We start from the raw sequence: 144,179 nt of genomic DNA on the forward strand, positions 1-144,179 counted from the left end.
GTGTTTTCGTTAGTCGACGGTGGAGTGTTCAGAAACTAAACTTTGCAGCTAACGTTAGCGATAAACGGTCAGTTTAACTTTGAGCTAATAGTGAACAATGGCGTCGTTATTTTTGACATAAGATTCACTATCATAAAACTAGCCTATTTGTAATATTTGTAATACATATGCCTATTACTAATACATATACAAACTATTATGATATGATTGAAAAATTAATTTGACCTCTTCTTGAAGAACAATGTTCTTGAAAAAACTGCAGACTCATTAGCATTTTGTTTTATCACACCTGTGGCTAATTAGGTACAGTCAATAAGTAGCCTAGGCGACTAAAGCACCAATCAGAAGTGAAACAGGAAGAACCATATGTGTCCTATGCATGTAGGCCAATCTACTCCAGCCTGTATGAGACATCAAATCGAAAGAAAATATGAAAACTAATTGAGTTTATGCAGTAGCTAGGTCTAGGATTAGGCTACCAAATCTATTGGATGCCATTGTTAAAACATTTTTTGTTTGTAAATAGGCCTACAATATAGGTTTCTGTTTTGTTGTATAGGTGCAGGCCTACTGTGTAACTGATACACATTTAAGTCACCAAGAGCTCGATTTACATGTGTGTGTCAACTTATAACTAGGCCTATAGCACTTACACGCCACAGCGCTGCTTTGTTTAAAGTTGGCTGACACCTGCTGGTAATTGAAGGAACAACACAGGCCTACATATCAATATGCTTTACAGGCCCGAGACAAAAACGCTACTTAGGCTAAGTTTTATCTGATGTGTCATCACACATAGGCTATGATGATAGAGGCCAGTCTTTGAAAATGTGTTCTGTAGGCCTACATAAATGCCAACATCAGATAGCCTACACGTGTCAAACGATCAAAAAATGGACGAAGAGATTCTAAAAAAGAGGACACGTGTAGGCCTACCTAATTTGAAGTGTATTGCTGTATAGTTGACTTACTAAATCCTGTGGCATTGCTAAGGTTTGCTGGAATTTGATATATTTTAAGTTCATTTACAGGTTGATAGATGATCTAAAGTTCCCCACAAGCTGTTTGGATTCAGACTTACTAATTGCTGAGAGACACATCTTATCCACTCCAGGCTGAGTGGTCAGATACTGCCATTTGAAACAATATAACACCCTTTTTATTTCAGTTCAAATCATGCTGCTTTCTGCACTCAGGGCACGGGTCTTAAGTGTACTGTAGCAGGCTATAGGGGAGGGCAGGGAACCCAGACACTAAGATCAGCGTGGATGTGTCCTGGCTATAGTTGTAGGTGGTAACGACCATCTGACTCAGTGTGGACTTCCCCATTGTAAACTGTGCTCCTTCTAAGCGTGTCATTTGTGGATGTGGGATCTGTAGCCTATTAAGCAGGGTCAGCCAGAGTACTGGGGACAGATGCCTGTTAACCTATAAGCAACAAAAAAAAACTGTGATATGAAAACTACAGTACATACTGTGTTTCATGCCATGAGATAGAGCTTTTTGCCTTGCTGCATCGGCTACACCGCAAACGTTTGATACAACATTTGAAAAAGTGGAACAAGGCCTGAAGAAGATAAGGAAAGTGTACTTGATGTCCAAGTCAGTGTGTCGCTCTCAAGTGACACAGAGAGGATTGTCTTTATGAAGACCTGAAGCAAGATGTAGGCTACATGAAATCTTTGACTGTTGCATGGTATTTCTTTAAAAAAAATCAGGCTTTTGATTAAGTCTTTTAGACATGTTACAGTGTTTACAATACTGTGGTAGCAACCATGTCAGGTGTCTAAATAAAGGCAAAAATACTTTACAAAAACGCAGTGCTAAACATTAAGAACATAATTGAATTACTTACTTATACTTAAAAAATATACAGTGACAGTCACATTATCCACACATAAACTAATACACGTGTGCCCTTCAAGGTTTATGTACCCTCCTTGCCCAGTTAGTATGCATACGAGTAGTAACAGTAGTCATGGAAAAACATAGTTCAAAGGGATTCAGATCATTCTTGGGATGCCCCATGTAGCGTAACGGTTAAAGCCTTTACCATGTAACCGCAACATTCAGGGTTTTTACTATACAACCAGAGGGTGAAAACTGTCCCATGCTTTCTCCCCTCAAAAGTTGAGTCAGCGATTCTGGAGAATGCATTTAGTCAAAATCAGTGAATATATCCTCACGATCCTCAATCTGTCCATAATGTGTGTGCACTACAAAAAAAAAACTCATACACAGCCTAAGCTCTGTAAATGGGTACGTAAACAAAGAGTCCCACCGTAGCTGGCATCATGCCCGGTAGCGTTTACAGAGCCTAGGCTATGTATTTTCTTTCACACACACAGTACAGACAGGAAGCGGATTGTGAAGAGATACCTACTGATTTTGGCAAAAAAGCATTCTCCAGAATTGCTGACTCCACCTTTAATGAGAGATCCCTAAAACACCCTTTCAACTGTTAGTCAGCTCCTAAATGGCAAAAAAAAAGAGTCCGTTTGTAAAACAGGGTGCAGGCTATACTGCTCAGCCCATTAAAAGAGGCTCTGGACGACCTTAGTCTAATCTGAGAAAATGACTCATAGTGACATCACTTGAGTTTAGGTTTAGAGTACAACTTTAACAGTAGACCTGACACAACTTACCCCGACCACACAAAACCTCCTGATGAAAAAATACAAAAATGACCCAAAAGAAAACCCAAAACAATTATGCTCAAGCAATGTTTTTCTTAAAATTTTTTACTCTTATAAAAAATCTCATATTTATTTTCTTATTTATATTCAAGCCTCATATTCAATAAGTAAAAAAACTCTGCTGCTGTGAAGAGTGAAATGATCCTGTTCCTTGAAACAAAACAAAGATCTGTTGTTTGTGTGTTTGTTCTAGAAACCTTTAAATAAAGATTGGGGGTTTGGTAAGGGGCTATAGGTAGGGAATGCATTATAAGTCAATGAAGGTCCTCACAAGTATAGGAAGCCATGTTTTTATCAGTTTGAGTGTGTATTCTAGAACACACACACACAGCAACAACAACCGAAAAGTAATGCACATTTTTAAAACATAACATCATTTGCATAAATTTGCATATACACATTCTAGAACCCTACACACAATGGTGACCATGACATATTTAGAATAGAACTATGTGATGTCACCGTTTAGAGTAGAGAAAAGGTTCATTTCAGACACAGACACCTGAATGAGCACAAGTATTATTATTACACATCCTCCTCAACCTTTGAATAGAAAACTACAACTGAAGACCTGAGAACTACAATATATCTGACACCAGAGCAGATATTTAAAGAATAATGCATCAACCGATAGAGGTACAGTATTAATAATAATCAACTAACTGACTACAATAATTTTTACATGACACACAGACAGACAGACAGACAGACAGACAGACAGACAGACACAAACAAACACCTAGCTACCTATTTACTTTTGCATGAAAAAGTTCAATTTTTGAGACTACATTGAATGTAAGATGGTATATGCTTTTTTTTGCATTGCATTGATTTTACAGCTAAGGAAAGTTTGTTTATTCAGTTATGAGAACATACCTTGCCCCAGCTGTCCTGTTAATCCGAACCCTACATTTTTACTAGTGTGATGTCACACTAGTAAAATGTGCGGCTAGAAAGTGAGACCATAAAACACTTTTTCTGCCTTTTCTCAGGCTAGGATGAACCGATTTCTAAAATGTTTGCACATTTCTACTACATAGGATCTCACAGGTCAATACACCTTCATATTTCCACGGGTGAAGTAGGTCTTTAAACAACAGAAAATGTTTCAATGGCTGAACTTCCTTTTTCCCCCCACAGTATGATGACTATCTGAGCCCAATGGAGGCATGGCTAGAGCGGGTGAGAGACTCAGAGCCCACGACCATCAGAAAGAGACGCAAGAGAAAGGCAACAAAGGCCCAGGCCTACCTGGCTGCCATGTTGGGGGTTTACGACGAGAATATTGAATATCCCAAAACCGATTCAGACCACGGAAAGCTGGCAAATATATATGAAGAGGAGGAGGTACTAGAAAGGTAGGAGGATTTGTAACCTCTGTGTGTGTGTGTGTGTGTGTGTGTGTGTGTGTGTGTGTGTGCGCGCACACGCACGCGTGTGTTTCTTTAAATTAATGAAATTTCAAGTTTTGAGGAAATGGAAAGTGAGGATTATTATTTTTTCTAATTGTCTTCTAGGCCCTCAAGTTGTTTAAGTATGGTATCGGTATGCTACTCATCTGATTGGGACACAGACACTGAGGATGAGAGAGAGGCAATGCAGCCAGCAACATGTGTGAATGTAATAGACTTAATTCCCCTCAGCCCACCATCCAAACCCCAGGATTTAATGGTGAGTAGTCCTGTTGTATTTTCTATTTAATTATTAACGATTCTTTTTTTGGCATTTTTTTATGCTTTTTATTATTAGACAGTGTGGAGAAACAGAGATGAAATGATGTCACTTTAAAGATGCTACAAGCAACTTTTAAATAATTTCTTAGATATCAAATATTTCCTCTGATGATCATAAATTACATGTAACAGCAAACAAGACCATCAGTGCAAAGAAACATATTTTTTATATAGTTTTTCTTGATGCCTTTGTCATGGGGTATACTAGTATACTCTCACCCAGGAACAATAGCTGGCGTAGTAAAAGCACTACCGCTTTTGTCCAAAGGGGGACACGCTAGAATTAACACAAGCTGAAAGTTCCTCTGTGCACCTTTTTTAAATTCAGTGATAGCTTGTTGATATATAAAAAAAAATTGTTAAATCGTTTTTAATTCTGTTTCCACTTTATTTATAAAACAGAAACAGACGCCCTTCCCAACCGGCATTATTCGTATCCGGGTCAGAAGTCTAGAGGAAGACACTACCCAAAACCTGGAATATTTGGACGATGTGAAACCAGCCGACGTAGCAGGGGATTTGTTTATCGAAGATTTTGTGGATGAGGAGGAGGAATACAAACACATCCCAACAAGCAAGTCTTCCCAGAAGCCAGTGCAAGAGAAATCCCGAATTTCAACCGAGCAAATGGGTTCACTGTCACCGTTCCAAATGGCATTTAAGAACAGAGTAAGACCAAACTGTGACAGGAAGACAGATGAGATCATTGGCAAGGTAAATCGGAAAAGCAAAAATAATATAACGTTTAACTACATACAGTACAGCACCGGAAAAAAATGAAGACACCACTCAAAAATGTTCAGTCTCTTGTTTTACTATGTATAGGCATATGTTTGAGTAGAATGAACATTTTGATATTAAAATATAAACTACTGACAACATTTCTACCAAATTCACAATAAAAAATAAATAAAAAAATATTGTCATTTAGATGCATTTTCAATAAGTTTAGAAGAGATAAAGATTTAAGAAAAATCCAGACTGGTCCCTTCATCTTTTCCAGGGCTGTAGGTTCATTTTTCTTCTTTTATCTTATAGCACTATAACTTTGTTTTATTCACTGTTTGTTTTTCCTTTAACAGAGCACTGAGAAAGACAGAAGAACCCCGTCTATTCTGAAGAGAATTTTTCTCCGCTTCTTCCGGAAGAATTGAAGAACTGACTTTTTATTTTATTTACTCCCCCCGCCCCCCGAATCTCCCCTCACCCCTTACCCTGCCCTGGGTGTGTGTGTGTGTGTGTGTGTGTGTGTGTGTGTGTGTGTGTGTGTGTGTGTGTACCCCTCCCCTTACCTCCTTAGTATAGCTCCTAGCCCCTTAGTCTAACTGATGTCTGAATGTGTGTGTGAATGGGTGGATGGACTGCAGTTAGGTATATAGCAATTTGAGTGGTCTTCGGACTAGCAAAGCGCTATATACCATTATATGTAAGTCAGTCCATTCACCGTTAAGTTAGGGTGGGTTTTTTGTTTTTCTTGTGTCTGAGCAGACCCCCTCTCAAGTTACTTAGCACACTTGGGAGGGGGTCAGAGCACGGGGTCAGCCATAGCACAGCGCTGGCCCTGACACAGTGCCTTGCTCAGGGACACAATGGTAGAGATGGTGGGGGATTCCAACCAGCGACCTCATGGTTACTGGGAGGCCCCCTTTACCCTCTGGCAGGGACATCCTACCATTGCTTACCACCTTAACTTAACTGTGTGAATGTGTGTGTGAATGCGACTGCCATATATAGCAATTTGAGTTTTCCAGTCGGACTAGCAAAGAGCTATATATGTGCAATACATTTAATATGTTTTTACCCCCCCCCTCCTTTTATTTTATTTAATTTTATTTGTCCAATAAAAACTAAATAATTTCCCCATTGAATTCCTGTGTTGTCGTCCGTCTAGTTGATAAATGACAAACTATGTGTGTGTGTGTGTGTGTGTGTCGCCAGTCATGAAAGTCCATACCATGCAAGGAGGGAGGGCTTAACAACATGCACTACAAAGTTCTATGCAACATTCTTTGTAAGCTCTCTTTTGTTCATCCCCCTACTTTATAGAAAGAGCAATACTAAATGGCCAGAGTGCTGTTTGAAGAAAAGTTTACACCGCAACCAGAGAGAGAGAGAGACAGTGAGATAAGGAAAGATCAATACGGAACAGGCCAGGGCCTTGTAGCCTTCTTGAATTGCTCCAATATGAAGTGGATCGTACGGTGGCCATAAAGTGCAAAACACAACGGCAAAAAGGAAAAAACAGGACAACAAAATACAGCAAAAAATAAGAAAAAAACAACCAATCACAAAACACAATGACGAATAGGACAACACAATAACAAATCACAAAACTTAACAATGTAAACTTCTACTGGAAAATGTCGGGCCTATCTGCCATCATGGGATCCTTGTGGAGGAAGTTCGTTCAAGGTTGGAGGTCAACTCAGGTGGAAGAATATTTCAGGAGACTTGGGTGAATTATGAAGCGATATTTATTACAGGCTTGGCCAAGGAGAACCAAACTGCAACTCGGGTGACTTGCACTTCAATTCTGACAGACACATCCTGAGAGCTGTGTATTAACCTTGTGCTATCTCTATCACCTCCCCGGCTCGGGCACCAAGCGTACCAATGTTTTGGTTCAGAGCTGAACACATTGAACCATAACATTCTGGAGTAGAAGGAGATGAGACTTTATCTATACAGCTGACATATATATATATATATAGTGTGCGGACGGGTGTCGGTTTGTAGCGTTCTCTCTTGTGATTGGATAAAATTTTGGGATACTACATAAAGTTTAATTGCTTATTACATGCAGAACAGCTGACTAAGAGATCGGCTTTATGAAACGCGCACATCGTGTAAGTGATTACTGTATGAATAAAGAGCGATTTAACACTTATATTAATATAAATAAACCGCTTACTTCACCTTTAATTGTTGTTGTGTTTTGTTGTTGTGTTTTCTTATTCACCGGTGTGATTTGAACTTCAGGGCCACCGTAGGATTGTCTTGTCTACTCTAAATGACATTTAGAATTGAGTGCATATATATTGTACTTAATGAGTTGGTCACACAAAGGTATCTCAATAGAAACGTGTAGCAATAGTAGCTTGCTTTAGTTGTTTTCCACTGCTCCTAAAGTAAGGAAATTATGACCTGCACATCAGTGGTTATGTGTTGTATGTAAAAGTAACCTCATGAATCATCTTTGGCAGTTGCATAATATAAGGTGTATTATTAGTTTTGGGTTTGCTGACATCTAAGTTGAGTATGTTGAGTGTAACAGTTTACAACATTCAAATAACGATTATTTAACAATGGAGTGAATGCTGCACCAATGAACACGCACAAAAAAATCATTTTACAGGCTTCTGGCAACACATGTTTGTCTTTATTCAGAGTAAGATGTGTCAACATCCAGCATGACAAAAATTGTACAAAGTTCACAATTTATAAATGAAATATCACCGCAACTTGTGATCTCACACATTTATAGCAAAATTAAAATGTCAACAAATCCATGCTGTGTAGTACAAAAATAAATTAAACTTCAGTTCCACAGAGAGCACAATAGTTTATACAAAATCCTGTCTTTGTTATTGGTCACTGAAAACAATCTCCAAAAAATGAACTGGCTCAAAAGAAATAATAAACTTTTTGATGAATTCACAATAAGTTATATGAAAGTCAGCTTTCCTAAATATGTGACCACCTGTTTGTGTTTCCCTAGAGATAGTCACAGATAACTCTATTCAGATTTTGTTATCTATGTACCAACATGAGAATGAGCAGCCGGTTTGTGCTTTAAAATCCCTTTTTCCCTTTTGTACTGATAATGAGAATTCATTCAAAAACTGGTACTAGCTATTACTCTACTGAAGCATTACTATATTGGCAAAAAGCTGCAGACACGATGCTGTGGACAAAGGCGTATGCAGTCATGGTTGATGGGTAGTAGAGCCCTCGACGAGGACAGTAAAGTACAATAAATGAGATTCAATCAGGTGAACGACAAGCACCTTTTGCATTAGCTCTCAAAAAAGGCAAATTCTGAACATGATCGCTAACAACTAGAAGAGCAGAAAACGGAGGGCAGCATACAGTCCGGCAATGCGCTGGAATGTATCACCCCTCCGGAGGTCTTGTCCACCATTTCTTCTGCTTTTATTTTCTTTTCTTAAACCTTGAATTGATTGACTATTTAATCCTTTGTACAGTGATTAGATATAAAGTGCTGCTGGGGGGATAACTTCATCTTCCTAAAAACATAGCAAAAAAATAAAAATGAACAAACATTGTTAATGTTTTTTACACTTGATAATAGCCGTACAGTATAACTGCTATGGTTAGAATCGTCCTCTCTTCTCTGATTTCAAGTCCCTGTTGTCCCTCTCTCAGTGGTACTATAGATCCACACACCTACAGTGGCTCCAAGCAGTTGGTTGCTCCAATCGTGTGCCAAAGAGGTCACCTGGTAAAAATTGCACGCTGCCGTACGTAAGGATAATATCTTCAAGGACAAGTGCAAATAGTCTACTGGCACATTAAGTGGGGACAGTGACCCTGTAAGTCCCGCTGTCATACTCTTATAAATACTCTTTTACAAAGCCCTCTCAAACCCCTCCGTCTAGGCTCCCGGGTACTGCGTTTAGCTTCTGTAAGAACATCACAACATGGAAACGAAGGTGTCCCTGTGCAAAATTGTACAGAAAAAAAGTGGAACTCAATATACTTTTTGCTTTCTAAAACTCAATGTCCAGGTTCCTTCCTCTTTTTTATTTTAAAAAGACTTCTTTTTGTATTAAAAGATTTGTATAAAAATCAATATTTTACATAGGCTTTATTAAAAAGATTCATGTTACCCCGCTTAGGCTTATAAACAAGAAATTGCATATACCCAACCTTTTTTTTTGTTTCCTTTTTCAGATTGCATCCCATACCTACTATAAACAAATGATTTAGTTTTTGTATTGCTGAAACATTTTCTTGATCCTAGCAACACGAGTCTCGAAAAATTGAGCGGATTTGATTTGAACTAGAAAGGCTAGAATGCTGTCTCTTATAGGTCATTGTCTTTACACATCATTTTTCTATTTGAGATTAGTTTAGGATGAGCATGTGAACATGCACAAATGTCTTCCTCTAGGAAGGAATTGGCTCTTCCTAGATCATTGGGATTTCCACCATCGGGTTTCCGTGTAATGATGTTTACAATAGAACTGTTCATACATACATTCATACATACATCAGGTCAGTTTCCTCTCTGGATTCATTAAACAGCACCAATTAAAAATGCCCCCACCTACAGCTACACATTTGTTTTCTCCCATTGAAAGAAAACACAAAGGTTTCTCAAGCATTGTCAGAAAATAAAGCGATTGGCAAACCAGTTCTTGCTCCTGAACAATCTACACGCAAAGAAGATGAAGAAGAACAAGAAAAAAAAAACATTAAAATCACCAAGTCCAAAATCATCCAGTGAAGTGAAAAATAAGTAGCTTCCTTCTTGCTTGTAGTTTTTTTTTCATTTTTGTTGTCCACTGTTTTTTCATCTAAAACGCTTTGTCGTCAAGCCATAAAAAGAACTCGCGTTCCGTTATCATTAGCTTTACTGTTCAGAAATATACACTAAAAAATGTGCATACATGAGCAGCTAGAAACATCACATGACACTATGTCAGCTCATATGAAAACGTATAAAATGTGAATGTCCTCAAAAACTATTTCGCTGTTGACTCGTTCATGTTCTTCCTCAAAGCAAGGCCAAAGGAAAAAAAAGAAAGAAATTATCAGGGAGGTCTTTCTAAGCATAACACCTCTTTTTTTTGAGAGAACAGAATTGAGAATATATAACACTATATAAGTTGCTGCAGGTGAACCCAGGAGATCAAACCATCACAGCCTGTGTGTGTATATGTGGATTTGGTAGACCACTCAGACCTGCAAGGGGGGAAGGAAAAATCCCCCTTTTTTCTGGATTGGCTACACCTGGATCCCTTGAACTGCTTGCTTGATGTTCTCCAACAGGGCTTTGTTCTCCGGGCTCTGGTACTGCTCCTGGCTAGTGTACATATCCGTTAGAGTGGTGACATAGGCGTCAAAGTTCTGCTCACTTATAGGCTCCTGTGGGACCAGAGACACACAATGGAGGCTATTACACGGGGCTTTTAGGCCTCATAAATACAGTTGGAAAAATGAACACACCATTTGTAGTTCTCTGTCTAGGATCACATGACCATTAGCCATGTAGGTCAACGATGTGATTGATTCCAGTGACTTACTTGCTGGTGCAACTGTAAGCAGCTGTTGTTCCTTAGAGGGGGTTCTTTGTGTGCCAGAGGTTTCTATGGAAGGAAAAGGAGGGACACAGTTCTATAAGTTTGATTTGAGAAGCTAAGAAGCTTGCTATCCTTACATTTAAACACTGGGTGGCAGTATTGGATATACAACCACATACACAAGACCTCAATTTAACCGGGAATAAATGGAGACACAAGACAAACACAGAACCAGTCCGGCACATGGAATCAGACAGAGTAGCCGACAATCATATCCTCCTTTTATATTTCAGAACGCTGGAATATGAAAAGAGGGAATGATTATGAAAAAGGCTTTCTGCTGAGGAGGATGCTTAGCCGAGGAATAATTCATATAATTGTCAATGAATGTAATATAATCCATTATGCAAGAGAAAAATAGTTTTGAAGGATGAAAAACCAGATGGAATTGTGTGTGATTACAATGAAACTCTTAGCAACACAATGCAATACTTTATCTACAAGAGCCAAAAAAACAGACAAAACACATTTGACTGATGTCTGAAGCAGGAGGACTGTCAGCTTTTCATTCCTTTAGAATTTCAACAACTTGACAAGAAAGCCTTCAATGATCATATCTCTAAAAGAACAGACACAACCTCAACATTGATTTAAAAACACCTTTCTCAACAGTTGAATGTAGCTCTGATTACTTAATTAAACCTCATTTCACAACTCCCCCTAACTGTTTGGAAAGACAAGCAATGCTCCACATTCTAGACTATTAAGCACGATAGGCTGTGGTTCATTCACAGAGAAATGAAGAAGCTGCTTTAACGCTACGTTAGCTATATGGTGCTTGCTTGATCCCAGGTGGCCCTTACCATAGGAGGGAGCTGGACATTAGCTAAACTGTTAATCAGTGACTGGCTGAGGTTGGCCATCTCATGCAGGAGAGAGTCATTTTGATGTTCAATCACCTTGTTTTCCTCCTCTAGTGACTTCAGGCTGGACTCCATGGTCGTAATCTGAGGGGAGGAGGGTTGGACCACAGCATGTTATTTAAGGTGAGACACAGCAGCTGAATAGGGTGACATTTTGAACTTACAGATAGCATCATGACACTTTGCCAGTTGATCACTTAAACATTAACATGTGTCAAATGTGTCAATATCTAACTAATTATGTGTTCATTTGTATATATTTCAAAACTAAACATTTGGATACAGCCTTTTTTCATATTCTAAATAAAAAAATACTATGTACGGGTCGTAAAATAAATATTTTCGGCAAGTTTTAAGACCAACATATATCATAAATCAGATAATTAACACCTTATAAACATATTCTTCTGTAACCTTCAGTACAGTGCGAATAATGATAATGGAAAGTTTAGTCGATGGAAGAGCTTTAGAAGTTGAGATATTTTATTATATTTGTTTAACCCTTAAATACAGATATACATTATACATTCTTTTTACTGTCAAACATGTTTACAGGAACCTTTTCTTTATTGTAAAATGCATTGTCAAAAAAAGTGTTACAAATATGTCTTAAGTGAAATGGGGCATTTTTATCTTACACCAATCAATATTTTGCAGGTGAAACTGTCAATGTGGTGTAAATGAATCCAATGTATTATAATACACCTGCTGCTGCTGTAAATAGGCTAGAGCCTTAATGCTATTCATTTAGACTATCTCCAGGGCAGCAATGCATTTCAATGTTGAGATCATGTCTGTTAAAGATGGTTGTATAGGAGAAATATACAGACCCAAACAGACAAGGTATATTCAAATAAACACCTTTTTTGTAAACTAGTATGGGAAAAGACATTTTATGGAGTCAAATTGACCAGTGTTTTTTCAAGCACAACAGGCAGGTAGACAACACTGCTGACTGCTAACCCAAAGACATGCTGATGAGAGGGACCTACCTGTGTTCTAAGTTTGATCATGTCTGCTTCCACATGTGAATTGGATTCACTTAAATCTTTGATTTCTTCATCCAGCTGTTTGATCTCGTCGTCATGCTCCAGCCCTGCAGAGGAGGAGCAGCGTTAGCACACTACTGCAAAGCCTCGCTCCTCAGTTAGATTAACGGCCTTTACGTTGGACTGCAGTCATTCTAAAAGGACACAATATGACTCTGTAGTCAAGGAAGAATGCTGCTGTGTGGCGGCCATGTTCTTCCACTTTGGAGCCACTCTTATCATTATTTATACCAATTACCCCTGGATTTACAATTAAAGCCTGTACTCAGACAGTGCTAACAACACACGCACGCACGCACGCACGCACGCACGCACGCACGCACGCACGCACGCACGCACGCACGCACACACACACACACACACACACACACACACACACACACACACACACACACACACACACACACACACACACACACACACACACACACACACCTGATTGGTGTATTATCTAAAATTGGGATTCTGTTCAGCAAATGGTTCCACATCATCTATGTGTCCTGATTGTCTGTATTGTGTGTGTGGGTGAGTGTTGTAGTTACCGTTGCTGGCACACTGCTGCTTTATTGTGAGCAGTTCCACTCCAGAGAGCCTGGCTTTCCTCATGGCGGAGGTGGCACGCGGACAACCCGACAGACTAGAGGCAGCAAGGAGGAGAGGAAGCATTGTTTCAGTATATTACACACACACACACACACACACGCACACGCGCACACGCACACACACACAGACACACACACACACACACACACACACACACACACACACACACACAATGATTCAACATGGTTCATAAACTGCTTTTCTTCTATGGAAGGAGGTTTAGAAGAAGCATTTGAATAATGACGGTCTTAAGCTTTAATTCAACATCTGTGTGCCTTAGTGAGCATTAGATAGAACAGATTGATACCACTCAGTAGACAGCCTCCACCAGTGCTTCTATGATAACATGTTGTATCTTGTTTGCTTTACAAAACACGTTCATAATGGGCCTGACCATTTCTTTAAGCAGCAACTACCTAATGCTAGTAAGTGGGGCTTTAATCCCCTGTGCTAAGATAAACTAACTGGCTATTGGCTCCAGCTAAACATTCATCGTACAGACGCTGCAGTGTTATCAATCTTCTCATATCTAGAAGTGAAAAAAGCAGATTTCCCCAAAACGACAAACTATTCCTTAAAAGTTTGGTGCATCAACTGTCCTCATGAATAGCTGGTTTTCATAATTTCCTAAGTAAGTGTACATATACACTTCACATGGACTGTTCATAAATTGGTCTTTTATCTTAAATAGTTCTGATTTGCAAATATTTTCTTTGAGGAAGGGAATGCAATCAACACATTTGTTTGGGATCTCAGGGATTCACACACCAGGTGTAGTTGAGTGCTACTGAATGTGTAAACCTAACTTTAGTTGACAGGAAAAACTGGAGAGGGCACCTTTAAGTCAGTAAAAGCCAACACACAGGCACGTTTCTGAGACCCACCTGCGATGTGTTAAGAAGCTGCCGCTGACGTGGCCCGAGCCGTCACAGCCCGGTGTGGGGCAGGACATGCCCTCTGTTTTACCAGACTTCCATGTGAACTGGATGCCGTTCATGTAGCCGTCCTTCTGTCTCTTGGCTGCTATGGGGCATCCTGACGCACTTCTGTGGGATGCATACTTCCCTGTCACATGACCCTGACCGTCACACCCTGGGACTGGACACCTGGGGGGGGACAGAGGCAAATGTTCTGAGTAACTCATTGTCATTGTTTAACTCAGTCATTCCATGGTTTAGCCACAAGCTACACAGCATACACATTCTAAGTTGATTCTATCATCTTTTCATCTGAGACCTCTCTGGTACACACCACAGTGTGTTTGCCTCCTGAGTCCTAAAACACCATATAATGTACGAGCCAGTATCATTTTCTGTCTCCTTCTATCTCCCTTTGCTTTGATATGAACAAAGATAGCATCATCTTATTTAAAGCTGTCCCAGTGGCAGCGTTATCACACTGTTTGGAATGCTGACAGTGCATCAGCACCAGTGCTAATCAGATGCAATGAGGCAGTAAATTATTTCAAATGTCACACCTCACAAAATGGATTACAGCTAAAGCTAGCTACAATTGTGAAAGTATAAAGTAAATAGCAGCCGGGTTTTAGTTCCACTTTGTGGCTTTTTCGACGGCTATAGAAGTGAGTCAAATGTGCACTGCTTTTGGCTTCTTCTGTGGTATTTCAAATATTTTCGGATGTAAATCAGAAGTCGAAGTGATTTGTTTTGTATAGATCTCCAATAGTATGTATACCACTGCTTTCAATATAAAGATGTTGTTGTAATTCAGTTCACAGTATATATTAGTTGATTAATGGTTTGGATGAATGTAAGAAAATTGGCAACAATTTTGATGATTAAATTAATTGTAATTTTTAAGCAAAAATGCCAAAATGTGCCAGTTTCCATCTGCTCAAATCTGAGGATCTTTGTCATGTATGATAGTAAAATGAATATATTTGGGTATTGGACATTTGGGTTGTGTGGAAATTATAAAGTATTTCAACACTTTGCGATCAGACCTTTTGAAGGCAAAAAGATATAACCAGCTCACTGAAAAAGTCATTTGAAAATGAATCGATTGTGGAACTATCATAAGTTGCAGCATTAAAGAGGACCTATTATACTACTTTTCTGGTCTTAATTTCTTGTTTTACACTGCTATAGAGCAACCTGACACGAATCACATCACAAAAAACTATGTAGATTTTCGGGAAGCTCTTTCTCTTATTTTGGCGATCCAGCACATCCTGTCAACACTTGAGTGTGTGTGCTTCGGCAATCTCCGCTCCCTCCGCCTGTGCATCGGCCATCTCCGCTACCCTCCCCCCCCCTCCTGCAAACCCCACTCCGTTGTGATTGGTTACCTTCCTTCCGAAACACTTTCAGTGGCGGGAAGCGCGAGCATGGACCTATAAGGGCGCGAGGCAGACGCGAACAGGGAAGTGACAGCATTACCATACATGGAAACATCCGCATGGTCACATCACCAATTTTTATGCGACGTCACCAATTATGAAAGGGTAGACCGCTTTGAAGACGTGACTTCTCGACTGGCTAGAATAGTGTTTAGTGCTCTGCACAGACACCCCAGACGGTCAGCAGGGAATACGTCGAAATGCATGTAAGTCATTATTTGATAATTTAGTATGGTTAAGCATGACTATGAATCATCATAACAACGTTTATAGGTCATAAAAGTCAAAAAGCATCATAGGTCCTCTTTAAAGAATAACACTATAATAGTTTATAAAACACCTTAATCAAAACCAGAATGGAAGAATTAAGACTTTATGATAATATAGGGATACATTAAGCTTTCAATGGCTTACATCAATTTTCACAACTGCTCAACCAACACACAGATTAGAAGTGAAATGACCAATTACCAAATGTATAGTCAACAAATGATGCATTACATTACCCAACACTCCATCCCCGCGCTGTTTGAACAAATAGTTACTAGCTGCCACACTAGCATTCTGTTTGAGGCATTAGGGAATTTGGCTTTTAAGGGCAAAGTGAAATAAAGAAAGTGTCTTGGTTGCAGTGTGGTAATTTGAAGAACAGAACTGATCAATGTAAGTATTGTTATAAACTGTAAACAGATACAGTATCTCACAAAAGTGAGTACACCCCTAACATTTCTTCAAATATTTCATTATATCTTTCCATGCGACAACACTGAATAAATGACACTTTGATACAATGTCAAGTAGTCAGTGTACAGCTTGTATAACAGTGTAAATTTACTGTCCCCTCAAAATAACTCGACACACAGCCATTAATGTCTAAACTGTTGGCAACAAAAGTGAGTACACCCCTAAGAAAAAATGTCCAAATTGGGCCCAAAGTGTCAATATTTTGTTTTGCCATCATTATTTTCTAGCACTGCCTTAACCCTCTTGGGCATGTAGTTCACTAGAGCTTCACAGGTTGCAACTGGAACCCTCTTCTACCCATTCATGACGACATCAAGGAGCTGGTGGATATTAGAATCCTTGCGCTCCTCCATCTCCCGTTTGAGGATGCCCCAAAGATGCTCAATAGGGTTTAAGACTGGAGATATGCTTGGCCAGTCCATAACCTTTACCCTCAGCTTCTTTAGCAAGCCAGTGGTCGTTCGGAGGGGTGTTTGGGGTCGTTATCATGTTGCAGTACTGCCCTGCGGCCCAGTTTATGAAGGGAGGGGATCATGCTCTGCTTCAGTATGTCACAGTACATGTTAGAATTCAATTAACTGTAGATCCCCAGTGCTGGCAGCACTCATGCAGCCCCAGACCATGACACTCCAACCACCATGCTTGACTCTAGGCAAGACACACTTGTCTTTGTACTCCTCACCTGGTTGCCGCTCCACACTCTTAACATCATCTGAACCAAATAAATGTATTTTGGTCTCATCAGACCACAGGACATGGTTGCAGTAATCCATGTCCGTAGTCTGTTTGTCTTCAGCAAACTTTTTGTGGGGTTTCTTGTGCATCATCTTTAGAATAGGCTTCCTTCTGGGATGACAGCCATGCAGACCAGTATGATGCAGAGTGTGGCGTATGGTCTGAGCACTGACATGTTGACCCCCCACCCCTTCAAGCCCTTCAGCAATGCTGGCAGCACTCATACGTCTATTTTCCAAAGCCAACCTCTGTGTATGACGCTGACCACGTGCACTCAACCTTCGTAAACTGGGCCGCAGGGTGGTATTGCAACATGATAACGACCCCAAACACACCTCCAAGACGACCAGTGGCTTGCTAAAAAAGCTGAGGGTAAAGGTTATGGCCTGGCCAAGCATGTCTTCAGACCTAAACCCTATTGAGCATCTTTGGGGCATCCTCAAACAGAAGGTGGAGGAGCGCAAGGTCTTTAATATCCACCAGCTCTGTGATGCTGTCATAAATGGGTGGAAGAGGGTTCCAGTTGCAACCTGTGAAGCTCTAGTGAACTACATGCCCAAGAGGGTTAAGGCAGTGCTGGAAAATAATGGTGGCCAGTGGCCACACAAAATATTTACACTTTGGGCCCAATTTGTAAATTTTTTCTAAGGGGTGTACTCACTTTTGTTGCCAGCAGTTTAGACATTAATGGCTGTGTGTCGAGTTATTTTAAGGGGACAGTAAATTTACACTGTTATACAAGCTGTACACTGACTACTTTACATTGTATCAAAGTGTCATTTATTCAGTGTTGTCCCATGGAAAGATATAAAGAAAAATGTGAAGAAATGTGAGGGGTGTACTCACTTTTGTGAGATACTGTATATAGCACACATGAAAGCCATCTTCAAAAATAATAATTATGATAGCTAACCCATTTTCCTTACAATTTTATTTCCAATTTTCTAAAAGGTCTGTCAAAATACTTGACAAAGACCTATCAATTTCAATTGTTACTACTGACAGTGATATGTTTAGCTGTCTGTCCTTAGAATCCAGCAGAAAGACAAGATCAAAGTGTCCAAAGTGTGTTATGTGTGCTCGGCACCAGTAGAGAATCAATGCAGCTGCAGGGCTGGGGCCACAGGAGCCCATTGTGGGATTCAGGTAGAGTCCAATCAATCTCTCTCTACCTCTCCTTCTCTCCTTACCTGTGTGTGTGTGTGTGTGTGTGTGTGTGTGTGCGTACGTACGTACGTACGTGTGTGTGTGTGTGTGTGTGTGTGTGTGTGTGTGTGTGTGTGCGCGTGCAGGGCATCACCAGAGAGAGCCCAGTCTCCTCTCTCTAAACTGCTACAACCTTGCTCTTCTCAAGTTTTCTCCCGCACCTTCAGAGCTGGGTTGAAACTTTACACATTTGTCTTGTCCCAGCTGATAGGGAATAATCCCTGCTTGCAACAGTGCACGTCAATGAGCAATGCGCTAGATTAGAAAACAGTCCTTTGCCCTTTTGTTCCCATTCAAACAGCTTACTTCCATTTTAAAACACAGAGAAAGTAACGTCATGTTTAATATGTTTACATGGGAAATGTAAGGTAAGCAGTGAAGAGTGAGCAGGGCTGGTAGTTTGTCTAAGGTAACTTTATTTGTACCCGAGGGTAGATTTGGTTGCAGTTAAAAAGAATTGGCTGCTTACACACACAGACAACATTAACAACATCTATCAGGAGGTTCTGGCTCCAGACAGAAGACAGATGAGCAGTGTCTGTACTGTACCTGATAGGCTCCTGGTCCTCCTTGTTCTCTTTACTGTGGATGATCTTTATCCCACTTTTCCTGGCACGTGGACACCCCGAGAGACTGCAGATAAATGACAGTGTCACACAGGTCAAGCCACCAGTGCGTACGTGCGTGTGTTGGTGTGTGTTGGGGTGTGTGTGTGTGTGTGTTGGTGTGTGTGAGAGAGAGTGTGAGAGCGAGAGAGAGAGAGAGAGAGAGAGAGAGAGAGAGAGAGAGAGAGAGAGAGAGAGAGAGGGGCAATTAGAAGCAGAGTAAAGTATGACCTTTAGGATGTATGTGAGACAGAGAGGAGAGCTGTATTGAGGAGGGATTGCTTGATGAATGTGTGCTGTAGAATGTGTGTTGTACCTTCTGTGTGATGCGTAGTTGCCAGTGATATGTCCAGAACCATCGCACCCTGGTGTGGGGCACCTGGGGCAGAAAACACAGAAAGGGCTCAGGGCCTACAGCAAAGGTCAAGTCTCTTTAGTCTATGACTCTGGAGAATGCATGTTGTCAAAAATCAATATAGTCAAAATCCCTAGATATCTCTAAATGCAGTATTAATACACTGCCTGGGCTCTGTAAACGGGCATGTTGTTAGCTACAGTGGGCCCCTCTTTGTTTACATACCAGTATGCAGAGCCTAGGCTGTGTATTAACACCTTTTTTTTCAGAGCACACAGCATGAACAGGTAGCGGGCCGTGAGGAGATACTCACTGATTTTGACAACAAGGGTTCTCCAAGATAACTAACTAACTCCACCTTTTGTTTCTATATATTCAATTTGTGCATATGCAGGTATTATCCATGCTAGCAGCTATCGCATCAACAATATACACATTTGCGTCATGTTCATTGTCAGTTGTATTTTCTGTGCTGCTGACCAAGCTATTATTAATAGATTACATAAGAATGACGCTGGCAAAATGGTACATTTTTTCTCATTGTCAGCAAATCCCATGCAAAAGACCATCACAGCGTTGGTCCATCTCCCAATACTTTCTCACTTCCCTACCCTGTCTCTGTGCATCAGTTTCTACTGAGGAACTCCATCTCAAAAACACTTGCCATGAATATGAGGTTTCATTTAAATAAAGAGACTACAGTATGTCCCCAAAAAGCTGGGAAGTGTAGTTTTTTTTTAGCAAGCATGACTCACACAAAGGGAACGCTTGTTAGGTAGGAGGGTGTATGTGTGTATGTGTGAGTTATAGTCTGTACGAATCAGTGAGTCATCTCACGCCTTACTTGAGCTCCTGCGCGTTGTTGGCCAGCATGCTTCGAATGCTTTTATCGGCTAAAGGACAACCTGAGAGACTGAAAATAACACCAGGAGAAGATTAGTTACACCACAATCAGAAGACCACTGTAACAAACTACTGTAGATCATCTCAGACCACATTCATTTCTACACACACACACACAAACACAGACACACAGACACACACAAAGGTAAAATGTCCAACAGAAAAATGCAAAAAAAGCCATGATGCAAGTGCAGGGAGTTGATTTAAATATGTTAACCCTATGAGTATTTGAATGCATACAAGACAACAAGGATGACTGGTCTCTTCAGCACCGTATTCATTCAGGACTAATGAAAAAGAAACATCTCTGGGTTGACTTGAACTTAAACTAGTTGTAATCCTGAGTTTGTTCAGGGGAAACATGTAGGCTACATGCAGTCAGAACTTTACCTTACTTGTGTGTATATATTCTCTAAAAAACATTAATTGTATTTCATTTTATTATATTGTATTTTTTATTTTAGCACAGTGGGACAGAGTCTATCACACCAACATTTCACTGCACATACCGTAGAAGCATGTGCCAAATAAAGTCTTTTGAACCTTTGAATCATGTCAGACGGACCTGGCAATGCAACACTCAACAAGTCTGCTCAATTTTCAATATTTTGAATGCATTGTATGCATTGCACTGAGGGAAGGGGCAGGGAGTACTGAATCTATCAACTCGGAAGGCTTTACACACTGAGAAATACCTTCATGCCAGGGTTTAGCCTATATAAGTTAGCAATGTATTCAGTCATGAGGAAACCCTTGTTTTGGAATGTAGAGTTACCAATAGTCAAAGGGCTAACTTATAAGGAAGAGAGACATTCTGCCTACAGGTGTGTGACAGCATAGTCGAGGTAAGCTGAAAACAATAAAGAGAATTAGACTTAGAATCCACCTGGCGGAAAAGGAAGCCACACCTTCGATGTGAGGAGAGTGACCACTTCTATCACACATGTGGGACATCTGCCTCCCAAAAAATACACAGATGTATAAGGCCAAAGGGTAGGAGAAGAAAATGGAATTAAAATATATAAAAAAGAGGGGCAATCTTGGATTTTTTTTCATTGTTGGTTTTCATTGTTTCCAGTTCAGCTTGACTGTCTGTAATTAAATTGTGTCTTTTGAGATCAGCTCCATTTGAGAGTGCATGATGATACCCACGACTAGTGTTGTGCCCAGTGGAGATAAAGCAGGAAAAGACTTGGGGGAAAATACAATGAAAGCATCAGCCGAAGCTGCCAGCTCCAGGATCAGTGTGGACAAATGTATAAAGCTGTTGAATAATGTCATACAGCAAGCCAGCCGCACGGGATGGGGAGGGGAGGGAGAAGGTGGAGCAAAGAGACGGATGGAAACCAAAGAGAGATGATCAGGGGTAAAGTGTGTGGGGTCGTGGGAGGGAACGGAACACTGAATCATTGAGAAGAGTAGCAGGGCTCTTACGTGATCAGGTCCTTCTTACTCTCTTTGCACTGGACGTACTTTGGCTTGGGGCTGGGCATGTTCACGTCTGTGCTGTAGGAGCGCTCGTCTAGCAGGTCCTGGAAGGGATCCAGGTCATCCGGCTGAGAGGGAACAGAGGGAGGAGAAGGATTTATCTTTTCTTTGCTTCTCTCTCCATCATTAAACATTGTCAAAGAACAAAGAGCACGTGTGTGAACATATTACAACACAAGGACTCAAACATCTGAAAGTTAGAAAGCATTTCATGCATTATATTGGCCCATGATGACAGTTGTATGCTTTTTCTCTTAACATGTCGTCAGTTTTCTCGACAATCACACACACACACACAGAGACACACACACACATAGACACACACACACACACACACACAAACGCGCACGCAGGCACACACACACATAGGGTTTTGTGTGTCACTTTGAATGCTAATGGTTGAGCCTGTGTGACTATTGAGCCTCTGTCAGTCTAACCAAGCTCAAAAATAGAATCCCTGGGAGGAAATAATGAGTCAGTGCCAAATGAACAGCGTGTATGCCTGTGTGTGTGTCTGTGTGTGTGTGTGTGTGTGTGTGTGTGTGTGTGTGTGTGTGTGTGTGTGTGTGTGTGTGTGTATGTGTGTGTGTGTGTGTGTGTGTGTGTGTGTGTGTATGTGTGTGGGCTCACTCATGGGCATGTTCATGTTCATAGAACATTCTTGTGTGCGTGTGAGTGCAGGGAGTTGGCCGGTGTGATTATTGTAGTACAGGAGTAGTTCACTAGATGGCACTGTGGTGCAGTGTCAGAGCGCTGCTGGCTGTGTTATGTGGGGCTGTGCTTTGTCTGCAGTGCATGCAGCCAGGGCAAAGACGGCTGTTGAGCAAATCCTCTTTTCCTTTCTTCCATGCTCGGCAGTGTACGTACAGTAATGCCCATACACAGACAGGTCCAGATATGGCCCAAATGATCCCGCGCTCAAGCTGTCTCAGAGTGTATGTGATGCTGGGTCAGCCAGCCAGCTTCTCCAATTAAAGTGAGCGCAGGCTGAGAGGCAGACCCACACATGCATACAGAGAAACACAGCAGAAAGTAGGCTAGGCATGGAACACGCAGACACACTCCCAAAGAGACATCGGTATCGACAACACACACAACCCCATATGAATATTCACATCACACACACAGTACACCAAGAGAGGCACATGTGCTGCACATGCATGCGCCTGTACACATGGCGCGCCCAGCAGTGATGCATTGATCTCCAGCAGTTCTTTGATTAGATGAGCTATTCCGATTCCCTCCCAAGGTGCTACTTTGCATAATTCATATTGGAGGAGAGCAAAATGTAAAAAACAGAAAGCCAGCATGTGGGGCGCAGGCTACAAACAGAGCCCGTACCTCGGTGCATGGCCATGCAGACATTAATTAAGATGCAGATTCATTAGGTTTCCCTAAAAAAAATTACAATGCATTTCTAATGTTTCTAAATAAAGCAGAGAGTCAGACAGCGAGGGAAGAAACCTAGAAGCCAATCAGACGGCAATGCACATTTTTGGATTGAAGACTGTGTGTTGAAGCAATGGCTAAGAGAGGAAACATTTTGGCTAAGACTCCAAGCTGTACAGGCTTTATTAAGTGATACATATTGTCTATCTGACTATTAATTATTAGTGATTTCTATTTATCATTAAAATCACATATTTAGTTTGTATTGTCTCCCTTATCTCTTATTCCTTTACCTCTTTGTCGTCCTCGTCTATGTGTTTGATCTTGGTGTAGTCCACGGGCAGGTCCCAGCAGTCTCCTGCGTCCCCCATGCCGTAGCAGCGGGAGCCCAGCAGGGCAGCTTGCCTCTGGGGGGACATGGGCTCCAGAGGGGTGAGCACAGAGTCACTGCCACTGCACAGACGCTTGCTCATACTCAGGTCCAACGTACCGTTCTCATCCACGTCTAGACCAGGACTCTGGAAAGCGTGGGGTTTTGGATATTATATGTGTTGGGGGTTAAGTCAGGTCAGTGTATGTGGAGTAGGTGTGTGTGTGTGTGTGTGTGTGTGTGTGTGTGTGTGTGTGTGTGTGTGTGTGTGTGTGTTTGTGTTTGTGTTTTCAGTAAGATGATAGGGAGAAAGGGTGAACAAAATGAGGCAGGGATGGAAAGAAAGGGATAAAAGAAAGAGAGAGAGAGTTTCTGATTAAATAGGATTCAGAAAACCATGTATATTTCTCACAGTGCCATTGCTGAATCTCTTCTTTTCAGACTCATTTTAGAGCCTGTCTCCTTAAGCCCTGCCCTCCAAAATTCTGATTGGCTCTGAATCTAACTGCCAGTTATATCCAGGGGTATTGGAGAGTGTGGGGGGGGGGGGGCTTTTCACAGGTGGAGGTGGTGCTAAGTTAGGATGGTAATGAGGGGGTGTGGCCTCTCCCCTTTTGATGTCATTAGGAAATCTGACTGGGGTTTTGGAACACAGGTTTTAAGAAATGTGGAGGTGGAGAAAAACAGAGAGGGTGGCTCTTTCTCATGCTTTGGGAGTCTCTAGTCACACAGGGACCCATAAGAATGTTATAAAAAAACATTAAGAAATTCACTTTGCACAATAGGTGACCTTTGAGAAGGACATGACAAGTTTGTGTGTCCTCTAGTGACGTGTTCACTTTTGAAATGTTTAGATATCTGGAGAGATGGATGGAGAACATCTACAGTGCAAATACCTGAAACCATATTCCACTGTATTGTTTGCCCAAGTCTGTCTAGAATGAAACTGTAGATGCTGCGCAGCAACAATGTAGTGTTCCACTCATAAGAGGGACAGAAGAAGAAGAGGTCGTCATCGCTCAAGGACGAGTTCATCCCTCTGTCTCTCCTTTCCTCTTTTTCTCTCTGCCTCTTTTCTTTCCTTTCATTTGGGCTGCACTGTGTTCCATGCAGTCAGGATGATGTGTGTGTGTGTGTGTGTCAGTGTATGTGTGTGTGCATGACTTTGTGTGAGTGTGTGTGTGTGTGTGTGAGACTAATGTGAGTGGACATCACAGGGGGGCAAGGGCTGAGGGTTAGGGGTGGGGTTGATGAGCAGCAGTGGCTGGAAGTAGACCGCTGCAAACCCAAAAATAGAGGCAGAACTACAGTATACTGTATTCTGAAGCAAAGTGGGCCACGTCAAACAAGACTGGCTGGCTCACCAAGGTATCCACTCTGCCTCCTGAGTGTAGGTTTGTATCTATAAAGTATCTACATCTGGCACATGCTGTACGTACATACCAAAAGTCCCACACCACTAATGATTATGTTTAATATGCATGTGTGTTGTGTCCTCTTCCCCGTTCCCTTTACTCAGTCTCATGAGAAGGAAGGCCGGCCCTGACGCTGATTCAAGCCGACAGTGTCCCTAGGGGTGGATTCTCCTGGTGTCTGAAGCCAGAACCTCTGTGACGCACACTGACTCAATGGCATGGGGGGTGACAGATCTGAAACTGGGCACGCATCCTGCAACAACTGTGGCTAAAACCAAGACTCTTAAAAATGACGACAGGCTGTATTAGGCCTACTGTGGAAACAATTACAATGAAAATAAGGAGCTGGGGGTATTTCAATCAAAGGAAAAAAAGCCAGATAGGCCTATTCTCTGAAAGAAAAGTTGGGTATTCTCTGAGAAGGAAGTCGCATTCTCTTTGGATTTTTTTTTTAGTGTAGGAACACGTCTGTTCATTTTAAAAGCTTTGGTCTACTTCATCATACTCCAGACGCAGATCTTATATTATTTTTCTGAAAAAATGACCTTTTTTTGTCTCACAGCAGGGAGCAGGTAGAAGTGTGAAGCAGTTAGTGCTGGGTCATCGAGATGTGTTTTTTTCTTCACTATGAATATTATAAAAGGTACTAAAAAAAATTGAGTATCATGTAAGACAAAGCGAAACGATGGGTTGCTACATAAATCCACCTGTCAAATGGTCTCTGTAATGATTCCATGATGTGTCCGTCTGCTTCCATCCAACACAGTCACTCACACACACACTCCACTGAAAGTTCAATTGTAGGTTTTGCTATAAGGAGCTTGAAAGAGAGAGTGGAGGAGGCAGAAGATGAGTAAAGGACTGTATGAGCAAAATAAAGGTCAAGTCTGGCCGTTGACCGCCCTCTCCCTTGTCGGCCATTGTATAACATGTCATGGTTCAATTAACGTGAGCCACCTCCTCATATGGAGTTAAACAGGATGATATGTGAGGATGCAGCCCACCTCCTTCATTAGAAATCTCCACCCTCACGGACCCCCTGACCTCTGGAGCCATGGGGGATTGTGGGTAGGGAAGAGGGCCAGAGCGTGAGAGGTCGCTTGCTAATTCTCGCCACATTACTTCCGCCCATCTACTCCAGGTCTTAAAATAAAAAGCAGCAGCGTGGTGTCCTCTCTTCCTCCCTGGCCTTTCCTTCACTCGTCTCTCTCTCTTCACTCCGGTTGACTCTTTCTCTCTCTCACCGCGCTCACCTTTTTCCTACATACTCTTCATGCTTTCTTTAGAATGGAGGCTAAATTAAGAAAAAAATTATAATTGTTGTTTTTCGCACACAACAAACTTACATGGCGGTTTATTTTTTTGAGTGCAGTTTTATGACGTATCATCCCGGTTAAGATGATCTTATTTTGGGGGTGTCTATGGATTGTAACCAAGCCTTGCTCAGGGAAATACAAACCTGTAATTATTAGCCTAGTGTCAAACAATATTTTCTCCTAATCTACAGTATCTCCTTAAAGGTACGTTTCACTAGCTTTGAGATGAGCTGACACTACTTGACCCAACAGAGGTTCCCAACCTGAGGGTCAGCACCCCTCTAAAAGCTCACATGATACATTTGAGGGACGATTTCAGAAATATTCTTCGGTTACTCACATTAAGATTTCTTCTCTTGCTGTTTGTTCTATAACCTTTGCTTTTTGCCAATGCAATCCTCATGAGTTTGACCTCTTCTGACTCTTATTGAAATAAAGACAAAGAAATGTACACTTTGGTTAAGCTGCTTACATATTCAACCACAGATGCTGTTACATTTTCAAATCAAATCAAATCAAATCAGTTTTTTTTTGCATAGCCCAATATCACAATTAGCCAATTGCCTCAGTCTGTAAGCATTTAATCACTAGCCAAAACGGTTTGGAAACCCTCCTTTATAGACAATTAATAAGTGTGGTAAACTAATCTCATTGGTCAAAATACCTTTCACTCAGAAACACAACCTACTTTTGGTACAGTAAGTAGCACTCCTCAGAAACCGAATGTTTCATTAACTGCGTGCATACATATTCTACACATTCCCCCTCGCTCTAACTACCAAAGCATGGCATTTGACTTTTAGACCTTTAACACAGCCATTCTTCTCAGTCGTCCCAGCTATAGATCAATTGAATGTGCGGACTGAGGGAAACAGGTGTAGACAGGCTGAGGAGGCTAGAGTCAATGTGAGAGTGTGAAGAATCCTTCAGAACAGTGTGTGTTGAGAGGTGAGCTGTGCAGATGAAAGAGGAAGAAGAGGAGGAGAAGAAGAAGAAAGGAGTGTCTGAAGTCTTCCATCTTCCTCTCCCTGGCCTGAGAGCATCCTGCCCCATCATGGCCAGGAGCAGAGCAGGACAGACAGAGAGATGAGCTGTAGGTCCAGACAAAGTCCTGACTGCTGCAGGCCTTTTCTCCCCCACTGACTTTATTCACTTCCACTTTTTTGGGTGAAATAATGTTTCTATGGGCTTTCTCTTTCATCCCATAGTCTTGTCTTTTCCGTTCTTTTTCCTCAGTACTTTTCTCCTCTCCTGTATCCCTCTCTCCTCTCCTCCTTTACCGTGACATTTGCAAACCTCCCACCTCTTTGCTCTCTTTCTGTATTTTCCAATTCTATATCACCCTGCTTCTCATTCTTTGGTAGTCTCCACTGTCAACATTAGCATTGAGCCAGCATTACCCCCTCTGCAGTGCGCTCTCTTCCTGCTCCCCCATTTTACAGCTCAGCATCTGGGCACAGATAATACAGGAACAGCGTCACCTTATCTCTCCTCTGAAATGACATAGTGGGCTCACGCCGTGTCAAACGCTTGCCTCCTCCTTCTCCTATCTGATCCCCAGACGCAAAATAAAAAACTGCCCCGCCGAGCCCCTGAGTGTAAGACACAGCCCCGGATCTTTAATGGAATGTGTGTGGGTGTGTGTGGTTTTGTATGCATGTGTGTGTGTGTGTGTGTGTGTGTGTGTGTGTGTGTGTGTGTGTGTGTGTGTGTACGTGCCAAGATCTCCCAATCTTTGTGACTTTTCACAGCCAGCATTAGTGAAATGAAGGAAGAACAGAGGTTATCTCTCAGAGGATTGGTGTGACTGCAGCAGGAGGACAAACTCTTACCAAGGTGTAGTGAGTATCATGTGATGCTGCAGGCTCAAATGAGAAACTTCATTTCACTACAGTCCACACATTATGCTCATTTTCAGGTTGACAATTATAATTAGCTTTTTCTACTTGAAACTGTTTCTCATGGTGAAGTGTCCAATGTTTCTCAGTGCCTTGGCTGAATCTGCTATTTCAGCTTCTGTCTAAAACACTGAGTTAAGAGCCTGTCTCTTTAAGCCCCACCTTCCAAAAAGCCAAGTCTATTCTGAATGGCCCTGATACTAAATGCCAGTTAAATTTACCCTGCGTTCCAAATAACATACTTTTTATCTTTTTACTACACTACATACTGAAGTACAGAAGAGTTTTAGGGCCACAGGAGAAAAAAAAATCAGAAAAAAGGAAGATTTATTTTCATTATGTCGAGAAATTCTGGCATACTAAATAGTAGGGAAGTATGGGGATTGGAACGCAGGGTCAGTTGTATCTGGGGATGTGGCTTATCATAGGTGGAGGTAGTCCTAATTTACGTTGGTGATGAAGGGGCGTGGCTTAAAATCTGACTGGGGTTTTTGAACATAGGTTTTGTAGAAAGGTGGACTTGGAGCAAAAGAGAGAGGGGTTGTTTTCTTCTCATACTTTGGGAGTCTCTAAAAATACTGCATTTGGCACAATAGGTGACCTTTAAAAAAACGAAAACTCATTTGAATAATATGGTTATACCTGTTGATGTAACAGGGCTGTACAGTGCGACAGTTTTGATCGCATTTGCTACTGAAATTGATCACGTGCGATGATGAATACAACTCCAATCGCACTCGTGCTAGTGTTGCCACCCGTCCCGTTTTTCCCAGAATTGTTCTCTTTTTTTCACCAGCTGTGACCCGTTTTTTGGGGAAAATGCCAAAACCTCATTTGATTTCCTTCCTTCGTTCAGTAGTTAAGGCCGTCTCACACGGGCCGAGGAGTTTGTTGCGCCCGCTATTGCATCGGAGAGGTGGGCGGGCAGGGGCGGTCTTAACGATCTCGGGGCCCGTTTCAAGACCCTGTGTGGGGCCCCACACTTTTTTTTTTTTTTTTTTTTTTTTTTTTAATAAATAATGCTTGTGCATGCTGCCCGCGAAAATAAAAAAGATTGTGGAAACCAGTTGGTTCATAGACGGATTATGAGATAATGGGCCCAGACTCTTTGTACCGTTTTAAAGTTAAATGCATCAGAGCAGAGGAACATTTTAATCAAATCTTGAGCTGCAGAAGGAACATTATTTTTCTTAAACAGGCACTCTTTACTCTGCAACTGTGAAAACAGTACAGTAGATTGGTCTGCAGACTCATGTTATATGATGGAGGGGCCCATTGCAACATATACAGGGTGGAAAGCTACTTTTCATGAACAGTATAGAATTTACACATAGCAAGCTTATTCCTGTTTGTGTGTGGGGGGCTTAGCTGTCCCTCATGAAGCCCCTTAGACAGAGCTAATAATGCTTTTGTTTTGCACTTGCTTTTCTATTTGTCACCTAGTTGGGGCCATGATGATTTATTTCCTTATATTTAGGCTATTCCTTGTTGGACCCTGTTATTGACATGAGTGACTGAGCTCTTTGACAATGCAACATTTAAAGTTACTATCAGTATTTCTGGCTTAGGCCCCCCCCCCCCGAGCCCTTGGGCCCCTGGGCATGGTTGCATGCAATATTATTCTCAAAGTGCACCAGATTGATGAATTTTACTTTAAAAGGTTGCATTTTTTTCTTCCGGGGCCCCCCTACAAGGTCCAGGGTCCCCACCCACCTCAGTCTCCCTATTTAGCCTATACTGTAAAAAGCACTGTAGGTGTGTATGGTTATTATAGGTCATTACACTGGTCAGTCTGAACTGGTAGCCTAATAATGGCCGAGCCCTCCGCCCCAAACATTCAAGTGTCCCTTTTTTTCCTAAATCCAAGGTGGAAACCCTAACTAGTGCGACAGCCTGCCAAATTGCAATTGGCAGGTTAGATTATTTTGTCTAAATTGCAATCAGTGCACCCCTATTAATTTTTCTACAATTATTACTGCACACACTAGGAAATAATATTAATTGAGAATCTCAAATGAGACCAAGATGACATGCTCAAAGGTAATTAGAGCGAAATGCAAGGGTTAAGGTTATGCAAGTTTTCGATCATACTTTGTGTGCTACCAAATTTATTTTTGTGCTACTGATTTTTTTTGCTTGCTAGCACCAGTGCTACCACTTTAAAAAATAAGCGTACAGCCCTGTGTAATGTAGTTAGAGTGTGACATGATGCTTCCCTACCGGTGAGCAGAGGTCTTGGGGCTTTCCTCCCATGCCGTGGGGCATCTCTCGGCAGCGCGTGGACAGGTTGAGGATGGCTGTGGCGGCCATGTGTGCGGCCTCCATGTCGTGGCTGTAGTCAAAGCTGCTCTTGCTGCAGGTGCTGCTGGCGCTGCTGCCTGCTCCCAGCCCCCCTCCCCCTACACAGCTCAGGCTGCTGCTGCTGCTGCTGGGGGCGTACGTACTGCTCGTGCTGCTCGCAGAGCTCGAGTTCTTGCAGTAACGTTTGGCTGCAAGACACATGAAAAAATTCTAAATAATGTTTTTGCTTTTCCTATGAGGAATTGCATATAATACTAAAATACTAGGAAAGCACTGGTGTCGTAAAAACCATACCGCTTCTGTCCAGAGCGGGCGCTAGAATCAACAAAACCTTAAAGTTCCTCCAACATTCTTTAATGTATGTTAAAGTTAGGAGCTGCACACCTGTCTCATACTGTACATATTTTAAGATTCCTGAAATATATCTTGGACTTGTTTTAGAAGAAGTTTGCTGTCTCTGCTAAACGTGTAGTTATACAGTAGATGCATTGAACAAAAATAACGGTCGATTAGATTTGGTATTTCAATGACCAAAATTCCATATAATATAATTCCACAAAATATTATTGTGACCCTGAAATGTGTATGCTTAATACATCTCAAATAAATATTTTCAAATCATGTATTTGCACGTAAATAGAAACAATTCACTATTGGAGGAATGAAAACCATATTCTGGGAATGTCTAGTGGAAGAAAAAAACCTGCTGTAAAAAATAGTACCATCGTATCCTTTGGGCGAGTTGTCTCTTTGTCCGTGGACCTTGGGTGCGATGGCGCGCTTCCCGTACACCTGGTGGCTGTTGCTGCTGTCGAAGGCGCTGTAGTCGAAGCTGGTCTTGGAGTACTTCTCCAGCTCCTTGGCCAGGTTGGAGCGGGGCGTGCTGGTGGAAACATTGTTCTTGTAACCATACTGTGGATAGTCCAGTTGTTTGACAAAGCACATAGGCCTGGAAAATAAATGACGAGGGGTATGGAAGTTGGACCGAGGCACTCAACATTGCCCAGGGGAAGGTTTTCGGTTAAACAATGGGCAGATGCAAGGAAGGGAAGGGGGCAGGCTGGTATGGTCATATAGTCCAGGATTAGAATATAGAGGGAAGATGCTGGTGGATTTTAGGGAGCGAGGGATCTCTATTAAAACACCGAAACATTTTTCATTCCCCAGTCAATAAAAGAAACAGTTAAAATTGAATTTCTTCACTTTCATTACACTTCCCGTTCGCTCTGAAATACTTTTATCATTTCATACGCCTCTATATCCTCAATCTTAAGACCAGGAATAAATGAAGAGTACGATATTGCGCTCTTGATGTTGGGTTAGATATAAATATAAAATGTAACAATTACTTTTTCATCGTAGCATTTTCCATGACTATCAAAGAAATTCCCATTCAAAAACAACTTCAGTCTCGGCTATGATGAATGAGGCCAATTTTGTTCAAATCTAATAAAGCGGTTTGCCTTCAATGGTGAGCGGGGGAAATGAACATGCAGTCTCTTGTGGATGCGTTCTCAGGGGACAGGGAGGACGTCAACATAAAAGTACAATGGGAGACTTTAAAATCTCAACTGTTTTAAAAAAATACAGGAGGGGACAGATCCAGACATTCCAAAATGATTGTGTAATACTTTTCTACATTGCAATCTTATATTACATCACAGTCAGTACACATAAGCACAACATCCAGACTTGCACGTCTTTTGCAGTGAATGGCAACCTATTTTACATATTCTACAACATTCTTTACATACATCACATACAGTAGATTGACTATGCGCTACAATAAAGTCCGTGTCTTATATCAATATGCACTGCGTTCTATATTTTGGCTACTTTGCGATAGATAGTTTCAACGTACGTAATGCAGATAAGAATGAAGAGTGAATACTACCTTAGGACGCGGTCAGAAGCCTGGTTGGACTTGGGGCCGTCGCAGGTCTGGTGCTTCTCCTGGACCTTGGCCAGCTTCTCGGCCGCAGCGAGGGGACATCCTGACAGACTGCAATGAGAAAGGCATAGTGGAGCGTGCGCCTCAGACACACAGTTTGATAGGTGGAAACGTTACACTGAGTGCACATGATGTAAAATGTTTGGGCTTGTTAAGAGTACTTGTCAGCCCATCTTAAAACGGCTAGTGCACATCCGCCTGTCAGCCACTCCATCACAGTGTCTACCAGATTGAATATACCTATATAAAGACTATAGTTCAGAATCTATATGTTCAAAAATACACAATCATTCATTTTAAATCACTGGTTACACTTTCCTGGCAACAAAATTGGCGACAGCTTGCGACTTTCCGGTTGAGCAGCTAGAAATAATTATCAGAATATAAATTCCCATATGGGCAAAAATGCATTTTTATGTGCATTTTTGCAGCGTCCAGTTTCCCTTCAGACACACGCTGACTAGACACACACATTGACACACACACTTGGGATCTACACCTACAGTGTGTTCCAATGGAATCGAGGGCTGTAAAACTTTACTCCTGACATCCAACTGACCAAATGTGACAAAGCTCCATGTTGTTATCCGTAACCCCTATTACTCTCCATCCAGTCTGTCAATTGTAGAGGGCCAGGGCCGCGCTGAAAAAATTATCTTTGACAATGGCCTGAAGCCAGTATAGAGTTGTGTCCATGAGCACCTGTCATCAGAAGTGCATGGACGTGTGCAAGGGCTAAAAAGTGTGTGTCACGGTTGGGAAGTGTGAAGTAGTATAATGGAGGTTTATATCAGCTCTTTCTAGACAAAGTGAAAGTTTACTGTGCTTGTCCATGTGCATGCTTATTTGGCACTGCGGCAGTGTCAGCTAGCACCGCGTGAAGGCATTGTGGTCCTCCCAGGTTGTACCTCTGCTGTCACCCTGTCTGAGCAGCAGAGAGGTGCTAATGGCTGCCGCTATGCCCAAACCTCCCCGAGCATCTGCTGTGGGTGACACTCCTCTCTCACTGTCACCTCGCACCCGTCTGACAGCACAGGAGAGAGCGCCCTGCTATTTCACTTTCTCCCTCCAAACCCTGCACCTGATACATGCCACTTTTCGCCGGGAGCTGATGAATGATTTATGCTGTGGAGGTGTGAATTGCTGCATTCTAATCAGCCTCAGTTAAACTAACGGGAGTGGAAAAGCTACAGTGTGTAACTTTTTCGTATAAATGAATGTCGTTTACAGTCAAGCAATCGCCACAAAGTCACAACACTTTAATAAAAATGGTACTAATCCGTACACAAAAAAGCAATGTGTCAGGAAGACAAAAATAATTGGGTTTACAGTAAGAAAATGAAAAGATGATGTGGAAAAAAAACATGGAGGATGAAAAGAATATAATACCTTAGTAAAATAAAGTCCCACAGTGAACAAAAAAGGGGGTTGCAACATGGACAGTGCCAGTGGCCGGGCTGTCACTTACCTTCTGTGGGAGTTTCTGTTGCTATTGACATGGCCACGTCCCGTGCAGCCAGGCGTAGGACACTTTAGAACATTCTCATACATTGCCACAACTTCACACGGACAGGAGATAGGAGTGAAAGACAGGGAAGGTTAGGAGCCCCCTTACAAATCAACGCACAAGCTCTATTAGTGTGTGAGGAGCTTTGGCATTATAAACATCATTAAGAAATGAGTCTGTGTGAACCCAAATGACCGCTTCTTCATTTTAATGAACACTAGTTTGAGAGGGCCAGGCCAGGTTTCCCACCATATGGCTTCCACTTACCCGGACCCTTTCAAATTAGTATTCACGAAATAGGGACAGTCATGAATAAAAAAGATGTCATTTAAGTTTGAACAGGACAAAAAAGCCCGACAAGACGAGTTTGGGCATGCAGAGAAGCACAGTGACCAACAGCTAGCAATCATGCAAAACACAAACCTTGAAATCAATGGGAGAAAGCAAACATATTGAGTCTTGATAGAGTGTGCTTTGTTATCATCTACATGTTGTTAGGTTAGAAAGCTCAGCCTTCAATACCATTTACCATTAAAAGAGTCCATAAGTGTCTGAGATCCCATCAGCAACCAGCCAATTAGATGAATGATCTATGGATGTCCGAGTGGAGCCGTGTGAACACTGCAGGCAGGGGGGCCAAACCCCGTCAGGCACCAGCTTCATCATTATCGCCCCCTTAAACTTTAACCCCTCATCATCCTCCTTCTCTTACATACTAATTGGTGTTCGGCGCAGGTAATTGGGCAAAGCCTGACACCTCAACATGCCACAGGCCAATACATTATGCATATCCCATTTTTGGCCCTGTCCCTTTGTAAAGACACAGATTAAATGGTGAGAAATGAAAGCTGTAGGCCTGTTTCAGTAGGAGAAGATAGACCTACAGGTAGGCTGAGGGGAACATAATAATAGAAGGAATCAAAGAGGATGCCTTGTCTGCCATGACTGTATGTTACAAAGGTAACTCAATTTAAGGACAAAAGCAAAGACTAGCATTTGAGCTGATGAAGTATGTTAGCATTTTACAGAAAAGAGCGACAATGAGCTTAACAGGAATGGGAATGAATCAAATTGAGAAATAATTTAATCGTCTTTCTCCACATTTCCCAGGGAACAGTTGGGTTGCACTGTGCGATTTTCCCCAATTAAATGAAGCCGCTGCATTAATAAAACATTGTCCATTCAGTACAGCAAATGTGTTAATAGTAGAGAGAGAGACTTGCTCTTAGGCGAATCTCCCCCGCGGACAGCTACATGTGTGACATCCTCTTCTTTAAAGTAAGGAGTCTGTCTGCATGAGATAATGGAGCACATATTGACAGGAGCCTGCTGACTGTCCTCTACATGGCTGGTAATGCAGACATGTAATGACAGCCTTAAAGTGAGTGCAGATGAAAAGGGTCAAATGTTAAACTTATATCTTCACCTTGCCAGTTGATTTGTCACAAATATTTGAATAAATAATCAATTGCAAAAGTGTCAATATCTAACTCATTATCTTTTTTTCTTAAAAATTCATCTTTAACAACAGATTATTTGTTGGCATTTTCATGCAATATTAGACAGTTTGGAGAGACAGATATGAAATGGGGCAGATGAAAGGGGAATGACATGCAGAGAATAACCACGGGCTAGATTCTAACCCGTGTTCTGCTGCTTCTGAGGACTGAGCCTCTATTGGGGGGCGCTCTAACTCTCTTTTGCTTGTTTTGAAGAAGATCGTTCATCATAAATCAGACAATTAACAACATATGAACTAATCGTTTTTGTAATTACCCTCCGAATAGAGCTACGACTGATAATGGAAAGCAGTTTAGTTGACGTACGTACGTGCTTTAGAAGTTGAGATTTTTGGTTTAGAGTATTGAAAAAAACTAATGTTGAGATAATGGCCGTTAAAAATGGTCGTACAGTAGAAAACCTAAATGCACATATTGGATCTTTTTATATATTCTGGTATGAAAGAATACATCTTAAAATGTACCAGTGCTTGAAAAAAACTATCCCTGCGTTCCAAATCACATACTCTTTCTTTTTACTACACTACATACTAAAGTACAGAAGAGTTTAAAGGCCACAGGAGAGAAAAAAAATCAGATAAGGAAGTTTTTTTTTCATTATGTTGAGAAATGTCAGGCTTTTATGTATTTTCAGCATAATACAATTGACATGCATGTATTGGGACATCCTAATTCTTTTTTTGGCATACTAAATAGTAGGGAAGTATGGGAATTGGAACGCAGGGTATTTTCTTTTGCCTGCCGTGTCTGGTCTGAAGGAAGTCACCTTTTAATAGCAACGTGACTGTGTGTGTGTGTGTGTGTCAATGTTTATCTCTCAAGCATCCTGCTGAAGTCAGAGAAGAAGGGCTGAAGATTATGCCTCAAAGATCAAGAAGAAAACTTTTTTGTGATGCTCTGTGAAAGCATCCTGGGCTGTCTGGTCGTATCATCTTCCCAAAAAATTCAGTCCCATCAACACAAGAGGAGGAAAAGGAGGAGGAACACAGACATCATATTCCAACAGCTCCAGTGACAATCAATTCAAGCCCCATTCCAAATTCCATTTTGGGGCTCTTGATCCCCAGTCAAGGTCAACTGACTCCGAGACATTTTTAACATTTCTTGGGAGACGAATACATCTCAGGTTAGCGACCTCTGTGTGAGCAGCGCTCCCTAGAACACTGCATGTGTAACACTGCTGGTCTTTTACAAGCCTGGCTTTAATGGTAGCTCATTCCTTTGCCATTATCAAAGACCTCTTTTCATTTTGATTGCAGTCTGGGTCATGGCAGATCATAACTGGATTTTTCATGCTGCGGTTTAATGAAATGTGTTAAAGGGGGCTTTTATTGAGAAGTTTGCACAAGGTGAATGAGACTAAATAGCCGGGGTTAAAATCTCACCATTCAGTCAAGGCTAATGTTTATGGCCACTTCATATGATCCATGGCTTAGAGATATGATACTGCCTATCTATTCTAAATAACTTCATTAAGCAAGGAGAGCAACTAAATCAATGGGGTTTGTGGTATGGATGACTGAGACGGGCTTCGCTGTTATCAAGGTCTGAGAGCATTATTTTGTGATAGTTTTTGTATCAAATTAATTGTTAAGACTCAATTAGCTATACAACACAAATGAATGAAAGGCAAACGTGTGACTTTGAACCTCTTTTTTATTTGTCACAAATGCAATAATAAACCATGCTGTGAAGAATGCAACCCACATAGCCAGCCAACAGGGCAACCAACAAGCATAAGGGATTATCATAACTGTCAGTCAATCTAATGGAGGAGAAAATCCCATGCAGTCAAGTAAATCAGTGATTGACAGCTATTGACCATCCCCACCAATGGCCACTGTGTGTGCATCAGCAAGGCCTCATTTCCCCACCTCATCACCAAGGCACTGTAAGCAGGCAACCAGCAAGCAAAACCCACGGCCCCATGCAAAAAGGTCACAGCAGAAAGTGCAGCTGCAAACCATCTGACCCCCCTCACTGAGATATCAAACAGTCTGAGCATGACAGCAAGTACATACAGCAAACACTCACACACATGCAGCCAGACACAGCAGTGATCACGGGGAAACATGCCCAATTCCTCAACATCAAAGAACATCAAGGTCCCAGGTTGGGTAATAGAAGCCAACACAGTGTTTGTTTTGGCTGGTGTGTGTGTGCTTACTTTCTGGTGGCACCCTGTCTTTGTGCGGACAGCCGGACAGGCTCCGGTGATGGGGGTACAGACCCGTTACATGACCTGTGCCATCACAGCCGGGGGTCGGACAGCGACTCTCCTTCTTGTCTGCCCGGGAAGAATCTGAAGAACATATGTCCAGGTGATCACACATGACACAATGGTAGATGTGGAGGTAGGTGGCTATAAGGTACATCAGTGCTATAAGATGCAAAGAAATATATCTTTGAGATCAAAATGAAGTAAAGGACTTTGAGTGGCCTTGTGTCTGATTTGTGCTATATAAATAAACTTGCCTTGCCTTGCCTAAAGCAATGTAATGAATGCAAATAAATGGCTCGATGACAGATCTTCTGATCATGAACGTTGAGGGCCCAGAAAACACACACACAGTCAAATGACACAGCAGACACACCCGCACACACACACACACACCCACCCACCCACCCACCCACCACACACACACACACACACACACACACACACACACACACACACACACACACACACACACACACACACACACACACACACACACACACACACACACACACACACACACACACACACACACACACACACACACACACACACACACACACACACACACACACACACACACACACACACACACACCGGATGAGATTGTCTTTCCTTCCCCAAAACCTGGTTCTCCTTTTCTTGGAAACCCAGATGAGATATAAGTTACCACCAAAAAGTAGTGATGCCAACTGGCAGTGTGTCTGCAGATGTAACCTACCTCCTACCATTAAAACACTTTGACTCTCACACAAGGTCAAGGATTCTTCTTACAGCCAAGATGTAATGGCTCTTGTAGGGGTGCAGTTTACATTACCATTTGAAGTGTCATTTTAGGAACATTTACCAAGCAGTGATAGCTTTTATTAGCTTTTCATAGCTAAGACTTACAGGAGTACAGTGTTGTATCAGATTGTAAAATCAATTTAGAGCTATTTGAGTGACAGAAACAATTTTAGGAGCGAGTATTAGCAAAAAAATAAAGGGGGAGTGGCTACTATCTCATGCCAGAGAAATCCAGACCACTGATTAAAGATGTAACTTAGAAATGCAAGAATAATGCTTCCAACTCCATTCAATTTGCATTTAGAACAATGAGGGCCAGATCCATTGTGCCCTGTTTTAGCACCATATCCACTAAATCATTTGAACTAATTATATGCCTGCGCTTTTACACAAAGCCAAAGTTTGGTGGCCAAGTGTCAATTTGCCATCCTTTTTGAGTTTAACTGAGTGGATTGAGTTTAAGTTATGGGATTGTTTCCTAGTGTCAAAGTCACACTTTGAGTAAAAACCGGATTCTCCATTAAGACGGTGGACGGCCAATATTTTACCGTGATGAATGTTCTATGATCTGCTTCACATCCACACAGGTCGGCTGTTACACACAGATCACAGGTTTATATATTGACATGGTTTGTAATAAGGCAGCTCTCAATGAATAATCCTGGGCAATATCAAAGCAGTTTAGTTTCATAATATGACTCAATATCAATTCAATAGCATTTAAAGCTCACACACTTTGAAGTGAGAGAGAGAGAGAGAGAGAGAGAGAGAGAGAGAGAGAGAGAGAGAGAGAGATAGAGAGAGAGATGAGAGAAAGAGTGTGCCAATTCAATACATGGGTCCAAATGGTGTTTTCCTCAGCATTAAGCGCTGGTCTTTGTGAATAATATGCTATTTGCAACCAGACTAATTTGCATAGGAAGGGGGGAATTTTGGTGCTGTGTTTTTGTCGAATATTCCCTAATACAAATGGGACAGGGGCAGCAGGGACGCTGTCTGATTGTCAGTTTGCAGTTTGCGTGTATTTCCCTCTTGCTTTGGGAATAGGACACTAATATATTTCTATCAGGTCCTAAGAGAGTAAGAGTGTGCAATATGAACAGGTTACTTATCAGACTGGGACAGAAGATGTGTAGAGGTTTTGGCTGCCCTGTCCCTCCACTATTGTTGAACAGTAGCCAGGCACCCTTATAGTGAGGGAGTAGGGTCATCTATATACTTACATACTAAAATAAAGCAGAGGTTGTTGGGTAAGAGCAAGGAGAAGAATCATCAAATGGAGGAGGTAGGAGGGTTGAGAAAGTCCAATTTGATAAGTGGCACGGAGCAGCACACCTACTCACACATATACAAGTGAGTCACCCAATGAAATCCCATGTCTCATTCATCAGCCTCATTCTTCTCTGTGGCTATCATCTATCTCTATATCACATTAGGGGCATATGAGTTCGGTTGCAATATTGCTATGTCACGTCTGGCGCCTTTGTCTGACAGCAGTGCAGTAAAGGCAGAAAAAATTGCATGTTTGATAAAGAACTTGGTCTTCATGTAAAATATAGCTTCTTAGTAATGGCTTCTTTGGGGGAAAACATTATTACATAGACTGTTAGTGGTTGAACAGTTTGTTGGAAGTCATCCTTCATTTCTACAGACACACACACACACACACACACACACACACACACGCACAAACTCACACGTACACATACATGATGTGTGTGCATTGTGCCTGCCACGCTCCCATTGTAGAGAGTGGATGCAGCAGAGTGGAAGGGATATTAGAAAGCAGGGGATATTGATTGTGGCTGGGGACGGTCTGCACTTTGCATAGCAAATGGCCCCCATTACCATACCATCTCTGGATAATTAATGTGCAGTCAGTGGGCCTGTCGTTCGTTATCGCTCATTCTGATACTGTTCAATTTTCCATCTCAGCCTCATGCTTCTCTTAGGAAAGCTGGGCTCTTCCCAATAACCCCCCCCCCCTCCACACACACACACACACACACACACACACACACACACACACACACACACACACACACACACACACACACACACACACACACACACACACACACACACACACACACACACACACACACACACACACACACACACACACACACACACACACACACCTTCAGCATCCTCTGTTATATGAATCACACAGGAACCCTGGTCAACCAGTGTCTGCTACTATCTCGCCTGAGGGAAGATGTTATCGCGAGGCAACCGACTGGCATCTTGTCATTATACCGACATCAGCCAGACACAGGGGCACGGGGAGAGGCTCTTGAAATGAACATTTGTGTGGCATTTCATTCCTAACATATACCTGCTGTGAGTTGTGAATTAGCAGGCTCGTATTAGTTGGTCTCATCTGATATGTTCCTTATGGGAGGATATTATTGAAATGAAACATGTCTGAATATTGTTTCACCAAAGGACATGATAAGAGGAATAGTTAAACAAGAAGGGAGCTTGAAACGAGACCAATGCTCTGTCTGTGGGACTGACACTCTGCTCTGTGAGTACACAAGCAGACCTTCTGCACATCAAGGACACACAATAACAATCACCACTGATGCTCTACTGCAGTCTTTTTACTATATGATTAGCAATATGTGTTGATTAGTCTGAGGTTTCAGTAAGTATCACACTGAATGGTTGAACATAAGCGTCAAAACAAACATAAAACACAGGATTGCTCCCTACAGAATGAATATTGTCTAAATGCAGAGGACCTCTGTTTTGCAGCATCCTCTCCCTAGTGCAGGTTTAAAAATAGGCAGCTTTACCCCAAGCTGCATCGCAGGGATGAGATTTGCGGTCCTAACAGGCCGTGCAGATTGCCATTACTTATGCCTGACAAGCCTACCCTCTGATGTTTCCATGCTGGCCTATTTTAACAACATAAGCTGCTGCTGCCGCTCCCGCTGCTACCGAGATGCGAATTTCCAAATTGGCTGAAAAAGCTTGTCCTAGGGTTATAGTGAGGTTTCCCAGAATGCATGTTGGCTGTCTAGTCTCTAGTGCAAGACAGATAGAATACGTAGGGCAAACAGTGGCAGACATACAGTTTACCTAAGCTTGTTAAATGAGGTAAACATGTCTACACATGCCCTCACCTTTATGGTAGAAAGGCTTCTTCATACCATCAGGAAGCCGGGCTTTACGTTCCACTCCGTAGCCGTGGCGCGGGACGTGCTCACCGTGGCCGTATCTCACCCCGTCCCTCCTGGAGGCCTCGGCGGCCATCTTGTCCCTCATTGCCTTGGCGCGCTCTGACTCTAGTGCGATGGCCTTCTCCAGCAGAGACAGGTTCCCCTTGGTCATGTCAAAGACTTCCTCCGACCGGTCCGACGTGACGGAGGCCGTGTCCTCGTCATAGTCCCGGTGGTGAGAGTGATACCTCTCGTCCTGTGCACAGCTGGCGAAGGCCTTGGAGCGCGGGCTCAGCTGCTCCTCCAGCTTCAGCAGATTGTCCATGTCGGAATAGTTCCTTTCAAGTGTCCGCCTGCTGTCCTGGCCGTGGTGGTGGAAGTCCCCATAGCCGTGATGCTGGCCCTGCTGATTGGGATCCCCGCATAGAAAGTGATTCTGCTGGGAGCCGGGGCCGTTGCGGTCGGAGGGCTTGGTCTCGCTCAGTTTGCGAGCCAGGTCAAAGCATTGGTTCCGTAGGCACTCCAGACTGCTCAGGCACACCTCCTCGTCGCTGTTCTGTCCGTTGATCTTGACCTGTCCACCGTGTGCATTGCCCCCGTTGCGAGGACAATCATTCTCACCCCTGTTCCCGCCTACGCCATCCTCAAACTCCTGCCCGTCTAAATCGTCGGCCATCGCGGCGCCGTGACCCTGTGCCAGCAGTTTGAGGGAGTCCACTGTCTCCCTGACCACGTCGCTGTCGACGTCCAGAGTCAGTTCAGCTCTCTGTGTTTCATCCACCTCTCCCTCCTCTTCCTCCTCCTCTTCCTCCTCTTCTTCCTCCTCCTCCTCCTCCTCTTCATCATCGTCCTCCTCTTCCTCGCCGCTGTTAGAAGAGTTGCTGTTCATCTCAGCTTGGGTCAGGGCTGTGTTGGCAGCGTCTTCTGCGATCTTGCCCAGGTTGAGGAGGGACTTGGCCACCAGTTCGTCATAGTTCTCGTACTCTTCACCGTTGTTGTTGTTGTTGTTGTTGTCTCTGTCCGGTTTGCCGTTGTTGCCTCGGCCTCGGGCGGCGACCTCTGGCCCCTCGCCGCTGCTGCTGCTGCTCATCTCATCGTCCTCTGTGGGAGAAAAAAAACAAATAAGAACAAGCGCCTTGTAATTTCATTTCCGTCATTCTATTTTTCCTGGTAAATCAAATTTATGGGCTTGGTCCCTTCTAAATTGGATAAGGAACTCTTTGCTTCCTGCCCTAATAATTTACTTTGAGAGTCTTAACAGCAGCTTGTGTTCTGAATTGTGAATCAGCACAGGAAGATCTATACACAGTATAGCGGTTGGAGGAAAGTTCCAGAGCAAGATGCTGTGGTGATGAATGAGAATCTATGGAACTAAAACACTGTTGCTGGATGTCTTTTTTTTTTTTTTTTTAATTTGCAATAATAGTAAGAATTCAAATTAGATTAAGAGAGAAACTGAGAAATACTTGAATTGGAGAGCAACTCATTTAAAATCATATTTAAGTCTTAAATCTAAGAGATAATATGGTGTTCATTTTTACAGCATGATGAACCCCCAGTTAGTAGCTATTCATCTTTGGCTAGTAAAGTTCATTCTTCTTTCAATCATCGGTATCTTCAGAATTCCTTTCATTGGGCTAATTGATTGTGGCAGGCTGCGAAAGGTTACTGAACCTCTTCTGTCAGTAATTTTCAAGCGCTCGCTCCTGGGAACCCTACCAATCTCCCCTTTCACATGTCTGCCCCCCAGCCGCCAACAGCACATTGCTCACATTGGCGTCACATTTTGCCACTTACATTCCTGCAGAGAAAAATGAACACAGAATCCACCCCAACCCCCCAACACACACACACAGAAATAATAAATGACTATTTGATGTCTGGTGGGGAACGAACAAATCACTAATCTAAAATAATTATAGAAAGAAAACTGGGTAATGGCTGGTGATAACATGAAATACCACCAGGTTTTTAAAGACATATCTGTTTCAACAATATAGACACTAGGACAGCATTTTTCAATGTTACAAAGATGAAGTATGCAAACACATTGAAATATGCATCAAAAACACATCTGGATATTTCCCAACTAAGTATTCTGTCCACACAGTACACAGACACTCACAGTGACTTCACCTCACTCACACGCACGCACGCACGCACGCACGCACGCACGCACGCACGCACGCACGCACGCACGCACGCACGCACGCACGCACGCACGCACGCACGCACGCACGCACGCACGCACGCACGCACGCACGCACGCACGCACACACACACACACACACACACACACACACACACACACACACACACACACACACAGGGGTTGTGGGCTTTAGAGCAGGAACGGGGAAGACCAGGCCCAATATTTTGACAGTAGAAGGTTTTCTTATAGCAACCTTCTGCACCGGAGGTTTAATTTTTGATGGTGTGAAACATGGCACTGGAAAGCAATTTGAAGAGCAATCAAGGTACACAAAAGGGATATGGAAGCGTAACAGATTAAGGAGGGAACACAGGGACTGTCCTTCCCTGAATGGGTTTTGGATTAGCTACAGAGATGTGCAATGCCACTGGAGAGACACAGAGAAGCACCAGAGTGTCACCTCTATTAGATGATGGAGATCACAATCTACCCAGATTTGTTCTGCCTTTCTTAAGGAACATTTTGCAGATTAAAAATGCAGATTGACGTGTGATTTTCCTACACAGCAAACCTAATGATTTTGCAGTTTAATTATAAGAAGGATTGGGAGAATTAATCAAGATGCCATCCAGTGACAATAACACATACTGTGGCATGTCCATAGCAAGAGAGGTAAATGAGTGGCTGAACAGACAGTGGCAACAGTCTCAGTCTATGGGGAAGGCTTAAGAAAATTGGAGTACAACTACTCAGATGCCACATCAACACTTGGTGGGTGGGTAGGGCCTATAGGCGCCAAACAGGGTTAACACAGTCCTCTCTCAGAGCTCAATCTTAATTGGGCTTGAAGGGACTGTCAGGTCCAATCGTGATGCGTGGGTGCGAAGTCCAATCTGCCAAATGTGGTCTTGGCTACGTTTTGTCTTCAGGAGGGCATACTTAAAGTACAGCTCAATATTCTTAACATTGCATATTTGTCAAGGTAAAGGCAACTGAAGATTATTTAGCTATTTTGTTTATAGTATTATGCAGTTACCAACATACTGTACACTCATGACTCCAGGTTTGGCAATTTAGCATGATTTAACTAAAAGAAACTCATCTTTCTGGCAAAGGCCTCATGCAGAATGTAGCACTGACGGACCTTACTGATTTAGTTTAACCATCAGTTTAGATCATTCCCTGTAACTACAACACTGAACATTTGCCAAAAGAGTTATATGATAAATCAAGAAAGTAAAGTGCCCTTCTCCTCCAGTTTCTACTGTGTTTAGACTACAGTAGCAGTGCAGCAAAGGAACAATACATTGTATGGAGGCAGTGTGTTTTTCCAGGTATTTCATCTCATTCCAATGAACAATGTATAAACATCATGTCCAGCTGCACCTTAAAAATGACATTTGTAAATAGGTAGAGAGAGTCTTCCCACATTTCTGAAAAGTGTATTCACTTGTTGGAGGTGAGTTACACGATGGGATTGATTCTACTTTCATGTTTGAATGGTAAACATGAATATACTGTAAGCAGCTGGCAAATTTAACACATCTAAACCAGGGGAAATAGCTAGCCTCACTCATTAACACGGTATATATCTCATTTGTTTAATGTGGGGTTATGTGCTGGACTATTTCTTGCTTGGACATGCCTCAACTGCCTCTGCATCACTGGTTGCTTGGCAACTGAGCCAAGAAATCAATTCGGTCACATAACCTCACAATCAAATGACAAGTTGTCACATTAATTTTTCATATAGATTCAAATGAGATATAACATTTTAATATAAAAATGTAGTCATCATGTAGGTGGGCTGCTAGGCTACCTGTTTCCCCTTGTTTCCAGTCTTTGTGCCAAGGCATACTTCCTGCAATGTGGAACTATTCATTTAAAGGTCTCCTATTGTGCAATATATCCTTTTTTCATGTCTTTTTCAACATACACAGCAACAACAACAACACATGCCCTCTCATTACCAACCTAACCTAGCACTAACTCCACCTGTGATTAGCACACCGCTATATACCCCAACCCCGCCTTCCAAAAAGCCCAGTCTGCTCTCATTGGCCCTGAATCTACCTGCCAGCTAGATTCAGGGCCAATCAGAGCACACTGGGCTTTTTGGAAGGCGGGGCTTATAGAGACCTGCTCTAAAATAGAGTGTTTCAGACACCATGACATTTTTTTTCTAGCAGAAACACAACTAAAAATGTCGAGCCTAAAAACAATTGTTCTGGTCCATTTGGTGCATTTGAAACATCTAAGCAAGGTATTTTTTAGGTACGATATTAGTACGAGAAAGGGAATCTCACCTTGCTCTCCGTCCTCCTCTTCTTCATAGTCCACCTCCTCTATGGCTTCCTCCTCCTCTTCCTCCTCCACCCTCTCCTCATCCCCCTCTTCCTCTGGCTCCACCTCCTCCCTCTCCACCTCTCCTTCTTCCATCTGTTCTACACTGTAGTCCATGTAGTCTCCCTCTTCCTCCACTTCCCCCCCCTCCTCCTCTTCCTCTACAGCCCCTTCCTCCTCCTCTTCCTCCCTCTCGTCCATCTCTTCGGTAGCGTCCGTCTCGTAGCACTCCTCCATGGTGGAGTTGTCCATGTCATCTAGATAGGTGCTCCTTTTGGGCGAGGTCTCCAGGGTGGGTCGGTCTAGACTCTTTCTCTTCTTGGCAAGAGGGCATCCGTACACACTGCAGAGGACAGAGACAAGAGGGCTAGCCATTAGCCACATGAGAATGCTAATTCTCAATCAGGACCTCTGTGTTAAGGTGTTGTTAGGGTTGTGCTAGTCTCGCGAAGCCAGACCAAACTACAGCAAGTAGTATGGTCTGGAAGCACACCGTTTAGAGCAGTCTATTCGGGGGGGAAACTGGGCTGGCCTGTTTTTATTTCTTTAAACCAATCACAATCATCTAGGGCGGGGCTAACCCCGGGAAACAGCAGCGGTGTCGATGCAAAATAGTGCCGGGGGGAACTTATTCTGATGGAACATCTTCACGTCCAGAGACTGTCAGAGAAATGGCTAAATCTAACCCGCAAACGCCACACAAAAACTATTAAAGACAAAAGGAATATACATAGTGTGTTGCTTTCTAACCAGCATGTCAAGACACCATACACTTTAGCCCCCGGGGAGCTCACGGGATAACTTAACCGGAATTAACTAGCCACATAGTCACGCAGTGTTATCTCTGGTAACATTATCATCGGCGGCCCGTTGTCCTGTAAATCACCAAAGAAAGGAAACGGCGGATCTTAATCTAGCTGGTTATAAGGTCCGGTGCTCAATCCAAACCACCACGCTTCATTTTCCAGAGTTTATGAGGGTATTTCTGCCCGGGGGAAGTTGTACAATGAAGTTGGACATCTAAGCTAGGCTAAGCTAGGCTGCGCAGCGTACCGGACCGCCGCCGCCGATATTATTATCCCAAAGTATCGCCACACTTTATTTCTGTCTACAGTAATGTGACTTCTCACACCCTCTGTGTGTGTGTGTGTGTGTGTGTGTGTGTGTGAGAGAGAGGGAGAGAGCTGCACAGAAGCACACAGGTTGACTGTGAGCGAATTGTTTCCTAGTTTGAGGGGGAGCTCAATACGGGAACGCCAGCAACAGGAAATGGAGGCGAAGCGTTGTTAGCCAACGCCAGCGCCAATAGACGCTGGCGGAAACGGTTCAGCCAGAATAGGGTTGTGCTAATGAATAAAAAAATCTATACGGCATATATCGTATTTTTGTGATATCTATCTCTTACAGAGAGCTTCAAACGTCGACATGTGTAGAAGGAAATGTAGTTTTAAATGGGTTGGGTGAACTACAACCTCTGCTCCATAGATGTCACAGTATGCTGGTTTCCATGAATTGCCGTCATTTTTTATATGAATTCAAGTTTTGGTTTAAAATTGGTTTGATCAATGTGTCCAGTGAACTATCAATATACTATGATGTGATATACAGTATCAAGACCAACCAGATCGTACACAGTAACTTGTATTTCAGCATTTTTTTTTACATTATCAGTATCATCAAGTCCTTTCCAATACCCAGCCCTAGGTATATCATATTTAAAAAGGATGCAATGCACAAAGCAGCAATGGAACAACGGCCTCTTACTAGACAGGTACTCATTAACTATTGAGTAATTACAATAAAATGCTCCATTTCTCACAGAAAACTCTTACAACGGGATAAACAGCAAACAAAGCTGAATATTTAGCAGTTTGTTTTCACGTCCGTTTATATTCAGGTAAACATCAATTTGTTCTTAGGCGACAATTTTTTTAAATTAAAAATCACTTTGCATGCTCTGCAAACACCTCTGATTTTCCACCCTGCTATGCCCTTTCCTGACATGAACTTAATGCAGAAAACACACACACACAAGCACGCAGCAAGTGATTGTCTGGGATTGACTAAGGAGGGAAAGACAACCTGTAGACTGATTAATTGAATCTAGCTGAAGCATCTTGGATTTTAATGTATTCCCCTCTCGGCAGCGGGGGGGGGGGGGGACAGATCCTAATCTGATAATCTGATAATCTGTGTATTCGCTCAGGCTATTGATCACAGAGGGGTAATCCATTTCACTCTGAGAGCCCCCGAGCTGCTACTTAGCACCCCCCCAATGTTAGTTGCATGATTATGACTTAAGAACATGTGCTGCTGATTCATTGGACATTAGTGCATGTGTGTGTGTGTGAGAGAGAGAGAGAGTAAGAGACAAACAGAGTGTATATGTGTGTGTGTGTGTGTGTGTGTGTGTGTGTGTGTGTGTGTGTGTGTGTGTGTGTGTGTGTGTGTGCGGCTGTGTGCACATTTGAACAAAAGCATGCACACAGTCACAATTAGGATAAATGATGAGTGTTTTGTCATCTAAGGAAAGAAAGCAGTAGAAACAAAAGAAAATTCAATGTGTCCAGGCTGTAGAGTAAGAGAGCTATAACACGCTTTGGGCATGTTCACTCGGCTGTGAAATATCCCTTGCTCCTATTTTTACAACCTCTGGATGTTTCCCCGGCTCTGCACTACTTAGAGTAAGACCTGATGTGAATGAATAACGCAACACTGTGTGTGAGACAGAGAAGATGCTAGATGTTAGTCAGTGGGTGTGCTGCGCTTGGCTGTGGGAAAGGCTCAATGCAGTGGTGAGGTGGGTTTGTCTCATAGTGAACCACAGTCCTACCAACCGATTTCTGTCCCCTCTTTTTTTCTGTCTTTCATGTCAGTGCGTGCCACAGTTCAATAACCTATCCATCCTGCTCTCTCCTTCTCTCTCTCTCTCTCTCTCTCTCTCTCTCTCTCTCTCTCTCTCTCTCTCTCTCTCTCTCTCTCTCTCTCTCTCTCTCTCTCTCCTCAGTCCTGGACGTGCATCAGTCAGCCGAGGTTCAGTCAGGCTGGCAGGCTCAATCTCACCCTAGCCCAGGGATTCCTTAATGGTCTGACCCCCTTCACCCCCTGCACACACAGGCCTCATTTCATTAATCTAGGCCCACATGGAAACTCATTCCCTGCCTGACAGCCGGACCTCTTCCCCAGGGCAGCATGCTCGGTCTATGGGACAGTGAAGGAGGGTGGTGGGTGGGGGTGTTTCGCTGCAGCACTGTGATCAATAGTGCTTGTGACCAAACATCTCAAAAGCACATTAAAATGCCACTCATCCTGGCCCCTCCATTCCAACACCCTCTCCAAATAAATCAAGCGCTGGTCCCAGCAGGTTAGCGGCTGCCAAGGCAGGCGGGCGGGCAGGAGAGAAGGGTAGGGTAGGTGAGTGTGAGGAGAGAGGGAGAAGTAGTGTGGGAATGCCAGATAAACATGGGCCTTCACACCTCTCTACCCTATCTTTCTTTTTGCTCCTGCATTTATTTTAACAATTAAGCAGTCCTAGGGCGATACTGAGCATGATGCTGAGATTGTGATGCATGCAACGGCAGCACAGGCAATAAAACGACCAAACAGCTGATCGGTTGCGTGTGTTCAATGTTAGTCCACAAATATGTTTCCATCTCCCATTTCGGAAACCAAACCAAATCATGCAAGCGTAAAACAATTTTTACGAATTAGACAATTTTTCTTTAGATGTTTGCCCGTTTCCTGATGCACATAAAGGCAGGGTGATAGAAACCCAGCTAGTGTTTGACAGGGAATAATCTGATTGCACCAACATCAGCTATTGGATAGAATATAATAATTGTATTTCTTTCCTCCTGGTCATCAAAAGCAACTGCAAGAGCATTAAATGTAGATGCCTTTTCTTCAGACTGGTGTTAAGAGGCGTTGTCAGGTTGTTGCTCCTGAGCCCCATGACGACTAAGCCACAGGAAGCCTCCGCTGCGTCCCACGTTCCCCCGGCTCTGTCGCTGTGTCACCCTGGCTACAAACACCCGTCATCACAGGCAATACGTCCCACTCACTGCACCCGGCAATCCAAAATCCAGAAATTATTTTCAAAAAATAAAAAATAAAATACATTTTGCAGTCTGTGTGCAGAGAAAGAAAGGAGATGAGATAATACTCTACTATACTAAGTTTCCCTTGCCTTAGCCCCCCTGGAAGAATCACAAAATCCTCCCTGAAGAGTGTGCAGTGTGAGAGGTAGCAATCAAAGAAGAAAAGAGCTTCAGATCGCAAGAAAAAGATCATTTCATACATTATGGAGTGGGTATCCTCAAAATGGTAAAAATGGAACACGTTCTACTACAGTGTGAACAAGTGGCTCTTTAATGCAGGAGAAACATTTTGGCAATGTCAGGAGACAGGGCCACGTTAGCGGAGCTTAAATGCTAAGGCAGGAGAAAGGAGAGCTCCTGTTAGGCTAATTTTGGGCGACAGTTGAGTGACTGCTGGAATGCGACAGCGTTCTACGGTGCCTTTATTAGCAGTCATATTAGCGGGCTGTTCTCAGCGGGGGCAAAAGCTTTAGCCGGTCATTAGCATCACACGCTATTTGTCTCCCTGACACGGGGATGGGGAGGAGGCTGCTGTTGCCTCGTCCTCTGCCTCTTGAGTGCTGCTTTTTACTTTGACTCTCTGTCTCTCCTATACAGCAGACTATCAGGGACAAGCGAGAGAAAAAAAAAGGAAAGAAGGGCCTTTTATTTTATCATCATTCACTGCGAGAATTAAGTGGAAATTTCAAGATTAAAGTAGAATAAATTCCTCTTTGCTACAAGCTCATTTTGACTGAAAAGAGGTGTCCTCTAAGCTCCACTAATAACTGCACTGCACTGTATAAGGGTGAAGGGATTGAATATTTTTCACTTCGGTGTTGCGCTAATCAGACGGCGCTCTCGTCTCACAGCCTGCTGCACACAGAGAGCAATATATTATTAGTGGAGCTTGAGAGGACTGCTGTTTTCGGTAGAAATGGGGTAGTAGTTTGTTCGTAGTCTTACGATGATAGCAAAGACGCATCATGTTTTCATAACGTTTTACTATATTGAGATATTGATTTAGGAAGTTCAAATCTGTCCACGTCCTCCAGCGTTAACTCAGTCTTTACCTGTTGAGTTTAGTCTCCACATTGTATATTGTCTTTATTCACAACATTTCCACTTCATTCTCGGAATCATGAAAGAACAAAAAAATGCCCTCCTCTCATTTATTATCTGTGGTGGCCTCTCCTCATCTCCCCCTGTATAGCTCCCACCCTGCTCTCACCAATACTAACCTCACCTGCTCCTCCCATGTCTACTTTCTCCACCTACGTACTGTATCTCTTACAGTATACATGACCTAAGTCCTTCCTCACACCACTTCCTCTCTATATTACCATCACTTCCACACACATATCCTAGCTCTCTGTCTCCTAGCTCAGTTCATTGCTGTCTCTCTGTCTCTCCTCTCAGACTATAGTGATGGAGGGGAATGCAGCACCTCTGGCTGTGCCCCCCTATCCAGCAGCAGGATCTATAGACACGTGTGACAGAGCCCCGTCTCCATGGTGATACCCTCCAGAAATCCATGAGGGATTGGCCCATCCACACAGCACAGCCGGTAGAGGAGAGAAAACCGAGAGCGAGAGACAGACGGAGAGAGCAAATTAGAGGTGGGGAGAGAGAGATATACAGGCTAGAGAAGGGAAGCAGACGGCAGGATGTATGTGATGGCGCATGTGGCCGTATACTTCTTTTGTGTGGTGTGCACGCAAAATTGGGGAACATATAGTAGAGCAGTTGATAAGAAGAGAGGAGGGATGTGTGTGTGTGTGTGTGTGTGTGTGTGTGTGTGTGTGTGTGTGTGTGGAAGAGGAGAGAGGATCATTTCAGAGCTGTCAGAGCTTCTCCCACTAGCAGGGGGAGAACAAAAGACAGTGTCTTGGTGCAGGAGGCTCAGCGGCTGGCAGGCGCTGCAATTTGGGGCGTTTTCTGGCGTCTCAGGCTCCAGCTCTCATATCAGCGGTTAAGGCTCATTCACACACACACACGCACACGCACACACACATACAGACATACACACACACAAGCACACACACACAAGCACGCACACGCAGCAAAACAACAGTTTGTCCTGAAACTCACAAAGCTCTTCTTCAAAGTCATGAAATAATCCTCCACTTGGATGTCCACTTGGAATTGACACTAGTCTTAAATAACACAAGCAGCAGTGTAGCATAATATGTATTTTCATGTCTGGTTGCATATTTCATCATTCTTAATCCACTTCTTAACGATCGATGGTTTCTATGTGATGGCGAGTGCAGTGGTCAAGTAGGTAAAAGGCATTGGTACACAACCCCTCGACAAGCTGTTCTGTTCACTGGCTCAGTAAGACTGTAGTTGCCCTTTCACTTCTCCAGCTCCAACATTTGCAGCCTTTAGCAAATAAACAGTCTCACACTGCACCTTTAAGTCAAACACTTGCACTATAGGCCCATCAGCCTCAGCCTAACTGATGGGCTGGCAATAACATTTGTCACTGTCTGCCATCCACCACTCATGTTTGGAGGAAAGCACCTCTATCCTGGTTGAATGTTAAATGGACTTGACTTATATAGCACCTTTTAGCCGATTTTCTCAGCCCTTAAGCGCTTTACATTTCTTACCACATTCACCCATTCATACACACACTCATACACCGATGGCAGTAGCTGCCATGCAAGGCGCTCTCTGAACCATCCGGAGCAATTTGGGGTTCAGTGTCTTGCCCAGGGACACTTTGACATGTGGTGGGTAGGCGGGGGATCGAACCTACAACCCTGCACTCCAGAGGACGACCTCTCTACCCACTTTGCCACTGCAGCCCCAGTTGGTATGCCACTGGCAGGGGTTGACACTAAGCCTTCAACAACAGGAACTTTTCTACTTGCCCGAATGGCATGTTCACTTGCCCTAATACAAAACTAAAAACCTGTTAAACAATTATGAATATAATTTAATTTAGGGCTGTCAAATTAACGCGTTAATTTCGATTAATTAATCACAGAAAAATTAACGCGATTAAAAAAATTAACGCAGATTAATCGCACTTCTATAATGCCTTTTGACCCGGTGCAAAAGTGGTGCGGAGCTGCACCTGTAGCTCGCCGGGCGCGTGGGTTAAAGGGAGAAAGGTAAAGAGAGAAGCAAGGGAAAGGGGCCGACTCGAGGGCTCTATGGACGGTTTATGGGATGCATGAAGGTAGGAAGACATCTTACTTAATTCTCCGCAGTGTCCGTGCACTATTTATTTAGTGGGTGCAACAATGTAGGCTAGGTTCAAAACAGTAGTAGGCCATATCTCTCAATCTTCCTCCAATTTTGTTTGCTAGCTGTCTAGCACCCGCCCCGTGTGTGTGTGTGTGTGTGTGTGTGTGTGTGTGTGTGTGTGTGTGTGTGTGTGTGTGTGTCAATATTTTGCCTATGAGTAGGCTACGAAATGGTGGCAGTGCAGCGCTGTCTGTTGTGGGAGATGGAAAGTCGTAATTTTGTCTGCTTGTTTTTTTGAGAAAATTCGGCGCTAGTTCATGTATAAAGCTGGCTGAGGGGAGGAGACAGAAGTTACGAGAGACGGAGAGCGAGCGCGCGCGCGAGAGAGATAGAGAGAGAGACAGAGAAAGACAGAGAAACAAACTGTAGTAGGCTATACAGCTGTTTACAAACAGGTATAAAAGTGTCATATAAGTATGCGATTAATTTAGATTAATTAATCACAGAGTCTGTAATTAATTAGATACATTTTTTTAATCGCTTGACAGCCCTAATTTAATTATAACTTTTAGCGAACCATATCTCTTTAGTGCAAACCCTCCTTACTTGTCTCATCCTGACCACATAAAACCAACAACAAATCATATAAGCCTAGATACTGTATCATGACATCGCACATACAGCCAAGAGCTTGGTCCTGCTGCAGTGTCGTGAAAGGACCTCTTTTTGCCAGGCACCTGGCCTGGTTTTGGGGCTCAGAAAACTCATTCTAGCTCAGACATGAGCTGAATGTCACCTTCCATACACAAACTTCTTCTTCTTTTAGTGATTTGAGTCCGTTGCAGAATGTTAAAGCTATCGGCTATCGGTGGGGATGGGGATTGTTAATGATATTGATACCATTATCAAGACTCAGAGCTCAAGATAGGACTTCAAACAGGTCATAATTCTATCTCTCCTCACTGTTGGATTGATTTAGGTATTTTCAAGCTAAAAGAAGAACACATGGAGAATTAAATTAAAGATGAATTCCCAATGAAAATAATTGTGAGTCGCTGCCAGAGTCAGTTGTGGTTTATTCTGATTTAATTTCCACAAAATGTGTAAGCAACACACAAATAAGTCTACTTCGAAATAAGCATTATTTCTGTATTCTGAACACACTCTATAAAGATTTAAAATGTCAACTGATTTAGCATTTATTTTGAATTGGGTGTGACACGGAGAGAGAGGGGATTTTTTAAGATGGATCTTATAGAATATTGACATGTGTATCATACAAGGCATTTTGAATCATTTGGTTGTGGAGGTGGTTGAGCAGGAGAGCTGATCTGGCAGCAGATCTGGGGCTGTAATGCGCCTATCTGTCATCCTGCAGCTAAATTCACTCCTGGATTAGCCAGGTAAGGAGTCTCTCCACTGGCGTAATGACTTTAATCAATCACACCAATGGACACACACACACACACACACACACACACACACACACATACACACACACACACACACACACACAGGGGCCAGCTAGTTAGGCTGCTGGACCAGCAGTCATTATGGAAAAGGAATTCCTTCCTCCATCCATTTATCTATGTGAGCCACCTTTGGGTCGTCATAATTGTTGTTTATCTTGATGAGCTGACTGAGACAAGCTGTTGTGAATGAATAGAAATGCCCAAGTAGAGCCAATTATGAGCAGAAGGCAAATGAGTTCATTTTATTTCTTGCTTCTTATACTGGAACCCTATACCTAATCTAGGACTGGAAAAAAATATTATTTTCCATTATTGATTATTTTGTTGATACATTTCTACTTAAAATGTATTTTACACTATTGCCCTATACAGTCTTGAACCACACTTCAAGATATCACAAGCCTGTCACGAAACGTGATTGGGCAGACTGTAATGCAGTTGAACTGTAGTTACAGTAAAGTATACTATTAAAAACACATCAGTGAGTATCATATAATATTACAATGACCTGTGTGGAAGACTGATGTCTGCAGGAACGTATGGGATTGAAGTGGCTGAAGTCACGTAACACACAATGACACAATAACACATTATTGGTTTTGGTCTTTTCATTGGATTGGTTTGAACAATAACCAACACATGAGCAGTCTTGTTCTGTCTTTTAATGATACTGCATGTTTACCCAGTAGTAGAAGAGGATGGCTTTTGACATTGATGTAAAGTAGTTGGCAGCTTGTGTAAAGGGGAGGGCTGACCGGGGGGTGTGAGGGGGAGGTTGGGATGGTGGTTCAGGGGGTTAGAGGTCAGGATGTGGCCCCGGCCTGGAGCTGGCCTGAAGCAGCTGCCCACCACCAGCCCCCCTCACCCAACTCCCCTCCCCCCCCCCCCCCCCCTCCATACCCACACCCCTGTGGCACGCTCCGCACTCACCGCACATGATCTGCTATTCCCTTTGATGTCTTTCCTCAGGGAGGCCGTTATGAAAAAAAGATGAAAATAAGGAGGATGAAAAAAAAGAAGTCGTAAACACCACCTGTTTATCTAATGTTGGAAAGGTATTCTGCAGGTTTGTCATAATATGCACAGGAGGAAATGGGGGATTACAAAGAGAGAGAAAAAAGAGAAGAAAGGAGAGAAGGAAGTCATGTGCATGCCACTGTAAATCTAGCGGCCCATGTTTGAAATGCTATCAAAGTGGGTTTTTAAATTGCATAAGAGGTTTATGTTGGTTGTACTATTAAAGGTGGAATTGGTCATTTTTGGAGAACGCTTGTTGTCAAAATCAGTGAATATCTCTTCACGCTTCCAGATCTATGATTGTAGTCGTGGAGATGCGCCGAAAAATAATGTCAATACACAGCCTAGGCTCTGTAAACGGGGATGTAAAAAAAGGGTATGTTAGCAGGGGGGTACCCATTGTAGCTAGTAAGATGCCTGTTTGCAGAGCCTAGGCTGGGTATTAACACAGGATGTTTCTTTAGTGCATACACTGTATGTACAGGTAGCGGATCGTGAGGATATTCACTGATTTTGACAAAAAGGGATTTTGACAACGAGAATACTCCAGAATCACTAACTCCACCTTTAATCTTCAACGTGCTACGAAGGAGACAGTAATAGACAATATCATTTTGTTCTAATATACAATTATAACATACAGTACGTGATTGCAGTTGTACAATGCAAGGGTCTATCTCAGTCCAGCTTCATCAAACTATGGAAGAGTCAACAATGGTGTGAGTAGAGCCAAGCTGAAAGCAACCCCGCGGCTCCGTATGCGCTGTGTGAGCTAATGACAGAGCTCACACATCCTACCGACTCACAGCCCACACTGCCTTTTCCGTGATACAAAGCTTTCCCCCATTAAATATGGAAATTTGTGTTTTCTGTGACAGATATTTCACAGAGGGGGGTTGATGGCATAGACGGTGTTTTTTTGGAAGGGGAAAGTGGCAGATTTTTGATTAATGCAACCTTATCTGGTTAGTGCACATTGGAGGCAGAGGGGTGGCTGAGCTTGGCGGGGGTGGGATGGCTGCCTGTTTTTTCCAGGCCCTCTTTCTCTCTGCTCTATTTCAAATGGTTTCACTCGCTCGCTCTCTCTTCGTTTCTCTATTTTCATCCTTTAGTGGTTAGCGCACTCATCCGCTAGCTCTGGTATAAGGCAAACTGTGCTTTAAACTGTACTGCAGACACACTCTTCTTTCATTTCACATGGCCTTCCCTCTGATTTCCCTTCTCCACCCGTTGTCCCCTCTTCACCTCCTCAGTCTCTTCATCTCTTTGTCCCTACTTCCTCTTCCCATCTGACTGAGACATTTAAAAGCTTCTGTTAAAGGGGCACTACACAGTTTCAGCGGAGGGGGATTTGTTTAGATTTGCAGAGCCTGTAGTTAGTTTATAAAAATGATTTTCTCTCCATGTAATTATTCTTTATATCGAATAATTCTATCATCATCAATCAAGACTAAATAATTGTAAGGCATTCGGAACCGTACGTAAGACTAGAATATGTTTGTAAACCAAACGGTGGGCCCTGCTGCTGTATAGAACAACAACAGTTGAATAGTAACTTTTCAGGAAGCTTTCTTTCATCAACAGTGTTCGAGGGATCACATTTTCCTGTGATGAAAGTTTGTTTATACAGTTATGAGAATATGCCTTAGAAAATGTTCCCTCTCTCTGACAACCAAAGTAACATAGTGCACCTTTAAAATCCACATCTCCCTCCCGTGCCATTCTATCAGCAGCTTCCAATCCTTTACTTATTTGTGTTGTATCCTCTCCCGTCCTCCTGCCAGGCAGAGAGTGAGGAGCGGTGGTGCCACTTCCCGCTGTCGCTCCATCACCACCTGGCCCACTTCCAATGCTTTTAGTGAGAGCTATCTGTCAAGCCATGAATAATACAGGCCCAAGGCTGCTGCTGCACGGCGTTAGCTTGCTAGCTAGCTATGTGGAATCCAAATGAGGTGTACAGCAGGAAGGGAGCACTTGACTCCAAGCTCGCCACCACGATCTCTCTACCAAGACAGGCAATTACTCAGCCCACAGCCCCAGCTGCAGCCGTGGAAATCATAAAAGCAACCCCTCACCTCCCCGTCTGCGCACACACACACACACACACACACACACACACACACACACACACACACACACACACACACACACACACACACTAGACAAACACACACACTTTGCATGAATAGGCAGACATGCACACCCCATTTCCTGATTCGAATAACACCAACGATTTTAATATGCAGAGGCAAAGTGAACATCTTTCCTTCCACACACATGCTACAACATCTTTAGAACCATCTTTACTGACAGTAAAAAGAAGAACAGCGATTGTCGATTAGAAATGCAAGTCAATCGACATGTTACCTAACTTAAATCTAAAGTTAAGTCATTTTACCAAATTTAAAACGAATGGAGTGAAACGTGCTGAAGCCAACTCAGAGCCATATGCCACCAAAGGACGAGTGAAAGAAGTCCAATATAAGGGAGAGCAGCGCTGAGCCACAGAGATCTATTAATCAACAGTGCAGTAACTTCATCATCTCTTATCTGTTGATTAACAGGAGACACCTCGTCCACCTTTATCGCACTTGTTCCACAGTTATGGCAGGAGGCTGAGAGGGCTATCGCATGTATCAGGCATATGACACATGTATAGTCGCGTAATTAGTTTTGCACCGAGGCATCCTTAGGTGACAGTGTTAACCCATCCATCATCGCTTCTAATCATTCGTCGGTGGAGTGTGGGATGTAATTACAGAGTGCTAGGCAACGGCAGGCTTCACAGGTAAAAATAGTCATGTGGGATGAGAGACTTTGGCATGTGTTTGGCATGTAGGGTGTGTGTGCACGAGGTGTGCGTATTTGAGTGTGTGCCTGCAGGAGGTAGGTAGGACGTGTGTGTGTGTGTGTGTGTGGGTGGGTGGGTGTGTGTGTGTGTGCGCCTGCATTCCTATGTGTGCTGTGGTAATGAGATCTAGTTAGCGATGCTCCAGAGTGTCTTATTAACAAATAATAACAGCACTCCTTTGTTTTTTACCTCAACTCTCCATCTATTATTCACACCTCACAGATTCACTCATGATTCATTTATAGATGCATCTTGTGTAAGCTAGAAACTAAATGTCACCCAAAACATCACTGTCAGATGGTGGTGTGTGCATGGGCATAATGTTTCTATATACAGCTCTGGAAAAAATTAAGAGACCAGTCTGGATTTTTCTTTAATCTTCATCTCCACGTAATTTATGGAAAACGCTCTTAATGACAAAAAATGTATTGGAATTTGGTAGAAATGTTGTCAGTAGTTTATAGAATAAAATCAAAATGTTCATTTTACTCAAACATATACCTATAAAAAGTAAAACGAGAGACACTGAACATTTGGAGTGGTCTCTTCATTTTTTCCAGAGCTGTATGTAATGTATCAGTGCTTGTGAGTATAGAGGTATGTAGAATAGATATGACTCCTGCATTAGGTTAACAGTAGTCACAGCGACAACCCAACACTGCTGCAGCAAGGCTGTAAAACAAACTGGCACTTCTGCAATCTAGCTCCATCTTTATATGCAAGTACAAGTGTGAACGATGGAGTGCTATTGAAATAGATGAGTTGGATCTTGCCGGATCAGTAACGAGAGCTGTAGTGAGGCCATTCTGCCATTCAACCACCCTGTTGTGAAATCAGCATGTCGCACTGTGTACTTTAGCTGGATTCTCTTTCCGCTGAAATTGCCAGGTTGGAGAGAGAGGCACTCAGCTGGGAACGCTGCTCTACATGTGAAGTAGGTTGTGTGTGTGTGTGTGTGTGTGTGTGTGTGTGTGTGTGTGTGTGTGTGTGTGTGTGTGTGTGTGTGTGTGTGTGCGTCTTATATGTCTACATGTGTGTCAGTGCCCATTGGGAGAGCGTACGTAGGTGTGAATGTACGTGTGAACGTGTGTGCGTCAGCGTATTGCCCTTTGCCTCTCTACCCTCTCTCTCTCTCTCTCTCTCTCTCTCTCTCTCTCTGTCTGCAGGTGAAGAGCTTGTTCTGAAGGCTCTGCTCCAGTCGAGGCCCCTTGAAGCCAAGGCCGGCAACACTTCACCCAGATAGAGGTAAACCTACAGTACATCATGTGTCTGACCAGCAAACACTTAGTGGGCCATTGTGTATTGATACAAGAAAGGTACCACAATACCCGCTGTAAAAAATATTGCTAATCGCATGTTAAAAAAGTAATTTATGATTTACGTGTGTTTGTGTGTGTGCAGGCAGGGTGGGTGACCTGCAGTCCTAACCACTAAAACAATTAAGAAAAGAGACAGGTTAGTGAATGTGGTATGGATACATAAACTACCTCAAATATAAGTCCAACAAAAGCTTATTGTGTGACAAGCTTTTTTTGCCTACCTTCTTTTACTTGTATCTATTTAAACACAGTTAGATTAACAATATCACACTACTGTACACTACAGAACTTAACTGTGGTCCAGCCATATACCAGGTATTCGCCTACTGTTGTCCTTTAAAACGTGTACCAACCAATGATATGTCACTTTAATAGTCGACTTCCAGCTGTTGTTGAGCTCCAATGTGGATACCCTTAGAATGCCACTCTGCTGCTTGCTTGCTTGCTACTCTCATATCAGGCAGAGTGCTTTGAGAGCATGACAGAGAGCGCGGATAAGACTGTGTGTATGTATGTGTGTGTGTGTGTGTGTGTGTGTGTGTGTGTGTGTGTGTGTGTGTGTGTGTGTGTGCGTGTATGTGTGTGTGTGTGTGTGTGTGTGTGTGTGTGTGTGTGTGTGTGTGTGTGTGTGTGTGTGTGTGTGTGTGTGCGTGTGTGTGTGTGTGTATGGGAGTAAATAGCATCCCAACTGGAGATGGCATTTAAGTGTCTCTCCCTTTGCACTCCGATATAACTGCGTGTCCATTACCTCGGTGAATATGTTTGTGTGTCTGCCAGCATGTGTGTGTGTGTGTGTTCATGTGCTTGTGTGCGGCTACAAATGTATTTCCGAGCTGTTCCTCCAATCATCTTCATGCTCCCACGTGATTCACCCTCTACCTTTCTGTTCTGATCCTTTCCTCATTCATCATTCTCTCCTTCCTGTCCTCTTGCCACAGGTCTGTACTAAGGTGTAATTTAGCCCCCTGCTGTTCTTTCATTTCTGCCGTCGTCAGGAGGGGGCGTGGCTGGGCCCCCTGACACCATGGATACAATCTGTCAATCAATTCCCCCGGTCGAGAAAATTGCGTTCAAAGTGAGAGTAATTATTAAGTATGTCCTGCGTGGTTCAAATTGAACGCCCTCTTGGTTTGGCACAGAGAGACATATTTCATTTAGAAGCCAGGCCGTGTGGATCTGGGAGGCTTTGGTGGTTGCTTTGAACGAGGCCAAGACTTTCCTCAGCTCACTTTTTCTAACCACTCTTCCTTTCCCTTCCTTTCCCCTTTCCGTACACAATACAATAACATTTAACAAACATGCCCCTACTCAGAAAACTATTCACAAAAAACAGGGTGTGCAAAACAGAGAGCGTCAGTGGCCTGTGTCGTCTCTTGCTGTAAAAATCACACTGTTCATCTCTAAATGGCTCTGTGATAACACACCGCTGTCTCTTTCCTACCACACATAATACTAAGAGAGAAAGCCAGCCCCTTGACACAGCGACACACATTACAGAAGAGAGGCCGTAGAGGTGAAAGCAAGACTGAAAGAAAGTCCACTCAACAACATGAGCATGTTAAGTGAAGTAGATGTTAGGATTCCTACTTGTTAAAGTCCTTGAAAAGCTCAGATCAGAACTGGTGAGAAGGAATGTTCTAAAGGTTCCTCTGCCTTCACTCTCTCCTGGTTCAATTATTCAAACCTACTTTAGAAAACACTTGAGTCCCTAGTTACCTCCCTGTTCCACAGACCAGTGTTGATTTATTTTCATGTTTCCCTTTCATTCCAGGAGCAACTGACCTCTGTTTTACCGGCATTCAGTATCCATCCATACACTGTAGATTCAGGTTTAAATCAGAAAAAATCAGTTCCAAAGATGCCCTCCAGCCCAACACTTGCTTCTAACTTCCCCATGCCATTTTTAATTACTGTCAGCCACAGTTGCTTGTTGTAAGCACCTCAGTCAATCACCTGTACCCATGTTGAGTAATCTGCAACGCCCTGCCAACCAAACCTTGTTACAACAGCCGACACAGAAATGACCCCGTAACCTTTACTCGTGAGCAGATAAATCAGAATTAACAAGATGTCCCTCACCTTCGGCTGAGTGACTTAACTACTGATCCCCGCGACCTCTCTGTAGGACAGTTATTGTAATCAATGTTACTTTAACTGACGTGGAAACAGCATCCTGTACAGTGTGCAGATTGGCCCTGCGTTCCAATTCCCATACTTCCCTACTATTTAGTATGCCAAAAAAAAGATTTAGGATGTCCCAATGCATGCACGTCAATTGTGGTATGCTGAAAATACATAAATGCCCCACTAACTCCAATAGCATTTTGGAGCATTTGTTTTTATTCTCGACATTTCTCAACATAATGAAAAAAGAATCTTCCTTATTTAATTTTTTTTAAACTCTTCTGTACTTTAGTATGTAGTGTAGTGAAAAGAAAGAGTATGTGATTTGGAATGCAGATCAAGTCTTCTGTAGAATGAGAGACTGTGCTTAGTGTGAATCTCTGTGCCATGTCAACTGCCAGTTTGTAGATTTTTTAGAACTGTCTGATGGAAATGTGCCTTTGGAACAAGCTTCAAACTGCATGGTGGGTTTAGAGTTAGTAATTGACAGTTCACAAAGCCCCTACCCCCTGTTGCCATGAATGGCAAGCTTTCTGTTCTTGCACAGCTTGTATGCAATTAACATCGATAATTGTGGCTGATTTTCTTGAATTGAAGTGTGGCTCTAGTTAGTCCACCTATTATAAGTATCAGGAAGAATGTAACATCAAACTGTTATTCTTTCTCCAAGCACAACCATGTTATGGCTGCCTATCATACATGCTAGTTTGAACTGTCTGACGGTGTGTTCTTCCTTTAGTGCTATAAGGGAAAAGGAATGAAAACGTAAGGCTATCTTAGTAGTAATATTGGCTGGGGTTGCTGAAATGTAAACTTCCCCGAACACATTAAGAGTGGGACTGAATTGCTCATGTCTCAACTGTGTTGACAACCAATTTGAGAAACAAGACAAAGCGAGTGTTATAGTCATAAACATTCTTTTAGTATAATATATAGCCAGCAAACTAATGTAATGGTATGCTCCCTGGCTTTGGAAGTAATATACAAACTTGGTTACAACAATAGTTAGTATTCTGACAATTGAAGCATAGATCAGAACAGATAAACGTGTGGAATCTATTTTATTCTATTATATTCAGTATGTTTGGTGTTTGGTCTCAGAAAGACTATTAAAAAGGATACTGCCACCTCTCACACTCTTAACCTACAGTTTATCACTTTTAACTCACATTGGCATGTGGATCAAATCCAAGGCTTGACAAGAGTGTCATGCTAAATTTCAACTGCTGAGGCTAGGATTGGATCAAAGTTGGGGGGGAGGGGGGGTGTATAGAAAAGCAATGGTGCAACTACATCATATTTTGGCTCTAAAATGTCCAATGAACACAATAACAAATGTCGCTAATCTGTGACTGTAGGCATGTAATTGATGGTATAGCTTAAACACACACACACACACACACACACACACACACACACACACACACACACACACACACACACACACACACACACAGACACTATATAATATATAATATGGCTATGAACCCACCCTAACCCCCATGTGTGTAAGTCTACAGATTCCTATGGCATTAGCAGGGCTGCTGAGCCTGTTCAAACAGTCAAAGGCAGCGTGTGAAACGGAGAGAGAGAGAGAGAGAGAGAGAGAGAGAGAGAGAGAGGGAGAGGGAGAGAGAGAGCGAGATAGAGAGAGATGCAGAGAGAGAGCGAGATAGAGAGAGAGAGAGAGAGAGAGAGAGAGAGAGAGAGAGGTGGAGGATACGGATGGTGCACCAGTGTTTGAAGGAAAAGGGGATGGGTGGGGGCTAATTAACATATTAATGACCCCCACCTTCCTACTAGCTTCTGTCGGCTCGTCCAAACACTTTGATAAGTATGCAAATGAGAGCGGTGCCATCTGAAGAGGGAATTAGCTCTGCCGGAGACAGCCCAGAGAGATGGATGAGAGAAGAGGGGAAGGAAGGAAAGAAGGAAAAATAGGAAGGAAGAGACAGGAGAGAGGAACTCAAAAGGGGGCAGGAAGGAGAAGAGGAGAGGAGAGGAGTGTCAACATGGAGACACACGTGGGTGGGTATGTGTGTGTGAGATTGAGAGAAAATACTTTTTCTTTCTTTTTCAATGCTGGTGCTCCCCAGTTTTTTTGGTCTGAATGTGCCAGTAAAAGTCAGCACTGCAGCGATGTGCAGTATGGCTGCAGGGGCTGGAGGTCAGCGGGCAACACAGACTGATAGGGGGCTAAGGTGGACGGCTCAGACTAACGACCCCGAGCAGACAAGGGCAAGTAATTATAACACGGACTGATCTCGCTCGTTCTATCATTGTGGAGAATGGCGCCTAATAGGGATGAGGGGGAGAGCACCATGGGAAAGCACGTGTTCAATGTGGGGGAAGACAAAGGGAATTTAGACAGAGAGAGAGAGAGAGAGAGAGAGAGAGAGAGAGAGTGTGTGTGTGTTGGAGGGACACCTTGTGTGAACGGCCAGGGCCAGGGATTCACCGACACGCGCTAGTCACGTTCCACAATTATGTTGAATAATTAAAACGTTTCATTAACTTGATCATTTCCTGTTCGGCCATGTTTCAGCCCTGACACCGACCAATTAAAAGCCGGGGCCAGGAGTGAACGCCCCTCTCATTGGGCCGGTGGGTGATAGAGGACAACCTTATGTCTGCTGTATTGGAAGCAGAAATCTGACGGGCTAAAAGAAAAAGAGGGCTTTAGCGGTTATCCACCTTACTTAACTGTTCTCAACCACGTCACAGCTAAAGCTAGCAAAGGCACCGGCAATGAAATCTCCGTGCTCAAGGTGAAAATTGTGCAAGTCTGGATTTGCCTTCCCTGGATTTTTTTGATTCATGCAAATAAGGGCGTGAATAGTTTGCAGTCTGGACATAGCTAGCCTTTGACTCTCGGATATCAACGTGTAAAGGTTTTCAAGGTGGGTAACTTTTACACAAAAAAACAGTTTGTGATACACATACTCAAACTAATAGATGCCTTAGTCGTCCATCCATTAGCTTGCAGAATGGTTTATTATTCAGTAGTGTTTTATGATGGGAGTGCACTAGATAGCCATAAACCATAAAACACAAAAATGTTTTAAGAATTGAACAAATTAAAATCAAAGGAATCTTATTCACCTTGCATTAGCACCATAATTAGCTAGTTGGATTACTGCAGGAAAAGCCACATATTTCCAGAAATGGGACGACGGGGCAGTTTCTATCCCAGTGCATGTGCCATGCAGTGTGTGGCACTATGCTATCGCTCCATACTGAGCTCATGCATACTACTAATACACCACAATAAACATGATTAGCATGGCGCACTGTAAGTATGCAAATGACAAAAAGAGATGTGGAGAGGAATGTTTATGCTATGAGCTGTCTGTGTAGCACAGCCCCTCCCCCGCCAGACTTGAGGTATGAAAACCATGGTGAGGTTTATTGAGATGGGAGTCTTTGTTGAATCTAGCTTTTTTTCCCTTTTCTTTCATAAAGGAAATTCAAGCATGTAATTGGAGCTTTGAATGGAAAGGGATGTCTTTACTTTGCATGTCAATCCTACTTGCTGCTGCTGTGAAGACTTCAATCACATGCACACACAAACACACACACACACACACACAGGGCGCCTGCTAATAACCCAATCTACAACGCTTCTTCCCACATCAAACCTTGACCTTGACCTGATGTGTGAATGGAATCCAGCTGTTGTATCCACACTGTGAACTTTATGGCAGTTAATATGACGTTACTGGGTTTTCTCAGGCAGATACCAAGACTGAAAATGTGAAGTTTAAACAAAGACAAAGGATTCTTTCTTTCACACACTGATACACACACCACTAAGAAACATATGTGATAACAATCCCATAAGAATGGAACTGTGCTTGTCAGTGCTTTCTGCTAGACAAACAATGAAAAAGATGTCTTGTTACTTATCAGCTGACATAGATAATGATGTATCTGGTATCTGCAGTTACGTTAATATCATGTCTAGCAATAATATATATTCATGATGAAAGTACCTGTACATACGTCAATATGTCTAAGAAGAATATTCTTCAAAAAGTCTATAACTGCATATTTGTGGTTCCATTCCAATTGACTTTTGTCTTAATTATTTTATTTTGCTTAAGTCAAACTAAAATTGGTTTGCTTCACAGGTGTTCGAGTTGTTTTTCTATATTGTATTTTTAGCAAATCATCCGTTCTCTGCTCTGTATTGTAACACATTAAAGTTGTGATAGTGACTTCTCAAGAATCTATCTTCCCACCAGAACTATGTGAACACTATTATGTTGGTGCCGCTACAGAAAATACAAATCAATTCTATCCACTGTATAAAGAAATTGTAGATTTAAGAGTTAAATGTAACAACATGTAACTTCACTATGGGGAAAGCAGAAAGCTCTGCCAACAGCTTCCGACACATTTTGAGCCAGGTATTAAGAAGTGAAAAAGGATTTTCTTTCAATCGTTCACCCAATCTACTCCATAGTTGGTAGGTATATCGCTGAGGGCCCAAGGGAGGGCAGCACCGTGTGGAGTTTGTCTGGATCAGCAGTTCTGGAGAAAACTGCGAAAAACCCAGTCAAGCCAGCCGGACTTAGGTGAGCGTCTATCCACAGTAGTTATAGTAGCAATGATTGGAGTGGTCAAACCGGACCACAGTGCGTCTCTACCGTAAACAGTGCCAATTGATGTGCAACAAAACCAATCTGGTGGCACGGGTACACCCAGAAAGGGTACTGCACTAGATTTTAACACATTCCTCTGTGTGTTTTCTGTTTGTGGGTAAATGCTCACAAAAAGAAGGGTAAGCACATACAAAGACATAGAATCACGCTCACACACACAGCATAGCAGCAACAGCCTATCCGACACAGCCCCAGCCTGGCCCAATGCAAAGTCAAGGCGGTTCATCCCAAAGACTATCAGCTCTCCGGGGGGAGAGAGAGAGGCCATCCAGCAGCATTATCGACATTATAGACGCCTCGGCCTGGAGATAGGCTTCACATCGATCCACTGATTAATTACTATCCACAGGCAGCAGCACAGTGAGGGAGAGAGAGAGAGGGAGGGAGGGAGAGAGAGGGAGGGAGAGAGCGAGAGAGGGAGAGGGAAAGAGAGAGAGAAGGAGAGTGAGGGAGAGGGAGAGAGGGAGGGAAAGTGTGAGGGAGAGAAAGGGAGAGAGAGAGAAAGAGGGAGGGAGGGAGGGAGAGTGGGAGACAGAGAGGGAGGGAGAGAGAGGGGGAGAGATAGAGAGACAGAGAGGGAGAGGATACTGACAGAACAGGGAGAAAGGACCACGGAGAGAGAGAGAGAGAGCAGGGAGAGTACACCTTGTACTATCTGTGAATATCAGCTAAGGGCTACACAGTAATCTTCCAGGTGGAATATTATTTATTGATATATAGGTGGGCAGGAACCCCTTATCGTAGCTGCAACCACCCCTAACACACAGCCAAGGACAACCTTAAATGCACACATTACTGGGGTGGAAACAAACTTGCAAAGACAGGTAGAGGGCACATACCCACCCTTGAATGACTAAAACAGATTATACTTGACAGACACTCTGTTTGTAATAGTATATATTATTCTTATTAATATTAACAAACTTAACCACTAGAGTGGACAGACAGACAGACATACAGACAGACAGACAGACAGACTGGCTAACATAACACGTCAAGTCAATAAGCTTTTGTGCAAGTAAACCATTTCTCACATGTTATTTTATAGACAACATGTAAAGGATAGCTGCGGTCGTTTCACATGCATTGCACTGTAAGTTTAGGGCTTATCCTAACACTTTAAAACCTTTACTTGGAAACAACTTTTCCAGTGACAAGAAAAACCTTGAATTTTGAAAATAAAGTTGTGTTCTACCTTCCACCCACTTAAAATCACCCGACAAGATATGTGGCTGTAGGCGTAGGAAGAGAGAGGGAGCAGTGCTGCATGGGTAATGAATTGATAATTGGCTATAGTGCTAAATAACGTCAAGTAAATGAGACAAAAACAGAATTATTTAGCTTGTCTAGATGGAACATTAAAAGAGGAGAAAACGGTTCTCATTCAATATTTAACGTGGGCACATTGTATTACAGGAGGGTTTTGCGTTTGTAGCTGTTTTGTGACATCGAAAAAGGAGGGAGAAGGAGAAATAGACAGAGAGAAAGAAGTGAATTATCCAGAAGTGAAGTATCTCGTGGTGGAACAGAAAAATAGAGAGGGAAATCAGGAAGAAGTTAAATAAATAAAGAGAAAGGGGATGGCTTAGTGAGGGGCTGCTATCATATCACAGCAGAAGAGAGCCTCTGTCTGGTAATAAGGTGACAGTCCAGCCACACACTGTTTGACTATCTCAGCACTAAGACAACGGGCAGGCCAGTGTGTGTGTGTGTGTGTGTGTGTGTGTGTGTGTACAAGTATGTGTTTGCAACTGTGGCTATTTTCCTCCTGTCTGTTCATTTGTGTTAGCGATGCTTCTGGGTGTGTGTTGTTTGTTTGTGTAGCAGTGCAGTGCATCTGTTTCAATTCCACTGACCTGAAAAGCTCTGTTAATGCTGGATCCACAGGCACTGAGAGGAGGAGAGGGAGGGAGACAGATATAGAGAAAGAGAGAGAGAGAGAAAGAGAGAGAGAGATAGGGTGATTATGAAACAGGACTGACTTGTGCATGCTAACATGTAGAACTTGTAGAAGCTGTATTTGTGTCACAACACAACTGATAAGCAATACATATTTTTATTTTAAAAACCATCCTTACCCTGTGTTTATCATTTAGTACCTCATAAGATAAGAAAGCCAACCGGGAATGAACATATAAAGGACTGATTCTCAGAAGTGGGTTATCTTTATCTGATATATAAAAATGTGCAATGTAAATGTAAAAGGGCTTTAAGTGAACTTTTGCTATTAAGCAGTGTATGTACATGTGTTTCAGTGTATAGGCAGGGCTAATTTGTATAGCCTGAAATGTGTGGTGCTAGCTTCACATTAATTTCTCTCCCCCAGATCAATGTGGACTTTCTCCCACCTCAGTGTGGAGGAGTCTCTGATTGGTTTCAGTAGCTGTTGACGTCAGCATGGGATAACAATAAAGCACACTGACCATACACATCCAGGTGAGTACTAGTTTTAGGGCTGGCGGCAGAGCGAGGCCAGCCCTACAAATGCGAATGACGCTGAGTGACTGAGTGAGTGAATGAGTGCGTGAGCGACCAAATTTCAGCGATAGGTCAGAAAACTCGTTACGTCGATACTCAGTCTTTTTATTGGTTGTTGCCCTTCAAATTTAACATGTACCAGCGAATCACGGGGGAGAGGGAGTCCTGAACTGATAACGTTATTTCCACAACATAGCTGACAGTGAGGGCCAGCCCTAGGACCTAGTCGTGTTTGACGATGCAACACAATAGGACAGTAATCCGACTCAATTATCACTTCTGCGTGTTTTTTTGTTAGCTACAACCTCCACTCCTGTAGATGACGCTGTACGGCTAGTTGCCTGGTATTACCGGTTGTCATTCCCCATGTTGTGGCAGAGTACAACCTGGAAGCAACAAGGCTGACACGGATGTCAAAATGAAGAGCGGCCCCTTCTAAATACAAAGTGGAATGTAGAAAGATATCACAATATACATCTTATTGTAATGTAACACAATACATCATATTGGGAGCATGTGCACCGTATTGTCAAGTCCTTGCCAATACTCGGCCTAAGTGAGCAATTTAGTTTTTAGAGCTCTAAAAAAATACTCTTTTCCAAGCAGACACAGAAGAAAAGCATTAGTAAACTTAATGATGGTTTCCTTCCACTTCTGGTGATGTGGTTCCAGGGCTCTGGTGTTGTGCTTGCTCATTCACTGACATGGCTTACTGGTTCACTTGTTGGAATGGAGGTATTGTTAATGTTATTACTTTTCCTGTTTTGACAAGTCAAACATATCTGCAGTGAAAAGGCTCTATCCCAATAGACATACTCAAGTCATTTCGTCACATGTGTCATACATCAGAATGTGTTGCTCTCTACAGAGTAAACTACCAAATTATTTAATATAAAGGGACATTGCAAACAAGTAAATGATATAGTGAGTTTGGACACAAAGCCAAGATGGTGATTTCAGTGCCAGTCCTCCACTCACACATTTGTTCTGTCTTTAGCCTTAGAGCAGAGGACACGAGTAACTCAATAAAACAAGGGCCTTGTGGCCATAGCTTACAAAGTGCCTGATCCACTTGATGTAGGAGGAATGGTCACTACCTAATACTGTGTTCGGTCAAAGATGTTACACACTCTCTAAAGTTAGAGCAAATGAAATATGCATCAAGAGGGTCCTCTGATCAAAACATGGCAGTTTCTCTTCAGATGCTTGAGAGAGGACAGAGCGCTTAGTAACGTTAGTAGTTAGTAAGAAAAGATATAACTGTAGGGGGGACTGAGGATCAAGGGGGTACATATGGAAAACAGTATTCCCCCCCAACCCCACAATATTTGTAATGACCACTTTGACCAGTCATCATTACAAATATTGTGTTTGTCCTGCTCTTATCTACTGTTTTGTGCACTTTCCTATAATGTTTAATGTACGCTGTGTTTTATTGTCTCTTATTTTAGTTTGTTTGCCATTGTCTGTCAATTCATTCTCACTATGTGTTACTGTATTTTCTGAGTCGACTATGTTGTTTTTTTAATCTTTGTTTATACATGCATTTTATTTCTGTAATTTTCAGGTTGCCTTTTAAATATCTGTCAGGGGACAACAGATGAAAACTAGCCTCTTAGGCTAACTCTGGCTCACTTTCATTTTGCATGTTGATTAGTGTGCAATGTCCCTGAAATAAACCAATAAATAAATAAATAAATCAAATGACTCCAAAATTGAGAAGAAAGTCAATGTCTTTCCCTCAATATTCAGTGTTAACCTGACTCCAGAACACATGTGATGGTCAGTGAAGCAGGACCAGGGTCAGTTAACAGCAGCTGTACACAGGGCTTGTGAGGGTCTGATGAGGCTTTTGACTTTTGTCCTGCATCCTCCACACATCATGCACAGTGGATCACTCATGTCACACAAGCAAAACACAGTCTGATCCCAATTGCAGCATCACTGATGTTAACATATGAACCAGTGCATCACTGCTCTTGATGAACACATCTGGTCAGCAGTGACAGAAGATTTGACTTTTGGAAACTGTCCCTGTAGTTGATTGGTCGTCTCTGTGTCAACGCAGAGTTCCATAATTAGTTTAGCCAATGTATAGCTTTTGTCACTGTGGTACAATTTCCGTTTTAAACTCTGGAACCTGATTCTGATCCTTGCCAGATTTATAAAAAGCGGAAGACGGGAAAAGAGACAGAGCAGTGAGAAAAGGCAACTCAACTGTGACAGTCTGGGATTAGTGCAGCGGTGTGTGTACAGTACTATGTGCGTGTGACTGTGCATGTGTGTGCTGGGGGATTGAAGGTCACCCTGAATGGCAGTGGCGCTGTGTGTACATATGTGTATGTGTGTGTGTGTGTGTGTGTGTGTGTGTGTGTGTGTGTGTGTGTGTGTGTGTGTGTGTGTGTGTGTCTGTGTGTCTGTGTGTATGAGTGCAGATACCTTTGGACCGTGTGCGATGGCGCTTATCGTCTGCATCCACCTCCATCTGCAGAGAAGGCAACAAAACAAGCTGTTATAGCATTAGGATACATGTTCACGTTCACAGTAGCTCACTAGATTCTCTCTTGTCAAACATTCAAACGATGCCTGATGTTTGCAACATGTAGATTCAACGCTGCACGCTCTGCAAATGACTGACAATACAAGTCTTTAATCATTTAGTTTGCATTTCATTTTATGTTCAAATAATAGAGAGACTTAAGGAATATTTGGATGTTATCTAAAATCATTGCAGAGTAAATGACAACTATAAAATCTCTTGGCCAATACCTGCTGAATTTATATGAATGGGATTTAATATAAATTGATCTCTTCATTTTTAAGTCAATATTTAGTATCACCGGTTATAATGCCAATGTTAACTGTATAATAGAAACACAGTATTCAGGCATTTCAGGCTCTTGATATGCCAGAGTGAGCATGATTGGGGCTCCCTGTCATGTATGTCAGACCAACATAGCCCTCTAAAGGTAGGTCTATCCCCTTACCATCACCTCATCATATGTTGAAAGTTGCTCTGTTATTTCCAGATGCAGCTAAATATTCATGCTTGCTGGGTTGGGGACTATGTTTGGATGTCTCTTTTTATTAAACATGATTTATTAACACCATACTTACTGCAGAGCCCCTCAACCTTAATGGTGTGTTTCTTTATGAAAGCCCATAAATGTTTTAACAGGTGAAAAACAAAATGATGCATGGCAAGGATACCTTATAAATTGCATAGGCGTAGCAACAAGCTTGAGTATTTTGGGGAGAGTGACCTACACTGTCTAAATATAGACTTTATTAGGTACAACTGGTACAATGGCTTATAAAAACACAAAGCTAATCAGCCAATCACATGGCAAAAATGTAAAGCATTTAGGCATTTAGACGTGGTCAAGACAATGTACTGAAGTCAAACCGAGCATCAGAATGGGGAAGAAAGGGGGTTTAAGTAACTTTGAACGTGAAATGGTTGATGGTACACGGCAGGATGGATCCATACTTTCATGTTTTTTACGCCAAATTCTGAATCTGCCATCTGAATGTGGTAACTGAAATCGAGACTTATCAGACCAGGCATGATTTTTCAATCTTCTATAGTCCAATGTTGGTGATGCTGTGAGAATTGTAGCCACAGTTCAGACAGGCAGCGGATTGTGAGGAGATATTCAGTGATTTTGACAACAAGCGATTTTGACAACAAGCATTCTCCAGAATCGCTGACTGACCTTTAAATCCCACCTCTGGTCTGAACAAATGTGCTGTGTTGTTTTTTCTCTGCTGTTAAAATAACAAGCTTTTTCCAACAAGGCTGTGAAATATGCAGCTGCCATAAGTTTGAAGATGCACTGTGGAAAAAAAACATTTTGCTTACATGTAAAAACTACTGATAGTCAGATCAATATGGGTTTATGAAATGTATCTCTTCATGAGCATTACTGATGCTCTTAGAGTGGGCTGTCTGATTAAAAAAATGAATGAATGAAATATTGAAAACAAGCAGGCACAAATAGCCTAAACATGTTCACATTTAAAAGAACAAACACATCAGCTGTGGACTAATGTATGAGTTTTCTGAATGTATGTTTAATTAAAGTGCGCCGATTGCACAAACACAAGCATACTAACATTGGCTCTCTATGAGGGTCTTGGTTTAAACAAGTCTGGTCACTTCTCCTCCTGGCCCTCAGACCTTAGAGTGGGACCCAGGAAGCATGCACACCTCTGCGGCTGGCCTTATGTTGGAGAGCCCTCTATATTCTGTCTGGCTTCTCTCTCTTTCTCTCTCTCTTAGAACCCCATGGGAAAATGTCACGGCTGTAATGAAGGTTAGCCTGCTTATTGAGGATTAGCAAGAGGCCCAACTCCGTTGCTGTCTGTGTCTCAATTAAACCCTGGATCAATGACTTAGATGAATGACCAGATGAATAGCCACATAGTTATTCAGTCACATTCAATCACGGGATCCAAAAGCGTTGGTTTGGCTAGTTTAACAGACACATAAGGATGCGAAACTCATAAGGAAATATTCTCTTGAATTGTATAAGATATCAACACAAATTTGACTTTTTTTAAATTGATTGTTGAACTTAATGCTGGGTGTACTCTCATACAACTTCCACTTCATTGCAACCTTCATATTCCTATTTACTATTCAGTGCTTCTAAATTAGTGTAACACAAGTTCTTTCCATGTTTAGTCATTCGTCATTTGAATTTGAATCTATGTGGCTTGTTATGAAGAATATAATGTCTAGGGATTTGTTTCACTTCCAGAATACACAAGCTCTGGGATGAGATGGCTACGATGTAGTGAAGGTTCCATCCAGTTTCAAATGCAAGCCTTTAATTTAGAACAAAGCAAGGACTGCTGTTCTTTAAAAAGACATGCATGTTGTGAATGGAATTTGGACCGCTGATAAACTTTGTATTGGGAAAAGCTGCAGTCCAAGTGCCAATTGTGTTTGTGTTGGTATTGTGTAATGTAAATGCTCTTCCTTGGATATTTCAAGTGGCCGTGCTTATTATAAGTGTGTGTCTTCATCACAACAAAGGACACCATGAGACACAGACAAATTACATACAGAAAGAAGAAGAGGTTTTTCTTTTTGCTGTTTGATAGAGAGGAATGGGGATATTATTGCTGGGAATGAAACATGTAATACAAAAAAAAAAAAAAAAAAGCAGCGATTACTGTATTGTGTGCACTGAGGCATAGGAAAAGCATTTGGAATGTATGTGTGAGTGTGTTTATCATTTTGTGGTGATGATGGGGGGAAGAGGAGGGGGGGGCGCTCAGACATCTGTCACAACAATTCACATCGTTATCAGTTTCCCCTTTTGTTTTCACCTTCAAGTTTGGGGGAAATGTGTTTCAGGCATATGGTGCCCAACCCAAACCTTCTGCCACACACACACACACACACACACACACACACACACACACACACACACACACACACACACACACACACACACACACACACACACACACACACACACACACACACACACACACAAGCACACGCACACACACACATACACGTTGGTATTCTGTACAGTGAAGCAAGTATAGGGAGCCACCAAAAACTGACCCAACACTTATCAAATTTCACTGCAAATAGGTATTTACGCCATGCATCATCTGGTGACATTAAACATGTGTGCCCAACCGATGTTAAGTGCATCTGAATTAGTGTGAAGGGCTGTGGAGATAGTATCTGAGAGGAGTGTTGACAGGCAGAGTGTGAGAGAGAGAGCAAGGCTGAGGGAGTGATTCTTGACACTGTAGAAAAGGGCTTTGGTGGGTAATGGCGTAATGCTACAAAATGGTTAGAGTGGGAAAACGCTGAGATCTGAATGCAATACGACAATTTCTCAGCTGATCCAGTGATTACAGAGAGCTGTTACAGTGCAAGCATGTGAAGGATTTGTGTTAGCTATCTCAATACCTTATATAGCCTGAGTGGATCTAAGGCCAGATACTTTTGACCTTTTTCTTTTCAACCTTTTTTAAGTATTCATTCATATGTGTTAACTTAGAACATTAGGGAGCAGAATACATGAAATTATTATTATTGGTAAGAGTAACAGTAACAGCAATCAGTTGTGTCGGGAGTCTTTAAAAACTGGTTGGTTCATGTTTAACTTGGTTTATTTATAATGAGAACATAAGAAACACATTAAATCATTGACAAACACAAACGTTGAGGAGGCTTTTCATCAGGGGTTCTTCCAATGATTAATATCCTTCTTTTTTGATTAAGGAACATCTCTGATTAATATATGGCACACAACAGGGGTTAGATCCAGAGACCTTGTCATTTGAATAATTGAAGATTAAAAACAGAATCCCCCTAAACAAATGTACTCACACTTACAGATTCTACGTTTTATTTTTTTCCTCGGATTCACATCTGTCAAGCCTGTAATGTGTTTGATTGACAATTTGACTGATTACCCCTTCTGTCTAATGACTGGATGGCTTTCTGTTTCATCTGACAATGAACAGTAATACCTGACAAATGCTGTACCGGTGTGCCATTGTTTTCTTTAATGCATGTTCCTTTCTGTTTGTTAGTGCTTTTGAAGTGTGGTGTTGAGTCTGCTTTTACATAATAAGAAAACATCACCTTGATTATGCAATTCAGTTAATAACAGACATCTGCTTCAGAATAAGTTTGTGAACACAATCGAACAAAAGAAAACAAGGCCCAGGCTTCTTCAAGCGCCCTACCTGAAATGGCTTGGCGTTGAGACAGCTCCCTGGTCCAGACCTGTGCTTCCACCGTGACCTAGTGGTGTTCAGCTTCTCACCACGGCTCCTCCAGGTTCATTGTCTACACAGAGGGGAGAGAGAGCAGACGCAGAACATGCATCATTAAAAACCATTTCCACAACAATCACATTCACATGCAGCCATGACAGGATCTGAATCCTTTCCTCCTCTCTTTGACTGGGAGACTCATGAATAGTCATATAGTATCATCAGCTATGCGGCACACACACGCCGACACAACGTTGATTTCCGCCATAACGACGGTGGCTTTGGCGTGCGCGATGGGCTCGGCAACATGGAGGTAATTAGCTAAATCTATCATCTTCTGCAGGAAGTGGGGACAAATATAGCTAATGATCCGCGCCTGCCTCCGTGATTTCTCTCCCCAGCTCTCCATCCTTTTGCTGAGTGAAGAGGAGGAGAGGAAAAGGGAGGGAGAGAGGGGTGGAAGACGGTGGGGGTGGATGCCATACTCTTTAAAAAAAAAAGGCAAATTCTCTAAAACCTTGGACATATGAGATAAAGACAGCAATGAAAGGAGTTGAGTCATGCTGGGAGATAGCATATGCACTCAAGCACTGTCTTTGTTTCTTTCCATACACTGACGCTAACTGAGAGAATGTATCAGAGAGAACAGATGAGGTTTTGATGGTGTATAGGGGCCGTCACAATGAATGAAGGCCCCCCCATGAGCAGCATACCAGACAGCCCATCTCACACATGCACGCACGCACACACACACAGAACAAACACAACTATGGGCACACAGACAGGTGTTATGTAAAAAGAGCAGCAGTGGTTATGTGCATATAAGCAGACTTTACTTTGAAGCAGCAGGGGGTCTTTTTACCCTTCATCACACACATGGAAACACCTCTGCTTCCAGCTCCCTTTCCTGTCCACTCTCTTTGTAGTGTGAATCAAAATGAATTCCAAGCTGAACATGGTGTGAGCCAGTTGTGAGGGGAGCACAAACAATGGGCCTACTCAAACTACATTTTTAATTTTATGACCACGGTCCTGATGTCTTTCATGTTTTTTTTTTAAATTGGCGTCAAAGGCTGTTTTGTATTTGATTACACTCACTGGGGCACTCCTATGGCACTTTTAATTCAGGACCAATACAAAGTTAAAATGTGAATGTAATGTGTTGAAGCCAAATACATGTAAAAACTTACTATTTGTATAACTTAAGACACTATAAAACAGCGTCCGTGGTGATAAAAGGAACTCTCCTTTAACTTCTCACTTCATGACAAAATTCCATGTAGGTTGAATGAATTGTGTGACATACTTCCAGCTTTTTTTTTTTCATCCCATAAAATACAAGCAACCTCCCAAGCACACACTCATCCCTGGCCCCTTGGTCATTATAATCAGAGTGTGACTGATGGCTCTGTCCTCTGATGAAGGTCTTCATGTGGAGGCTGATGACAAATCACAGCTTTGACTGACTCTTTATCAGGACATAGTTCACACACACACACACACACACACACACACACACACACACACACACACACACACACACACACACACACCTCTGGTATATGTGCATCAGACAAATAGGGGTGGCGGAAAGAAAGAGAGAAGGAAAGAAAGAAAAAAATGTGAAAGTGAAAAACAACAACTTGCAAGAATCCAGACAACAGAAGAAGATACAAAACTAAAGTACATTGTGGACATGTGCTTAGAGTGTCTGTGTGTGTGTATGGTTCTCCACAGTCGAGGTGCTAGTCTGCTTGTTTCAGCACCAAGGACAGCGGCAGACAGAGCACAGAAAGGGAAGAATGGCCCCTCAACTGCAGTGGGTGCACACACACACACACACAAACAGGCTTTCCGAGGCACACATGCTCAAGCTACTGCTATTCCTCCCATGTGGTTCAACGAAAGAATATATGACCAAGGACATGTAGTATTCCTCTCAGCCCAGAAGCTTACAAGTGTGTGCTTGTGTGTGTGTTTTTTTCTCAATGGTATAATGACAGGCGGCCATGCCTGCCATTAACTTGGCTCCTATATCTTTCAAAGCCAGGGTACACACGCTCTTGCAAACACACACAACTGTAAAGAAAGCGCTATTGTATTGTTACGTACACTGCGGTATGGAGAGTGGAGTGTGATGTCCACTGTGACATTTTCTATGACACATACTGTACATAACAGGCATTTGTCACACACACACACACACACACACACACACACACACACACACACACACACACACACACACGCACACACACACACACACACGCACACACGCACACACACACACACACACACACACACACACACAGAATAAGATCACACCGGTGACAAAAATGGCACATGAGGACAAGGGGGCACACACAAATAAGCACATATTACAAGAGGGACACATGCTTTATTCATGCGGTGTGTATGCTCACACTGAAGACACACACAGCAATCTCCTTCTCCCAGGCTCGGAGAGTGACTGGGGCTGCCTGACCTACATTCTAGCAGATATGTATACAGGCAGAGAGGAGATGACATCTCTCTCTCTCTCTATTGGTCTCCCACTCTCTGTTCCATATCCTGTGTTCTTTTCAGTGCCTGTTCATTGCGTCTTGGACAGACACACATGCAAACATTGAAGGTAAAGGAGGGACTATGAATATCTTGTGGTGCAGATAGGTGCAGTATAGTTCCATGTCTTTGATGGATTTCAGACTATATCTTTCCTCAGCTACATGTGAAAGATCCTTAAACCTCATGTTCTCTGTAGGTATGTCAATACATATGTATCACCAAAAAGCACTGCAGGTCTAGCACATGTTCCAAAGAAAGCCAGCTTCTTGAAGAAAACAAAGGATGATATAATGATAATGGATTGGATTCATATAGCGCTTTTCAAGGCACTCGAAGACGCTTTACAGGGTTCCAGGTTCCATTCATTCACACACAGTCATACCGGTGGTGGTAAACTACGGTAGTAGCCACAGCTGCCCTGGGGCAGACTGACGGAAGCGTGGCTACCATTCAGCGCCTACGGCCCCTCCGACCACCACCTCAAACACACAGCAATCATACACATTCACACCAGGCAAGGTGAAGTGTCTTGCCCGGTCGCCCCATATGAGAGGGTGACAGGGTGCAAGTTAAAACCAACATGATGAGAACAGAAAATCCTTGTTTGGAGATGTGTATGCTTATGTATGCCACACAGTTTGTCTGATTAGACCAGAGAGCAGAGATTGGGATTGGCTGGCATCTTTATCTATCTTACACTGTTCCGTGGAAATCAATGCTTCCACTGGCCTGGACTGAAAACACAGCGCATAGCAGATAACATGGAGCAGAAGACATACCATTTCTAACTTAAAGGGGATCATTTTTATCCAAAGCCTTATCTCAGCTAATACAGTGGGGTGCTCTTTATGTATCCAGCCATGCAGAGAGCAGATCCATGGCCATCCATCCTGCACTATGGTCATAGTGTCTATGTCATGCCCACACAGCAGAGAGGTTAGTAATTCAAAAAGGGTTTCAGTAGATAAAAAAGATCCACTACATCCCTAAACTAAACCACCCCAACCCCTCTAAATCTCCACTGAGGTATCACACTGACCACACTGTCAAAACAGTGATACAGCAGAAAGCAGCCCAGGAAATGCTACCCCCCCCCCCCCTCCCCCGCATCTGCTGCTAGACAACTTTAATATTGAATTTTTTTTCTCTTTTTTTAAGTTAAGAGAAAAGAAAACAGAAAGCATGTGAAATTATAAGAGATTGTAAATGTTTTTATATCTTAAAGGTTATTTAAGACTCCTCCTCAGTTTGTTTTATGTCCCAAGCCTCTTTTATGGCTCAACCACTTCCAGCCCAATCTCTGCTGCCAGCTAGCTAGCTCCCGTTGGCTAAAGGAACCAGTAGGATATATTCTTATTATGCTCTTCACATTTTGTATCTTAGACTAAGACATATACATACAGTACATTTATTTAACACCACCAAAAGTGAGCTAAGCACAGAGCCACAAATACTAAATCAAATCTGTTTTTTTTTTATATTGGGTGATTTTTGCTATAAAAAAAAGAATGAATCTGTCCTACAAAATATCTGTGTACACACACACACACAGGAGGGTGAAAGAAGCTGTCAGCTAGTGAAGTGGACTGCCTGTTGACTCATGACTCCCGTGCTCCTATAGGAGGATGACTGAGCCAAGGTAAAAGCAGTTTTCGGACTTCTGATTTTTTTTCTCTCTCTGAGGATGTGCGAAATGGAAGTGACCCCGCACGCATGACCTGCTAGGCGTGACCATACTCACAAACACAGACACAGACACACACACACATTCCTACATTGACCAAGCGTGGACCTCTTTTTCTGGTCATTTCTCAAAAAACTAAACACAAATAGATACACGGATGACACCTATCAAGAAAGTAAAAATACAAAATAACGATGTAAAACGCACACAGGAACAAATAGTGTATTCATTATTAGGTGCCCTTCTTCCAATTTGACACCCACACACACACACAGACAGTCAAAAGTTTCTAAAGGGAGACTTTCTCTGTGAGGGCAGAGAGGGGGAAAATAACATATAGTGAACCACGGCAACAATTACACACAGTGGGGTAATCACCGGCACAATGCACTGTGGGTCGGCTGACTGGGAGAGAGAGAGAGAGAGAGAGAGAGAGAGAGAGAGAAATACTGGGGTGAAGAGAGAAGCCAGACAGCAATCAGCCCAGCAGGAGGAGGAAGGGAGAGAGTGAGAGAGAGAGGGGAGAGCAAAGGGCCATTCCTTTAATTTCCTAGGGAGAGCCAGGGCCTTAATTACTTGATGAGTCTCCTTCTCTCTGCTCTCTGTGGCTGTTAAAGGTGTGTGTCTGTCTGTGTGTGTGTGTGTGTGTGTGTGTGTGTGTGTGTGTGTGTGTGTATTCATGCGTGTGTGTGTGTGTGTGTGTGTGCGTACGTGTGTGTGTGTGTGTGTGTGTACGTGTGCGTGTATGTATGTGTGTGTGTGTGTGTGTGTGTGTGTGTGTGTGTGTGTGTGTGTGTGTGTGTGCGTGCGTGTGTGAGCATGTGTGCGTGTGTGTGCGTGTGTGTCTGTGTAGAGCCCATTATCAGAGTGGGAAAACTCCAATCACCTTTTGGAACAGATAGCAAGCGAAGAGAACAACATGGCACTGAGGGAGAGATTGGGAGAGAGTGGTCAGTGTGTGTGTGTGTGGGGGGGGGAGTGGGAGTGAGTTATGCTTTTAGAGGGGTTAACACCTTCTGTCATCCCCAGCACCTATAGCACACCAAGCCTCATGAGAACACCTATAGACCTCCACCTATAGAAAACAACACTATTCATTTTAGTTTATATATTGTTATACGTATATGCGATGCTATATGTGCAACTTCAGAAAAAACTCCGGCCGGACATAAGCAAATGAAGAAAGAAAGATCATCAATTGTTCCCAATACATTATCAGCCTTAAGAACAAGTAGAAAAACATTTTGTAGTTTGCATAGCAGTGTGGAAACCTGCTGTATTTTTTTTTCTTTTTCTTTTTTTTTCCTTGTTATATGTGAACGACAATTACAATGAGTGAACATGGAAAAATTATTTAGGCACAATTGAGCAAAGTGAAATCTGAGTTCTATCACTCCATAAAGATTGATGAACCAATGGAAACTACAACTAGCCTAATGCAGCTTACATCTTCTATGGGTGCTGTTTCACACTAGGATGGGCTGATTTTTTATCCTGTCTCTTTTAAGCTCAAAGAACAACACAGTGTCATTGTTTCCCAGCACTGACTGCTGCTGCTTTGGTTGGTGATAATGACCAAAGCACCGGTCTGCTTGAGCTAATTGAGGTTCATTTTGTGATTGACTTTAACCAAAGCCACGCTCGGCTATCGTCTGGACAATGTGCTTTTTTTTTACCAACCATGAATGCCACTCATATTAGCCTCAGTTTGTGCTTCTGTTGCTTTATTGTTTGAGTCACCTAGCTGGGCATCTGAGCACAGAGTTGGCATAGAAATCGTAAAAAAAAGAGCAGTAAGTTAGCCTGGAAATCCAGACCCTGATATCTTGAACGATAGAGGGTCTGGCCACGATCAATAGTAATTTCCAACTCAAGGGGCGGCTCCTACTCGTGCATTTCAAATGCCACTGCACGCAGTTGGATAGCACTACAACCAATCAGAGCGATGCACAAGGTGACGTAAGCCCTGTTCGTTTAGCGAACAGCTGTTAAACTGTTAAATTAAACGTTTGCCGTTGTCGGTCAGCAAAACAGAACATTCCACTTACTTGCTAATGAAAGATTTGAGTGCCGTCTACCAAATAGTAAAGGGTCGAGGCCAAAGCAGTCTCAAACTCACACAACATATCCGCAGCCATCTTTGATGTTTACTATCACGGCTTCGACGTCGCATGCACGTCACTGTCGTCATCCGGTTACGTCCTCCCCAGAGTACCATATAAAGGGCTCTGGCGCGCCCATATTAGATAGAACCAACTGAAACGAGAGACCCAGATTTCTGGTCTTCTTGATAAAGCTTCAACGGAGCGTGGCCAGACCAACACGCGCAGCAAATTTAATTTGCCAGCGCCTAGTGGCAGGTCTGGGAATGCCAGGCTAGCAGTAAGTTACTTAATGGCCAACATACAGGCTGTAAGCAGGTTCTGCACTGTTTCAGGACCATAATCTGATTTGTATTTTGAGAGGTTTCTTAATTTCTTTCTTAGTCAGTGTGAGTGTGTGTCTTGTGCATACTGTGTTGATGTGACAGATTTCCTTAAACTGTCACCTATTATGCAAAGTGTACCTTTTCATGCTTTTTCAACATTACTGTAGTCACGGTGTGACTCTAGAATCCCACAATGAGAAAAAAAACTCCCCTTTTGATGTCATAAGCCACGCCCTGCCTTACCAACCTAACTTAGCACTAGCTCCACTTGTGATAAGCCACACCCCCAGACCACCCCTGAATCTACCAGTTAGATTCAGGGCCAATCATAATCACAGAGGAGATTCAGCAATGGCACTGTGAAAAATAAAAGAGGATTCTGGAAACCACACAATGGAAATAGTTCACAAAGTACTAGTTTGAACCTGAAAATGAGCACAATATGTGACCTTTAAAGGAATTTTACATTTACTGCAAATACAATTGTTTTACAGTGTCCTTAAAAATGTTTAACATATTGTCTATATTAAGGTGAAATACTCTTGTATTTTTTTTTTACTGTTTTTTTTTAGTTTTTTTGCTTTTAATGTAATTTCCATCTGTCCAAGGATTGTTTGGGGTGGGGGGTGGGTGGGGGTTGTAAATGTTTGTATGTTTGCATAAAAAAGAAAATTCAATAAAAATCGTTTATGGAAAAAAAAAATGTTTAACACAGTTTAAAAACAATACATCAGACTGACCAATCATAACATCACCTCAGTCATCACTCATTGCTCTGCTTGCCCTCAAGAATTTCTATGTAAGCACATCTGAATATTTTGCTGGCAAATGATATTAGATCCTGGGCCTTTGGTTGGTGAACTGATACCCCTGCATGTGGCTGTCTGTCTAATGAAGGCAATGCTTATTTACAGAGGTTCCCTCCCTACACAAAGGGATACTTCTGAAAAGGCAGTTTGCAGTATATATGCAGTATAACAGCATGGCAAAGCGTATTTGAAGGTTAGCTGTCTTTTAGCACATCAGATGGGATTCTAACCCTAAGCTATGTCATAATGATGCCTGTTGGAGAGCTTTGCCCCAGATCGCTAATGAAATAGCTTCTTTTGTGTTACCGCTGATGACATTTTTCAATATTTAGTCCTCTTGGCATGGTCCTTCTAGTTATTCATATCAGATCCAGCTTATGAATTGGCAAGGACATTGCTGTGTGTGCACATACAGGAGTACTGTATGTGTAATGCCTGCACTCACCATTACTGGTGTATAACTGGATGGCAGTTTGAGTGCATGTGCATTCAAGTATTCAAGTGAAATGCAGTGTACAAACACATGTACTTTCAGGACGATAATTCTGAGATATGCAATTATCGGACGATATCGGCTGACCGATTAATCGGTCAGGCTCTAGTGTGCATGTGTGTTTATGTGTGCTCGTTCATGTGTTTGTGTTTGTGTGATTGCACCCAGGTCTCAATGCACTGATGAGCTCTATTGTTCTCTTGTTTTTCTCCAGTTCCCTCTTCACAAAACCCCTCTCCTTCTCTCTCTCTCTCCCTCCCCATCCCACTCTTCTTTTCTCACGCCCCTACAAGAACACACACACAAGTGCACACTTCTTCACTCTCTCTCTCACTCCTTCCTTCCCTCCCATCCCCTGCTGGCTGCCAGTGTCTACCCAGAATACCAATGATGCAGTCTGCAGATAGATAGATAGGGCTGTCTGTCACATGACCCTATATGTCCCGAGGCTTTACCCCGGCATGACAGCAGGCGCACACACACACACACACACACACACACACACACACACACACACACACACACACACACACACACACACACACACACACACACACACACACACACACACACACACACACACACACACACACACACACACACACACACACACACACACAGGAACCCCCCAGCTTGGCTTGCTGTATTTCAGCACAGGCACTGAAGCAGGCAGGCAAACACACATACACACACAGCATTGCACACATTTACATTCAAAAGTATACACACACTCGGGCAACCTAATGGGCATACACACACTGAATTACCGCAGGGGAGCGAGCCAGAAAGAGAGTGAGAGCACGAAAGAGAAAGAGAGGGAGAGAGAGAGAGAGAGAAAGAGAGAGAGAGAGAAAGAGAGAGAAAGAGAGAAATAGAGAGAGAGAACACCCTGCCACTGCACACACATAACATCTCTCTCTCTCTTTGTCACACAAACACACACACACACACAGTCCTGCAGGCAAGATGGAAAAGCAGTGAAAATCCCCCCAATTCCATCCATCTCCAACACAGACACACACATATGCATATCTTCCTGTGGGAAGCCACCCCGCCCGTTTCTCACACAAACACATTCGTCACTGACAAGGCTCTACACAGTAGCCGGGCATCCTGTGGCACCACAAATAGCAGCCTATACAACAGAATAGACAATGCGCCCTCACTCTTTACTCAAATAGAACCTGTGTGTTTCCAGTGTGGGAGTCAAATGCCTTGGACAATGTGAGAAAGAATTTGTATCTGTTTGAATCAATCACACGGTAATTCAAAATACCTTCCCAAAAGCCAGAGAGCATTCTCTGAGGAAAACACACACACACACACACACACACACACACACACACACACACACACACACACACACGCGTGCGCACTGTCGGACTTTGCACTTTTCTACTGCCTACTCTCCTGCCTGAAATGTTCAGGTTGGAAATTCAGACGATATGCTGTCACTAAATTAGTAACTTTTGTGGTTGTGTTGTATATGATCCACATGTTTTGATACTTTGCCAATATGATACCAAATTTAGTTTCATAATGTATTTGCTGTCAATGTCAAGATGCACCCCGGCTGGGACTCCATTAGAGATTTATGGTTTCTTAGGCTTTTTGACTTGATGACGTCATGTTAGTCGTTAGCTTTCCTTTTGCAATCGAATCCTTGAATTGTGAATCATAATCGAATCGTGAGGCCAGAATTCCCAAACTAAGAAAAAGAAAATCTATATAATTAGGAAGAATATAAAGATTGCTGGATGGTGGTTTACTGTCACAATGGCATGGCTTACTATACGGAGACAATGAAATAGAACAGAGCCATATATTAATGTTATATTAGTAAGAGTTGCACCTTTCCTACTAAACAGATTTGATCAAATCTTCTACATCTAAAATAAGACACCATTTCTTTCAATAAAAGAGTGTCACAATATTTGAAAGAGTTATTATTACAAGACAATAACTTCCCTTTCCTTCAAGATGCAATCTTAAAAGCGGAAGCTTGAATAAAGGGTTTTAAAGTTCTGCACATTATCAGAGAGCTGACAGGCTACCACAGAGCTGATATTAGCTGGTTGTGTACTGACTGGATGAACAAGGGAGCACAGCGTGTATAAAAGCAGCACTTATATGGGCATACCCATTCACATCGTTTTTCCCTATCACCAGTACTGTAAGAATATACTGTATAGTGCCCATTGTCAGTGGAAAACATAAAGCAAAGCCTCAGAAAAGAGAGGCGCTTACTGTGGCACTTGTTTGTTAATTGGATTCAGAGATATTGCCAGAGTCGTACCAGCATCAGAAAGTCACAAGCCCCATTCAATAATCATAACATGCCCAACAAATACAGAAATGCCAGCTGAAAAATCATCTGCAAATAGTGTGTATGATTCAAAGTGCACGGACAAACTATAAATGTCTCTGTTTGTATGTTCCCGTTTTCTTCTGTTTGTGAGTATATGTGTTCTTCCAGCATTATTTCCTTTTCCCGCGTATTTTCTCTTAGCACCTGTTATGAAATATGTAGATTTCTGGATTTTTGTCAAAAAAACGTGTTATGTTGATATTGCACTGCGCATTGCAGCTATATCAAGGTGACATCTTGAGAAGAGTGGGATGTTGTATGCAAATGGCTGTGAGATTGAAGTTAGATCTGAACATAGCAGGAACAAGGAAAGCGTGGCTGTACAGGTAGGTAATGAATCTTTGAGTTTCGGGGCTGGGTTACATTTCTCATGAGTGAATGTGTGTATATGGATTGAATTGTGTGAGTGTGTGTGTGTGCGTGTGTGTGTGTGTTAGGGCGCACATATGCATGTGTGAGTGGGCTCAGGTGGATTGTGAACTCGACAGATGGACATTTGGAGCAGCTTTGAGCCCTGCAGCAAAACGCACACAGGCACACACACACACACACACACACACACACACACACACACACACACACACACACACACACACACACACACACACACACACACGGCTGTAACATTAACCTCGTGTAACTTTAGTCGAGAGAACGCCATAAAAAAAACACACCCTCACCACCTCAAATCACATATCGACATACAGATCCAATATTTCAACAGTCCAAACACGGGGTAAGTCAAAACCACCATAATACTCTAATATTTCGTCTGTGTCCTGAAAATACCTATTCCCCGTAAGCCAGAGACTCCTCTTTGGGCATTCAGACGGTTTCAGCAGCGCAATGTGTTACCATGGGGGCTTGTCTGGAAATATGATCAGCAAATATTGTATGACACGTCACATGCCAGTAAGAGCTTTGCAAAGTTTTGAATTGGAAAATAAATACAGCATTTTCTACACACTCATTTTAGGTTATAGCCTTATACTGCTGTCTGCTGTCACTGTAAGAAGCTCTGTGAAGGGAACAGTGAATAAGATATATACATGTAAATATGAAATACCAAGGGTAAATCATTTTAAAAGGTTGGACTTTTGATGCAGAAATCAGTCAAATGTGTTTTAAAGGGAACTGTGGAGTGAGTTTAACATGAAAGGCCCAGTGAATGTGTCTTATAGCCTGGTGTTTGTAGAGGAGTAGAGGGGAGCATGTTTCTACGCTGGATTTCTCTTTCATATTCTGAGCTGGATATACTGTGGTTCCTGTCCTCACTCTGACTCCTAATTTTGGTACACGTTTGCCTTGTGTTTGCTAAAAGGCTCTTCCCTCATAGGCTTGTCTTTCCATCCCAGCTGGGGGATGGAGGGATGGAGATACGGGCGGAGGGCTGGAGACGGAGGCTGCTCTCTCCCTGAGGACCCTCTTCTGCCAGCCCAGTGCCACAGATCAACAGTCAGCCAGCCAGCCGTGCACTGACCTCATCCCTCTCTCTCTCTCTCTCTCTCTCTCTCTCTCTCTCCTACTATTTCTGTCTCCCTCTATCTGGCTCTCCCTCTCTGCCAGAGGCACTTGCTGTCCCCATGTCTCCTTCCTACGCCAACTGCCTGTCCTGGTACCAATGGAGCATGTCTGTGTGGCAGCCTTTCTGCCTGTCTGTCTGTCTGTCTCTGCTCTTGTTTGTGTTTGTGTGTGTGTGTTTGTGAGTGTGTGTGTGTGTGTGTGTGTGTGTGTGTGTGTGTGTGTGTGTGTCTGTGTGTGTGTGCGTGCGTGCGTGCGTGCGTGTGTGTGTGTGTGTGTGTGTGTGTGTGTGTGTGTGTGTGTGTGTGTGTGTGTGTGTGTGCTGCCTGCCTGTCCATCTGCCTGTCTGCCTGCCAGCCACTCTTTCTAGCCAATCCCTCTGTGACTGTCAGTGCTCTGCCAGTGCGCCTGAATATCTCCCAGTCTATTCCTCATCTCTTTGTTTCTTTATTGGTTTGCCTGCACGTCTACCTAACTGTTTACCTGCCTGCCCATCCATCTGTTTATGAGTCCGTCTTAATGTATGTGTCTTTCCGCAGGTGCTTTGTAAAATGGCAAACTCTGACCCATGGCATCATGATGTATTTGAGATATCTATATTTAAATGAATCTTGTATTCCCATTTTGTATTATGGATGTCACAATGCCCTTCCATGATAAGAGGCAGGTTTTTCCCAGACCAAAAGCTCTACATCAATACAACACACATTCTAAAAGTATTCCTTCTTTCCAGACAGTGTCTATTCATTCATTCCAAACAAGAAGCCTGGAGCCTATTTGGAAGGCTTAGTCATCAGGCCAACTTCCTGCTAATACTCTTCCTCTCTCATTCACACTTCTTGGTGGCTTTAGGAAGGCGTTTGCTGAATCTCCTCTTTTCTCACTATCCCTTTAGTGTATCTGCTCACTCACTTCCCCATGTCACTGTCTTAGTCTTGTCTCAACAGGAGAAGGAAAATGGGCTTTGACTAGCTCCTCTCAACCAAAGCCTGCACTGCGCGCTCACTCACTCCCCAGTCAAAGACAACTCTCGTAGAGGTAGAACAAAAGAAAAAGGTGTGAAGCAGAGGGGAGAAGAGCGACCTATCAACCTACACAGGCACGCTGTGTGCAAGGTTCTCTCAAATCATACATATTGTAAAAAAAAGATGTTTGCCCACAGGTGGGGAGCAAGAAAATAAAGGAAATTCCAATCTACTGCTATTTTGCATATCAAACAGCTCACAAGGCAGCTTTCAAAGAGCCACTCACCACATCTTAACCTGGGCATTGAACACTTACATAAGTATACATTAATCATACCATAGAATATAGGTAAGGTCAACATTTTCAACAACATGTCTCCTCATTCATCCACATGTCTTTGTGTTATGTGGGCTATTGCATTTCACATCTTGATATATTCATATGAGAACACAAGGACATTCCACTGTATAAACTCTTTAAAATAGATATTTTTAATGCAATTCTCGAATCTTGCGTTGCCTTTTCCTGACTGCAGTATAGAAATTCGATGTGACAAACAGTTAAAGCAATGGAGTAAAGCAGGGTACTACTTGCTTTCTTCTTTGTGACACCTGGATATGCTTGTGTGTTTACCGTCACTCCCACAGTGAGCGGAGTTTGCTATGAGCACATTTAAATGCCTCTGCAGCTCACCAGCTAATCCCTGTTGTGGATTGGCCCAGTTAGTGGTTCCCAGCTTTTGGAAAGGGAATGCTAAACTGGGGATGAGGTGGGAGGGGGCTGTGGGTATCTCTCTATCTATAATGGTAAACCCGGCCCATATGTGTGCTGTGCCGATAGATGTTATCTGTGTCAGCCTTTGTTTCTTTCTCTTCTTCCCTCGTGTTTCTCCCTCACAGTCTGTCTCCTGCTCTCTCTCTCTCTTATTCTCTTCTTTTTTGTTCTCTTCTGCTTCTCTCTCCTCCCCCCTCCCCCCTCCTCTTTCTATCTGGTGCCCAGATGCAGAGAAGGCAGCTGTGATGTGTTTTAAAGTGTGCCCAGTTGAAAATACTGTGTCTGGCTGCATCTGTTGGCAAAAAAAAATAGTAACCCACCCCCAATATAGGTCTCTCCATCTCTGTCTCTCTCTCTTGCCATCTCTCTGTCTTTAATCCTCTGAAATGAGATGAAAGACAACAGCCGTGCTTTTAGCGGGGGAAGGGTTAACCAGCTACCCAGCTCCTCTGCCAGCAAGCTCACTAATAACCACCAATTACTGGACTGTACATCAGTGTACAAGAGAAAAATAGCAGAAACGGAAAAAAGAAACCTATGTTAGTAATGGCTTGTTAGCACAGAAGAACATCGCTAGCTAAACGGCTAACTAGTTTCTACTGATGTGTAATGCCAATGTTTCTTAGACTTGATCTAGAATCTTCTGATCAAACTAAAGAGCTAAAGATGAGGCAGTCTGGCAGCCCATATCTCATGACAAAGAGATGGACAATTTAGCTAGCTAGGGACCTCATTTAAGCCGGCTAATCAGACACTAGTGTGATTTGTGCTAAGGTGGAGCCCTCCTGAGACCAAAGCTTTGGAGACCAGAGGAGCATATCATCTGGCTCTGCCAGGCAAGATGCACCCAAACATGGGGGCTGAGGGAGACGCAGGCAGGCTGTGGGAGCTAGGGCTGTAATTAGGTGCCCAGGCTTGACGCCCACATGCCTCCAACGAGACACCATCTATCCCTCCCTCCCTTCTGCAAATAGGCTCCCAGGCGCCTGGGCTCTGGGAGGCAGCCGTACACAGGTGCACATACACACAGTATGTATAGTAGAGTGTGCATTATCAAGCACACAATAGGAGAGAAACTCACCACACACACACACACACACACACACACACACACACACACACACACACACGCACACACACAAATTAATGCAACATGTATAATGATACATAAACAATAACCAGTTTACAAATACAGCTGCTGTACACATACTAACAAAAACGTGATGGTGTTATAGGGATGCTAGATTGGCAGGAATATGTTCGTCAAACAACAATGAATGATGGATTTTAGTTCTTGAAATGACTGTTTTACCTTTGAGCTATTCATATTAATATGTTATCAGGTTAACATGAAGCTGAAACTCTCTGACTATGTATGCACAAGTTATGCAGTAGAGTCATTTCATTAACCCTCTATCTAATTCAAAGTGTTGCCATAAGGAAACAATTTCTTATTTGTCTTTTTCTCAATTTCTCTAGAAGGCTGTAATATAAAATATTTATTTTATTTACTGTTTAGTTGTTCACTTTGAAGAACAAATCATTGTGTACATATTGGGTTATACATTTCACAATGCATTAGTTGGACGTGTTCAGTCTTCTTTTCCATAAAAGGACATTTTAGAAATTGTTGAATGACATTTTCCATTGTGTGAGCAACTTTAAGACACCTTAGAATTGCATCATATTTAAGTCATAATTCATGCAATATAGGGTTAATGAAACTGTCCGAGGATTTACAACCAATGTTTGTGCGTGTTTAATATTGTATTTTGACTAGCTCAGCCAAAACACAAAAAAATTATAAATGAAATGCCAATAAAGTTTTCCACCCTGGACAAAAATAGCAACCAATAATGGAGCCTCTGCACAGCATAGAGCTAGCTATCTCAGCTGCAGAGCCTGACTCCCCATCTCCCCTGGTCGGCGACAGCAGAACACACTGGTGCGCTGGCTTTTGACCACGGCAATTTTAATCAGTCTTTTTCACACTTCATTGGGAATTCATCGCCGCCTTCCCCCTTCAAACATTGTTTGGGAGAGTTATCAGCGGCAGGCAGCATATCCGGTAATTATACATGCAAGGTAACGCTGGGAGCTGGGCTGAATATTTCAGCCAAATGCATGTGCTGCTGAGAGGCACTGGAGGGTACATCTGCCTCATAATGCTACAGTAGGTCTATGGCGGCCATGATTGAAGAATGGTAGATGTGGAGTGGGCTAAAACATTCAATTCAAAGCAACTCAAATTTGCATTCCATCAGCCAATTGGGCAAAAGGTGATGTTCTTAAACGTAAATCCTTAATGTCAAATGAAAGCAGATTGCTGTGTCACAGATCCAAGCACACGGCAGATGAAGAGTGTGAGTGTTTCAGCACCTGCCATGTTTGAATGTGTTGCAGAGGCATGCTGCAAACAATACCAGAGACTAGATCATTGAAAATGTGGATGGTTCAATGTGTTTGTTTACTGTGTGAGTAAGAGGCCAGCTGTTAATAGGGTCTGAACACACAGCCAGACAAAAACCACAAAGACACACACACACACACACACTGAAACCACCAGTCAGACACTGGAGGGTCCTCTGGGGAAAATAGCAGCGGGGGCATAACAATGACTCATCCAAATGGTCATGGAACACGCAAAGACACACAGACACAGACATGCCTGCACCTAGCATGCGCACACACACACACACACACACACACACACACACACACACACACACACACACACACACACACACACATCCTGACATGGCAGCCAGGCTGTCAAATAACATCAGCACCAAGCCTATGGAGTGCTGTTGACAGGTTTGGCCCGCCAGTCACGCACGCACACACCAACCAGTCAAGTCCCCAACCAGTCGCCTGACAGGGAACCACATGTGATAATGTACCCCCGTGTGTGTGTGTGTGTGTGTGTGTGTGTGTGTGTGTGTGTGTGTTACAAAGAGAGATGGATAACGTGCAAGACTGTATGTTTTGTCAGTGCTTGTGACTATGAGCTTGATGTACGTGTGTGTGTGCCCCTCTGTGTGTATGGCCAATGCACAAATTGGTAGTATAGGGGAGTGCTTCTCTAGCTGTGAATATAGTGCAGAGAGGCATGGACAAAGAAGCAGCATTGCAGTCAGATCAATAGAATAGTACAGAGCCTGACTAATGTGTGGGTTGTACAGTGCAGAGCCATTATGCCTCTACGACTTTGGCATGTTTGATTTTGTGTTGATGTATTCTTCACAGAGGGAGTGTGTATTGTGGGTGGACACCTGATGCAAATAAAGCCCTGACACTGATGTCTATATGCATGGATACACATCTACCTCATATAGACAGCGTGTGTGTGTGTGTGTGTGTGTGTGTGTGTGTGTGTGTGTGTGTGTGTGTGTGTGTGTGTGTGTGTGTGTGTGTGTGTGTGTGTGTGTGTGTGTGTGTGTGTGTGTGTGTGTGTGTGTGTGTGTGTGTGGGAGTGAAGCAGAGGAAACCTGCACCGAGAGTGCATTTCTGCTAATCTGTGAATGAACTGTTCGGAATAGAATGGCCCCTTGCGCGCAAAATCCACCTAGTGGCTGCCCACAGTTACAGAGCTCTACACAGTTACAAAATGAACAGGAAGCAAAGCAGCACTCACACTAACACATACAGGGCCACGTCCAGCAAGAATTGATTGTGAGCGCTCACAGCTCCATGAATTGCGGCCAAATAGCGCCCGCAATCTGCTCCGTTTTAGCACAGTATCCACAAAGGAATTTGCAAAAAAAAGTAAATACCGGCGCTAACACACCCACAAAGTTTGCCAGCTGGGCACAGTTTGCCCTCATTTAGCGTTCACGTGAGTGAGCGGGCAGGCTCGCCATCAAGGGGGGAAACACTGTCGGCACTGTCTGCTCGCCAGGGGGATTTCAGTGCAGTCTGCGCGCATTTCCCCCTTTGTCCATGCTCTGTGGATAGGGAGCTACTTTTTTCTCTCATTTGCAACGGTTTATCAGCCGCAAAACTAGCGCAATCCTTTAGTGGATGTGGCCCACATAGTCTTTTAGCACAGGACATACAGACCTGTACACTGCTGTTATACACTGTCTGATTGAGATCACTATACTCTATCACTGCTCATTGCTCAACCTATGAGACAGCAATTGCTTTCTGTATTAACTAAAAATATGATTGTTTTTATAGAGTATGCGCAACATGCACAAAAAAAAACACAAAAGCACATGCAATGCATTTAGACACAAAGACAGATGGACAAACGCACTTGCACATTCACAAGCGTCAACACACAAACAATAGCCACCCACATCCAGGCATATACTGTAAATGCACCTCCCTCTAACACACACACACACACAGACACACAGACACAGACGTATAGGACCCACTGTTGTGCCTCTAAGCAGTCTAGTCCAGTTACTACAAAGCCCACCAAAAAGCTCTTTGCAGATCAAATAATCATGCCTTCCATCTGTTTCCATTTCTCCACATTAGCTTTGTGAAGGCGCCCTTACAGACCCCGTTAAGAAGCGCCGCGGCTCTGGGTAAAAATAATGATTCCTCTCTCGACCCCCTACTCCTCATTATCTCCATCCAAAGCCAATTCAATGACAGGGAGTAGATATGGGCCAATTGCATGTATGGTCCTTATACCGTTGTGTAATGCCGTCTTACTGTGATATTAAACAGGGCTTGAATGTAATGGGCTTTTTATAGCACGTGAATAGTTATTTTGATGTGGTTGTGGTATTGAAACATACAATCATAGTATATACTGTAATACGTCTGAAATATTTCATTGCTACCTCAGCAGTGTGTGACTATGTATCCTTTTCCATTTCTTTAATTTCTATTCTGGACTAAACACATATAAATGTAATATCTTATCAGCCAAGTCAGAGTGCCACCTCAGAAATGACATGTTCACTACATATGAAAGACTAGAACAGACTTAACGCACACAATGTGGGATGAAAAATAATGAGTGAAATGCATATCACTCCTTCCTTCCCCAGTGAGGTGGGAAGCTTATATTCAGCGTGTGAGGGAATGTTCCATCTCGCCAACGAGCCTAGGAAAAGGGGGGAGATGTTTGCTCCCTGTTATGCAAGATGGAAATGAGTTTGCCACGCTTTGCTGTAGCCAAGCTATTTTGGAACGGCTCACATCGGAAAAAACCGCTGGGCCGAGCAGTAAAATTAGGTCATTTACAAGAGCAGGGGCACTGCCTTGCTTTCGGGGAGGCAAGTGTCGGCAAGGACTAAGACTAGAGAAGGAAACCATGTAGCTCTATTTATTCAGGGCAGGGGCTACACAGATTTCAGCACAATGTACCAAGGCTTAAACGAGACCTAAGAATGACCTGAATAAATTGAAGAAATGGATGGCAAGCGAGAACCCAGCTCCGAGTGCTAAGCCTCATATTCCTCCTGCATTTTGGAGCAGATCGCACCACACAAACAGTAGGACTTTCTTGTCTGTATGCGGAGACAGATGCTGACACAGAGGGTCTTGATTTATTATGCATGGAACTGTGGGGAACAATTGGTAAGGGGAGGGGGGATGAGAAATGATAGCTATACCTCCTTGTTATCAGTAAATATGTGATCCATTCCACATCGTTAACCACTGAACTTGGTTGAAGAAGTGAAGGCTAAACTTGCACGAATACATTTAAACTAACGATCCTATTGGACAGGAAAAATCATGTAACAGAGGGAATAATAGCAAACAGAAGATAGACAGAAATCGGAGCCAAAGTAAAATGATACACAGTGAGGGTATAGGGGTGGGAGAGGGAGAGGGAGAGAGAGATTTTCGGGAGACAGACATTGGAGGAGGGCCACAGAGAGAGAATATGTGTGCGCGAAAAGAGAGAGACAGGCTGAGATAAATGAAATGACAGAGGAAGGACAGACAGGGAAAGGGTACATGAGGAGAGACACAGCAACTAGGACTCTGTGTGTGTGCGTGTGTGTGTGTGTGTGTGTGTGTGTGTGTGTGTGTGTGTGTGTGTGTGTTGGGAAGGCCCTGAGGTGCCTTGTCAGCGGTTTCAGGGGGCCGTGTGTCTGAGGGGGCGTCCAGGTGGCAGGTGGATATGCCCTAGTTTGAGGAGCGCCGTCTACTAAAACATTCACTGATTCTTACGTTCACACAAAAACAACACACATACACTTAAAGGTGAAGTGAGCGATTTATTTATGATAATATAAGTGTTAAATCGCTCTTTATTCATACAGTGATCACTTACATAGTGTGCGTGTTTCATAAAGCCGATCTCTCAGTCATCCGCTCTGCATGTAATAAGCAAATACTTTTCGGGGATCCCACTACTGATAACCAATCAGAAGAGAGAGCGCTACAAACCGGCACCCATCTCACTGCCGTTGCGACAGACAGACGTGGCCGTTAGCAGCAGTTATAACTTATAGGTCCGGTTAGCAGTTTAAAACACAGACTAACGTGCTGTTATGTTTGGCCGCGCGCAGCTTCTGATCCTGGGTCAGCCACAACGCAGAGTGACTGTAGTACAGAGCGGGTGGGATGCACAGGGCGGATCATTCTGCACATGCGTTAATTGCGTTAAAAAAATGAACGCGTTAATTCCAGAAATGAATCACCCTGCGTTAACGCATTCATTTTGACAGCCATAAAAATTAACAAACTTGAAATTTAGAAGTTTGTGTTGAATTCCTACAACTGAAATGAGATTGTTTGTTATTATTGAGAGAGTAAACTTCCCCCAAAAAAAGGTACTGTTGGCTACCGGTATTCAATTCTATATGTACCAGTGCTGGTACCCGTAATGGTTAAAACATAAAGTGTACCCAATCCCCTACCGACGTTCTATGACAAAATAACAAAACCAGGATCCACACAACTGGACTGCTAGAAAAAAATATTTAAAAAGTGAATGGTTTGACTCAAATGCACTTAACAAGAAGACAGATCATCTCTAATAAAATTGCCTTTACAATTAAAACCAAGTAAAAGCCTCAAACGGACTTCCGTTAAAGAGAAACCAAATTCAAATTCAGTGTTCTCCAATTGTTGTCTGACACAATCATTTTGCATCTGATTTTGGGAGCCAGTCAAAGCCAGCATAAGAACTACATGGTGTTAACTGAATGGAAGTTCCCCAAACAAAAGCTGTATGTTCACCAAAGACAGTTATTGATCCGCACTGTGTTTTCCTGATGTTTGTGTGAAAGTGTGTGTGTGTGTCAATATTTATGCATCTATGTCTGCTATACATTCCAACTGTTGCCTTTCTTGAATACCATGTGTGAACGCATGCGTGCACATATGGCTGACTGCATTAGGGCGTTTAGTAGCACGTGTGTGATTGTGTATGTGTGCGTTGGCTGAGCCGTCAGTCCTAAAGAGGGGCTATTCTGCTGTCATGCCATGACACCTCCTATTTGCTGCTGTCCTGTGAAGCCGAGCTGAAAGCAGAGGTCAGGCCACCCTCACAGAGACGCTGCAACTCACAGCACATCATGTCTGCCTGCCTGCCTCCCAACACTGTACTATCAGACCCTCACACACACACACACACACACACACACACACACACACACACACACACACACACATAACATATATATAAATATACACACACTCATGCATAAAGCAATAACGTTCGTTCATGCACAACTCAAACTCATGCTTGCCCAAACTCTAAACACCAGCTGCATTTTTTCGAATTTGAGTTAAGTCTTCTTCTTTTCCTACATGCCACAAAAACATATAAAAAAGTGTAAATAAATAATAATACCCCTGTCTTCAACATGAGCTAGAGTCTAGAGCTGGTTGACACTAATAGTGCTTAATACGGTGCCCTCTTTAGTCAGCAGAGCATACAGTTGTGGATTTATAATTCTTCTGTCCTGCACATCAGAGGCTTTATAATAAGGAGAACTGGAACAGCCTACACTCACCAGTCATGCCCCCCCCCCCCTCCCATTCCAGCATTCATCTTGACCGCTGTCATATGCCGTCATAAATTACCCATTAGACAGTGTAATATTCGCCCAATATTGCCGGCGTGTGACTGGGAGATTTTACAGTGATCAGAAGCGACAAATCTGATTTACAGAGCTGGCATAAATAAAGGAGATTGTGCCCTCCTTGATTGCACTGTTGAATAATGGATGTCTGTTTGGTAATCATTTTCCAATATCACACCAATTTCCACAGGCACAGGCCTAGCAGTCTTCTTTCTTTCTTTCTTTCTTTCTTTCTTTCTTTCTTTCTTTCTTTCTTTCTTTCTTTCTTTCTTTCTTTCTTTCTTTCTTTCCTTTTCTTTTTCTGGCATCCTCTAAAACAGCCTAAAAAAGTTATTTGTTTCATACTGTGTTTGCAGTAAATCTACCAAAACACAGCTAAAATAAAGTATCATAGGCCTACAGACACAATTTGTTGACTTTTGCCATCCCAATGGTTGCAAGTTTTCAACAGCATTATTCATGAGCCATGTCAAAAACATAAATTGTGCCAAATAAAAAAAGATTCTGAATTGTAAATCAATATTTATGTTTGCCATGTTTTTATCAAAATACTGCATGCTACGTTGCCTCCCCTCGCGTGAGTAACAGTGGGCAAACATCTAATGGTTGCACACATCACTGAGCTTCATGTCAACTTTAGGCTACACTTGATGGATTTGAGGTTTAGCTCAATAAACTAGCTAGGATTACCATGTATCATGTTAGATCCTCCCTGATAGTGAGTGTGTTAGGCCTAGTATAAGTAACATAGAATGCATTCCCATACAAATGGTTCACACAAAAGACTCAATTGCCTGCTTGTGAACCTGCCAGTCTATGATGTGTAACAACCTACACTACCTTCAGTTCATACGTACTACCAAAACTAATTGCATGACAACAACGCAAGTTGACTCAAGGTCAGAGCTTTGATGATATGGTAGCAGCTGCTGCTCTTTGTAATATTCTTCAAGGCACAGTTGTGCCTGTAATGGGAAAAGGCCAAAGCAGGTTACAGAGATCCTTATTTACAGCTAACTGCCGCCCTGGCTGTGTGAAGTAGGTCACAGCACAGCTCATGCAATGGAAAGAACCATGCTCACAACTTGGAATACTTTTTCTTTTGAATGCTAGCCGCCTTACAATGTCACCAGAGGGAAAGACACAGACACACTTCTAAGCAAGAGCGCATTGACCCTACACTGCAAAACTGTCTGCACCATGAGGGAAACCCAGCTTTTACTTGACAAAACAACAATACTATACTAGAAAACAAAACAATACTACTAGGAGCATTCTTGGAGAGGCATTTCTACGGTAGTTGACCAGCTTATCCTTTATCTGAAATGGCTAACTTGGACTAACAATGAAAATATGCCAAACAAATCAGCCCAGATTGAGTCAGGACGCCCCCTATAACAAGTGATCCAAATGGCCTACATGTAAAAGGCAGGCTAATATAACGCTACTATAACCTACGTAGTGTGGCCCTTTATTCTCATCATGATATCCTCAGACATTCCAACTGGTAGAATATGTGTGACAGTGCTGCATTGGTGTGCGGCCTGGGGTGTAGGTGAGCGTTGTCCCCTGAGCTGATGGATGCCTGTGAAGGCTGTTATGCCACAAGGTGAAAATGTCCATTAATCAGCCCCACTTCCTCCATTGCAGTGGCTTTCCCATTACCAGTGCACTTGGAGCAGCCTGATTGGTTTTTAATTGGCCTGCCCGCCAGGAGATAGATCATGTTTTCCCAGAGTAAAGTCACAGAGGTGTGTGTGTGTGTGTGTGTGTGTGTGTGTGTGTGTGTGTGTGTGTGTGTGTGTGTGTGTGTGTGTGTGTGTGTGTGTGTGTGTGTGCGTGTGTGCTGGGGGGGGGGGGGGCAGTCTCTCCAGGGAAACCCACACCAAAATTATCTATGCACCTTTTTTACAAGAGGTGCCGAAAACCAGTCCTATGTGCCAACCTGTCATATGTCATATTATGACGTTTGCCATTGACACGTAATAATATATAATCTTTTTTTATTTCAGCTGTGACATGACATACTACTAGGGGTCGCCCTGAATAGTCAACTATTTGACAATTTGATCAAAGGAGCCCGATTCCACTGCCAATCTCACAGCCGAACGGTCGCAATTATGATACATCACATATTGTGGTATTAATATCAGCCTTTAACTCATGAGCTTTGATTCAATCTACTTTGTAAATAAAAATAAATCAGTTTGCCAAGTCAAGAAGACAAACTGTAATTGAGTGTTTAGGCCCCTTTGTCTGGTAATAACAAAATGGAAACCAATGTGGCGAATGTGAATACTGATCAATGAGCAGAAAAAATTATAATAATCAAATTTGACATAAAATCCTAACAAAGTACATCCCTGTACATTTCATATTTTAATCCAATCTCTTGGGTGTATTTAATGAAAATATAGCTCATCATCCTCTAATACTGCAGCAATTTATTTAAAAAATAAATATAAGGCTTCATCTGGATAGAAGCATTCTCATTTTGTTGATTTGACCTAAATACAATACAAATACGAGACCATGAAACATAAATGTTTATTCTACCTGGTTGATAGAGCTAATGGGTTATCCCAAAATATTGAAGGGAAGAGTGTTTTGCAGCTGCAATATCTGTCGCTTTGATGTAATTTTATTTACCTTTGAAACTAATAATCTGCATCATTTTGACTAGTCTCCCCTTGTCATGAATGTAATTTGACCAGTTGATGCTACAAACCATGGATGTGGGTGTGAGTGATGAATGGGCCATAATGAATAGGCTGTAACAGCCAGCATAGCAGGGATGCATGTGTGAAGGACATGAGAGCAGCCACATCTTACACTGAGTAGACGTCAGTATTGACATTGTGTCTGCTCCCATAGATCAATCCCCTCTATGCCCCAGCCTGGCCACGTCATTGAGACTGATTGCAAAGAACACATTGATTCCCTATCGGTTTCTTCACACAAGTTCACAAGGACACAAGTTCACACCCACGGTCTGATCCTCCTGGCCTATACGTACATGTTAGGAGGAGAAAATTATAGAACCAAATGAAGAGTTGAGCGGAAATGTTTAAAATATTCCAAACTGCTGTCTAATCCATTTTATGTCGTGCTGTGATTCATGGCAAGGATAGACAGCAGAAAGCATTCATGGCGTGGGCAAATATATTGTGAGGGCCACAAGGCCAGGTTGTGTTAGAAGGCCAGCCTGTAAGCTTGTTTTAGCCTTCAGCGCAGGGAGAGAGGGTGACTCTACAGGGAGCTGCATGCAGTACAGCAGGTATTCTGAAACACTGCTTCTCGGTGTACGGGGATTGAAATCAAACTTAAATCATCTTCACCAATTTGTAGGTGAACTTCAATAAACAATTGTATACATAATAAATATAAAATATAAATTGTAGTTTTTGCCATAGTAATATTAGATTAAATCAACATCGTATGTGTTTGAGGTTTTTGTCTCCCTAAAGTGTTGAATTTGAATTTGTCCTATTCTGCCTCTGACTTCCCTCAGGTGACACACGGCAGTCTTAAACATTGCTTTTTTCAAGCACTGGTCAATTCCACTGGAGTATTGTCTGTTTTGCTTCCATAACATGTCTTCTTTCATACAAGTATAAATAAAAGGTCAAAAATGTACATTCAGTTTAGGTGTTTATTTGACTAAACCTTGTCTGTTTGCTTCTGCATATTTCTCCTATACAACCATCATTAACGGCCATTATCTCAACATTTAGCTTTTTTTCAATACCCTGAACCAAACATTTCAACTTCTAAAGCACTTGCTGTACATCTACTAAACTTTCCATAATCATTCTGAGCACATTCTGAACGTTATTACAGAAGGATGAGTTCATATGTTGATAAATGTATGTTGTTAGATATTCTCCTTAGGAGAATGCCGAAAAGGCATTTTTAAGAACGGGGTAATGTGAGACACTTTTTTACATTTGCTTCCCTCTGAGGGAGCTAAAATTATTTACCAGTCAAATTTACACATTTCACATTAATTCAGGATGTTTCCTAGAAAAGAGCATTAGCAGAATGTATTCATGGGGGCAGTGAAAATATGATTGTTCTAAAAGAAGTTGTCTTGTGTCTCAGTTTACCCCAGCTGCGGGGTAAACTGAGACAGACCAGAGAAATCAAGGGGGTAGACTGATCCACTTACTTTTTCCACTCTGAAACTAGCATAACAACAAATGCTGCAACAGTTACAATCCTGACAGCTAGCTTAAAACCAAATATTCCAAATCTAATGTCGGACGAGTAACAGAATCATGGGGTTTGGTCAATTAAGAAAAACATTTTCTAAACACTTGAAAGTAACTCTGATCAAATACACCATATAATTCATATTCAATGATTAACATTCAAATGACAGATAGAACCAGTTATATTAAAACACAGGGGGTCAGAACAAAGGACCCTTAGAGCCAGCTAGTGTCTGGGAGTCTGAGCAAAGAACAATCAGAACCAGCTAGAACAGCCTGGGACTCAGAACACAGGACCCAGCTGTCATTTTCCATCTTTTGAGTCTTTGATTAATATTTTTCTGCATTTGTTTTATTGGGATCATTCATTGAATAAAGACATATTACTTAGAGTCTATTGGTGTTAAAGCTCACTCTCCTGTCCCCCACATGCATACGTGCCAAACCATGCCCTTGATGACACCCCTTCAACCATCAACCCCCACCTCCAGCCCACATTGTCTTTTGTCTTATTCAAGCTAGTCTCTTTGCTACCTCAAATATAATGGATTCATTAAAAGAGGGCACAGACACTGTCTCACTTTACCCCACAGCATTTGTCTCACTTTACCCCACTGCCACAATTTGGGAAAAAACTACCTCTCTCAGAAAATCAGGCTAATCTTCTGGTATCATCATCACATGGTTTCATATGTTGGTAGTTCATCAACATGTATGATAGAAGTTTTTCTACCTGAATCAATTTGCTTTGGCACAACAATCGATTAAGTTGACAGCAAGAAAATTTAGTTTTACATGCAAAAAATACATTTTTGTGAAAAAAAAAACATGTTTACAACATCACCATGAGGTCCTCTCTTTCATGGCCAAGGGGAAATGTGTTCTATAGCCTAGATACAGGGGGTGTCTCACATTACCCGATGGCTCACATCCCCCCGTTCTCCCCTACATATTTGTATTTTATTTATAAAATTAATAAGTATGCATCCAAAATCTGTTCTGTAAAAAAGTTGGACTATTAAATATATGTTGTAAAAATAAAATAAAGATTTTAACTCAGGCTTTATACAAAATATAGATTTTTAAATTTTAAAAGATATTCAAATGTATGCATAGTTTGTCAGATATTGCCAAATGTGCATATCCATTCAAATATTTCTGAAAAATTGTTATAAAAATAATAATTGTTTTAATGTGAGTAATCAACTTGCAACCTTTCATGATGATATCTATGTAAAAAAATTGTACCCTTTTCACCTGCAGTGTCTCATTTAAAATCAACCAATGCCATTCTGTGCATTTATATCTTCTTGTTTTGGGGTGTGAAATGATTTAATGACTTTGTTAATCCTTCATTGTTTAAATAATAATACAATAAAATAATATTCACATTTTTGTATTTGTTTATATTGCACGATTTGTAAAAACTAATATTTTTGGATACACTATATGGACCAGTAGCAGATCTCAGAGAGCATGTAGCATGATTGCAGAGTCATGCTGTGGTGATGTATGGCTCAGACAGGCTAAGCATAGTGTGTGGATGTGCGATCCAGCCACTCAACATGGAGGCTAATATTAGCAGTTTGCATGCAGGGGATCCCCAGGAGGCTTTTAGCTGCTCCTTTATTAGGCTGCTGACTGAGGAGGAAGGGACGTACAGTAGCTCCCACGCCAGGCTGGAGTAAAGACCCACACCCATTCATTCATTTGACCCAGTCTGCAGCCACACAAAGCAGCACAGTATATTACAGTATTATGACAATGCAGTGCCTATGTACAGTGCATCAATGCATTTCTTCTGGCCTGACAGTCCATATTCAGCGTACCCATCAAGACTACATTTTTCCTCCCCGCCAGCTGACTAGACTGTAGTGATTATGATGGGCTGGGTTCCTCTACTATCATAGCATAGATAGAAAGACAGAGAGTAGAATGGGGGGGGAAGTCTAGTTGGAGGGGGCAATGTTGATCTCAGTAAGACCCCGGTAGCGTGCTTTCCCTCTATAATTTAATAACATTCAGCTGTACAGGGAACTGTACTGGGCTCTGCTCTGCAAAGCATATCAGGCACCGTGGTGGAAGACACACACACGCACACAGTCTCACATACTGTACCCCAGAACAGCGACATGTGTCTCTCCTCCTAACAAGCAAGACATCCCCTATCCCTCTTCCAGCTACACAAACCTTCCAGAGAACATGGCCTCACCTCATGCAAACCCGGCTTGTCCCCAACTACCGCAATAAAGACACAGTAAGCAAAACTAAATACTAAAGCTTGCACTACTGAATATAATGGCAGTGTTAACCCGCTTCTTTCTATGAAGTGTTTTAATCTAAAGACTGAGATCACGGGTTTATTAAACTGAAGACTCAGACATATCAAAATGGATATTGTCATAATATGATTTTTTACTATGCCAACATCCAGCAGGTGGATTTGTTGTCATAAAAAATCTTCTTGGCATGGGTGAATACGCTGTCAAAAAATCTCTCACAGTATCCCCACGTCACCAAACATTGTCTCTATCGTGTGTTAACATGAGAAGCATTCATTTCGACACAATTTCGGGCTAAGGGAGAGTAGAGAAAAGTAGCTCACTTTGTATGAGAGCTTTGTTTTGTCTTGACAGAATTAAACATGTTGCAGTGCTTTCAGCCTTCTGCTCTGCATACAGTATATGCCACCCATGGGAGCACACCCACAGGCAACAGCTGCATTTTCTTTTGTGACACGTAAAAAAAATTTAAAAAAATTAAATACTGCGTGTAGGATCAAATGTAAACCGAAGGGACTAGTGCGCTTGTGTATCTGTGTTATTATTAATAAGAATGCTACTCAACCAAACAGTTGACTGTATTTGGAAGTTAGAAACTCAAATCATTTTAACTTCAAATTCTCTCCTTTCGTCTTTCCACTACCCCTCATTGTTTTGTGGCCGTCATAGTGTCTATACAGTATGATAGTGTCTATACAGTATCCTCGCTACCTTTCAGACCTCACATGTGACAGCAAATAAAAACACATTGCACGACCGAGAGACTCATTTTAACCAAGGCTATCAAAGCACATCGAGAATAAATTCATTTGATAAAATAAAGCCATTTAAGGGACATGGAATTCATACATTTATGACGATACAGACTATTTAACAGCTTAACATAGGTGTGGTAAATCTTTTCTCATACTCTCCATCGCAGCTGGAGTTTGCAGTGCAGCGTTATCCAAAGCGGGAGCACAAAACTTACAGAGCAAACTTTTAAATTGTGTGCATCCATTAGACCTCTACTTTCTACACGCTTCTTTGTGACATAAACGTGCTTTTAACAGGAACATGATTACCCATCTTTAAGTCGGTAAAAGAACTCTAAAGAATGATTAACATTAGGATAATATCAGTCAATCTCAGAGCAACTTGACGGGAACAATATCAAACTAAACAAATCATCACAGCCAGCTGTTACTTTTTATCACTGCACCAGTACCATGAGATCCCATCAATACATCTACCTCACCACAGAGTCACACCAGATACATGAACACTTCAAGACAACTACACCAGACAATAGTCTAAGGTCAGTCCACTCAACATATCTTTTTTTGCAAGTGTGATAGATGTATCTGAAATCCTCAATCAACGGAAAAGCAAACACATACGATTGCTATAAACATGAACAAGTTACCTACCAACTGCGGTCTTCTCTTTCAACTTTTCCTCTTGCGCTCCACAATGGGGCTTGCTCTCCTTTTTCCCAGTTTTTTTCTTTTTACTTCTCTCCCCTTATCCTCTCCCCCCAATTCACTGGCTGTGTGCTCACCGCAAAGTTATGCTCTCCTCCCGCATGCAAATCATTTTTACGACTTGAGATGACTGGGAAGGAGGGAAGGAGAAAAGGATGACAAGAGGGGCTGGTAGAGTGAAGATAATGGTTGGAAGGCGGGCGACCAATGGGCCCCCAGCCTAATGGAACCAGGGAATCAGGACACACCAATGAGGAGAGAGAGAGAGAGAGAGAGAGGGAAGGAGGGATGGCGAGAGAGAGAAAGAGAGCACAGTCGGGAGGAGACGGTGTAACCAAGACCGAGAAAGACACTGAAGGAGAGAGAATGCACACAGAGAGATAGAGGGAGGAAGAGAGAGAGCGAGAGAGAGAGAGAGAGTGCTGCACGTAGTGGGTGTGCACGGAGCGAGCATCCCAGGCGAGATGATGGAGAGACTGCAGATCAGAGCGCAAAGAAAGAAAGAAAGAAAGGCACACAGAAAAGAGAAAAAGAAAGGCATATAAAGAGGAAGAGGCAGAGAGAGGGGAAAGGAAGGAGGAAGGAAGCTGACTTACCCGGGCGCTAGTGGCATCCTTCACACACCACCTCACAGCCTCCACATGCACATACACATGCGCCCAGCCCCGCGACACACGCCACGCTGACGCCGCCTCAGACTAACCCAAAGCAAAAAAAAACAACAAAGGAGAGGACTGCCAGAGCCGACTGGTATACCCTAAAGCTATCCTGTCTGTGTGTGCTTGTGCGTGTAGTGGGTGTGTGTGTGTATGTGTATGTGCGTGTGCGTTGCGTGCGTGCAAGTGTGTCTGTGTGTGTTTGCATGCAAGTGTGTCAGGAGGAGAGGGTGGGAGTGTGTATCAGCATGTGTTTGTGCTGGGAGGAGGAGAGCTAGAGATGGTGGAAGGAAGCTAAAATGCTCTCAGACCAATATATGAGCTGAACTGCTTTTCCCTCTCGCTCTGTGTCTCTCTATCTGTGTATCTCACTCTCTCTCTCTGTGTACAAGCGTGCATGTATGTCCTCCAACACTCAATATGTTCTCTCTCCCTCCCTTTGCTCTGAGCCGGCTAATGTGCCCTCCCTTCCTCTTCTACATTTATTCAGGGCTGCAGACTGTCTGCTCCCAGAGTCAGTTCTTCCCACGGGCCCCGGCTAGAGATGGAGGGAGGGAGGGAGGGAGGGAGGGAGGGAAGAGAAAGAGAGGGAGAATAATAGGGGATGGGTGGGGAGATAGTGAGCCATGTGGAAAATGCGCGGCGCATTTATTTCAAATTGGAGCAACACATTTTTGTGCCATTAATGCGAGACAGATAGGATGAAAAAATGTGACGGTTGATTACTTACATTAAAACAATTATTGTTTATTTTCAAATTTGGCAATATCTAAGTAATAATTCGCAAAAATTGCATCTCTTAAAAATCATAAATGTAGATGTTGGATAAAGCCAGTGACTTTACAAGACTGATTTTGGATAGAGCCTTTTTAATTGTATAAATCATAGAAAAAATATGAACAGGTCTAAAAAATGCATCTTGGGCATGTTTATAATGGCAGAATGTTGAATAACTCAGACAATTAAAAACATATGAACGAATCCTTCTGTAATAATGGTGCTAAGAATAATTATGGAAAGTTAATTTGATGTAAGTGGTATTGAAAAAAGTCTTATGTTGAGATAATGGCCGTTAAAGATGGTTGTATAGGAGAAATATACAGACGCAAACAGACAAGGTTAAACACCTTCATGTACATTTTACACCTTCTATTTATACTAGTATGGAAGAAGACATGTTATGGAAGCAAAACATTGTCTGAATGTTTTTGCCGAGCAATGTCGCTGCTTAAAAATGTAAAATGAGCTCCACACTTCAGTTCAGTGCACATTATTTGGCCTGGAATCATATTGAGAGAGCTGAGAGACAAACAGAATGCAAACCTAAAGGAAGTCTCTGGTTGATCGCTGACTTGTCGTTAATTAACACCCCCCCCCCCCACACACACACACACACACACACTCCCAGGCTTCGAGGCTGGCTGAGCACCCCAGCATAAAGAGAACTGAAGATGAATGAGTATTGAAACAGGCTAGCTGTAGCCATGTGTTCGGTGATGAGCGCTGCTAATGCATATAGCTCCCAAACAGAGGGACAATATTTACAATATAATCATGCCTGCACCATAAAGAAGGTGACATTGATGTGCACTCGTGTGTGAATGAAAATGGGAATAACAACGTGATGATTTCCATATTTACCCAGATATGCAAACACAGGGAATGCTAATTTGATCCCTGAGACATCATCATAATTAGATTATAAATTAGGTTCATTTCTTACCGGACAGGAGGTGCTAATTCATTCATTTTTCACCAGTGGGGAGAGGGACTCCAACACCCCTATAAGCAGAGCAGAATATAGTGAGATTCTCATATGCTCCACTGACAGCGACAAGAAAATAACATATTCAAATAAATTCATGTTTACACATAAATATTCAGAAGAACATTCAAAGACATGGGCCTATGTTGTGCTCTTTTCCAATCCAGTGTATGTGTGTGTATGAGTCACACTGTTTTGATCTTCCCCAGAACAGGAAACCAATCAAATGCCATATAGCAGTATTTTACAGAACCAACAAGCGTTGCTCTCTCCAACAATGCTGGCAGGCAGCTGAGGAAGGCATGATAAGTACTCTGGTGGGTTGGGACACAGATGCCTTTGGGGCGTTCAATATTAGCAATTTCAAATTCTTATTTGGCTATGCTAATGCCAATCAAGCACAATTAATTTAGCCCACATTCTTTAAACAAATAAACAAAGGGGGAGAAACGAGCATGAATAAGGCAAAGCGCTGGTAATCGGAGGAATCATGACACATTAGCAATACTAGCTGGAAATCAATGTTTAAGCAGTTATTGTATTATGCTACCCACTCATGTATCAGAAGAGTCTCACATTCAGACAGCAGTGCAGCACTGACTGTTGAAAAGTGATTACAATGGGAATCAGTCAGTTGTTAAAGGCCTGAAGAAAAACTCCATATTTAACATTACTTTGAGGGATTTTCATGACTTGTATTTCCCCTAATGTATTTGCTGAATAGGCCTATGGATAACTTATTTTTAAATGAAATGCACACGTGTGTTACTTTTAACTTAATTTTGACTTTAAATGCAGTGTAAGTGTAGAGATACAAATGCATTTTTTTTTTACCAACTTAAGTTTCTAATAGAGGTGATAGGTGGCCCCCGTTAACAGCTATGGTTTTAACAAGCTAAATGTTGGGCTTAGTTTTTGCCTTATAGACTTAGGTGTACATTTACTATGTGCCTATACGCAGCTTTGATAATAGCTGCATTCCATTTACGTGTACAATAGCAGGGCCTGCTACTGTGCATGTTGGCGCACTGAGACCTAATTAACGCAATAACCTACACCTGGGCTTTTTTAAACTTATTTTACAGCTACGATAAGAGGCCAAATATGTCTCATTGAGAAAGACCCATTTAAATGTTTAATGTTGTTATTTATATTTTATACCAAGTAGGCCTATACCAACTCGGCTATTATATTTTTTCCAACTATAGCCTACATTTTCTTAGTTTGTTTTTATTGTGACAATTGTGGGTCTATGAAAGCTAGCTTACCTTCATAACGGTTAACCTAAAACCTTCACTTTATAACAAAGTCATAAGCACACACGACACGGCAGCAATTGAACAACCAATTAACAGTCTAAAAGGTTCGATGAACCAACATTTTGGCTATTTTTAAAACATTTTAATGGACAATTTTTTTTCCCAAGACCAAACAAACTTTTTATGAAAAGTAGAACCTAGCTTAAACTAAACCTGACATAACACAACGTTACCAGCTAGCATGACAACTTTTTTTTGAATATTAGTTTTACTTCTTCTCTAAGTTCACTTACCAGTTATAGGCTACAGGTTACGAACTGCGTTGTGAGGGGAACAAATAGCCTAAGTAACCTATTATAAGAGTTTAACTCGCCTAAAAACGTATCATTTGCTACACTACACCGGTGCACGCGACTCGTTGGTGACATGGCAATTTTCATAGTTTGCTACTACTGCTACCATAGACCTATAAAGAAAGACTGCTACCAATATGAACGAACTTCTGTCTTCGGCTAGGCTAAAAGGCTACAGCGGCCAGAGAAGGAGGGGAGACGACTGAGTACAAGTGATGGACAGCTCCCAGTGCTGAAACACACGCACGAGCTCAACACTCAGAGTTTCGTCAGCTGCGTCATCTGAAGGGCGGAGCCAGATGTAGGCTACAACAGAGGGGCATAGACAAAGACATATTTCACGTACAGTATTACACTACAGCTATGAATTTAGAGACTTTATTTAGGCTATTTTTATAAATACAGGACATCTCTTAAATTCACTGCATTATTCAAAAGTCTTCCATAAGGAAAATGGTTTGCTTCTAAAAAAGGTATTTTAACAATATGTGACCTTATTTCATTATGTAGGCTAAATTGTAAAATCAACCAAAACTGTCTTGCCTCCCCCCCCCCCCCCAATTAATGAGATTATTTCTTTAATTTTCATAAATTGTTATTCAGACACACACACACACACACACACACACACACACACACACACACACAAACACTATCTTAATTCATGTATATGAATGAATGAAAATTCCCTCATATTGTCCCAATGAAAATCTCAGAAGCCTTCTTGGAAATGTTTGAAAAAACACTTAATACGTGGATTTACTTTGTAGGATTTTCCTTTTTGGGTGATTAGGGATCTGAACAGGTCCCCTAGATTAAAATGAGCAATTGCTTATTATTACAGAATATCCTTAATGTCACTGTTGACAAATATATTTTCAGTTTAAAGATTTGGCTTTCCTACTACTTTAAAAATATATATTTTACCTCGTAATACTTGCCACAGGTGGGACTCCATAACATGTTTTTGTTAAAAATATCTTGGAATTGCCCCCTGTAATTCTGGGAGTTTAAAGATAACTTTGGATATGTGTTTTTGGAGCACACTTTTGCAGCAGTATTGACATTTTCAAACACCAACTGTATAAATGCAAACTGATTTCAAAAAAACTATCTCAAAGTCCAGGTCCACCTAACGTACTTACTTGCATGTGTTTTTACACTTGAGCAAACTTACTCTGCAGACCAAGACTGGGTGATACAGGTGAATGCTAAGTAAGTAAAGAGTGTGAGTTGGGGATTTTTTCTGTCAGCTGTTCTCCAATCAGTTCGTTCTACTGTGATACTTGACCTTTTTGGTCAACGTGAAAAATGTCCAGGAAAAATGCTTTGAACAATTTTTAAAATGTACACATGTATTTGTAAATTGACAGCTGGGAGAACTTCACCTCCTGACGTTGACGTTTGCATATTAGTCAAAAGTTTCCGAGAAAATGTATGGTGAAATTTAACCTGCCTCTGATAGCCCAAGCTCCAACCAAAGATTAGCTCTTAATAAAACCTATGAAAAGCACAGTAATTAAAGGTATCACAAACAGGTTAACATTTGGATGTCACCACATAAGAGTCTACTTAACATAAAATACCTTCCTGAATTAAACTCTTCAGCTGAAAAGAAAGCACTCGTATTTTCTTCCTGCACGAGTCTTGAATATTTGACATGAAGTCAATGTTACATTTGTATCAGATCTGCATACGATTTGCACTACACTTCAACACTCTTTGGAGAAATGGACTCACTCACACACACAACTCTTTGTGGGATACACTCAAGTACACAGAATAAATGCATTTTTTCCAAAAATTTAAATTTGCAACAGTGCAACATAGACAGAGCAAAGTAAAAGAGTGAAATAAAGAAGGGCAAGAACATAGCTGCAGGAGCCGTGGAGGGAGCAGGAGAGAGGGGTGCTCTTGAGGTTAGAGGTGCTGCAGAGTGTGGAGGCGAGATAGAGAGAATAAGGAGGTGAGCCAAACTGGAGGAGAAGAAAGAGAATGGGTGTGTTTTGGGACTGGAGAGAGAAAGGTGAAGGGCTTGTTGTTCAGTGGGACCGAGGGAGAGGAGCAGGTGGGGTGATGGGGGGAACAGAAGGGAAGAGGAAGGAGAGAAAGAGTGATACCTTAAGGGACCGGAGAGAGATGTGTGAGGGAGGAGAGGCTGCATGGCTGGCGTTTTGGGAGTAAGAGAGTGAAGAGGAATAACAAGCTTCAGCCTACTTATGTACATTATGGTGTGTGTTGAGGGAGAGAGAGAGAGACACTTCTGTTTTTGGAATGGGATGACAAATGTGCCAGACATGAAAGACCAGAGCACACACACAAACCCTTAGGGAGCCACTTTACCTGCACACACACATACATACTGTACATGCACACACACATTCACACACAGCAACAGCACACACATGCACAACAGTGGCTTCTGGGGATAAATAGTAACACACACACACACACACACACACACACACACACACACACACACAGTTGTGCATGTAAGGAACCTCATTGACTAGATTCACTTCATAGCCAAAAAGCTCGACTATGGACAGCATAAACCACCAGAGCTACAGTACAAGCCTATAACCTCAGCCAATCTTTTCTAATTAAAGCTGTAATAATTAAGAGTTTTACAAATATTCTACAATATAACTATGTGTAATGCAGTATTTCAGCCACACGTTTTGTCTTTGTTTTTATGGGAATTTGGACGTATATGGTTGTTATTTAAAATGCTGGTTCAAGTATTTTCCAACTTAATACTCGTGAATTCATTAGCAATGGTTCAGAGAGAGAGAGAGCCTTGCATGGTAGCTTCTGCCATCGGCTTCAACCTGTGCTGTGGAGATTTTCAGGTTTGAGGGGCCAGAGTAGGAGCGGGCCTTTTTTCCCCCCAAGATGTGTTCTGGCTGAGGGGACGGACAGTGTGATTAAGCCCTGGGAGTGTAGGCCATAGCAGCACTGTTTCTGTGACATGTAGGTAGATAAATACATGGGCAGCAGTCTAATCAAGCATTTATCAATGTAGCTGCCTGTACCAGAGCAAAGTCCTGCATGGATGATTATGATCATTTGACTAAAAATGCAGAGTATAATTGTGTGTGAGGGGATTGCAGACAGTTAAATGTGGTTCCTTTTTACAAACATGAACCTTTAACTGCAAGACCACACATAGGCACATGCATGCATTGTTGAAATGTATGCATTCACCCACAAAATGACTGCATGCCGTCATGATGGTGGGTACATACACAAACACACAGAGGCACGTGCCTATGCAAATTCAAAAGGCATCCACATGAGAACAAAGCCATGGCATTGGTATAAACAAGAGGGCATACATAAACATTACGTGTCCATGCATTATGCAGATACACGCACACACATCCAGGCTCCGGTAGACATAGACACACACACACACACACACACACACACACACACGCATGCATGCACGCACACACACACACACACACACACACACAAACACACACACCACACACACACACACACCCCATTAACCGCATTCATAGAGGTAAGACCACGCATCATTTCACCACCTCACTCTCTTTTCTCTCGCTCCCTAGTCCCCAAAATCCATGGCATATGACCTTCTGTGGGACAGATAAAGAATGTGCTTATCAGTCATGCAAATGAGGCTGAATTCATTTTCCACAACAGATGGCCCCATAGATAATGATGATGGAGGAGAGAAAATTAAATGTCTCTCGCTCGGTGGCCATGGCAACCGCGCCTCTGCGGCGTAATATCAATAATAAGTGCGCCGCATAATAAGGTTGTCAGTCCTGTGAATCAAAACCCTTCATGATGGGTTAGGGCAAGGGGGGGGGTGAAGACTCTCAGAAAGTTTGGTCGAGTCTGCAGGGCACAGTGGGCGCTCTACTGAGATCGCACTGTTTGAGGTGAGAAAGAAGAGCCTTTATTTTAAAGGTACAGTGTATAATAGCTGTGTATTTTGGCATCATCTAGCAGTGAAAGTTCTAGATTGTAACGCTATCTTGCTAACCACTCAATCGCAGAATTTACAAATGCTACAGTTGGCTTTCAAAGACAAGAATCTAGTTACCAAAGATGGCATGGTCCACCACTGACTCAAATCTTTCCACATTATCAAGTGATGAGGTGAAGATGTATTTAGTTATTTCTTCTATAGTGCATTGCTAGGACACCCACCATACTGTATTTAGAAACGTGTAAAGCCATTAATTTGGCCTTACTGTGCTACTAACATGGCGGTGCAACATGGCGGCACGCCCCGCTGTGGATATAAAAGGCTCATTCTAATGTAATACATTTTACTTACACCGAAATAGTATCAACTTTCTCATTTTACTCTAGGCAAGGAAGCAAGTCATTCCCAAAATGTAAAACTATTCATTTAGCATGCATAACTGTAACCCCCCCCCCCCCCCCCACAAATGGTTATTTGTAAGATTGGCACAAAAAGTGATGAGTGCAAACATGGCTTATTAGAAAAAGGGGAAACCCAACAATTAGAGGTAGAAATGATAGCTTTGCAACAGTTTACCCAGTCCCGTTCAAATATTCATAGTTATTGACTTTTTGTAGTTTATTCACCTTTTAGTTCATTGTTTGCTGCAATCTTCAAATACAGTTCAGTGTGTGCATTACTGCTCTGTAGTAAGTGTTTTTTTAATTAGGAAACATGACTTGACAGAGGCATTTCACTTTTAATTGTTTGATTGTATAAAGTTGCAGCATATATTGGATATAAAGTATCACTTGAGGGGACAGAAGTGTGTGTGCCATTAGGCACCACAAGTTCTCCTGCCTGGTTTGGGATCATATACATAAAACAAGACCCTTTGTTGCAGAGAGCATTTGGAGCTCAATCCTTTTTTGCACCACAGTTTGCCTAATTACAGAGCTGATTTATTTGCTCCATTACTTCATCTCAAGCCCCTTGTCCTGATGAAAACAGTGATTACTGCCCAAATACGGGCCATGGTGGGGAATTGAACTTCCACAGCTCAGAATTAGGGTGAGCGGAATTGTTTCAAAAGATGCAGGGAGAGTGAGAGATGTGAAGAAGCCTGGTATTAGATTGTTTCTCCATAAAGTGACCTTGGGGAGTGTTTTCAACATCATCTTTCTCTTTATTGACCAGGTTCTCCATCACATATGGTTGAGTACTCATGCTTCCCCCTCGCTCCAGTAAACACCTGCTGAAAGCAAAGAAAAAATACCATACGGCTGCTCTAAAGCCTGGGCAGCACTGATTATGCTTTTGTTTTATATTTACTGCCTAAACACACACACACACACACACACACCCACACTAGTCAATGAGCCGTTCTGTCTCCCATGTCGCTGCGGGATCGTTGTAAGTGGATCTCTGTAAGCTGATCCTTTATGTATCTACATTAAAACGTCAAATGTGAAGTATCAATAAAGTAGTAGTGGGAATGTGGGCCTTCAGACTGCCACACTGCAGCCTGAAGTGTATGTGTTGGAATGTGGATTTTTTTTTTAAGATGTTTACATCTGTCGGCTGTAGAAGCCATCGAAGGAGTGTTTCTGTAACATTCTGATTGTAAAACTGTCAGGTGTAAAAGGGCATAAAGATGTCTAGTATTTGAGGACTGGACTCACCTGAAATACATTTTTTGATTCAACTTGGTGTGTCCTTCAATTACATCTGGACTCTTGTTTAGACTGAGCTTCAGATGGTGTGCAGGTGATGTCAGCCAGATGTGAAATGATCTCCATGCTGCCACCTAAATCTGAGACCAGGGAAATGACACAATGAGTCATCTGCACAGCTGTGGAAAGAAAAGTTCTGTGTGTGAATATCAGAACCAAGTAAGTTGTTCTCACTTCAGGTTCTCACAGAATTATGGGTCAGAATCGCCCAAATAGGATGCTGTTTTCAATACTAAAAATCTTGGCCGAATGTAGTAGACATCCGGATCTTTCTAACCATCCTAAATCTGGCCACAAGAATCGTGACATACTAAATCTTTTTTCTACCATACTAAATAGTAGAAAGTATGCGATTCGGAACGCAGGGTTAGTTCTTGGAGGTTGGAGAGGAGGATCTGGTGATTCACCACCATGTTAAATGCTGCTGAAAATGTCAGGATAGATGTCCATAGTAGACATTTCTCGGAGAGGTCTCTGCGGTTGTGAAAGAGGTGTTGATAAGGTGTGTGGAAAAAGGAAGGAGGTCGGGAGCAATGGACTTGAAGAAAGGTAATAGGGGATGTTTGTCATCTATAACTTTTAAATTGTACCCAGGCAAAGTAGTGCTTTTAGCTACATTCTAGTAAGTGGTTTGTTAAACACAGAGCGATAAACATTAACAATGGTCTTTTTCAGGCTGGAAACTTTTGCCTATTTACGTATCCAAATAATTAGGGAGCAATATTAGCATTTATTTGGAGACGTCTTTTCTATCCAAAGGCCAATATTCACTGTTCCTTTCATTCTGGTTTGGTCTCCAACAACTTTACAATCTCACATCAAATGATTGTCTGTAATATTTAAATTTTTGATCATTCTGTGTTCTTGTTCATGACACCATTTTGGTCTTATCCTAAGTTGTGTCTCTGTTCAGGAGACCTCTAGGGGAACTCAAACAATAATAGGAACATCAAAAAAGGAGGCTGTATTTGCAGTTGTGTAATATGGCCTCCAGTAATCTGCCTAAAGGGAGGTGTGGCTCTGATAATAATCATACACAACGAACTTCTTCTGAGCTAATGATACTGTAGCTGCTGCCATTATACACCCACCTCCAACTATAACAGACGCCAAGGGCTGTTTTTTTTTCTTCAAATATAAAACCCATCTGGTTGAAAAGGGGAAAAAAACTGGATGAGTCATCAAATGATTTTTCCGTTGCTCGGGGCTCTAGGTCTTGTGTTCTTTCAACCGGTAATGCATCTTTGTGCAACAGCGTCGTGTACAAGACTTTTCTGCATGACAGAGCTGGTAGCTGATATTCAATGTTTTTTCTTACTATAAGAATATCCCAATGCAATTAAAATAAAAACAGATATAAAATGGTTTGTGTTGTCTATGTATCCAAATATCTAAGTCCTTATGGGTCTCTGAGTCTAATCCCTGCTGACCAACATGATTAATAACACATCAATAAGCCACACCGCTGAAGAAGGTGACTTGTTCCTTCATTTCAAATCAGCAGAGACTTAACTAAAATAGCAGCTTAAAGAGGTATTAACTTAATTTATTTGTCATAATGGGCGCATTGGGTAAAGTTGATGAAATATGTGAGGGGTCCTTGGCCATTAGACCCCATCATGATGTCATCATTTGAAGGGGGTTGTCATGCCATTAGCCGGACAAGAATGATGGAGTGAAGACACTGGTGGTGGTACAAAAAAAGCAATGTCCGATGATCTGGATGGATATGACGCAGAGCTAATATGGATATAGGCCAAATACATGAACCTATCCCATCAGTAGCTGTCTATTTCTCTTTTGAGATTAAAGCAGAAGTAAGTGATATATTTTTGTTAATAGTCGGGGAGAACGGGGTAATCTGAGACACTTTTTACATTTGCGCCCCTCTAAGCGAGCTAAAATGATTTATCACTCAAATGCACACATTTCCCATTGATCAGGATGTTTCCTAGAAATGGGCATTAACAGAATTTATTCAAGACAAAGGGCAGTGAAAATATGATTGTTTAAAAAAAAGTTGTTATGTGTCTCACTTTACCCCAGCTGTGGGGTAAACTGAGACAGACCAGAAGAAATCAAGGGGGTAACTGAACCACTTACTTTTTCCACTCTGAAACTACCATAACAACACATGTTGTAACAGTTACAATCCTGACAGCTAGCTTGAAAACCAAATATTACAAAACTAATGTCGGACTAGTAACAGAATCAAAATAAAATTCTAAACACTTGAAAGTAACTCTGATCAAATACAACATATAATTCATATTCAATAATTAACATGCAAATGACAGATAGAACCAGTTATATTAAAACACAGTCTGGGGGTCAGAACACAGGACCCTTAGAGCCAGCTAGTGTCTGGGGGTCAGAGCAAAGGAAAATCAGAGCCAGAACAGTCTGGGACTCAGAACAGGGCTAGACCCAGCTGTCATTTTCCATCTTTTTAGTATTTTTTTTCTGCATTTGTTTTATTGGGATGATCATTCATTGAATAAAGACATATTACTTAGAGTCTATTGATGTTAAAGGTCACTCTCCTGTCCCCCACATACATGCGTGCCAAACCATGCCCTTGATGACACCCCTTCAACCATCAACCCCCACCTCCAGCCCACATTGTCTTTTGTCTTTTCAAATTAGTCTCCTTGCTACCTCAAATATAATGGATTCATTAAAAGAGGGCATAGACACTGTCCCACTTTACCCCACAGCATTTGTCTCACTTTACCCCACTGCCACAATTTGAGAAAAAACTACCTCTCTCAGAAATTCATGCTAATCTTCAGTTATCATCATCACATGGTTTCATATGTTGGTAGTTCATCAACATGTATGATAGAAGTTTTTCTACCTGAATCAATTTGATTAGGCACACCAATCGATTAAGTTGACAGCAAGAACTTTTACTTTTACTTGCAAAAAATAAATTTTTGTGAAAAAAACATGCTTACAACATCACCATGAGGTCCTCTCTTTCATGGCAAGGGGAAATGAGAGGGGCTTGAAAACATATATCTCACATGACCAAAAATGTGTTCCGTGTCCTAGATACAGGGGGTGTCTCACATTACCCGATGTCTCACATTCCCCCGTCCTCCCCTACGTGGTATATCGCTCTATAGTCATACAACAATCACTTATACAGTGTGTGCACATTTCATAACAGATCTATCGGTCATTCCAGTCTGCAAAAAATCGCCAGAGAGAACTTTTATTGCATCCCAGAACACTTTACCCAATCAGCAGAGAGAACTCTACAAAGAGGGCGGGTCTCTCTGGCCGTGTACGCACAGACAGCTGAATGGTTACCCAGCTATAGAATGGCGGAGCAGTTCAAAATCATTTCCCAATGTTTGTTTTTTATGGGTTTTGTAATGTTTTGTCCTTCTTACGGATCAAAGGTGACGCTATATAACTCGCTGCTTGAAGTCCGCTGCACATTGATGTGTTGACGTATGGGGACGAGGGAAGGGACCGCTAACTGCAGTCACTTACGGGAAGTTAGCTAAAAGAATCCAGCCACTTACTTCTGCTTTAAATTGTACCACAGATTGACATGTACATGTCCATCAACTAAGCTCTGTCCCTGTTTTTAATTAAATACATCTGAATATGACATTTGGTAATTCTATATATCATTAATTATACACTGTATAACTCTCTATAACTTTGATGACTCTTATGTGCAAGGTTGCCAGTTTTTGTAAAAATGTATGCAAGTGTGAACACCTGCTTTTCTCCTATTTGTCCGATTTGGGTCTCAGTGTATTGTCTCCGATATCCTCTCTTTCTCTCTCTCTCTCTTTTTCTCCTCTAGCCACAATATGCACTCTCGCCCCCTCTTCTCCTGTGTGTCTGCCAGCCAGACGCTCTCAATATAGCTCTGCTCATAAACACAGAGAGAGAGAGAGAAAGAGAGATAGAGAGAGAGAGGGGGGAGAGAGAGAGAGCCTCCTGTGACAGTAATAAAAATGAGTGAGGGGCAGGGGAGTGATGGAGATTGGGGTGAATGAGTGGGAGGAGAGAAAGGAGGGAGGAGAGGACACATTCATGTGGAGCAGTGTGTGTGTGTGTGTGTGTGTGTGTGTGCGGGTTCGTGTGTGCGTCATGCGTTCGTGTGTGTGTGTGTGATATAGAGAGCAATGCGCCAAAAAGAGAGATGAATCAAGCAACGCAGAGTGATAACGCAATGAGCAAGACAGTGGGAGAGAGAAAAGAAAGATGAGAGAGGGAGAGAATGGAGAGGGAGAGAAAGAAAGAGACTGATGTGAAGTGGTGAAGTGAGGAAAGAGGACAGGGTCGGAGTGATAGAGAGGGAGGAGAGGAAGGAGAGCAAGATACAAGAAGATATCAGGTCTTCTCAGGGAAGGCCAGGCATTCTTACACTACTTTAACCAGCAATGTAAATAACAAATAGTGTAACTGTAGGGACAACAAACACACACACACACACACACACACACACACACACACACACACACACACACACACACACACACTAATGGACGTTAAATCTATTGCATAAAATACACACAATTTAAAACTTGCAAGGGTCATAAACCAAACTGCGATTAATGTAAATTTCTTAATGTGACATGCATTCATCTCAGAGCACCCCCTAATCAATATTTCCTATATTACAGCAACGATGGATCAAATGACATTGTGTAATGTGGCAGGGACAGACGCCAAAGGGGGAATCGTCAGTCCTTAAAGTCCCTTTTTATCTCATTGCCCATGCACTAGGCACCAGACCAGTTTAGAATAAATGGAGCTTGTAGCAAATGTAAGCTCTTGACCCTTTTAGCAGTTAGCAAGGTCCAAAACACAGTAACTATAGCGTTCTTTTCACTGATGCTCTCGTTTGCAGTTAAAGGTCATTCATGCTCATCATGGTAAACATTTGACTGTTTCATCAACATTCAAAAAGTCCCTCGGAGGAGGTTTAACTGTATCCAATAAATGACAACATTATTCCATTGTATGTGGTTCTTTGACAATTCAAAATGTGTGCATTTCAAAAATATAGAACAACAAAACTGGTGAGCTTAAATTTGAATAAAACGATCTCTTGGTTGTGTTATAAAGCCTACGAAAGATTCCGCTCTCTTGTGTGTGTCATATATAAGTGTGTCTTAATTTAGCCAATCGCCTCCCAACTTCCTATTAACCTTGAGCACATGGATGGGTAAGACAGGAAGGTGTGAATGACCGAGGAGAGAGAGAGCGAGAACGAGATGGAGAGAGTGAGCGAGGGAACACAACATTGTAATTACCGGCTGCATGCTGGCTGGCAATCATAGCTTTCTCCTCCGACATGTCTTTCTCTCTCTCACACACACACGCACACACGCATGCACGCACACACACACACACACACACACACACAAACACACACACACACGCATGCATGCACACACAAACACACTCTCTCTCTCCGTCACAGACGCAGGGGGTCCGAGCACGCTCGCAGCTATTGAACTATGTACACAATGTAACTATGAGGAATCTATTTGCTTTTTTTGCACGTATAATTGCAGAGAGGGAACAGGGTAGATGTGGGGATATTTATAGCCATTCACAGTCTCTGTCAATTGTCTTATTGCATTGTCCTTATCAGCCTGTGTGTATAGAATATAGAGTGCCCCCTCCTCCTTCCAATGTTAAAGCTGGGGTGGAGGATTTGGGGAGAAAATAGCAGTTGGGATAGAGATTTGAATCCAAATACCTCAACCGCTCCACTTGTTCTATTTGGTCCCTCCCCTATGGTCCCTCCCTGACACGCTCTACACCAACAAAGTCGTGCCAAAGTGAATGGACAGTCCCAACAGCCAATAAGAACAGAGAATCGGAGCCTCACTCTGATTGGTCAAAGTGTACAGCTCATGTTAACTTTGACCAATCAGAAATCATATACCCCAGCTTTAACTGGGCCAATATCAGGTTATTGTTATGTCTGTATTGGAGGCCAGACACATTACAAACATTGGAAAGACATGCTTTTTTTCTTTTTTACTTTTATGGTTTTCCACAACATGTGTATGTTATTGTTTGTTAACATTTAACTTTATATAATAACGGACACAGTTTTCCTAAATTGACTTGCTTCCTCCGTCTGTATAAAGCAATTATCAATCATAACAATCAGTTTATTGGTCAAAATTGATAGTCCTAAATATTGTTAATCACACAAATAACCTATATTTGCTTAATAGTAGTAATCAAAACTAAAGCTCATTTCAAATGCTAAAATCCAACCTAATAAACTAAGGCTGCTTATTGCAACCCAAAATGTCAAAGATCATATTCAATGTACGTTACAAGAGGCTTTCCTTTTCAATCTGTTAACTTGTAAAAGAAAAAGGATTCAGGCCCCTTTTAATATCAATAGGAAATCAATCAACAGACTCTTGGTTTTCGTGTGTCAATAGCTTTTTTCACGTCTGCATTTCCAATGCGTCTTATAATGGAGACTTGTCCACCCCACCTGGACGGCTTACTTATTCCAGTGGAGTTCAGACACTGTAAGGCATGGCATCGTGAACACAAAGGGTAGACTTAGGCTGTGTTCGGAAAGCCATACTAACGTCATACTCATACTCATTTTGACTCTCAATTTGAGTATGTGACGGTTGTGTATGCGATTTGGGTAGGCGAGAAATTCCCGGATGAGAACTAACTTCCGGGAAGATTTTGGGTATGGATCGACAGGTTACTTTTCCGACTCAACCGCCCCACAATGCATTGCGTCTTTTAAAACGACAAGGAACGTTTTTTTTTAAATTCTTTATTTACAATTCTGCATTTCTTGCACAACACAGGACTGTATGTAAAAAATATAGTTCTATATCTAACCTGTGGAGTGCGGTAATACGCTAAACAGCGTCTAAACGGCCGGAATATTATAAGAAGAAGAAGAAATTATTTATTGCTTGAGTATGCTTCAGTGTGAATGTTTCGACGCACCTCGCATACACAATCGATCTTTAAGTAGACAGTATGTAGTATATACGTAGATGTTGAGTATGTAGCAGTGAGGACGTTAGTATGGCTTTCCAAACACAGCCTCTCTTTTAGAGACTCAGGTTAGATCGCACTGCCTGGCCCTGCTGTGGAGATATTCAGCTATTCATAAGTGGAAGAGTCTCCTGCCTCCTCTAGCCCTTTAATGACAGTGTGAGCTGCTGAGACAGAAGGCTGGCAGGAGGAGGGTGGAGCGCTGCTGTGCTTTATGCTGCAGAGTTTGGAGAAAGTGAAGGGCAAGTTTCCTCTCTCCTCTCCTCTCTACAGCTGCAGTGCAGGCTTACACAGACTACAGGTCTCTGTGTGCTGTCAGATAGAATCAGCAGCAGGCCTTTCTTAGAGGACACAGTACCACTATGGAGCATACAGCATAGGGGGGGCCACACTCATCTGAGACTGTTAATGACTTCATTCCATACAACTAATGTGTGTGTGACTGTCCTTATGTTAGCCTGGATGCCCTGTGGAAAAACTGTGGAAAGATCTGTACATTAAGGAATACGTGTAGGCTTAATGCTGCAGTAGAGCCTAGCTGAATCTGAGCCTGGTCCTACCAGACCATCGTACTTCATTTCATTTGTACAGAAGGTCTGGAATCGCTCAGTTGACAAACGTAAACTTACTTGAAGACGGGTGTCTGTTGAAGTTTTAAACTATTGGATCTTTGGGGGCGCCCTTAGCTCAGTTGGTAGGGCGTCCCCCCCCCCGGGCCGGGCCCAGCAGCAGACCCGGGTTTGATGTCACTCCCCTCTCTGCCCCATTTCACCTCTGTCTCTCTGCACTATCAAGCATAAACATATCTTAAAAAAAAATAAAAAATAAAACTATTGGATCTGCCAAGTGCCACTCTGGATCTGCCAACCAATCGCATAACGTTTGGTTGTGACGAATGTCAAGCGCCGGATTCTGACTACAACTGGAACTGAAACTAGCGGACGTCATTGTTCTCAGCCACTCCCTCTGTTCACTGATTGGACAGGAAAAAATCTGACAGAGAAAACGCGTGAAGTAGAAGCATGAAGAATGGGTCGGTTGAGTAGGGAACAGTAACCTATAGATCCATAAACAAAATATTTCCGGTAGTACGTACTCAACCGGGGATTTCTCGCCTACACAAACTGGCGTCAAAATGAGTATGAGTAGGACGTTACTATGGCTTTTCGAACACATGCCAGACTTTGAAAGAGGGGTCATTGTCGGGACACAGATGGTAGCTTCAGTCACATACTCCACTGGCTGGTTTTTCCATAGGAACAGAGATCATAGTCACGTTTGCATTTAGATCTATGGGAAATACTTCAGAAACAATGGTATGAGACCGTGGTGGACAGAGTACATTGTGGTCAATGTGATGTTTGAGCATTAGTGAGATACATGTGGGCGACTGTGGCTCAGTTGGTAGAGCGGGTCGGCTGATGATCAAAGGGTTGGAGGTTCGATCCCCGCCCTGCCACCTGTGTCATAGTTGTTGTGTCCTTGGGCAAGACACTTCACCCACCTTGCCTCGTGTGAATGTCGATAGTTAGCCTGCTATCGGTGTATGAATGTGTGTGTAAATGGGAACAGGTCTCCCTTGCAAAAGAGTCTTCAATGGGATATACCTGTATAAATAAAGGTTAAAAGAAAAAAAAAAATTTTTTAAATAAAATAACATTCTGCTGGCATGGTTTTGGGGGGTCCACTTGTCCCTTTTAATGGAAAGGCCACTAGAATCTCAAACATGTCTATACTAATGGGAGTGGTCTCTTCCAGAATGACAATGCCTCCATCCATAGATCAGTGAATGGTCAGGTGACTATTGGAATAATGTGAATCTCCTGCTATGGCCTTGACAGTCATTAGAATCTCAACCCAAGCATGAGAGATTTTGGACCAACGTGTTCCACCAAACTCCCCAACACCTTAATACAAATACCAAGCAAGTGAATATGTCTTGAACAAAATGGTGTCCATCCCTCAAGTAGAGTTCAGAGACTTGGAGAATTAGTGCCAAGGTCCATTGAAGATGTTTTTTTCCTCTAATATATACAGTGTTGTGGAGTAGTGAATTACATGAGATTAAAACTAGTAGTTATCTTGAAGTAGATTGCTGGTAGTTCAGCCACATTCACATTCGCATAGTAAGTCAAGTAGTTGAATCAGTCTTTTTGACGTTTTTTTTTTGTGTAGTCTACTAAAATCACAAAATGATTTGGTTCATACTGTAAAAGGAAAGGGATCATTTTAATTTCAATGTTAGCCGTCCTTCCCTAATTGGACCCCCATAGACGAGCCCTCTCCTGACCGCCGTGTAGCCATGCCAAAACAATGTCAGGCAGCCCCAGGTAGTGTTTGCAATATGATTTTTTAAATGTTACTTCAGTGTTAGTATTCTCTTTATGTATGACCTGTGAAGAACACAATGGCACCTTTTAGTTTCTGCAATAAACTCTGTGACACCTTTTTGCTGGCATGTGACTTAAAAAAAAATTATTCAGTGTCAAGGAGGGTCTTTATTTTTGTCTATAAATGTGCTAGCTGTGGTGTAATCATGTGTGTGTGTGTGTGTGTGTGTGTGTGTGTGTGTGTGTGTGTGTGTGTGTGTGTGTGTGTGTGTGTGTGTGTGTGTGTGCGTGTGTGTGTGTGTGTGTGTATTGATATGCTACTGCTGTTATCTTTGCAACAGATAACATAACATTTTATCTCTCAGGGGGAGCTCCTGAACTGTTATTGCTGGAATGGCCTAGACTGCTGTGTGTGTGTGTGTGTGTATGTGTGTGTGTGCATGCGTATGTGTGCGGACATTTTGTATTTTTATGTCATGACTGTTGTGTGTTTTAAGCAATACATTCCTCTTAATTTCCTCCAATCTTCTTCTCTTTCATTCCTTCCAAACGTTGGTATCCTCCCCTCTTCCCTCCCCATGTCCTATAAACTGTCTTCCCCTTTTTACTTCCTCTCTTTCTTTCTTCCTTTTATCTCTTCCTTTGACTTCCTTTCCCCCATTCTGGAGTTCCTGCCTCTCCTCTGATGTTCCCATTTCTCTCTTTCCTTCCCTGGATCCCTCCCTCCCTCCCTTCATCCTCTTTTCACTTCCTCCCTGTTGTTCCTATAGTGGCTCGTTTCCAGTATAGCTGCAGACTGTATACACACACACACACACACACACACACACACACACACACACACACACACACACACACACACACACACACACACACACACACACACACACACACGTAGAAGAGCATTTAATGATACCAGCAGAGCCATCCGTCCCTGTCAGTGGAGGCCATATGATGTTCACAGAGAGAGAGAGAGAGAGAGAGAGAGAGAGAGAGAGAGAGAGAGAGAGAGAGAGCGTGGGCTTCTGTCAGGGAAGAGTGTCTGAGTCACTACTGTGTGTGTGTGTGTGTGTGTGTGTGTGTGTGTGTGTGTGTGTGTGTGTGTGTGTGTGTGTGTGTGTGTGTGTGTGTGTGTGTGTGTGTGTGTGTGTGTGTGTGTGTGTGTGTGTGTGTGTGTGTTTCTGTGCGTTTGTGTGGGAAGATGCATTGGCTACATATTAACCAGTCCATGAATCTCGCATCTATCGTGTGTCCTTCCTTCTGTGTTGTATTTCATTGTTAAATTGTGTGTTCATACATGTGTTTTTGGTCTGTCCTTCTGTGTGTGTGTGTGTGTGTGTGTGTGTGTGTGTGTGTGTGTGTGTGTGTGTGTGTGTGTGTGTGTGTGTGTGTGTGTGTGTTTGTCCAGACATCTGACTTGGCATTCTGTCGGAGCACGTTCACACGCAGCAGGTTGTCTCATTTCCTCACACTCAAACACATACACACACGTACACACACACACACACACACACAAACAAAAGGGAACAGGCCCACGCACATGGCCGAATGGTTGAATACACAAACACACACACACACACACACACACACACACACACACACACACACACACATACATACACAGCAGTAACATACATCATTGTCAGAGTAAGCATTATTCAGCAGCCGGTTCCGTCTTAGTAAGTGGCTCAGCGGAGGAAAGCTTGTTGTTATTTACACTTCACTGCTTGTTTACCTTTATTATTGATTTGCAACCAGACTCAGGCAGGTTTAGTTTAACAGTGTTTAATACCCATATGCAAAAACTATACTCTCTCTCTCTCTCTCTCAGTCTACTTCAGTTCATTACAACTTGCTCCAGAAGCACATCAAACACACACACCTACACACATATTTGTATAAAAAAGAGAAAAGAGCTACTTTAATACTGCTAACAGCATGCGCCCTTTAGCAAGAGTCTTCTCCCTATCAACACTGGCAAACAAATGAATACACCACTTTTCCATTGAAGCTTATCCCATTTGTGGTCTAACTTTACAAAGGTTTTTACACTGGTAACATTATAATAATAGAAATACAATGCAATAATAAGAAGAAGTAGTTAGTATAACACCCACGACACCAATTATAATTACCACTGTCACCGTACACTTTTCCAACACTGCAATAACATTCAGAATGACAATGAGTCGAATAGTGATTCTATAATAATGATAGAAATAGATACTCATAGAAATACCATCTTGCCAACTACCAGTGGTGATAACAAAAACAATCAAAATGTAAGTTGATGATACTGTATAATACTATCAATCAACACTTGTATTTTACAACTAAAGAACCGGACATGTTCCAACCCATGTTCTCTGTTGGAGGAGGCCAAAAACAGAGCAAATCGTTAGCCTCATAGCATAATTGACCTAAATCATATTAACTCTACTCTACTTTTACTCTACATCTACTCTATTCTACATCTAATTTTCGTTAGCCTAATAGCATAAATGCCTAAGTCATATTTTAAAGGTTATAGAGTAGGGTATAGTAGTAGTATAGTATAGTAGTGCAATTCTAATTCTACTATATTTTTACTAAAACCAAATTCCCTTTCTGGTGTGCAAACTAACTTGTGATTTAAAAGAAAGTATTATTTTGTTTTATGATTTAAAAAAAAAGTTCCATGCGTGTGTGGTGGGAGGTTTTGACTGTATGCGTTGAAATGTCAAATGTGCTAGTGTGGGATGCCAAAAAAGTTTTGTAGTTATAACTGAGTGGTGTGTGTGAGCATGTATGTGGGCGGAAGCCGTATTCTCTAGGGTTTTTATGGTGTTTGTTAAAGTTAATTTTTGACTCCTTGTTTCATGCAGGACCCTAAGAAAAACATATCTTCTGTCAGTGTGCAGTTGTGTGCATGCGTGCGTGCGTGCGTGCGAGCGTGTGTGTGTGCGTGCGTGCATTTGTGTGTGTGTGTTTGTGTGAGCACGCGTGCGTGTGTGTGTGTAACTTAAAAGTTAGGTTAGAAAGAATATCTTACGTCCATGCTAATTTTTATTCAGCTATAAAGTATAAAGTATAGCCCACCCCATCCAAGTCTGAGAGTGTCCCCTGTGTTTAATATAAGCCAGCCTTCAGATGAGGATCAACATGAGTCATATTCAGTGTGGTTTAGCACATTTTTGTTGTACTCCATAAGGTCATATTAAGTTACTATGTAATAAAGTTAAATTCTCAATAGGGTCTTACCACCAAATACCTTATATATGTATCAGTCTCTGCACTAATGTCTACCAATGTAGTCAGGTAACACCATAATGCTATTATCATTATTCATCTTTCATGTAGTGTCTCCTGCCAGTCTGGCTGCCTTAGCTGTATTTCAGACATCTCTTCCCCTAGTCTCCTGGACCGTTTATTTTTAAAGAGCACTTTATATAATTTATAATTGTTGACGAATGCAGTAGGGGAGAACGGGGTAATTTGTCACATGGGTTGGATGTCACATTCGTTATATCTCGCCACCAGAGCGCGCTAGCTCTGAGATGTTGATATAAAAAAGGTCCAGAATTGGGATCAGAGGTCACATACATAGACTTCCTTGGAGGAAGACAGCTGCATTTCAGGTGAGAGGATGTTTTGTGTTTTTCATGTCAAATTCAAAATATTTTGCTTCTCAGTATTTTTCTTCTAGGCTTTTACACAATGGGTTTATAACAAAACACTTGTTACCCTCAGAAAGTGTGAAGGGTAAACTATAGTTTAGATTGTGGTTAGCAAGCTAATTAGTTGTCAGATGGTTGTTGGCCTTGATGCTAGCAAGAAATTCAAGTTGGGGTTGGTCGTCAAATTTTTTGGGGGGTTGGTTGTCACATGTTATCTCAAGGCTGCAGCCAGAAAAGGAACCCAATAACGAAATAAATTGTCAAGCTGTATCCTCACTGACACCCCAGAGAAGGAAAGAATAGAGCAGGAAAAGGCAGCTAGCAAGCAAAAGAAAAAAGGGCAACAAAATCAAAACAACCCAGTGCATCCCAAACTAGACCAGCTGCCAAGGCTACAGAACGTTATGTAGGCCTATTTGTCAACTTGACAATGCAATTAAACATTCAAATTTGGTTTTGCCTCCTTGCCTTCTTTTTAAGATTTTTCCCATTAAGATAACATTGTGACAAACAACCCCATAGTGTGTGACAACCGACCCCTTGATGGGGTTGGTTGTCACAATGTGTCAGAGTGTCTTTGATGGTAAATTACTTCTTCATTACAATAAGTTGGAAAAAAAGAGAGACACACATTTCTAGCCAACACCTTAAGCTTCAATTTAATGTAGGAATGGCTATTGACAGATGTTTTGGTGATGAGCAATTCTCACTAGAGTAAAAAGTGTGCCTACTTACCCCGTTCTCCCCTAAATGATTTAATACTTCAATATATCCTCATGTACATCCACGTCATAGTGTGTTATAAACTACTTACTAAATGTGTGTTTACTGAAAGGCTGAAAGGGGTGTCCCAGTCCATGTTTTCTGTTTACTTTACATAAATCATATAACGAAACATAACATACACATTAGACTTTAATTTAAAATATATTATCGAATTATTTGAACTTTTTGACCTAGTTGGCCGCTGCCCTTTCAAAGCACAACTGGTGATATCAGCTGTAGGCTACATGATGTTACCAGAGCGAGGCAAACTAAAGCGGCACCAAGCGCAGGAGGGAGAGAGAGAGATGGAGGAAGAATAGATTATTTATTTTATTTATTTATTTATTTATTGAACAGGGACAATGTACAGCACATAAGCAGTACCAGATTTAGTTATAAGCTAGATTTTCATCTGTAGTCCCTGGGCAGGAAACAGAGTATTACATCTCTGTCAAGATGGGAAACCTCACACTGAAGTATAAAAACAATAACACACAATTTCACAACAGTAAAACACAACAACACAATACAAACAATAAAATCACAACATTTAGGACACCACCACAACAACAACAACAACATCACAACATTAAGAAAACAATCTATGCATGATGGGTACATGCTTGGGTTGATTTCAGCCATGACTTCATCTTACATTTAAAACCAGCAAAGGTGTTCCACTCTCTTATCTCGCTTGGTGCTAAGTTCCAAGACTTGGTGGCTCTAACTGAAAATACAGACATGCCAAACTCAGTGGATCTGTGCTGTACTACACAGTCCCCTCTGTTAGACGTTCTAGTTCTCCTTCCATTGTCTGAGCGCAGTGACACAAACTCATTTAATGAAGGAGCGGCCAAATCATTCATTATTTTATAAACTAAACATACATCCGCAAGAAACACAAAACTATCAAAAGTCAAGTTTTGCTGCATCTAGAGGGAGCTGGTTCCTGATGTACCTAAAATTCCTTAAATTGAATTTGACTCTATTACACACCTGCTTCACATGTTTCTTAAATGAGAGCTGTGAGTCCACAGTTATTCCTAAATATTTAAAATGTGAAACAGTCTGGATCCTTTCTCCATTAACAATGATATCAGGCTGATTTCCATTTTTCCTATTATAAAAGTACATGCATGCTGTTTTACTGATGTTGAGTGTCAGGCAGGACTTTGAGAGCCAATCAGAAATTTTGGCCATTGCTTCTGTTAATTTGGCGGCCACCTCACATCTGTTCTGTTCTTTGTACGTCCACTTCTGGACATACAAGTGGCAGATCATTTACATATAAGCTAAACAACAAAGGTCCTAAAATTAAGCGCTTCGGGACACCAACAGAGCAGCCAATGCAAGATGAAGTCCTATCCCCAACTCTGGTGCCTTGTTTTCTTCCAGTGAGATAGGACTCCATCCATTTAATTGTTTCCACAGACAAATTAAAATTGGACACTTTTGAGAGCAGAACGCTATGATTAACAGTATCAAATGCTTTGCTCAGATCCAAAAATACCGCACCTACAGCACTCCCACTGTCAATATTTGTTTTGATGTTTTCAATGAGATAGCAGGTTGCCATCTCAGTTGAATGATTTTTCCTGAACCCGAATTGCATGGGATGAAGTGAGTCTTGTCCTGAGTTTAAAAAGGCAGTTAGTTGTTCAGCTACCACTTTTTCAGCGATCTTTGATACAACAGGCAAGATACTGATAGGTCTATAATTTTTCACTTTAGTTGGTTCCCCTGTTTTAAAAATTGGAACTACAACTGCAGACTTCCATGCATTTGGGAAGGTTGACTGTTTGAATGACATATTAACCAAATGTGCAATTGGGGTGCTGAAGGATTGATTATTGCTTTTAATAAAAGTTGAGTCCCACTCAAACACATCTTTTGCCTTAGAGGACTTTAAAGTGCTTAGGATTTTTAAAATCTTTGCTTGAGGAGCTTCAGTTATGTTAAAAACCGGTTTGGTGTGATTCGGCGCTGACATTTGTTTAAATCTTGCACCAAAACTGTGTGACAAATTCTGTACTGAGTCAATAAAATATTTGTTAAATGTGAGGGCAATTTCATTAAAGTCATTTGTAATAATTCCCTGTACTTTCAGTTCACGTCCGTGTCCTTGATTTTGCTTACTGTCAGTCTTTGTTCATTTATTAATATTCGTCCATATTAATTTGCTATTTCCTTTCCCTTCTTTAATAATAGTCATGAAGAAATTGGCTTTTGCCTTTCTTAATTCATTAACCACTTTGTTGCGGAGATTTTTTAAAACTCGTCCATCATTAATTGATTTGGACTTAAGTGCTATCTTTAAAGCAAAATCACTTTTTCATTAAATCCCAGTTTCTCATTAAACTAAGGTAAGTTACTCTTAGCACGTCTGTTTTTAAATGGTTTGTTGTATTTTTCCTTAATTTTATCTACTGTGCCTACAAAGGATTCACAAGAGGCCTCTAGATCATCTGTTTGTAGAACATCAGTCCACTCAATTTGACCTAGTTCTTCCTTAAATGTATTCATGTCTTGTTTCCTTATTCCATGGGAAGGTTTATTAGTGTCTTGGCGATAAGTAAATAGTTTGTTTGTTAATTTTCTTGAAATAAGAGTCATATTGTGATCTGACAAACCAGTAAGAAGATTAAAAGATTTGGTGATTCTCTCAGGCTTATTACTAACAATGAGATCAATTTGTGTTTTTGAGGAGTTTGTGATTCTAGTCGGTCCATCTATTAATTGAGTCATTTCAAATTGATTTGTAAGTGCTTTAAGTTTCTTTCTTGTGTTTTTTTCTGCCCAGTTTAAATTAAAATCACCTAGAACTATACATTCTTTCTTAGTATCTAATTCTTTAAGCAGGTTTTTGAAATGCTCATAAAATATAATGTCAGATGAGGGAGGTCTATATACACCAATCACATTAAATTACATTTGCTGAGACAAGGTGATAGTTACGGCGATACATTCCATGTCATTTGCGCATGCCAGGTCAATCTGTTTACATTTAATGTCATCTTTCACGTAGATGAGCAGTCCACCGCCCCTTCCTTTATTTCTGTCTTTTCTAAAAACATTGTAGCTAGGCATTGTGAAGGACGCTACAGGCGATGATGTGGTCAACCATGTTTCAGATAAACACAGGAAGTCCAGATTTGAGTCGGTGAAAAGTGTTTCAAGTTGTTCGGTTTTTGCTTTAACGCTACGAATGTTCAAATGTCCCCCAAGAAGACCTCTCGGTTTTGCGTGTGGATCCCAGATGATTTTGGAATGTTGGACAGTTTGGAAGTGACCAATGTTAAAGTGTTTTGTGATTGCCGGGTTTCGGGATGAATGTCCCGGTTGATTGGAATTACCTTGGTCCGAGAGTATCACGGCTGGAGGCTGCAGATCGTGCGTGGTGACGGGCCCCAGGTTCAGCTGCACATCGCCGGCCAGGAGAAGGGTTGTCAACAGGTAGGCGAGTAGCTTTCTGTATGTTCGTGAAGCTTTATCTCGCGCTGTGTTCGTTCGTTCCGATGGTGCAGTTGCTCGACCATCACGTAAGATAGTAGAGTAGACGGGTGAATTGGCTCCGTTCATTTAGTGTAGCAGGTTGTATTGCTAAGGCGGTTTCTCGTGAGCTAATCAGCTGATTGATCCCGCAGCAGCAGACCGAGAAGAACAATAGCAGTACAGAGTAGATTAAAAGTACAGATCTCTCTGTAAAGTTATCAGGTATCTGCCTCTGAATGGCCTTGGTGGCTCGGATGAGACCATGGCTTCTCTTTGCTGGTTTGTAGAGTGCAGATGAAAGCAAGACTGAGGATTTGGTCGGCGTGGCTGCGGCTCCTGCCAAGCCACCAGTCAACTCCGCCATCGTCATCTTCAACATTCACTGCTACAACAGGTTGTGTTGAGCACAAAAGCATCTATTTTGGAAGGAAAAGTAGCCTAATGCTTGGCGTAATGCAAACGTTAGCTTACCTTAGCTGTTTGTTTACGTTCGTAATGCAGTGCTGCTATCGCCCATCATCAACACTGACTTGCTTGCATCATGGGAATACGCGGTCAATAATGGACATAATATGGACACAAAAGACTATCAATATTGAACCTTTGTATGGATTTATAAATCCCCAAAAAGATGCATGTTCCGGGATGAATTGATAAGCTCCTGTAAGGGTTACGATGGCACAGAGGACAGCTGATTTGGAACGAAAAACAGCTGTTCGCTTCCACGGGGAAAAAGTAAGGAACTCCGACTTTATTACCGTTCGAAAGTTATTAAAGTATCAACAAACTAAGCAGCTTGCTGTCTCGGCTCACACACTGGGTTTCAGTGAGTACATTGGGATTATTAATGTTGGTTTTAATGGTGTGTTTTTTTAGAACGAGTACTCGAATATTTGCACGGAAAATCTAACGAATATTCGAAGCCTGTAAAATGGTATTTGAGCCAGCCCTAACAGTTACAGTGTTGCCTGTTAAAGTATCTGCCATGGAGTCAAACCCAAAATCCTGTCACCAGAGGCCAACACTATTGGTTTTATAGAGGCTTTGAAAAATGTACTGGCCTAGAACACTTTTGGAAAATGACTTTTTAGTAGACAAGGATAGTTGTTTAATTCATTAAGCCCTTCTATGGCTCAATGCCCCCAATTGAGATTAAGCCTGAATACACAGTTTAGAAAAGGTTACTTGTGATTTAGTTTTTCACTGTGACATGTTTGGATGAGATTGATCAATAAAGGTTTGAGAGGATATACACTTTATCGGGAATATTTCACATTGTCACAATGGTTTCATGAGAAGAGGTCAAACATATTTGATTTGAACTGTATGGGCGAGCGTGTATTATGTATGCAGTGGATTTTAGATCATGGTGCCCCTACCCCCCTACCCCTCTACCCCATAGGTCAGGTGCTTCCTTGCATATCTTTTTCACTTTTTTTGAATTATTTATTTTTCAGTTTTTAAACTACAAGATGCACATGGGGAAGAGTGCCCATTGTCAGGAAATGTGTTTGACAAAAATGCCTTTTTTTTCTGGGGGGGGGGGGGGGGGGGGGCACCTGGCCTGGCCTCTCACTGTTAATAGTCCACCTCCACCAGAAACCATGACTCAGCAGTGTCCACGCACTTCATTTGACTGTGTAGGTGTATATGTCTTTTGATTGACAAGCCAGTGCGCGGAGGCTCATAGTTCAAACATATAGAGCGTAGACAAACGTGGGTTGCATGTGGAATGTGGAAACCTATGTGAGCAGCTCCATACATACAGTACACACAGTCAAGAGCCTGTATCCTGGCAACAGCAGTGGGAAGGGCATTGGTAGGGGTGCCAGACTTCTGTGGGTCTCTCTCTCTCACACACACACACACACACACACACACACACACACAGACAGACAGACACACACACGGTAAAAATTCTGCACTGGGGTTTGAACTGGAATAAGGGCAATTGTATGTCCCAGTGTGTGTGTGTGTGTGTGTGTGTGTGTGTGTGTGTGTGCGTGCGTGCGCGTGTGTGTGTGTGTGTGTGTGTGTGTGCTGCGTGTATAATGTTGGCAGTACAGTATATTCATGAATAGGAAAAGGGAGGCTGAGGATGGGTTGTATGAGGACAGATGGAGAGATTTAGTCCAGACATTTGTTGTCCAGACGCAGCATTTATTGAGGAGACCACGTTTGTCTGAGAATGATTGCAAGACTTAGAAACAATACAATGTGTGCTGCGTATTATACATGGTTTAGCATTACATTTCAGATCACCTGGCCCCAGGCAAAGGGCCATAGGTAAGTGATTTAGTACTTGTTGAAACACACGGGATATACTGTACATTTGCCACATCTTTCGTTATATATTCTGGACTGTGTTGTATGTCATACAACTGTCTCTCCTACCCATTGTTTCTATACTGTCACACTATCCTTAAAAAAGTTTTTAAAAAAAGGAACCATGTGCGAATTCACTACCTTATTTGCATATTCATGATTCCCTGCAAGTAGCAATTAAGAATCACCCAACAGGTGCCAACCCCCACACATACAGTATGTGCAGGTTGCTGCATTAATTTACATATCTGCCATGGCAGAAGTGTAGCAAAAAGGCACATGTGAAAAAACGGCAAATTAAATAGCCCTGTAACAATGCATTATGTAATAAAGCTTCATGTTAAAAACGTTGTCACTTCATGGTAAAATGGTAAAAAAAATGGTAAATGGACTTGTATAGCGCTATATCTCCGTTTATCACAGACCCAAAGCGCTTTACATTGTTTTTTGTACACATTCACCCAGTCACACACACATTCATACACCGATAGCAGCAGCTACCACGCAGGGTAGGCTTAGCACTAGGGTGCTAAGCTAACTAAGCTAACTATCGGGAGCAATTCGGGGTTCAGTGTCTTGCCCAGGGACACTTCGACATGTGGCGGGGAGACGGGGTATCGAACCTCCGACCCTGCACACCAGAGGCGAACTCCCTACCCACTTCGCCACTGCCGCCACTTCATCATGTTATAACACGTCATATCAGCCTAAATTAAATTTGTATTAAATGTATCCGCATTTTAGAATAAGTGATTACATTATACATCATATTATTACATTTAAAAAAATATATTCAAAGTGCAACTTGATGAAAATGAAATGTTCACCATGTTTAACATCTATGATTGAAAGATACGATGAAAAACATTCCTTTTAGTGATCACTCGAGAAGGAGTTGACAAATCCCTGATGCAAAGTCGTAACAATGACAATATCTACAATTCTCTATTTCGTCACATTCTGTTTTCAATTCTACAAAATGTCCAAATGTTTTAAATAAAGCATTGTTTGAGAAAAAAGAAATGCATACCACTGTAAGAGTTTATGGAAAATGTTTTTTTGTGCACGTTTTTTCAAATTCACAATTGCAGATGTGTGTGTATGTGTGTTTTGTGGATGGATGGGTACCCGTGCATGTGTGTGTGTGTTATTTGTGTGTATGTGTTGACGAGCCCATTGCAGCAGAAATACAGGTGTAAACACGCGTATACTCGTCATTTACAGCATTTAACCAATTGTTTCTGCCCATCTGTTTGCAGAGACAGCCAAACATGGTATTAAAGTGTACACATGGACGGATACACACATACACACAGACACACATGCATGCACACATGCAAAGGGTCAGATAAAGATGGCTCCACAAACACCCCTTCCCAAATACACACACAAACACACACACACACACACACACACACACACACACACACACACACACACACACACACACACACACACACACACACACACACACACACACACTTCTTGAAGGGCAGCCAAACCACACAGAAAGGCTGCACACTGGCAACCGGATCAGGGTTTGTGTGAGTGTGTGTGTGTGTGTGTGTGTGTGTGTGTGTGTGTGTGTGTGTGTGTGTGTGTGTGTCATTTTTAGAGAGTGCCAACAACCAAACCAGGGCAAAGCTATTTATATATTGCAGTACGGATGGAGTCTTATCTAGCACCAAGGTCCTCAAGCCCCCCCTCACACACGCACGCACACACACACACACACACACACACACACACACACACACACACACACACACACACACACACACACACACACACACACACACACACACACACACACACACACACACACACACACACACACACACACACACACACACACACACTGCACTTGTGCCACAATATTAACAACACACTATCCCTAGCTAACACACCCTCATGAGTGCACAATGCGAAGGCGTCACATCCAAGTCAAGAGCCCAGTATTTGTGGGTTGTTATTTTCCAGCTCGGTGAGTATTGGGCCACGGTCCAAGCATTGAAATGGGAAAGACGTGAGCTTTCTGGCGAGGGACACACAAAGGCGTATACTGTAATAGTTAACTGTTGGCTAATTAGGCGAGCTGCACAGTGTGATGGCTGTGGTGCAGAGATCACTGCAGCCCATGGCAGGAAGGGGCTGATGTGGTATTTGCTCCTCTTGTCACCTTGTTCTTTATAACACCTCTGGATTGTCAACAACTCTAATGATGCTACAGTTAAATTTACTGTATGGAGATGGATACAGATGGCACACAACTTCAATGAAAGAAGCCTCCTAGCTTGTACTGGTAAGGTGTTGTCTGTACTTGAAATGTACAGTACTACTTTACTATCCAGCACTGCTATTAACATATGGTGGTATTTATGTACATTAGAAATAAGCTGTATTTGGCCATAAGTGTACTCTGCCATGATACTGCGTCTACATTAGGGGATGTCAGTTGTTAGTATTCACACTAATTGGTGATGACAGTTTGTCTGGGAGGCCCTGGCACAGTGTGATCAGCCAGGCATGTGTGCTGCACGCGCCACCCCCTCCCAGCTCCATGTACACACATGAACACACACACACACACACACACACACACACACACACACACACACACACACACACACACACACACACATGTACACACACACGTACATGCACACACACTTACACACACACACACGTACACACACACATGTACAAACAAACACATGTATATACACACACACACAGATACATGTACACACACACACAAACACATGTACAAACAAACACATGTATACATACACACACATAGACAAACACATATACACACACAAACACACACACACTTCTGCGGGTAGGCGTTTCAGCAGCGCCCAGGGTGGCTGTGATGGATGGGCTACGTTGCATGTGTGTGCATGTTGAATTTGCCTAAGATAGGACACTGCAGGCAAACACATTGTCTTGTTCACAAACTGGTTTATTTGAGATTTTGTATATTTTGCTTCCGTTACATGTTCACTTTCAGGCTTTTGTACAAGTATAAATAAAAGGTAATATTACTTAACCATGTCTGTTTGCTTCTGTATATTTCTCCTATACAATCTGTGTCGGCCAGTATCTGAAAAACCATTTCCCAATACTCTGAACCAAAATTCTCAACTTCTAAAGCACGTACATCCACCACACTTTACACAATCATTATAGCACTATTCTGAAGGTTAAACAGAAGGATGTGTTCGTATTTTTTTCAACCCCTCGGGCCGGTTTCACCATCTGGAGGTAAAAAAGGTGGGTGTAAGCCCTACGTCGGACCTACCTACATCCAGCCTAGTGAAACATATTTACAGCTGTTGCACCATCTTAAATTACGACCGGGCGCAGCTACATCCGACTTAGCGATGAGCATCAACGTTCTAAGTGACTTCACATTCCATTCCTACATTATTTTGTCACCGCCAAATTCGAAAAATGCTTTAGATGCTACTGAGCTGAAGTGTTACGTCGTCGACGTATAGACTGTATACAAGCTGCTGCTACGCTATTGTAGTGTTGACAGTTGTGGTGGCAACTGCCTATCCACCCTGCTCCTTGACATAAATAAATCATGCCCTTACATTTAATGCTATCAAAAGACGTGCCCTATCAACACCATTTACAACTGGTTATTTTCATTTTGACATATTTATTTTATTCAATTATTAAAAATACGTTTCACTTATTTGGCCTATTTCTATTCTCCCTGTTTTCAGTTCAATTAGGCCTTTGTTTAAAGTCCAAAGTCATGGTGTTATTAGAAAAAAACCTTGTTAAAAGTAAAATAAATGCATAATGTTCTTAAATCAATGATTAACTGTCTTTAATATTCGTGATATTACACAAAGAGCAACTGGAGAAACTAAATAGGAGAGAGATAGCTCAGCAATTTGTTTTGGTTAGTGAGAGGCGCAGAAACACATTTGGGTGCTTCACTTAGGTTATGTGTACATGATGCTTGTATTCAAAGTTGTCTATAATTGTTCAGACACAGCAATCAAAAAACCTTGATGTTATACATTTTATTTTGGAGGGCAAAACATTGTTTTTTGAATTTAAATGTGCTTTCCTCTCTCCTCTGTCTCCCTTCCTTACAGAATAAGTGAAATGAATTCAAAAATATGTGGTCACCGTCGAACTTCTTCTATGGGGGCTTCCTTAAAAATATTTGTTTTGGTGACTGGTAAACCTTCATAACTTAGCTTGTTTAGAAAGTTGTAGCATCGGTCAGACAAGATGTTCCTTTTGTTTGTTTATTGCAGGTAAATTAGTTGGTCTGTGGTTCTGGAACAGAGATAAGTACCATACATAACTGTTTGAACAGGTTGTTAAATGAGGCATAATTTGAGGCTGTAGCCAGTGGCGGAGCCAGGGGGGGGCCGGGGGTGGCCACGGCCACCCCCCGCAGAATCTCAGCCACCCCATTGGCCACCCCAAGCGCCATATCACAGCCGTCAATAGTTTTGACGGCTGTGGAAAAATGCGGAACCTTTCTTACACCGCTAGTACACTGTCGGACCTTTTAGCCGCACGCACACATCATGTAACAGCTCAAGCCATGCCTGTTACTACCATGGTTACTACCATGGGGTTAATACAGACCTGACGCTTCGACTGGCAAGTAAGCGAACCCTTCCATCTCTACTAGTGCGCTCCGCTCTGCCCCGCCCCCGCCTGAACTATTTCGCTTTCAGCGATTGCAGTGGTTTATGGTTATTCAGCATAAAGTTAAAACACTCGCTCGCCCAAGACTGATGTTAAACCGAAACACAAAAGCCTTACGCGAGCAAAGCAGTGATTCACCCAGTGAAACATGGGGTGAGACTGTGACTGTGGGTAACGGTGTCATCACCTTGGCGGTGAGAAAAGCTCTGTGGCTTAATGGCTAAAATGATAACCGGCCGCCGGGGATCTCATGTCCGCTAACGTTGTTCAGGGGAGGCTTCCGCGATCGGATTGCATTTCACGAGCATGAAAACACAGCCATGTAGGCATTGCGAACTTACAGCGCAACAAGAGGAAATGCCTATAGAGTGAGCCGCCTGACTCCCTCCGTTAGTTTCAGTACAGCCGAAAAAAATACAATCACCACCTAAACATAGTTTAAATAAAGCATCTTGTTTTTATGATCATTAGGGCTTTGATGCAAATTCTGAAGTCTGAACATTTCGGTGGCAGCTGTGGTGCAGTTTTTTTCAGCAACTCACAGACACATGCTTGCCCATAGGCGTAGATTTGGGGAGGTGGGGCGGGGGGAGGGAGCATAGGGGATGTCCCCCCCCCCCCACCCCAATAATCAGAAGAGATATATTTTTCCTCCTCAAAAAGTAAGAAAGCCTATTCCCACAAAAGAGGTAAAAATAACAGTTTAGGGTGTTGAAACATTGATATATCTCCTAATTGTTAATACATATTCCCCTATGATTTCAAAATGTAAGGTGTCATAATAGTTCACACTGCTGCTGTGTCATGAGTAGTTTCCTAAAAAAAATGTTTTGAACAATACGGTAGAGTAAATATTTGAAAGCAATACAGATGCCTGAGAGCCTTACTGCTTTTTATAACATTATATTTACGTCACTGGGAGCCTGTTGTCTTTTCCTTAACAGAAATGTAGACATGTCCACCATAATAATTAAATAGGCTACAGAAGGCATAAATAAGTACAGTAAAATTCACCAGAATGCACAAAATGGTATGTATGAAGTACATTTTTTTCTGGGGGAGTACCCCCAGACCCCCACTTATGTTGAAGCAAAACCGAAGCCTTTGTGCTTGCCACCCAAAAATTATCACTGGCCCCATCCTGGCCACCCCAATGAAAATTTCCTGGCTCCGCCACTGCCTGTAGCTTTCATCAAGTGAAGTATGTTCAGTGTGTGGTGTTAATGTATAACGTGCTAATAGTTGTGCCAAAACGTTCTAATAAACCCCTTTCAGTTGGAGCCAGTGCCTCAACTATCCAATATGTTGTGTTGTTAGTCTTCTATCTAATTTACAAATAGCACATGGGAATGTAATCTATAGCTAGAACTTAGTGTAACTGCTAATAAGAACAATGTGTTACTGAACTTTCTATGTTCTGTGTTGTCACTCTGGCTATTTACGCTGCAGATGCCTTACCGGCTTTACATGTCAACTCATACAGAGTTTGGCAGCTCAAACTTTTGATTTTGATCATTTTACTTAAGTCTGTGCAGTACTGTAGCTGGTATTTGGTTATTCAGCGACTGAGGAGAGGCTCAATGAATGCGAGGATGATAAATCACTCAATAGACGTCGGCTTACTCCTAAACAATCTGTCCCCCTCACTTCTGAAATGATGGCTACGCCCCTGCTCAAGAGTGTGAGGCGGACGTGGAGTAAGAGCTAAGAGGCCACAGGTTTTTATTCTGAAGCCCTGGTGCTGGCTGGCAGCAGGGTTGAGCAACTCTCACCTTCAGCTTCACTGCCCCACTTGGGTTGTTGTGGTGGTTGTGGGTGGAGGTGGAGGATTGCTAGATAAATGGCCTCTGCCTCGCTCCACTCCTCCCACTGCTTGCTCTGCCCATTGTGAGAAGGTCAGAGAGTCAGAGAGGGAGGGGGGAGCGCTCCTCTCCTCTCCTCTCTCTCTCGTTGTCCTAAATAAGGTGTCCTGTTTAGTGTGCTGCATAGAGAGCACTACAGCAGCAGGGCCCTGAACACAACCTTCTCCCCACCAAACAATAAAGCACTCAGCCAGCTAGTGCGCTTAAAGAATGATTACAGTTATTTTCAACTGGGGCATACTTTCTGCTGCATCACTTCATCACTAGCTTGACTGTAGAGCTTTTCATAACCTGACATCATCAGTATGGCTGCTCATGCACAACAATATACAGTATTCTCAACAACTGAATCAGAGAGATGATTTAACATGTCTTCTTGACGAAAAAAAACATTTCCACTGTAGTAATACATCTAAAAGCTGTGCACACATTACAATAGATGACAAGTGATAACGTGTGTGGCCGCCTTACAGAGACACCCATTGGATATTTTCTGTTCTGCTGACTGCTGCATCCAACAGCTCATATGACCTGCTCCTAATGTCCTCCCAAGATGAGAGTTTAACTGACAATTCTTTCATAAAAAACAATACATTGATTTACCTAACAACTCAAACTTAAGGCTACTGTTTCAAATGTCAAAACATGAATTGACCAAAAGCACAAAAAACCTAGAACAAGATGAAATGCTCAACGTAGTTTGAATGTAGGAGTGTTGTTCAAATCAGTAATGACCAACAAGTTGAAACAGTTGAAGATTGCAGCAGCAGCATTCTCTCTCTCTCTCTCTCTCTCACTCTCTCTCTCTCTCTCTCTCTCTCTAGTGTACTTTACTGTCTCTTCTGTGTATTGATACAATGGGGGCACATTTGTGTGTATAGTTTTTTTACTACTGAAAACCACACAGACCATGAAACCGATCTAAACGTGTCTAGTTCATGTACTGTCTGCCTTTCTCTGCTTTGTTTCAGTACCATGCAACCATAGCATCTGCTGTATGACAAATGCCTAAAATGACTGTTAACTGAACAGTGTGGTTCCTAAAAAAGAAAGAGATCATAGCATTAGTTTAGCAAGGAACATGACAACCAACATTGTTTTTGATTGTGTCTTTAATAAAGTCTGAAATCTGTATTGTTTAGTTGCTCTAATCTGAACTTGTGACTGTTAACTGCAATACTCTAGTCAGTAGCTGCCACATCATCACAACTGGATTCTTCCTCTATTAATTCACTTGATGACATTTTCTTAAAATGTATCTAACATAATCTATGCTATAATCTAGCATACAACCATGTTAACACAGATACAACTGAGGAACTGAAGAGTAGTGGTATGCCTTGTACTTTTCAGCTTGTTCCAACAGGGAGGTTTGTTTGGCTATATTACATTAATATGGCAAATTTTACCTATAGAATTTTGTTACAATAGTGCTCTATGATGCATGAAATTGAATCTATCATTAATCTATGATGATCAAGCCAGTTCCTATCAGAGGAAAACCCCCGACCAGAAGGCATTCCATGTGCAATAATAACTGGGTAACACTTTATAATAACTATCCGTTGTAACTTGTTAATAGATCATTAGTAAACTCTTAATTAATGATTATTAACGATTTGTTAAGTGTTTGTTAGCAGTTTGTTAAGGATTTATAACAATGGTAGATAGTTAATAGTTTAATAATTGAATCAGTTCATCTGGGAGGTAATCCGAGATTAACTGATCACGTCACGTTCAAGTCCATGGCATGCACAGTGTGTATTGAGTTTATTTAAAAATATTTGAAAATGGGGCTGCCCTCAGTTGCCCATGCACTGTGTATAGTCTATAGCCTTCAGCCTCGTCGGTATCTCGGATTACCTCCCAGATGAACTGATTCAATTATTAAGCTATTAACTATCTACCATTGTTATAAATCCTTAACAAACTGCTAACAAACACTTAACAAATCATTAATAATCATTAATTCAGAGTTTACTAATGAACTATTAACAAGTTACAACGGATAGTTATTATAAAGTGTTACCAATAACGGTTATTTTTATGATCAAGCGAAGCCACGCCAACACAGCACAGTCAGTGGATGAGGGGAGCTGTACTGTAAAACCCAGAAGCTCCTGATTCAGTGGGTTGACCGTGTGCTGCATTAACAACCTTGAATTATCTGCGACACCCCCGTTAGGATAAAAAGCAGCACCAAGGTGACTTGTAGCAAACTATTGTCAGATGGTCCTGTCTTCTTCTTCTTTTTTACTTCAGCAAAGCGTGAAAGTGAAACGAGCCAGGGAAAATCTCAAAGTCCCTCAGCACTAAATGGAAGATATTACAATGCACACCATACCTGCCTTTTGAATTAAACTCCACTAAGGAGAAGAGGAGGAGCAAAGGGATACACGTTACATACTGTACTAGGGGTTCTCTTAGTCGTTTCATAAGAAGTACATGCAGCGCTATATTAAGGATGTGCGATATTGACAAAACATATATAGAATAAAATCTTGATATCTTTGGGGGATTTTGCAGACGATAATTGACATTTAATAATTAATCATTCATATTTTGCATCCCTTAAAAAATTAATAAAAAAAACAATACATGTTAAAGCCTTGTATTTTACTATCTCACTCTTGTTAGGAGTATAATAGATGATAATTTATATAAGAAAAAACTGGTATTTCTTTATGAACTTAAAACTGTACTGACGCAAGTCGCACAACACATAAATTGTGTTTAGTAACAATATTTATTAATTTATATGAATTTATAAATAGCACCTTAAAGCTATAGTGTGCAACTTTTATGTTATAT

General features: G+C 42.2%; 1 protein-coding gene across 1 annotated transcript; it reads right to left on the bottom strand.

Moving 5' to 3' along the window:
• Nucleotides 1-10,399: 10,399 nt before the first annotated feature.
• myt1lb (myelin transcription factor 1-like, b) lies at nucleotides 10,400-71,682 on the bottom strand (the record flags this gene model as incomplete). The annotated part of the gene is made up of 20 exons (XM_080041872.1): nucleotides 10,400-10,540; nucleotides 10,699-10,761; nucleotides 11,559-11,702; nucleotides 12,611-12,714; nucleotides 13,210-13,304; nucleotides 14,155-14,376; nucleotides 18,864-18,947; nucleotides 19,236-19,298; nucleotides 20,119-20,187; nucleotides 21,612-21,733; nucleotides 23,348-23,572; nucleotides 30,274-30,542; nucleotides 31,077-31,303; nucleotides 32,249-32,356; nucleotides 33,774-33,864; nucleotides 37,500-37,634; nucleotides 41,468-42,604; nucleotides 45,962-46,341; nucleotides 68,576-68,609; nucleotides 71,637-71,682. 20 exons carry the CDS (start codon nucleotides 71,680-71,682, stop codon nucleotides 10,400-10,402), a joined length of 3,759 nt encoding a protein of 1,252 aa, XP_079897998.1.
• Nucleotides 71,683-144,179: the final 72,497 nt, after the last annotated feature.

The sequence above is a fragment of the Ammodytes marinus genome (genome assembly GCF_949987685.1).
Source record: "Ammodytes marinus genome assembly, chromosome: 15".
Classification (NCBI taxonomy): Eukaryota; Metazoa; Chordata; class Actinopteri; order Uranoscopiformes; family Ammodytidae; genus Ammodytes; species Ammodytes marinus.